This window comes from Bos taurus, chromosome 21 (assembly GCF_002263795.3).
Source record: "Bos taurus isolate L1 Dominette 01449 registration number 42190680 breed Hereford chromosome 21, ARS-UCD2.0, whole genome shotgun sequence".
NCBI classification, from domain to species: Eukaryota; Metazoa; Chordata; class Mammalia; order Artiodactyla; family Bovidae; genus Bos; species Bos taurus.
Window position 1 is genome coordinate 69130895 of NC_037348.1, and position 135918 is coordinate 69266812.

A 135918-nucleotide genomic window follows, 5' to 3' on the forward strand; every position below is an offset into this window, starting at 1 on the left:
TTGCGATCGGGCACGGCTGGGCAAGCTCCCATCCTGTTCTTTGAAGGGTGTATGAAGAACCAAATGTGAAAAATGTCCCATTACATCATAATTTGGTTTCTGGAATCTTCTTTCCTGGTTTGTGCTTAATCGAAGGTCCTTCAGGGAGGGGTGAGCTGAGTCCAGGAAAGGAGGGGGCTTCTTGGAGGGCTGGATGGGGGGCTCCATCCTCCCTGCATGTGGAGCAGTGTTGGGGCTCCCCCGAAGGGTCTCAGCAATGTGGCAAGGCAGCCCAGCACCTCCGGAACCCAGCACATGTGGGTCCCGGGTTCTGGTGGGAGCCCTGGGTGGTCCAGTCCTGGGTAGCACCCATGTCTCAACCAGATCACAGGCTGCAAAGTGAGACAGGCTGTCCAGGCCTGTGCAGGCATGGTCCTTCCCCTGCCCCGAGCCCCACCCCCTGCCCCGAGCCCGCCCTCTGCAGCTCCCGACTGGGGCCCCACCCACCCATAGGGCACCCAGAGGCCCACAGCTGCAGGGCACCCAGACCATCAGGCCTCCTCCTGGAGGCAGGGGCTTCCTCCCCAGGTACGCCACAGTAAGTCAGAAAACTGGGACCTTGTGAGCTGCCCTGAGGTTATAGATCCCCCTTCAAGGGACCCCAGCGAGCCTGTTGACACACACCCCACTCCACCGCTGCCACCCCAGGGAATTCTGCAGCCCCACCTGCCTCCCCACCCAAGACAGCACTTCAGGGGGCTCCGGGCTCCTCTCCAGGTGTCCCTCTCTTGACGACACTTTCCTCTCGGGTTCCAGAATCCTCTCTCCGCACCATGCTGGCCGACCTGTAGGAGCACTTGCCCTTGGGAGTCCCCACCCTGCCACACCTTTATAGACTGCCCCTCGACTATGTCTCCTGCAGTGTACTTAATCTGAATGCAAACCTCTTTCCTCTGGGACCCTGAGAGATCTAAGGTCTCTGGGGATTTTGAGGAAGGTCCAATATCAGAAACAGATTAATGCAAATCCCGTAAGATTAGATTACAGGACAAAAAGCATATAATTCTCTCAGGTTATGCAGAGAGAGCACTGACTTAACACCTATTTATGACATTTAAGATTTAAATAAAGATTTAATACTTAGTTGTGACTTTTTCAAAAATCTCTCAGCAAATTAGGAATAAAGCCAAAGGAAATACTCCTGACTTGATAAATTCACTGAAAGCCCACCACAAAGGTATATTTAGGTAAACAGAGTGGTGGCTTAGCAAGAGGGAGGTTGATCAGGCAAAGCACAGAGCATGTTTCACGGTCTATTCTGAGGGTGGGGACAGACAAAAGATAAAGAGAGAAACTTTAAATTCACTGTGGACGGTGACTGCAGCCATGAAATTAAAAGACTCTTGCTCCTTGGAAGAAAAACTACAACAAACCTAGATAGCATATTAAAAAATAGAGACATTATTTTGTCAACAAAGGTCCATATAGCCAAAGCTACGGTTTTTCCAGAAGTCAGGCATGGATGCGAAAGCTGGAACATAAAGCAGGCAAGAACTGATGCTTTCAAATTGTGGTGTCAGAGAAAACTCTTGAGACTTCCTTGGACTGCAAGGAGATCAAACCAATTCTAAAGGAAATCAAGCCAGAATTGAAAGGACTGATGCTGAAGCTGAAGTTCCAATACTCTGGTCACCTGATGTGAAGAACTGACCCCTTGGAAAAGACCCTGACGCTGGGAGAGATGGAAGGCAGGAGGAGAAGGGGACGACAGAGGATGAGACGGTTGGATGGCATCACCGACTCGATGGACATGAGTTGAGCAAGCTCCGGGAGTTGGTGATGGCAGGGAGGCCTGGCGTGCTGCAGTCCGTGGGGTCACAAAAGGGTTGGACACGACTGCGCGACTGAACGACAACAAAAACTAAGACAAAGTGAAGACAGGACCGCGCCTGAGCACGGCTGTTTCCACAGGGTTCAGTCCTGAAGCCACTCTCCGCGCGCCGGCGTGTGATGAGGCGCTGAGTGTCCGCGCGCCGGCGTGTGATGAGGCGGTGAGTCTCCGTGTGCCGGTATGTGATGAGGCGGTGAGTCCCTGTGTGCTGGCGTGTGAGGTGGAAGTTAGTCTCCGTGTGCTGGCGTGTGATGAGGCAGTGAGTCTCCGTGTGCTGGAGTGTGATGAGGCGGTGAGTCTCCGTGTGTGCTGGAGTGAGTCTCCGTGTGCTGGAGTGTGATGAGGAGGTGAGTCCCCGTGTGCTGGCGTGTGAGATGGAAGTGAGTCTCCGTGTGCTGGAGTGTGATGAGGCGGTGAGTCTCCGTGTGCTGGCGTGTGAGGTGGAAGTGAGTCTCCGTGTGCTGGAGTGTGAGGTGGAAGTGAGTCTCTGTGTGCTGGCGTGTGATGAGGAGGTGAGTCTCTGTGTGCTGGAGTGTGATGAGGCGGTGAGTCTCCGTGTGTGCTGGAGTGAGTCTTCGTGTGCTGGAGTATGATGAGGAGGTGAGTCTCCGTGTGCTGGAGTCTGATGAGGAAGTGAGTCTCCGTGTGCTGGAGTGTGATGAGGAGGTGAGTCTCCGTGTGTGCTGGAGTGAGTCTCCGTGTGCTGGAGTGTGATGAGGAGGTGAGTCTCCGTGTGCTGGAGTGTGATGAGGAGGTGAGTCTCCATGTGCTGGAGTGTGATGAGGAAGTGAGTCTCCGTGTGCTGGAGTGTGATGAGGAGGTGAGTCTCCGTGTGTGCTGGAGTGAGTCTCCGTGTGCTGGAGTGTGATGAGGAGGTGAGTCTCCGTGTGCTGGAGTGTGATGAGGAGGTGAGTCTCCATGTGCTGGAGTGTGATGAGGAAGTGAGTCTCCGTGTGCTGGAGTGTGATGAGGAGGTGAGTCTCCGTGTGTGCTGGAGTGAGTCTCCGTGTGCTGGCGTGTGATGAGGAGGTGAGTCTCCGTGTGCTGGCGTGTGATGAGGAGGTGAGTCTCCGTGTGCTGGAGTCTGATGAGGAGGTGAGTCTCCGTGTGCTGGAGTCTGATGAGGAAGTGAGTCTCCGTGTGCTGGAGTGTGATGAGGAGGTGAGTCTCCGTGTGTGCTGGAGTGAGTCTCCGTGTGCTGGAGTGTGATGAGGAGGTGAGTCTCCGTGTGCTGGAGTGTGATGAGGAGGTGAGTCCCCGTGTGCTGGAGTCTGATGAGGAAGTGAGTCTCCGTGTGCTGGAGTGTGATAAGGACATGAGTGGGAGGTGGGTGGGGGCCAGCGTCCACTGCTGGGTGGGGATTTTCAGATGAGCAGGAAGAGGAGTTCAGAACAACCGTGTGTTGATGGATCTGAGGTGGAGACACCAGCAGGAGCAGGAACTTGAGTGTAGTCATCAGAGATGCAGGTGGGCATGTGTGGACACATGCACATATGTGTGCGTGTACACCGGTTAGCACACACGTGTTTTCCCTGCTGTGTCAGCCGAGAGGGCTGAGAAGCAGCAACATCCCAGCAGCAAGCAGCCCCTCACCAGGGCCCAGATCTCAGTTTCTAACAGGATTCTCCAGCAGGAGGAACCAGGGCTCCCTAGAGAAATGGCTGATTCTAGGGCTGGGGCAAAGAACATCCCAGAGAACCTGCAGCTCCGTGTCATGCCAGGAAAGTGTCAGCAAGCTCCAAGCATGTCCCAGACACAAGAGACAGCCAAAGGGCTCCCAGCGACCAAGACTGGAACAATTTGAGCAATAGAATAAATAGTGCAGGGTTCTGATCCGAAGCATAAAATAAACACCCAAAGTACACAGCCATATGAACCCATGATCAAATAAACAACAGAAGACAAGATACAGATCGCCCTGTGCAAGCAAGCGGCCTTCCCGGGACAGAAATTGCGTCTCCCCCACATCCTCTGCGTGCTTCCTGTTGCCTCCTAGGCCTTCCCCGAGTTCCAAAGGCTAAATTTAATCAGAGACGTGAGAACATACAAAAAGAAAGGAAAACAAACAAGACAAAATAATAGTAATAGTTTAGTCGCTAAAGAAAGTCTAGGGCCTTTGGTTCTTCAAGGACGATGCATGACTGCCTTAGCCGTGTCTTTTGAGCTGTTTGGCAGACGCTGAAACCCCCACCAGGTGGGAGCAGTTAACTGCATGCCGCCCACAAGCACATGGACCTCAGGCCGGTGGGAACCAGAAGGACCAGCTGACCGGAGATGTAAGGCTCAGCCAACATCCCAGTCACAAGGCCAAGTGCCAGCTGTGTACAGCTGGGTGAGAGAGACGAGTATCTCCTCCCTCTTTTCCCCAGGTGATCTCCGAGCAAAGCTGGGAAAGGGGTCGCTGGTTCACTGGGCCGTGAGTCCACCTTCTCACCGGGTCAGCCGGCTTCCCCAGCACGGCTGTCTTTCCTCTTCCCCAGTTTGGAATTTGAGAGACAAGAATCCCTTGTCTCTCAGTTTGGAATTCTTGAGTGACAAGCAGCTGAACCTGAGCTGGGTCACACCTGCAGAAGAATTCCACATGGTTTATGTAGAAGCTCAAGGAGGCAGAAGGCGACCCCCCAGCCCTCGGGTGGCTGCAGTGTGGCCTCCTTCCAGAGGACAGTGTGCAAAGTGGGGAGAGAGGCACTCAACCAAGGAGACCTCTGAGAAGCACACCTCAGCCTGATAATCGGGACCAATGTCCCAGGTCACACGTCACAGTGACACTGAGTCCCCATGAAGAGAAGTGGTGGAAATGGCTCATTCCCTCTGTACGCTTCCTCCCCAAGCCAGTGACCACAGGGTAACCATGAGGAAGACATCAGACTAACCCCACTTGAGGGCCATTCTACAAAATACCTGCCAAGTCTTCCTCAAGGGCGTCCGGGTCAGGGCAAGTGTGAGAACGGTCTCCCCACAGAGTGGCCAGGGCAGTGTGGGGTCCGCATGGACGGCAGAGTGCTCTGCCGTATAAACCTCGGAAGCCTGAACAAAGCAGAGACTTCAGTTACCAGTGAGGTATCGATACTGGTTCCCTGGTCATGACAAACGTCTCTTTAAGGTGCGATGTTAACGTTAGGGGAACATTCGGCACAGGGTAGACAGGAATTCTGTGCTGTTTCTGCACCTTTTCTGTAACTCTTAAAACTATTCTAAAATAAACAGGCCATTTTTTTTTAATTGCATTTACTACGGCATCATTGAGACCCATCGCCTACAAGATCCGGAACAAGAAAGGAGTGGGGAGCCAGCCCCCTCCCTCCTGTTCCCCACCCCCAGCTCCAACCAGGGCCCACCCACCCCAGCTCAGCTCATGAGAAGTTGCAGAGCTTGAAGTCCACCGAGGGGCTTTCCGGCCAGGCTCCCAGGCCAAGACCAAGGCCAGAGGCTGCAGCGGGCAGGACGAGGCAGCCAGGAGCCCAGCCCTACTAGTGAGCCACTAGCAAGAGTCGGACACGACTGAAGTGACTTAGCAGCAGCAGCAGTACCGGGGCTTTCAGCCTACGCTCACAGGGAGCTGCGCGGGGCATCGCTTCATACGTATACCTGGTTTTAGAGTCAGGGTTCATCCTGGCCTCGTGACGGGAGCTGGGCAACCTTGCTTGTGCTTCTTTCATCTTTCTCTTTTCTGAGACAATTTATCCAGAAAAGGAATCAACCGATCCTGTAAAGTTTGGTTGAGTCCCCTGTAGAGCCGGCTGGGCCTGGGTAGGTCTTGGGCGGGCTGGCAGTCTGCCCGCCATTTCCGCTTCCTTGGCGCTGATTTGTGCTCGAGCTCCCTCTTTCCTCTCGGGCCGGTCTTAGTCCTTCACGTGTCTCACGTATGCCCGCTCCCCCCCAGGTCTTCAGATTCATCGTCTGCAATGGCGGCGCTGCGCACAGGCCTCCTCTAATCTGGAGCCTATTGTGTTTCATCAGCTTCTCTCTAAGGACCGCGCAGCTGGATCCTGCGGATCTTGGCACGTGCTGTGAACACCATTTACTCCTAAGAGCGTCTGATTTCCTCTCCACCCGGCAGTCCCGAAGCGGCCAGAAGTGCGGTCGCGTGGGGAACTTGAGAAGTGCCGACTCACCTGCCCTCCGTTCCCCCATTTTACAGATGGAGAAACTGAGGCACGGAGCCTCCCCACGACTTGCAGAGGTCCTGCAGGGCAGTTGACCAACCCCTGGGGTGTGGGGGGCGGGGTGAGCCTTCTCCTCCGCCCCTTTGGGGAAGCCTGCGGGGTCCCTTCCCAGCACACGATTTGTAAATGTGTAAAATAAAAGGCTTCGTGCCGCAGAGCAAACCACTTACACTGAAATGCAGCTGCCGAAACAGCAGCAGGTGTAGCTGCTTATGCAGTGACGGATGAGGCTTCTCGCTGGTGTATTAATGGAGACCCAAAGACGGGTCTCATGACCACCAGTATTGAAACCCCAACCAGTGCTTCTGAGACCCTGGACCCCAGGTGGGGAGGGGGCTCTTCCTGCCGGCACAGGTGAGAGCACTCAGCTTCGGCAAGGGAGGGGCTTCCCAGGTGGCGCTGCTGGGGAAGAACCCGCCTGCCCGCGTGGGAGACGTGAGAGACCCAGATGTGATCCCTGGGTCGGGAAGATCCCCGGAGAAGAAAATGGCAACCCACTCCAGTGTTCTTGCCTGGAGAATCCCGCGGACAGAGGAGCCTGGAGGGCTAAAGCCCATGGGGCCGCAAAGAGTCAGACATGGCTGAGCGACTGAGCACACACTGCGAAAATAAAAGGTGGCACGTTTCCCATCCAAGTTCACGGACGCCCTGAATTCCATCCTCGACGCGGCCCAGCTCAGCAAGTCGGTAACAGTTTGCACCTGAGGGCTGAGACCAGCCGGCTCCTCTTCCTCCAGCCCGAAGTGTTCTCAGACGATGGTCATCTGAGCCCGGGGCGGGGTCCCTCCTTCCCGGGGCCTTGAGGGGTGGGGGGGGACACCGTCCCTGATTCCTTTCCGTCCCCACTGACCGCTCCCTGCAAACAGGTTTCCCGGGGCAGGGGCGGGGGGTGGGGGGCGAGTCATGGAGCAAGCTTCCTTCCGTTTTGTGGCTGAGTTCGCTGTCCTCCCCTCACGCGCGCTCCTGGGTCCACAGCGCTTTCCTTCTGCAGACTCGGCTCCACTCCACGCGTCATAGTTGCTGTCAGGACGCCGGATATCAACCTGACTTGTGCTCTTTGGTTAGAAGCCTTCTTCTCTTTGGGGGAAACTGCTAGAATTTTCTTTTTGTCTCCAATATTTGGAAACAGAAACATGCCTGGACTCCCTTACCTCCCCCATCAGCATCTGAGTCCTTGAATCCTTCCAGCTCAGATCCCGAAAACGTCTCCTGTGTTTTCAGATGCTCCCCACCCCACCTGGACTCCTGGGTCCTGGGGCCGGCATCTCCCCTCTGCCCTCCGTGTGTATTTCCCGATCTTGGCTCCCCACAGTTTCTGCCTCTCTGATGCTTTCCCAGCCCTGCAACCTGCCCGTGGGCTCGGCCGCATCCATCCTGCTCTCTGTCCTCTCTGTGGTCTGATTCATGTTGACAGTCATAGCCGTCACACCTAACATCTCCACTCCGGTCTTTCTCTCATGATTTTGTGCTCGCTTCTTATTGACACTCTCCTCCTAACCCCACTACTGCTGCTGCTGCTGCTAAGTCGCTTCAGTCGTGTCCGACTCTGTGCGACCCCATAGACGGCAGCCCACCAGGCTCCCCCGTCCCTGGGATTCTCCAGGCAAGAACACTGGAGTGGGTTGCCATTTCCTTCTCCAATGCATGAAAGTGAAAAGTGAAAGTGAAGTCGCTCAGTCGTGTCCGACTCTTAGTGACCCCGTGGACTGCAGCCCACCAGGCTCCTCCGTCCATGGGATTTTCCAGGCAAGAGTACTGGAGTGGGGTGCCGTTGCCTTCTCCGCCTAACCCCACTAGATCCAGTTTAATCTTAGGCACATTTCACACTCTTGGCCCACCTGTTGCACCATAGTGCCTGGCTCCGGGGGCATTGTGGGAAGCTGGCACCGCTTCCTGAAGTCGTGTCCTGGCTCCGTAGGGCTGCCCCCGCTGCTCGCCGGCCCCAGAGCCCAGGGAGGGCGGTGACGCGCCCACCTGCAATGTTGTGACTTCTGATAATCAGAGAAACACATACACGTTCAGGCTTTGTCCCATTTCTGGCGCAGAGCTTCCAAAACCCTCCACGTTTCCTAAGAGACTGATCAAGTCTGTCGTCTGAATGAGTTGACTTCGGAAGCGTGGTGTCAGGAGAACCAACCATGTGATAACAGCTCCCCGCCCCCGCAGCCTGGCCACGTGTGCCCTTGAAGGGCATGCCCGCAAAGGCCTTGCTCCCACTGCCCGCTGCCCCCACCCCCATGGAGCTGACCTCTTTCTCAGGGGCTTCCCTGGGGTCTTGCTTGGTGTTTACTTTCCCCTACGTCCATCCTTCCTGCTTTCTGTGGTTTCCTGGAGTTGACGGAGGAGGAGCCCGCCTAAACCATGAATCCAGACAGGATGGGGAAGACAGGCTCTGGGGGTACCTGCATGGTCAAGGCTGTGGCCCCTCTTGTGCCGTCTGAAGCTTCGCCAGCTAACGATGTCTGTGCCTCTGCACAGCAGGCCCCTGCAGCTAGTTCCAGGCACTTGCCCAGACAGGACCACAAGGGTGAAGTGCCCCCATCCTGCAGCAGGGCCTGGGCATAGATAAGGGGGCCTCCTGAGGGGGCCTGATGCACCAGGAGCGTGGCTGACACCACCCCCTCCCAACACACACACATGCACACACACGTTAACTTCACGCCCTCCTCCCACGCCTGCTGTGGGGCATTTTCCACAACCGGATTAACTGGGAGATGGGAAGGGAATCCAGGGCAGGGCCCTCAATAAACAAATCAGAGCCCAGAGCTTAGCAGGTGCCATTCTCCTTCTCACTGTGACTGCAGTCCTGAGCTGCAATCCTGCTGCGGGTGTACGCAATCAGGGTCTCCAGCGACAGGTGGAAACCCCCCTCCTGTCCCCCCTTCCTCCCCGAGGACCAGGCACCTCCAAGGCCAGCGCCGCTGCAACTGGGGGGCTGGGCTGGGCAGAGAGCAGCCCCGGGTGTGGGAGGACTGGGCTGGCAGAACCGGGGATGGCACCTGGCCAGGGAGGGGAGAAGGAGCCCAGGACCCCCCCCACCAGGACTCCCCTCCAGGACAGAAGAGCATGGCTGCACACCCCATAGGCCCCGGCCCAGTGCCCGAGTGTCGTGGGCTGAACCATGTCCCCCAGCTTCATCAGTGGAGTTCCAGCCCCCATGAGACTATTTGGAGATGGAGCTGTGAAGTCGGGAGGGCAGCCCCGACTCGGCAGGGCTGGTGTCCTTACAAGAAGAGGAACAGACACCAAGCTCAAGGTCCCTCCCCTGTGTGCACACTGAGAAGACGCGGGCCTGTCCCCCGAGGGGAGAGGTCTTCCTAGAGAAAAGCAGCTGGGATTTAAGCCACGCAGTTGTGGGATCTTGGCCGCAACATCCCTGAGGCCACTGCAGCCCCCAGGGCGGCTCCACACTTTGCCCCCAGACCGAACTCCTCTCCTAAGTCAGCCCGCCCTCGCCTGCCCTGAGGCCCCTGCAGCCCCAGCTGGGTCCTGGCAGGGCTGACTCTGGCTGACTCAGAGGACGTGCCGCCCCACCCCAGGAACGCAGCCTCCCGCCCCCTCCCACCCCCTCTACAGGGCAGAGGACGCCCGTGGTACAATAGGCCTTCTGTCCCTCGGCCAGGTGACCCCAGGCTGACATGGGAGCTGGAGGGAGGGCAGCCTCGGTCGGGCAGGCGGGGCAGGGGGTGCAGGGCGGGTCCCTCCTGCTGCAGGGCCCAGGCCGCAAGGTCCAGGAGACATGGATAACGTGGACACGCCTCCCTGAGCTGCAAACATGGCTTCTCCAATCACTGTTCACCCACAGTCACGCGACGCCAGAAGGAGGCACAGGGGACTCTGGGGGTGGAAACTCGCCTTGATCTGGGTGAGGGTTATACAGGGCCGTGTATTTGTCAAAAGTCATCAAACTGCACAATTGGGTCAACACATTTTACTGTATGTAAAGCATACTTCAGAAGCACAGAATCAAAAAAGAGTTGTTTAAAAAACCAGAAAATACAGGCGACCAGAAGACAGTGAATGTCTGTGCCTTGTGGAGGTAGTGAATGTCTGAGCCCATGGCTGGGAGAGCAGGCACACTGGCCTAGCCAGACTCCTCTCTCCAGCGGGGACGTGTACATGACGACCTCAGACCACACACGGGCCTTGAAGCCTGCAAACTTCTATCAAGAGTAAAGCCTGAGTGTGTTTCTACTATGTCTGCCACCATTTTTTTTTTAACAACTACACACTTCATACTGTGCATAAACCAAAATCTTTTTCAACAAGTTACTTACCGTTCTGGGGCTTTTCTTTCAACACTCTCAGTTGTTGCTGTTCAGTATCTCAGTCCTGTCCAACTCTTTGCAATTCCCTGGACTGTAGCACACCAGGCTTCCCTTCCTTCACCATCTCCCAGAGCTTACTCAAACTCATGTCCACTGAGTCAGCGATGCCATCCAACCGTCTCATCCTCTGTTACCTCTTTTCCTCCTGCCTTCAATCTTTCCCAGCATCAGGGTCTTTTCCAATGAGTTGGCTCTTCACATCAGGTTGCCAAAGAATTGGAGCTTCAGCTTTAGCATCAGTCCTTCCAATGAATATTCAGGACTGATTTCCTTTAGGATTGACTGGTTTGATCTCCTTGCAGTCCAAGGGACTCTAAAGCGTCTTCTCAAGCACCACAGTTCAAAAGCATCCATTCTTCGGTGTTCAGCCTTCTTTATGGCCCAACTCTCACATCCATACATGACCACTGGGAAAACCACAGCTTTGACTAGACGGACTTTTGTCGGCAAAGTGATCTCTCTGCTTTTCAATACACTGTCTGGGTTTGTCATAACATTTCTTTCAAGGAGCAAGTGTCTTTTAATTTCATGGCTGTAGTCATGGTCCACAGTGATACTGGAGCCCAAGAAAATAAAATCTGCCGCTGCTCCACTCTTTCCCTTCTATTTGCCATGAAGTGATGGGGTCAGATGCCATTTAATTTTTTCAATGTTGAGGTTCAAGTCAGCTTTTTCATTCTCCTCTTTCACCTTCACCAAGAGGCTCTTTAGGTCCTCTTCACTTTCTGCCATAAGGGTGGTGCCATCTGCATATCTGAGGTTATTGATATTTCTCCCAGCAATCTTGATACCATCTTGTGCTTCATCCAGCCTGGCATTTCTCATGATGTACTCTGCATAGAAGTTAAATAAGCAGGGTGACAATATACAGCCTTGACATACTCCTTTCCCAATTTTGAACCAGTCAGTTGTCCCATGTAAACTTTTAACTGATGCTTCTTGACCTCCATGTAAGTGTCTCAGGACATAGGTGAGGTGGTCTGGTATTCCTATCTCTTGAAGAATTTTCTACAACTTGTTGTGATCCACACAGTCAAAGGCTTTAGTGTAGTCAATGAAGCAGAAGTAAATGTTTTTCTAGTAACTCCATTGTTTTCTCCATGATCCAATGAATGTTGGCAACTTGATCCCTGGTTCCCCTGACTTTTCTAAATCCAGCTTATACACCTGGAAGTTCTAAGTTCACATACTGCTGAAGCCTGGCTTGAAGGATTTTGAGCATAACCCTCCTAGCGTGTGAGATGGGTGCAACTGTGCGGTAGTTTGAGCATTTTCTGGCATTGCCATTCTTTGGATTTGGAATGAAAACTAACCTTTTGCAGTCCTGTGGCCACTGTTGAGTTTTCCAAATTTGCTGGCATATTGAATGCAGCACTTTAATAGTCTTTTAGGATTTTCAAATCCTATTAGGATCCTAAAATCCTAAATCCTAAAATCTTTTAGGATTTGAAATAGCTCAGCTGCAATTCCATCACCTGCACCAGCTTTATTTGTAGTGATGCTTGCTAAGGCCCACTTGACTTCACACTCCAGAATGTCTGGCTGTGGGTGAGTGATCACACCATTGTGATTACCTGGGTCACTAAGACCGTTTTTGTATAGTCCTTCTGTGTATTTTTGCCACCTCTCCTTACTCTCTTCTGCCTCTATTGGGTCCTTACATAGTCTGTTCTTTATTGTGTCCATCTTTGCATGAAATATTCCCTTGGTATCTCTAATTTTCTTGAAGAGATCTCTGGTCTTTCCCATCCTGTTGTTTTCCTCTGCTTCTTTACAGTGTTCATTTAAGAAGACTTTCTTATCTCTCTTTGCTATTCTCTGGAACTCTGCATTCAGTTGGCTTTATCTTTCCCTTTTTCCCTCGCCTTTTCTTCTTTTCTCAGCTATTTGTAAGGCCTCCTCAGACACCACTTTGCCTTCTTGCATTTCTTTTTCTTTGGGGTGGTTTTGGTCACAACCTTCAGTGTTATGAACCTCCATCCATAGTTCTTCAGGCACTTCAACTACCAAATCTAATCCCTTGGGTCTGTTTGTCACTTCTACTGTTTCCTGGTGGCTCAGATGGTAAAGCATCTGCCTGCAATGCAGGAGACCTGAGTTCGATCCCTGGGTTGGGAAGATCCCCTGGAGAAGGAAATGGCAACCCACTCCAGTATTCTGGCCTGGAGAATTCCATGGACAGAGGAGCCTGGTGAGCTACAGACCATGGGGTCACAACGAGTCAGACACAAGTGAGCAGCTAACACACACACACTTTCCCATTCGCATGTTGGGCCTCTTTCAACCTGGGGGGCGCTCATCTTCCAGGGTCATCTTCTTGCTTTTCGTACTATTCATGGGGTCCTCAGCTAAAAGTACTGGAGGGGTTTGCGATCAGTCTTGCAGAAGACAGCATTCTGTCAGAAGTCTTCACTCGGTCCCATCCGTCTCGGGTGGCCCTGCATGGACCACATGGTTCATGGCTCATGTTACGCAACCCCTTTGCCAGGACAAGGCTGTGACCCGTGAAAGGGAGCATTCTAAGTAGTACTGCCATAAACACCAGGGCAGCTTGATCTCTGAGCACATTCTAAACTCCTGCCTTGAGATATAGTCCCAGGATTGGGATTGCTAGGGCAAAGTCACTCTCATTTTAAAACTTTCTTGCGCTTGTTCAAAGACCAGCTGGAAAGCAGAGATTTTGACAGGTTTTGCTTTGTTTTTTTTTTGTCTAATCTCTCATTTTATCTTTACAACCCAAAGGAGACCGAGCCTAGAGGCAGCATCAGGAACATCATCCCACTTTGGATTTGAAGCTAAATGATCAGCTGCAGACCAGAAAGCAAATAACAAAAAGTAAAGATAATTACTGGATGTCTGCTTCTGAGGGGGAAAGGGTGGGTCCCATGCAGAAGGCCATCAGTCCTGAAGCCAGCCGCTGAGAGAGGCACACTCGTTACAGAAATCCTACAGCAGAGCCAGGGAGCTGTGGGCGCCCTTAGGACTAAATGGGCTGCAATTCTGAAGACAGGAGAATGGTCCATGTGGGCAGATAGTTCACAACCGTCTCGCTCCCGGGGGACACCTGTCAGTCTGGGCGCCCAGCCAAGGCCTGGGTTTGCCCCAGCAGCTGAGGAGAAGAGGAATCAGCCACACTCTGCACAGTCGGGGAGCATAAGGGCCAAACGAGAGACTTCAGGGGCCTCAAACCCATCACCGGCCTCCCACCAGCCCCATTCCAAAGCATTTGCAGAATCGAGTCGCTGTATTTGGGAGGAGGCTGACCTGCAAGCTCTCAGAAGAATCTCTGAAGAGGCCAGTCCCCACCCAGGGAGGCCCCTTCTGCCCCAGGTCACGGCCACTCCAGCCGCAGGATCCGCCTTCCTCCAGCCCTATAACTGCCGGACGGTTTGCTCCCAGGCGGCTCTGATCGGACCAACTCTCACACAGGTAACAGCTGCAACTTCTGGACACAGAGACAACTGTCCAGCAGCACCAGAGAGCAGCCAGAACCAGGCGGATGCCGTAGGGGACCGACCCGGGGGAGAGGGAACAGCTGGGGGTCCGGGTTCAGAGGGCAGCCCCATCTGGGCCCAGCAAGGTGGCTGGAGCCACGCTGCACATGGGGGCTTACTGCCGGGAAGAACCAGAGGACAGAGTGCCCACAGCAGCTAGAAAGTGAGGACACGTCCCAGAAAAGAGAGGGAGCCACAGACAGGGAGCCCGGGCCACTCCCTAATAAACTTGTCTCAAGCCTCTGGCTGGTCTGTGAGCTGAGCTGACCCGCTCCAAGGAGCTCAGCGACAGGACAGAGCTTCCCACCAACCCCCACAGAGGAGGCAGTGGGCCGTCTGAGTGCTCAACCCCAGGAGAAAACAAACCAAAAGTTAATAATCTTAAAGAGAACACAACAGCATCCAGAGTCCCTGCAATGCATCATTCACACCCTTCGCGGTGGGGAGGGGACATAAAACCAATACATGCACAAAGCACCAAAGTGCCTCTGAGACTCCAGAAGAAACACTGATGGAAGCCGGATGACAAAGGAATATATCACTAAGGTACTGAAAACCAAGAAAATAGCCAATCTAAAATCCCGTACCCTGGGACTTCCCTGGCAGTCACCAGGTTGAGCCTCCATGCTGCCAATGCAGGGGGCATGGGTTCAATTGATCCCTGGTCGGGGAACTAAGATCCCACATGCCTCCCAGCCACAAAATAAATAAAATAAAATTATGTATCCTTCAAAAACATCCTTCCGAGATGAAGATGAAATCAGGACTTCGGAGAAACACAGACTAAAACAATCCATCTTTGTCAGATCTGCACTGAAATGAATATTAAAGGAAATTTATTTAGGCAGAAGGAAAATGATCTCAGATGCCAACACAAAAATGCAGAAAGAATGATACCAAAAAGGATGACATGTGCAGGCAGATTGAAATGAATATGGACTGCAAAACAACACTCATTTACAGAGTTTAAAAATAAAGTCAAGGACTTCCCTGGTGGTCCAGTGGTTAAGACTCCATGCTTCCACTACAGGGGGTGTGGGTCTGATCCCTGGTCAGGGAACTAGATCACATGTGCTGCACAGCATGGCCAGAAAAATAAGATAAAAATATAAATAAAGCTATATGCATAATGACCATACCTATAAAGGTGGGGGATATTTGCAGCAAATCGCCAAAGACTTATGTCCAGAATATATAAATATATAAAGAACGTCTACAAATCAACAAGCGCAGAATAGACGACTCCATAGAAAAATGAGCAAAAAGACGAGAAGAGACACTTCGCAGAAGAGAACAGGCAAGAGATCAGTAAACACATCAGAAGTGACCCAATCGCATGAATCATCATGGAAATGCAATTTAAAATCACAGTGGAACATCCCAATCCCAAGGAACGGTCAACATGATAAAGATGAAAACGTCCAGTTATGAGCAAGGATGTATAGTAAGGGGCTTCCCATGCGGCTCAGTGGTAGACAATCTGCCTGCCAAGGCAGGAAGAGATGCGAGAGGTGCAGGTTTGATCCCTGGATCGGTGAGGTCCCCTGCAGGAGGGAATGGCAGCCCACGCCAGTATTCTTGCCTGGAGAATTCCATGGACAGAGGAGCCCAACAGGTTACAGTCCACGGGGTCTCGAAAGAGTCAGACACGACCGAGCACCTGTGCAGACTCTGTGCAGTAAGCGGCTCCGTCACCGGCGGGGTAAAAGCTGGGGCGGGGCGTGGGGGTGGGGGTGCCCTTAGGGAACGAGCACCTGCACAGAGCACGGCTGAGCTTTACCCGACAGAAGGGTGCGGCCAGAAACCACGCACTGGACTGTGGAGAGCAGGCAGCATCTGAGGCAAAAGCTGGAGCCCCGGGAGTGCCGAGCAGCAGGAAAACGGTGGGGGCGGGTGGTCAAGCCGGGGCGAATGACTGTCACACACCTGGTGCTGGGTCCAGCGCAGTGTAAACAACCCAAGCCAGTTACGCCTGTTTCCCGAGCGGGGCGCTGACGGGAGGAGTGCGCGGGCGCCGCGAGCGGGACTGGGATGGTCCCCTGCTGTGCATGCGGTTATGGGGTGAGTCCGGGGTGTATGGAAAGTCGCGGAGCTCCGCTGACCTCGGGGCACTTTTCTGTGCGTGCATCAGGCATCACCGAGAGCGCAGGGAAAGGGGTGGGCGCCTGGGGGCGCCTCCCATTGTGTTCCCAGGGGCTCCGTACGCCTGAATCGCTGTCAGTCACGCGGGTACATGAACACAGGGAGGCCCCTTCAGGTCTTTTTGCCCGTTTTCCTGTGGAGTCGTCTACCCTTCTCTTGTTGACGTGCAGACATTCTTGATTTCTTTAAATATTCTGGACGTAAGTCTTCTGTGGTTTGCTGCACACACATTGCAAATACCCCCTACCTTTATTGTTACCATGGAGCTTAAGTGATCTCTTTAAATAATGACCCCCCCCCCCATTTAAAAAATGACATGGAAAACGCAGCGCTTCTAGGAACTGAAAGGTTGTTGTTGAATCACGCGAATACACCGGGATTCTTGGCCCCCGGAGGAGAAGAATTCAATCCGGGGCCAGAGACGAGGCTTGATCGCTCAGAGCTTTTGTGTAGTAAAGTTTTATTAAAGTATAAAGGAGATAGAGAAAGCTTCTGACATAGGCATCAGAAGGGGGCAGAAAGAGTACCCGCTTGCTAGTGTTAACAATGAGGTTATATACTCTCTAGTGAATCCAAAGAATGTCTGGAGGTTGTAAAGACCTCATCAGACCTACTCCCATAATTTACATTTTAAGATAACACTGTCCTCAGGCAGGATACATACTTGTAAAGACCAGGTCTACTTCCATAATTAACATTTTAAAATAACAGAAGGTTGAATCCAAAGACTGTCCTTAGGCAGGATACATTATTGGTATATAATCCTAAGGAATGTGGAGAAAGAAAAAAAGTTTGTCCTTTCTTCCTCCTTGAGAATTCCAGACCCCTCTCTCCTTGGGGACCCCTAGACTTCCTATCAACCTGCCTAGGAAATGACTCATTCCCCCCTTTTCTTTTAGGAGAAGTATGTTGCCTAGGGAAAAGGGGCGTCGTTTTTGTTCCATAACTGCTTCCGAGCTGACAAGGGGCGTTGTCCCTAAATTGGTGAGGCAACATATTCTCCTAATCCTCATATTGAGGATATCTGATCCAGGGGCCCCAAATAGTAGCTGGAGGAAGCTACAGCAGTAGCAGGAGTTTGAGCAACCATTTGTAACTTAAAAGCTTTCATGCGGCTAGAAACAAATCCAGTTATACAATTACAGATGTAGGGAGCAAACAGTAAAAACAAAACATTTAGAATCAAAATTAAAAGTCACATTATGTCCATAGTTAAAGTGCAAAGTGTTGCACCAGTCCATTTTAGGGTTGGTAGATGTCATCAGATGAAGAAGAGGCATCGCATGTGATTGTTGTCGAAGGTATTCACAGACTTGGAGAAAGTCTTTTCCTTGAAGTGGGGATGTCCACCACAGGAAGCCTTCCACTGATGAAGAGGGGAATGCTCTGCAGACCCAGCAGTTAGACTGATTGTGGAATGCAGCATAGGAGTGAGCCCAGGACAGGAAGACATTGCCTTGAGGATCCAACGGCAGACTCAGGATTTTTGGAGTCAGAAGTAGACTCACATAGATTATCAGGCCCATCCGCTGCCCTTTGTTTAACTCTAGAGCTCGGGTCAGGGCCACAAGCTCCGCTAACTGAGCACTGGTTCCCTGGGGGAGAGATTTTGCTTTCAAAACCTGTTCAGCAGTCACCACGGCGTAACCTGCTTTACGCTTTCCATCCCGAACAAAAGAACTGCCATCTGTAAATATTTCCATGTCAGGATTGTCTAATGGGATATCCTTTAGATCCTCCCGAGCTGCATAGTTTAAAGTTAGGAATTGAGAACAATCGTGATCAGGTGTTTCATTTTCCTTCTCAGGAAGGAAAGTGGCAGGATTTAAATTTCCACAAACTTTAAGCTTAGTTACTGGTCCTTCTAACAATGACTGATACTTAAGAAGCCTACTGTCTGTCATCCAAATATTAACCTTAGAATTTAATATTCCACTCACATCATGAGAAGTCAGTACAGTAAGGTTTCGTCCATTAATTATTTTTAAAGCTTCAGGTGCTAATAAAGCCACTGCCCCAATTACTCTTAGGCAGTGGGGCCACCCACAGGAAACTACATCTAATTTTCTGCTTAGATAAGCAATAGGTTGCTGGTGAGGCCCTCGGGGTTGTGTCAAAACTCCCAATGCCACACCTTTTCTTTCAGTGACAAACAAATTAAATTCTGACCCTGTGGGCAAGCTCAGAGCTGGAGCTTGCAGTCTGAAGAACCTTAAAAGCCTTTTGAGTTTCTGGAGACCAAACCAGTTTGTTGGTTTGGGCCTGCTGAGTTTCAGCTATAAGTTTATATAAAGGCCGGGCAAGTTCTCCGTAACCCGGAATCCAAATGCGACAGTAACCTGTGATTCCCAAAAATCTTCTCAATTGTCTTAAAGTCATAGGTAGGGGGTGATTTAGTATAGGTTTAATTTTCTCAGGGCCTATGGCCCTAGTCCCTTCTGATATGATTAGGCCCAGATATCTAACCGATTGTTGACAAAGCTGAGCCTTTTCTCTTGATGCCTTGTAACCACAGCCTGCCAGAAAGTTTAAGAAATCTTCTGAGGCTCGCGAACAAGCTTCCTCTGTCTCAGCATGGAGCAAAATATCATCTACATATTGTAACACCACTGCTTCAGAGCTATTAAAGTTTTGTAAATCCCGTGACAAACTTTGTCCAAATAAGTGAGGACTGTCACGAAATCCCTGGGGCAAAACTGTCCAGGTTAACTGAGAAGCTGGCTGCGTAGGGTCTTCAAAGGCAAATAGGAATTGACTTTCTTCCGCCAAAGGCACTGAATAGAAGGCATTCTTTAAATCAATTACTGAGAAATATTTGTCCCGTTCAGGAATTTCAGACAATAGAGTATAAGGATTAGGCACCACGGGGTGTAAAGGAACTACAGCCTCATTTATTATTCGTAAATCTTGAACTAGTCTCCATTTACCATTCGATTTCTTTATACCCAAAATAGGAGTGTTGCAAGGACTGTTACAGGGAATTAATAGTCCCTGCTCCTTTAAATTTTCGATGATGGGTTTTAACCCTTCTTTAACTTCAGGTTTCAGTGGATACTGCTTCTTATGTGGAAATACGTGTGGGTCTTTGAGCTTAACAACTACAGGAATAGCATTTTGTGTTCGACCCACAGATTTTTCATCAGCCCATACTCTAGGATTTACATTTTGTTTAACTAAAGGGAGAGAAAGGGAGGGCTCCATATTTATGAAAACAGAGGCATGGACCTTGCTCAGTATATCCCTTCCCAAAAGGGGTGAAGGAGATTCTGGCACAATCAGAAACTCGTGTGAAAACAGCACAGAATCCCAGTTGCAAGATAAAGAATAACTGAAATAATATCTTTTGGCTCATCCAGACAGTCCCATTACGGAAGCGGATCGGGAAGAAAGTGGGCCAGGGGCTTCAGTAAGCACAGAATAAGTTGCCCCAGTATCTAAAAGGAAATCGACGGATTGGCCCCCCACAATTATTAATACCCGGGGTTCCTCAGGTGTAATTAGGACGGGAGCTTGTGTGGGGACCCCCGGGCACCTTCAGTCCTGATTGTCTTGAGAGTCCGACCCCGGAGACCTACGCCTCTGGGGACAGTCTCTCTTCCAGTGTGGTCCTTTGCAGACTGGACATGGAGCCGGGGGCGGCTTAGATGCCTGAGGGCAATCACGCTTGAGGTGCCCCTCCTTTCCACAGTAGTAGCAAGCCCATCCCTTTTCACCTGGGCCCCTCAGGCTGTTTAAGAACGTTTTTCATAGCCATGGCGAAGGCTTCCGCCTTTTCTTTATCTTTTTTTGCCTTTCTTTCTTTTCCTCATATTCCCTACCATAAGAGACTGTCTGAGCCAGTTGTAACAGAGTATCTAAAGACTGATTTGGTCCATACGCCTGTTTTAATAGCTTACGGCGGATATCTGGAGCCGACTGAGAAATCTATCCTTTAAGATCACTTTTCCCTCTTCACTTTCAGGATCAATCTCAGTGAATCTGTGAAGGCCTTCTCTCAGTCTATCTAGGAATTTACCAGGAGCTTCCTTCTCCTCCTGTTCTATGTCTGCCAATTTGCCATAGTTTAAAGGCTTGGAACGCGCCCGCCTAAGTCCCTCAAGAATACATCTAACAAAACGACTCTGATCCCATCTTCCTTTAACTGTGTTGTAGTCCCAGTCTGGTTCTGTAGTTGGGACCGCCTGATTCCCAGTGGGGAGGGCCGCTATCTCGTTCTCCCTCTTCCCTACTGATTCGTTACCAGGCCACTCATCTCCATAAGCAACCGCTTTTCCCAAAACTCGAGTCTTTGACTCAGGAGTCAGCGTTTGTCCCAAGATATACATCACATCCTTCCAAGTGAGGTCATAAAGCAGAGTAACACCTTTAAAAGCTCTGATATATTTTTCTGGGTCCTCTAAATAGTCTCCCAGATCCTCCTTGATTCTTTGTATTTCTTGATAAGAAAAAGGCTTATTAACTCTCACAGACTGATTATTTCTCCCGGTGGGTGTTTTCATAAAGAGGCAACAGCTTGTGTGGCTGTTCCTCAGTCTCTCTGGCTGCTCTGCGCATATGATCCCAGGGATAGGTTGGAGAAACCTGTTTCTCCTCTTCTCTTTGTCTCCTGTCCTCCATCTCATCGCTTACTTCGATGGTCTGAGTTTCTACTGAAACCAGAGTAGTCTGAGGTCGTACTGAGACAGGAGTTGTTTGGACCTCCATGTGGGCAGTTTGAATCTCAGTTTGGATTTCCAGTTATGGGGGCAAAGTAAGAGGACAGGAGGGAGCTGAAGGTTTCACGCCCAAATCTATACCCTTAGGACATAAGTCTGGCATATTTCGCAGAGAGAAAAAGGGCAACACATATGCTACTTCTACCCATTTCCCTTGTTCCTTACAGAACCGGTCTAATTGCAGAACAGTATTATACTTAAGAGACCCTCCAACTGGCCACCGTTCGCCGTCCTCCAATGGATACCGTGGCCATGCAGTATCACATAGGAAGACCAGGTGTGTCTTCTTTAAGCCCTGGGGATCAAATCTATCCCAGTTTTCAGGATACAGTTCAAAGGAGTGAGGCTGGAATTGTTAGCTCCCATTTGTAAGAGAGAAAAAAAGCGACCAGCGCCATTTTTTCTACCGGAGGCGTCCCTCCCTGCTCTAGATGGGGGTGTAGACAGACGTTACACCAAAAGCTTTTCCTTCCTGGTCGGACTTAGTCTGTCCCTTACCGACGCAGGCACCGTACTCGTCCCTCCCGGTTCTACCACCGAGATGGGGTAGGGATGTACCAGGGGTAGACTTGATAGCATCCCTACTTGACGTCCAGCTCTTCACCCTTAACCTTGCTTGCCTCTGATGTCACCCGGGGTGAATCAGAGTAACCTCCCGGAATGCCTCCCAAGCTAAGACCATTGTGGGAAACATTTATCACCTGAGTGCCTGTGCACGACCCTGAGTATTTCCTGAGTACAATAAGACCAACACAAACATAAAACTGAGATGTTCTTTCCAAGCATGACCACACCAGTATAACAGCCTCTTCTGATCCACTAAGAGCCGGCGTTACCAAAGAAAAAAAAAAAAACCCATCGCAGTCCCAATCTGAGTAACCTTTAACCTCAGAGATGTTCTGGGAGCTAGAGCTCCATCTAGCTTACGAACTTTCGATTCCTAGCGAGGCTAGACACTTTCTTGACTACCAATTCAAGTTTGGGACCTAAGCCACAGTACACAGTAACAGTATAGATCACAAGTCCCTTGAAAGTCTATGATCCGATAGATTAGGTTAGTACTTCTAATTTCCAAGGAGTTATGAAATGGTCAAAGAGACCGAAAAGTTTGACCGAGAAAGGAGAGTTCGGTCCACACGCTTTGCCCATTTCTGGTCGGTTCCCGAAGGAGACACTGGGTGCCTCTTGGCATTGGCAGGTCGGTATAACGCCCCGACAGGTTTCTGCCATGAGCCGTATGAGATCACCGTGGAACCACAGAGCAGGGCTCCTTACTTGTTTCACGCAGGGCATGCCATTCATTCACACAAGCACACCATAGAGTTACTAAAGCACAGCAGAAAATGTGTTCACTAAGAGAACAAAGAACTAAAGCTCCAAGCATCCTTACCTTGTCCTGAAGACTCCCGGACGAGCCCCCAAGATGAAAGGTTGTTGTTGAATCACGCGAATACACCGGGATTCTTGGCCCCCGGAGGAGAAGAATTCAATCCGGGGCCAGAGACGAGGCTTGATCGCTCAGAGCTTTTGTGTAGTAAAGTTTTATTAAAGTATAAAGGAGATAGAGAAAGCTTCTGACATAGGCATCAGAAGGGGGCAGAAAGAGTACCCGCTTGCTAGTGTTAACAATGAGGTTATATACTCTCTAGTGAATCCAAAGAATGTCTGGAGGTTGTAAAGACCTCATCAGACCTACTCCCGTAATTTACATTTTAAGATAACACTGTCCTCAGGCAAGATACATCCTTGTAAAGACCAGGTCTACTTCCATAATTAACATTTTAAAGTAACAGAAGGTTGAATCCAAAGACTGTCCTTAGGCAGGATACATTATTGGTATATAATCCTAAGGAATGTGGAGAAAGAAAAAAGTTTGTCCTTTCTTCCTCCTTGAGAATTCCAGACCCCTCTCTCTTTGGGGACCCCTAGACTCCCTATCAACCTGCCTAGGAAATGACTCTCTCAGAACCAGTCTCTTTTGTTAAAATATTTATCTGAAAGTCAGCAAGTCCTTCCACTTAAATCCAAATGAAGTTCAGCATTCTATTTTAGAGCGCTAAAGCTTTAGCCCAAGCTGGTTTTCAGTTATCTCCAACCTTCCGCTGGACAAATTTGTGAAGCAAGGTGTCTGGGATAGGACTGAGCAATGGAATGATGGCTACCTCTAACTGACACGGTTTCGAGGGACTTTCACAAACTTTCTTTTCTGTGGTTTTTGCATTAGTTTATATTTTAATAACAAGCATTTTTCAAAATGATGGATTTGTGCTTTTGTGCTCCTGGTCTGAAGTCCCCAGCTGAGTCACCCTGAGGAAGTTTCTTATTCTCCCTGAGCCTTGGTATTTACAACTTTAAAATGTAGATCATGATATTACCACATTCATAGATTTGTTTAAGGATTTCATTAGATCATTTTTCAAAGTGCCCATAAAGGAGGAGGGCTTCCCCGGTGACTCAGTGGTAAAGAATCTACATGCCAGTGCAGGACCTGAGTTCCACCCCTGGGTCAAGAAGATTCCCCGGAGAAGGAAATGGCAACCTACTCCAGTACTCTTGCCTGGGAAATCCCACAGACAGGGCAGCCTGGCAGGCTACAGTCCACCGGGTCGCAAAGAGTCAGACTGGACTGAGTGTAACAATTTTCAGAGAGGAGAGGCCTGTCCTGCACAGAAGCTGTAGCTCTTGGCTGCCCGGCATGAACAGGTCATAAAGTAACAAAAAGACTGAGCCCCTCCCAAAAGGAGATTATAATCCAGTAGCAAGAGGTGAGGGCAAACACCCAAGCCCAGCCCAATAAACACCTGCTACCTGGGCTGGCCAGCAGTATGAAGGGCAGAGAAAGCAGCGCCAGGAAGGAATGGGGCGGCGGGGTCGGTGCGGGGCGCAGCACGGGCCTCCTGGAGCACGGAGCACTCAGTGCAGGAAGTCAGGAATTCCTGGACCCAAATTCTCCCGGCCTGAGAGAGAGGTAGGGGGATCAGGCCCACTGGAGGGCCCATCCGAGGAAGTCACCGACACCCCCAGAGACTCCCGTGTGGAAATGGGTGCCCTGGACCCGTGCTCTGGCGCATGGATGGCATAATGCGAGACCCGAGCTTACCTCAGAGCTGCCGACAGAGACGCTGTTGGGAGGAGGCACCGAGGTGCAGCCAAGGGGCGGCAGGACTGATGGCTGACGGCTTCTGTGCAGAGGGAAGCGTTCGTCCCCTCAAGGAGCTTTGCCCCAACTCTCAGGGGCAGGAGGAGTCGCCCTCCCACCAGGAACGCTGATGCATCTGTCATCCTGCCTCATCTCACCAGGTCAAAGAGCTCCTCAGGCTGGAACTGCTAGATCACACACAGACCACCCGGTTAAGTCTGAATTTCAGATAGGCAACAAATAAGTATCAGTATAAGTATATCCCACGCAGTATTGGGGACATACTTATATCAGACATTGCATGTTTACATCAAATATTCATGTATGCGCATAAACATTGCATATGTACTTACAGTAAAGTATTCCTTGTTTATCTGAAATTCAAATTGAACTGAGCCTGTGTTTCCCTTTACTTCAGCTGGCAACCCTACCCGAGAGTGATGCTATGCCTCTGTTCACCTGGTATAACCAATATTAACCTCATGCCCAGCACATGGCGAGCTTTCAGTAAATGTCAAGCAGGTGGATGGATGGTAGATCCACAAGTAGATGATGAATGGATAGGTGGATGAATGGATGGATTGACAGACAGGTGATGGATGGGTGGATGAATAGGTGGGGGGATGGGTGGGCAGAAGGAAAGATGAATGGATAGATACATGCATGGGTGATGAATGGACGGATAGATGATGATATACGCATGGATACATGGATGGATACATGGATGGGTGTTGGATTCTATAAAGGGTTTAACACCAATCAGACTTAAGCACCTCATGACAGAGCCAGAGAGCAAAGGACATGTCTGCTGATGGGACAGCTCTAATGCACCTCCCTGTCTCTGAGACCTCCTAGTCAGATTCTGTATGTATACATGGGAAGCCTCTGTCATGTCCCAGAACCCTGGTGTGCCAGGGCACAGACTGGATGTTCCTGACAAGGGGAGGGGCAACAGGACTTGCCAGCAGGCTTCACAGCCCTGCTGGGGTCCCTGACTTCCCAGCCTCGACCATCACACAAGGTGACCTCTCAACTCCCAAGACCACCGAGCTGCTCCCAGACTGCCGACCACCCTCATGGCCAAGCCCAAGCCCGCCAGTGTCACCCAGCAGCCCTTCTGAGGCCTCCTCCGTCCTGGTGTCCAGAGGGATACACCTCTCCCACCCAGGGCTCAGGAACCAGGGGCACGGCACCTTCCCAGAGAGACCCACCTCCACCTGTCAGGAGGGGCCCCGTGGCAGGCGCACCTTGCCAGCTAGCTCTGCCTCCCCTCCTTTGCAGAGTGGGCCCTGCTGAACCCGGGCCTCGAAGAAAAGGTCTCCCATTTGCAGCACCCCATCTCCCACCCTCTTGGTGACTCAACACAGACTGCCAAGGGCGGGTGTGGGACCCAGGCTGTCCAGAGAGTCCAACCCCAGGATTCTTCCTCTGAGGAATCCAGGCAAGGAGCTGCTGGGGTGGAGCTGAGCCTGGGGATGGAGAGGCCCTCCTGACCCCGCTCCCCCCCACCATGACTCCCGTCCATCAATTCCCATCAATTCCACCTTCTCTCTTCCACCAGGTTGGGGTTCTGACCCAGGCACCCAAAAGGCTCTTGACTATTTCTGCATCCCTGGACAAGAACCACACATGGTCCCTGGGGCCTTTGGGTCCCTGGGTCCCTCAGCTGCCTTAAGGGCCCAGAGCGCCATTTCTGCCTTCTAGCGGCTTTCCCAAGTCAGGCGCAGCAAGGATCACCCTGACCGTCCTCTGCCTGGCCAGTCCCCCAAAGCCCAGAGAGGTGAGTGTATTCAGGAAGGGGCCCTACCTGTGCTTGCTCTAGGAGGTGCATGGCCCAGGGTGGGGTGAAACTCAGCCCCTAGTTGCCGGCACCATCGGACAGAGGGGTCACCGCTGCACCTGTGCCTCATTCCCACGCCTTAGAACCCACTAGCCCAGCCCAGCTCCCACTTTTGCAGCTGGGAGAGACCTGCAGAGAGACGGGGGATCTGGGAGCCCCTTCCCCTCCGGTGCCTCAGTTGCCCACCCTGCCCCACACATAACATGACAAAGGAAATTTGCCATAATTCCAGAAGGGTGGGAAAGCAGTGCAGCCTAATGGAGGGGGACAGGGGGGGCGGTGGGAAGCCATAAAGGGTGTCCCCTCCACCCCCGACCCGGGCCCAGGGAAGGGGCTGATGCAGAAGCCAGAGGAGGGCTTCAGGGTCTCCCCACTCTTAGGTTGATGGTCTCAGGGATGAGCTGCATGGGAGGTTGGGGGCTGCTCAAAGGCTCTGAGCGGAGGTTTCCCAGCCTGGGGACAGAAGCCATCGGTCACGGCTGGGGGCGGGGCATGCCTGTGCTGGGCTGGACTCAGGAGAGCACTGAAGGCTCTGGGGTCCCTGGACCGAGCTGAGGGTGTCCCTGAAAAGTCCCTGGGCTGGAGCCCCTGGTGTGGCCTGGGTTTGCTGGCTGAGTATCAGATGCCCCTCCGTGCTGGCTTGTGGGGCCCCTCGGGGGAGCTAAGGAAGAGCGGCGTTGGAAAGAACCCGCAGCGTCCCAGGGCCAGGCAGGGAAGAAGGGACCGAAGCCCTTCCGCCTTCTCTCCCCGAGGAGACAGATGGCGGTGGGAGTGGCCTCCCCCGTTTTCCGGAGCATGACTCAGACGCAGCTGCCTCCTCAGCCCCACACAACGGCCTGCCCTCCCTCCCCCTCCCCCAGCAGGGGACCAGGGACCCCCAGCTCCACCTGGGGCACGCAGGGCAGAGGAGCTGGGAAACTCCCACCAAGACCCCCACCCCAGGCCTGGGCAGAGGGAGAGGGAGGCTGCCTGTCCCCAGTCTGCACTGACCCTGCGGAGCCCTCTCCCGCCCCCTGTTGGTACCACCTCCCCAAGCCCAGGTGGTAGGGAGACCGGCTTGTTCTGGGCCCCCCAGGGGTCCGCAGTGGGGGAGGGGTGGGGTGGAGGTGGGGCAGCGAAGAGACGGGACCTGGAGCCGGGCTAAGCGCGGTTCTCCCGGGGCGGGGCTGAGGGGAGGGCGGGGCTGAGGGGAAAGGGGCGGGGCTGAGACGAGAAGGGGCGGGGATTCGGGGTGGGCGGGGCTGCGGGACCCCCCCGGGGAGGAGGACGAGAGGTGTCCAGAGGCAGCAGGTGTGATGGGCAGGGGTCCATGAAGAACCGCGCTGTAGCCCCCGTGGAAAGCGGACAGGCCCCCCTCCTCCCAGGAGAATGTGGGCCAGAGGCGCTCAGGTCACCCAGGGATTCCCCGGCGGACACTGAGTTCAGGATAGTGTCCTGCCGCCCACCACGCCCTGCCCCTGGAAGCCTCCAAGGGCACCCCTGGGGGGAGCCTGGAACCTCTGGACCACCGCTAGGAGCCCTGCCAGCCCACCCCTCCTCCCCCGCCTGGCCTGGACGCGGGCGCACACATGTACACACGCACGCACACACGCATGCTCACCCTGAAAACAGAATTCTGTAGTTGGAAGGCCTCTTTCTGGAGCTCCACCCTCACCCCACCCCTCCAGTCCTAGCTGCCAGTGGGCCATGAGGAGGGCAGCTCGCCCTGCCCAGAGCAGCAGACCTGGCCCCAGAGGGGACCACGCGGTTCCCTCCACTGAATGTCCCCGCTTGTCCCCCATCTGCGCTTGTGCCCAGGACCCAGGCCCGTCCAGCCAGGTAAGGCCTCCTCTGGGAGGGCTCGGCACCTGACCTGAGGGTCACCTCCCAACCAGGAACACCAACGCTCACGTGTCCTCCTGGGTCCCTGGGCCTTCCTGCACCCCAAGGGCCCCCAAGAGCTGCGCCAGAGGCCTGCCTCTGCCCACTGGGTATCTCCAGTGCGGTCCTGCAGTCCCTCCCAGGCCTCCCTGACTGGGCTGCTTCTGGCTCCAGCCTCAACGTCTACATCTGTAGGTTGAGGACAACCAGACCTCACCCCTAGGTCCCAACCCAGCCTCTGGGAGGAAGTGGGTGGGGTGAGAATGTGAAGGGGTGCAGGGGAGGGGAGAGGGGTGCACAGAGGGGCATGGTCCTCCCCAGGGTGGGAGATGCCCAACCCAAGGTAGAGCTGGTGCTGGCAGGAGGACCCTGGCTATGGGCTCCAAGTCCGGCCATGGCACCTGCTCTCCATGGCCGTGAACGCACCCTTAGCATCAAGGACCCCATCAGTCAACAGGTGACAGCTGCCAGCGGAGCCACACGAAGGTGAAGGAGGTGAGCCTCCGCAGGCGCCTGTGTCCAGCGCTCAGGGCCCTGCCAGCCAGGGCTGGCCTCCTGGTCTTCTCTGCCCACTTGGATGCCTGCTTCACTTTCTGGGGCCCTGGGCGCTGGCCCACATCCCTCAGTGAGGTGAACCACGAAGCCAGGCTACACTGAGCCATCCAGAAACAGCCAGAGAGGCACGGAGCTCTTGGGGTCCCAGGCCTGGTGTGTCATCCAGAGACAGCCAGAGAGACACGGAGCTCTTGGGGTCCCAGGCCTGGTGTGTCTCTGTCACTCTGATGGGTTTAAGCCCAGGACCCGTGGAAGAGCTAGCCACCCCAAGGGGCCTTTCTCTAGGCAGTCGGGCTGAACGGGGCCTGAGGCCCCAAAGGAAGGCAGCACTGTGATCAAAACAGGTTCTCGAGCGTCCCCAGCCTTTGTAAATTGCCAGCTGTTCCCACAGGCCAAGCTGACTTCATCACCAGCGAATGCCAGGGGGCCTGGCCGCCTTCGCTGCTGGACACTTCAGTTTGCCCCCCTCACCTCATCCCAGTCTTCCCAACACCAGGCGGTGCGCCTTCTCCCCCTGTAGAGTAAAAGCTGACCTCCCAACACTCTCCCACATGTGCACGCCTGTCTAACCCCCACCAGATCCCCCATTACAGCCTCGCCTGGCCCTGCCCCACTGGGATCTTTCATGCCAGAAGTCAGGGTCCCCCACCCCGTCCCTGCTCAAACCTTGAGAAATGGAATATTTCCTGCCATATCTGTAAACAGAGGGTGACACAGTCCCTGGGGTCTGCAGCCCCCCACTGTGAGCTCACGCGCTCTGGGGAAACTCCGAAAAAGAAAACCCAGGAACCTGGCCCGAGACCGCTGCTGTGCTGATCAAAGGAATGGTTGCAGTGAGCCCAGACTCTTGCATGTTCCCATACACAGTAAAGCGCTAAATTCTTTAACTTGGATTATACGGGTTTCTTTAATTAACAATCATCTTTTGACATTCAGACTATCTACCCTCTGTTGCAAAACTTCTAGGTAACCTGGCTCCTCCCCTCATCCCCTCAGAGCAGTTCACTCAGGGTCACTTGAGATGCTGCCTCTCAGGCTTGAAGTCCTAAAGATTCCCACCAAATAAGACATAACTCTCGACTCTCAGGCTGTGAATAATCTTCCAGTCAACAGCCCCTTCGAATCCTTCCTGCTCCCACGTCTTCTTACCCTGCACGATCTCCGCCCTGACTCTGATCTCCACCAGCCAGCCTGGGCGGTGGTGTGAAACGAGATCTTAAGTACCTGCCCAGGAATTGAACCTGGGAATCCTGGGTGAACACCAGGAATCGCAGCCATCAGACCAGCAAAGGCTAGAGGCTAGAAGCTATTTTTCCCTGGATCTTTGTTCCCAGTTAAAAAAAAAAAACAAAAAACCAATGCATTTATCACAGAGGCAGAAACTGTAAACGCAGGCACAAAGTTTATTAGTAGAGACAAAGCCCAACAATACGTGGAAGAGCACACCGAGGAAACTGTGGAGATGAGCTGGCAGCAAGGCAGAGGCGCGCACCCGGACAGAAGGGTGTGAGCGCCCCGCCGTGAGGGGTGCGCCGCACAGAGGCTGTTAGGCCATTTATTTAGGTCAGTTCTTCTGGGTCTTTGCTTACCCTGAGCAAACTCTCTGATTTCTTTTTCCATACCTGACCTACCCTGGGACCCTCCCTGGGTAGGACCCTCACCTCAACCAAGATGGATCTCGAAGTCTCGAAATGAAGGTTTCTGGGAAGAGCAAAACTCATTATGACCTGGCGTTATTCCTTGACTTTTGACCCACAAGGAAACTTTCTGCACGTGTGTGGTGTTTCCCTTGCCCCAAAAAGGGGGGAGCGGAGATCCCGTAATTCTTTACTCAAACAGGGTCTTGCCCTTCTTTGTCCCTGACCTGACTGGTCCCTTGACTCTTGCTGTGACTATTACCTCAGGGTGTTTACAAGAGACAAAGAATGCCTGCTGACCCAGTTTCTATTGTGACTTCTGTTTTGGAGGCCAATCCAGAGGTTGATTGTAAATTCCTCAACTGGAGCCCACCCATTTCTGGTCTCAGGAAATGCTTGCAGCTGTAAGTATCCAGCCTGAAGCGCACTTCTTTGTGCCCATGAAATGCAAACAGGAGCCAGCAGTAAACGTCTAGTCTGGAGCCCATCTACCCGTGCCTCAGGGCTCCCTCTTGCCCGCCTGGCCTGTCTGGAGGAACTGTCCCTGCCCCAGTGAAGCTGCCTGGCACCGCCTCCCCTGGACTTGAGCCAGGGTGCCCCCTCACACTTCATGACACTGACAGAGGCACAGATGGGAAGGGGACCGCTCAGAGGACCCCCCCCCCACCACAGTGGGAATGTCACTGCTTTCCCCCTCAACGGGGGCGGGGGGCCCAGCTCTGAGCAGCCAAGGCCAGGCAGCTTATCAGCAGCAGAAACCAGATCTGGGCCTGGGCCGTCTGGCTACACGGCTCCTGGACTGGATTGCTGGACACCACACCCACCGTCTGCAGCGGTGTGCCTGGCTTCCAGCAGGCCGGCACAGGCCCAGAGCGCTGGAATTCTGCCCATGGGCAGCACACCCTGGCTGCACAGGGCCCAGCCCGCAGGCCCTGCAGGCCCCCAGCCCACACCAAGCCTGCCCATCCGCCACTCCCCTCCCCTTCAGCTGCTCTTCCAGATGACGCGGGCCTGAGTCAGCGGCTGCAGGAGGACATGGCCACTTCTCTGCCAACACGAGGTGGGGGGGTGAGTGGGGGGAACCAGAAAGGCCCAGGCTCTGTTAGCTGGGGTAAGCAGGGACCCTGGCCAGGGGCTGCCCATTCCCAGAGCCCTGTGTCCGTCTTCTGGGGAAAGCTTACACATACACACACACACACACACACACACACACACACACACCCCACCCTGGGGCGAGCTGCAGCCGGAGGGACCACAGCCCAGCCGTGGAGGAGGAACCAGAGGCAGTGAGGCGGGGTCTTTCTGGGCTCCCCACCCACATGCCAGCCAATCCACACCCAGCTACCTGCCCATCACCCAGCGCCTCATGCCGGGCCCAGGAGCAAATGAGCAAACAGAGCTGTGCCTTGCAGGTGCCAGCCTGGGGAGGGGGGCATGGGTGGTGGGGACCCACAGACGGGAAGAAATAGCACGGGGGTCAGAGCTCCCCAGATGCTGAAGAAGGGAGGGGGGCGTCTTGCTGCTGCCCTCCCCCTATACAGCCTGGTGAATCTGGTCTTAAGTAATGCGTTCAGGGTTCAGTAAATAAATTGATACAATTTAAAATGTGAAAAGTTAAAAAAAGAACATCCCTTGATAGCCATCAAGGGAAAGCGTGGCGCTGTGGCTGTCCCTTGCCTCTGCAGTGCCAGATGTGGTTCTGGCTGCCTCCCCTGGTGTGGCCTGGAGAGGGTTGGGGTAAGACTCGGGGCAGGATGAGAGTGCCGGGCTTAGGGCATGGCTTAGCACCCAGCACCCTGCGCACCGTGAGGTCCCGCCCCCACCCCCCACCCCCCACGGATCCTCCCAGCCCAGGGCGCTCAACCAGCAATTGGCTGTCCCTGAGCGCTGCGAGCCGCGGTGCTCGGTCCGGCGCCGCTCGTCAAGTTACAGCTTGATTTCTAGTTACCTTTCTAGTTACCTTGGCCAAAGTACCCAAGCATGCCATGTCCGAGGGCACTAAGGCTGTCACAGAGTATACCAGCTCCAGGTAAATATAATATGCCTAGCCGCTGTTAACGGAGAAGGCAATGGCACCCCACTCCAGTACTCTTGCCTGGAAAACCCATGGAGGGAGGGCCTGGTGGGCTGTAGTCCATGGGGTCGCTAAGAGTCAGATGCGACTGAGCGACTTCACTTTCACTTGGCCAAAGTATGGCCAAGGTAATCAGGACCTGATGGACGAAAGGAAATGGTGTGCCACCCAGGCAGCCACAGAGAGGAGGGCTGGGTGCAGAGCTAAGGGAGATGGAGGGCGCGCAGGCACAGAGAGCCTGGCAGGTTCGGAGCTGCACACGCAGTGGGAGCCCCAGAGGCAGAGCACGCAGGATTGGGGGTGGGGAGGCAGCTGGAGCTCACTCCTACCTCCCACCCCCACATCCTGGACACTCGGGGGCTGCTGGCACCCTGAGCCGCAGCCACTCCCCGACTGGAGCTCACAGTCCAGCCAGGGAGCCCGACGGCTGCCCCACAGGACGGGGCACGGAGGGCTGAGGTCCATGGTTCCTGGGAGAGGGGAGCACAGTGATCCTTCCAGGGTGGGGAGGACTGGAGTCGGAGAATCCCTGCAGAGGGGTCCTGGCGGGGGAGTTCTCTGGGAGGTGGGGGAGGGCAGTGCGCAGGAGTGGGAAAGACAGTGGAGTCTTAGACCAGGCACTGAGCAGGCAGGAGAGGTGGGTGCAGAGGATCATACTTGGGTTTGGGGTTATTTCTAACCCTTAAACCTCCCCACTGTTCTGGAGGGAAAAAAGGAGAGTTCTGCTGGGGTCAGGAAGAGGCTGAGCAAGGGGTGGGCCAGAAGGGGCGGAGACCCCCAAGGGGGTGGGCAAGGAGGGGCAGGGGCAGAGATGTGTCCCGGGGCCTTCGGGGAGCAGAGCACCTCTGGGTGGCGGAGGGGCCACAGGAGCCCCTTCCTCCGCCCACTTACCCCCATCCCCTGCATGAAATCTATAAACTCTTCCTGCACGGGAAAGCTCAGATGCCAGCGGATTCTTCTCCACAGAGGAGAGGCTCAGAGCCTAATTCAAGGATGGCTGGGAGCCAAATGGAACCAGCTATTCTGGGCCGAGCAGGGGGCTGTGGCGGGGCGGGGCCTGGGGTCTGGAGGCGCGAGGGGTGGCTGCAGCGAGGCAGGCCAGCCGGGATCAGAGACCCGTGAGGCCCCGGCTTGGCCCTGAATCTCTGAAAAAGACAGCCCAGTGGCTAAAGCAGCAGCAAGGATTGCGGGTCTGGTCTGTCATGTTAGCCACTCAGTCGTGCCTGACTCTTTGCAACCCCGTGGACTGCATGCAGCCCACCAGGCTCCTCTGTCCATGGGATTTTCCAGGCAAGAATATTGGAGTGGGTTGCCATTTCCTTCTCGTCTGTAGAGTCACCACAAACACTGAACTATGGAGAACTGAGCCATCGCCCTGGGGGAGCCCAGAGTCAGGGTCCTCAGACCACGGCTGAAATAACAGCCAATCAATACATGACCTTGTTCTGTTTTCCTTACTGTTCAAAGACACTGCATTTGGTACATATTGTATTACTGGTTCAGGAGCCCTGAACCCAAGGCAGCTGCCCTGAAACTCACATGTACAGGAAACTCCTCAAACACACATGTTTTCTCTGTGAAACACACCCAGCCTTCCTGCACTTAGGGACACTGGACACATTTAGGGCTGGGCCAGGGCCACGTGAAACAGGACTGTCTCCCCCAAAAGCACAAAAATGTGGAAGACTGAGTGCTAAACTGGCCGTGTTTGCAGCGTGAGATTGAACAAAAAAGCCCAGAGTGGCTCCTTCTGACCTCAGCTGGGGACTCAGAAATTCTGCTGGTCTATGCATATCAGCAAATGATTGCGAGACAAGTACTGATTTTAGGGTTACAAATAGATTTTAGCGAGTAGGGAAGTTCCCAAATGCAGATCAGCAAATGATGAAAATCTCCTGAGTGTGTGAGTGACCCTCAGAGGAAGAGGCTAGATGTCACTGACCTACCAGAGCCTCTGACTGACAACCCAGCCCACCGTCCCACCAGGGTCCCCCCTCCCCTCCCCAGATCAGGGATGGGCCCTGGTCCATCCTCCTGCATGAGAGGATGTCCACTTCCTGCCCTGAAAGGGTGTTGAGGTTACAGCAGCTGGAGCTGCCGGGCTACAGAGGAAAGGGGCTGAGGCAGAGGAGCGGATCCAGGGCAGAGCCCGCTGCCCCACCAGAGCTGACCTTTCTGGAGATGAGCAGAGTGGTCAGGCCCCGATCAGCAGGACCAGAGGCAGAGCAGCTGCCCGGGGTGCCACGGCCACTCTGCAGCGGGGCTGGGTCCCACCGTTCTTGCTCACCAGGAAGACCTAGTCCTGGATGGATGAGTGGGTGGGTGAGTGGACAGATGGATGGATGGAAGGATGGATAAGTGGATGGGCGTAATGACTGGATGACTTGGTGGCCGATCCGCAGATTCCCAGCCAATGCCAGGCTTCCCTCTTCAGCCTCTGAGAGGGAGGTTCAGGACTCTGCCTGCTCCCCGCCCCCGGGTGGGTAAGAGTTGGGGATCTGGGGCGCAGGACACACCCCTGCTCAGCACTGGTCTCACAGCTGGGTCACCCTCCCCAGCCCAGCCTGAAGGCTGGAAGGTCACTCCCCACCGTCTTCCCCTGCCCTCCTCCGTCCTCTGGATCCACAAACACACCCACTGACCACAACCGGCTATAGCCAGGCGCCAGGCTGGGAGACCCATGAGTCAGTGACTAGTGCCAACCCCCCCGCACTCCCCCGGGAGGGGCCAACTGCTGGATCCCAGGGAGCATGGAGAGGCCTGAAACCCAGCCCAGGGGAGCTAGGAAAGCTTCAGGAGGTCGAGGAGAGGCCCAGGGCGCCGGGCGGGGGTGCCAGCCAGCCTTCCAGGCAGCAGCACGTCTGCAGAGCTAGGATTTGCGCATTCCAAGAATGGCTGTCCCAGCACGGGCGGCCGCCACACACACAGGTCACTGGCTTTACGGTGTCCAGGAGCCAGTGCACCCTCCTTGGTGGCTCACCTGGCACGCCCGGCACTCATTCCACACTGGCCTGTTGCCAGAAGCTGCTCCCACACCAGGGCGGAGCCGAGGAGACTCCGGGGGCTGAGGCCGCTGGACCGGCAGGGGCTGCATCCGCCAGTCTCAGCCCCGCCCCCGCAGGGGCGCGCTGGGCACCAAGGGGTGTGTGCTTGGCCCCAGGGAGAAGACGGAGCAAGGCTGTGAAGCCACCTGGACCCCTATCTGAAGGATCTGCTCCCAGCTGCCCACCCGCTGTGAGCCCTCAGCCCCCAGCCCCACTCCCCCAGGGTCCAAAGGCCGCGGTCTCGGGGGAGATTTGATAAGCCCAAGCCTTCAGTGCAGATGTTTCACCCACTGCGCTCATCTCACCAGTAAGTAACCTTTAGGCCAAACCGTCCATCTCTTTAACAGATGGGGAACTACAGCTCAGCAGTTCAGGTAAGGCCCTGCCAGTGCAGGACCCTGCGGGCAGGGTGGTGTCTCCCCCACCAGGCCTGGGGCTGAAGGCACCCCTGCCCTTCCCCCAAGGGCTGGCCTCCTGCTGTGCCATGCGGGCCTCCCCCCCACACCCTAGTCTGTAGGAGTGATGAGGCAGGACAGAAAGAGGGGGAGGCACTCAGGCCTGCTGCCTGCAGCCAGCAGCGTCCAGGCCCAGAGACCACTCAGACCGCATCTCTGCTGGGGACCAGGGACCAGGTCCTGGGCTGGCCCCCCCTGATGGGGGCGCTCTGGAATCCAGAAGACCAAGCTACCATAAGGGGACCCCAGGCGTCAGTTCGCGGGGTCAACTGGCCCGAGGGGGCTCCCACGCGGGGTTCAGCGAGCACGGCCCGGGAGGCTGGTCAACCTGCCGCCAGGCTTTGACAGGAAGCCTCAGTGGGTAAGCCGGTTACCTGGCGCGCTGCCAGGGGGCCCTGCAGGAGGTTTGTGGGAGGGGGCGGAGCAGCGGAGCCCAGGGAGGGTGGCGGGCAGAGAGGGCTGAGGCTGGGGGTCCACTTTCAGAGCTTTCCCGGGACCCCCACTCCCCGCTCCGTGTGTCCCACCCCCCAGAGCCACCCCCGCCGGGCAGGAGAGAAACTGGGAGGGCCGGGAACAGATCGAGCCCTGGCGTAGGTGGCGCGGGTATTTACGGGCTTGGGGAGAGTCCCTGGGCGCCCCGCCCGGGGGGCAGCGGTGTGCGGGGGCTCGGGCAGCGGTGTGCGGGGCCTCTCTAGGAGCCCCCCAGTAGACTCCGCCCCGGGCCCGCGCCCGCTCCCCACGTGGCCACCAGCGGGCGGGGCTGGGCGGCGCCTCCTCTTCCTCCCGCGCGCCCCTCTGAGCCTGAGCCCCAGCCCGAACCCGAGCCGTGCGGAGCCGCAAGGTGGGCCGGCAGCCCGCGGCCCCCTCATCCGACCCCGACCGAACGCTGGCCCCATCCCCGCCCTCGGCCGCCGTCCCTGTCCGGTAAGTCCGCGCCCTCTGGGCCGGCCGGGAGCCGCGGGGAAACTGAGTCGGGGCCGTGGGGCGCTTGCGGCTCGGGAGCGGAGTTGGGGTAGCGGCGTGTGCAGCCCGGGGGACGGCCCGCAGCCCCGCGGCGCAGGGCAGCTGGGTCCCAGCTCCCGGGCGGGGATCCCGCGGCGCCCCGGCCCCGTCGGCTCGCGCCCCGCCCCAGACTGCCGGCCCCGGCGCGGAGACGCCGCCCGAGCGCGCGCTGCCCGCGAGTGGTGGGCCGAGGGCCGGCCGGGCCGCCGCCCTATCCAGTGCCGGCAGGTTTCCCCCGCCTTGCGGCCGCCACATCCTGACCATGAATCAGCCACAGTTGGGAAAATAAACTTCATTTTCGCGACCGCCGCCCCGGTGACACAGGGCACGCGGTGGCCTGCAGCCCCGGCTGAGCTGCTGGGTCTGTAGGTGCCGGGGAGCAGTGGGCGCAGGGGCCTGGGCACCCCTCAGGCAGGCCTTGGGGGATTGAGCCCCCGGCCCTGCCCTCCGTCCTCCGGAATAGGGCTGGCAGTCTGGCCCCTACTCCTCCAGACCCACCCTGGGACCCCGTTCCTGGGGAAGAACCTGGGGAGTGACCACAACCTCAGGAGGGAATCTGTACCGCCCCCCACCCCCAGCTTGCCCGCCTGACCCCTGAGGCCCCAGGCTGCCCCTCCCCAGCCAGACACACCAGGAGTCAGAGGCCCTGTGATGGCCAAGCCCTTGCCCCAGCCAGGAATCAGGAACAAGGCCAGAGGTCGGGCACACCCATGCAGGATCAGGGGTTGGGAAGTCCCCTCCCCACCAGCCCTTCCCCCTTCTTCCTCTGGCAATGGGAACCGCCAGGACTCTGGCCTTCTCGGGCCTCAGTTTCCCTATCTTCACCCACAGAGTGGGGACAGTGGCTCAGGCCTGGACCTCCTATGTCGCCCAGCAGTGGAGGAGTTGGGGACCCGGAGCAAAGCCCTAAACTCCCTGGCATGGCTGCCCAGGGCAGGGGAGGGGGCAGGGGGGTGGCGTGTATGCTGCGGCCCTCCTGCAGCTGCTGCCAGGGCCTTGGGTCCCAGTCTGGAGTCTGAGACCTCACACCGTTCCCACCCACCCCTGTCCAGCCCAGCACCAACTTTCTGCTCAAAGCCCAGTTGGTACCGTCAGCCCCTCTCAACCACTGCCTAGGTCCACCCTCCCAGGAGCTGCCAGTGCCCAGCTTGGAGCTGACAGGTTATCAGGGCAGGTGTGGGTGGAGGGGGCGCTGGCGTGAACCCTGGTGACTGGTGAGGCTGCCCTCCCGTGACCCACGCAGGTGGCCATTTCCCCGAAGGCTCTGCTCCTTCGTGACAGAGAGTTAACCACCAGGTGAGGCCTCCACTGCGTGGAGGTGCTGACGGGCTGTCGGAGCTAATTGCACACGCCTCCCCCTTAAACCGGGCCCGGGAAGCTGTGCCCTGAATAGACTCCGTTTGCCTTTCGTCAAAGTGCAGTTGTCTCCCTGGTTGGAAAAGTGAGCTGGTTCGTGAAGGTGGCGGGAGGGAGGGATGGATCCTGGGCGGTGAGAGGGGCATGGCCCTGCGTGCAGGCATGACTAGCTGGCCTGGCCTGGACCCAGGCAGCAGTGTGCCCAGAGGTGGGCTCGAGCCCCTGGCTTGTGAGGGCGGCCAGAGGGGGATCCCAGAGGTGAAGTCCCCGCCACAGCCCGAGGGTCTGTGGGCCGAATGAATGGAGGAAAGGAATCGGTGAACTGGCCTGAACGTCCCCACCTGCTCTCTGACTATCACGCCCCCCGGGTGAGGGTTGCTTGTGTTTCACAGAAGAGGAGACCAAGACGGGGTGGTTGGTTGACAGGATCAGTGCCCGCCGTCCTGGAAAGAGGTGCCAATGAAGCCCCTACTGTGTGCACCAGCCTCTACAGGGGCTGGAGCGCGGTGTTCACCATGCTGGGCATGGGGAAACTACTGTCCCGAGGGGGAGAGAAGTGGGCAGCCCGGGGATCCAGAACCCGGAGGCCGGGCTGTCCCCCTGCCCCTCGTCACCCCCGCAGTCCCCACAGGAACAGCAGGCATGTGGGTACAGCCGCCTCAGGGTCCCGCCAGCGACGCTCTGGGAGCTGGGGGAGCTTCGTCCTGGCCGAGCAGCGCCCCCTGCCCCTGGGCCTGCAGTGGGGGGCAGGTGCTGGCCCACCCTCGGGGTACCGCCCTGTGTGACTCCAGAGCACAGCAGCCCTTGCAGACTGATGGCAGCGCTGGACGCCAGGAGCCACATATTCTTCGAAGCAGCGGACCCTCCTAGGAGTGGGAGAGGGGGCAGACATGGGTGAAGGGCCCCCCTGAGCTGTCTGAGGACCGAGGGGCCAAGGGCGAGGGCGAGGCCACTTTCCTGCAGCCCCCGTCCCCCCACCCCTCCCTCACCCCGACTCTTTCCAGCTGCAGCTCCTGAGGGCCCCGCTCAGGCATCCCCCTGCTCATGGGCTAGTCCTGAACCCTCCAGCCCCCGACTTGGCGAGCTGAGTCCCCATCAGAGCACCCTGGGGCCTGATAGGGAAGGAGGCTGGACTAGGGGACCACCTGTTCCCACGAGGCTGTGCCTGGACCCCAACAGGGAAGGCAGACCCTCGGGAGAGGCTGTGCGGCCTGCACTGCTGGGAGGCCCGCTCGACTGGGGCCATCGAGCGGCGCCCTCCTTAGATGGGAAGCCAGCCTGAAAACATGCTTAGGGAGGTGTGGGAGAGCGTGTTTTGCACCCCTTCTGCAGATGGTGCCACTGAGACCTAGCATCAAAGGTGAGCGCTGTGCGCTGTGGGTCGGGAAGGCGGAGAGGGCCGTTTCGCTCTGGCCGCATGAACAGCCCTGGGTGGTGCTTTCCCAGGCTCCTCGGAGTCCGCACTGGGCTGCTGTGGGCAGAGGCCCAGCCTCTCGCCCCGCAAGCAGTGGTGCCCCCCCCCCCACACCCACGTACACACGCTCTCCCAGCAGACCCCGCTGCGGGGCAGGCACTGCTCTGTCCCTCAGCTTGGCCTTGATCCTTGCCCATGCTGGTGGATCCGGGCGTGGATACCAGCGTGGGCCCTGCCCAGCTGGGTGAGGGGGCCTCAGTCTCCCCGTCTGGCCTGGTGCCGGGTCCTCTGGGACCCTGGGACGCAGCCTCAGTGTGGAGCCTGCCTCCCTTCACCCATGCACCTGGACCAGCGTCCCCGTTTCTGCTCACGCACAGCTCTGCAGGGCCGCCCGCGCAGCAGCCAGGAAGCAGACATCTGCTCTTTCCCAGGCCCCCGGAGCAGGGGGTGTGGGGGGCGCTGGCCATCCCCCTCTCCCGCCTGGCTCTGCCGCCCCACATGCACGAGTGTGAATGGCCTGAGAACACCAGCCCGGGGTGCCCAGATCAGCTGCTGCCCACTTTGGGGACACCCATGCCCACCACCCCGCCCCTGTGCTTCCGGGCTGTTCCCTGGGGGCAGGATCAGGCTGTCCAGATGGAGGCACGGCCAGGACCTGGGCGGTCACCTCTGAGAGGAGCGGGGGAGCTGGCCAGGTGGGCCCGGCCCTCTGCAGGCGGCAGTGACTCAGCCAACCCAGGTCCCTGGACAGCATCCTGGCCATTTTACAGATGCGAAAACCAAGTCCAGGGTGGGCCTGGCCCTTGGTGCCTGGCAAGGAACAGCATGCAGCATCTTGTGCCCAACACTGAGGATCCTGCTCGCCCGGTCCAGTCGGGCTGCTGGCACCGGCCACGTGGGTCGGGAGGCCCAGGAGTGCTGAGTGGGGCCCTGGAAGGCGGTGACCCTCCCGCTCAGCGTCACCCAGTGAGCCAGCCGAGGAGGTGGCAGTGGGCAGGGGCCCGCCCTTTCTGGCAGTGGCGGGCCTGCTTTGCAGCTGGCATCCACGGATCTGTTGGCAGATTAGGGGGTGGGGTGGCATCAACCTGCTTATCCCTGGGTGAAGATAGGAGTCAGGGCCCAGGGGTCCTGAGGTCCGTGCCCAAGGGACATGGCTGGTCCGCAGCAGAGCCTGGTCTCAGCTGGAACCTGAGCTGTCCCCTGCCCCCAGGCCCTGGCCACAGCCCCTGGTGGTGCCAGGCTCTGGAGGCTGGGCCCTCCCCCTCCCCACTCTGCAGCTTTGTTCTCCCTCCTCTGGGCAGGCAGCCTGGACCGGGGACACAGGACAGGCGGGGCTGCGGCTGGGGGGACCCTGGGGCAGGCAGTGGGTGGCCTTCATGTCTAACCCCAAGACCCCCAGACAGGCACAGGGTGGTCAGTGACTGAAGCTGGCCTGACCCCCTCCTTTACCCAACTCCGCGGATCCTCCCTGAGCGGCCTTCCCTGCAGGGTGCAGGGGCCAGGGGAGGGACCTACACTTCCTGCCCTGAGCTGTGTCTGCTCTTCGGGGAGAGAACCCGGGCAGAGGGGACGCTGGCAGTGAGCCCCGGGTCTGCGTGCGGCCCAGCAGAGCCTGCAGGTGGACGCTGTGGCCAGACACCTTGCCCCTTGGGGCGCCCCCAAGTTCCTCACCCTCTAACCGCAGGCCTGCACACGTCACTTCCCTCAAGCGCCACCGCTGACTCTGCGATAGAGGGTGGCGGTGGTGACCACTGTCCCCGTCGGCCCCCGAGCCGCTCCCCATCTTTCCAGCCTCAGGCCCCCGGAAGCTTGACCAGAACCCGAGACTGGCAGAGGTGGCCAGGCCTCTGGGCACTCCCTGTTAGCCCGGCTTGTTGTGCACCTGGAGTGCTGAGCCCAGAGAAGGGGTGACAGCGGAAGGCAAGGACGGACGCGGCCCCCGTGAGCCCGCAGGGCAGGTGGAAGCGAAAGCTGGGCTTCCTGGTGTCAGGTGCCTCCACCCTTCCTGTTCTCTCCCTGCACCCAAACCCGAGCTGGCTCATCCTGGGGGAGGGGGACTCCCAGAGCCCCTCAAGCCCGTTCCCAAAACCCAGCACCCGCAGTGCCTAGCTCGGGGTGGACCCTCCTCCCAGTGCGCCTAGTGCAGGGGCGGCACCACCCACCGCCCGCAGTGGCAAGTGTCTCCTGTCGAGTCAGTCCCCTACGAGGGGCGCCCTGTGGGGCCCCCACCAACTCCTGCTCCTAACGAGGACGGTGGGGTCCAGAGAGGTCTGTCTGTCACCCCAACCTGACCCAGGTCCTGGGGCACCAGGGACCGAGCCCCGGCCTGGCTCCCCCGACTGCTGGTGCAGCCCGCCCGGGCCCCGATCCTTCTCTGCTCACAGCGCAGGAGAGCCGGCTCCTGGCTCTGGTGACCGAGCTGGGGACAGAGCCGCTCGGAGCCCAGGTCTCCCTGTGAGATGCCGCCGGTCGCCTTCTGCCACTGTGCTTGCGGACTCCCTTCCTCACTGTGAGACGACCATACGCCCCCTGGATGCGGCCTCTCTTAGCATCTGGCGTGTGTCCTGTGTGACACACGCCATTTCACGTGGTTGGAATCCCACAGTGCAACCAGCCGCCTGGTGGTCGTCTCTGTTTCGTAGTTCGGCCCTGCCCTGGACGTCTTGGTGCCCACCCGCCTCCCCAGTCCCTCTCTCCTGCTGCTGGGTGCCACGGTGGCCAGCCAGCCTCCTCACACAGTGAGGCTCAGGAGGCAGAGGCCTCGCACTCCATCCTGGAGACGTAGGTGGCAGTGGGCAGGAGGGCTGTGTGGACAGGAGATGGGCCAGGGAACCGTGGGACCCTACATGCCTGAGGCCCTGGGGGATTTGCCCAAGCACGGGTGGACGGTGGGCGGACACTCAGTCTCCTCCCTGAGGCCCCCTGTCTGCAGGACTCCCTACCTGGGACAAGCCCAAAGCAGGTGACCCACACAGGTCAGTCGAGATCCCCAGAGGGCTCGGGGCCTGGCGAAGATGACACAGAGAAGCAGAGATTCTGGAAAGGAGGGAGACAGGAAGTCACGGCAGGGCAGCCTCAGCTCCCCCTCCCACCGGGCAGGGCCTGGGCTGCCCCTGAGCTCCAGGGAGCTGCCAGGAATGTAATCCAAGAGTTGCCAGGCAGTGGAAAAATTTTGGTTTTGTAGGAGCTAAAAATATTGTGTGGCAGCCCCTGCCTCCCAGTTCCGGAACCCCGCTCCTGCGGGTTTACCGCCCACCCCCGGGAGACGAGCTCACTCTGTGCGCCCCGCCCCCAGCCTTGCTGGCTCTGGGCACAGAAGCACCCCAGCTCAGTGCTGATGCCAGCAGGGCTGCCCCAAGCTGTCTCCCCGGCTGCTAGCAACCGTTGCCCGTCACAGGTGCCTTCCTTAGCCCTAGTCCCTGCCCCAGCCCCAGCCCCCTCACCCTGCACCCCTCACCAACAGGGACTGCGGAACAGAGAACCCCACCCACTTCCACAAGGTGAGAGGCTCAGTCCCATGGCTGGGCTGCCCACCCACCAGGCTGCCCAAAGCCCAGTGGGCCCTGGACCCCTCCAGGGCCTCCCAGCCGCAGCTCAGTGCGTGTCCAGGACACAGCCCAATGTGTGCCCGGCTCAGCTTCTCCATCAGCAGGGGCTGGTCTCTGGGGTCTGGGAGGCCAACTTTGACCCTGCCCTCTGCTACACACACACACACACACACACACACACACACACACAGAGTTTGATTATTGTAGGCAGAGGTAATGGCTTCCTGTTGGTCAGCACCACTGCCCAGGTATGAGGGCACCCAGGTGGAGGGGCCAGCATCACCATGCCAGGCTGGCCATGTGCAGGAGAGCCAGATGGGTGTCTGAGGAGGTGGCACCTGTGTGGGCTGGGTGATGCCAGTGAGCAGGACAGCCAGATCAGTGAGTGGACCCTGGGAAAGCTCAGAGGGAGACCCTATCTTCCAGAGCCCCAGTCGGATGGGGAAGGCATGACCCCTTCCCAGAGGACACCCCACGTTAACGCAAGAAGAAAGATGAACGCTAAGAATCTGTGGGCAACGTCCCACTAATGTCAGAGCTTCGGGGGCTTTCCCTACAAACGGCCCTTCCCTTTGTCCGCTGTAGATTCGGTGGGGGGTGGGGTGGGCTGCTTGGAGGACAGAAGAGGTGCTGAAGAACCTGACCTTTCAGATGCCCAAGGCACAGGGTCTGGCCTGAGCCTCTTGAACTTGGACCCTGGGAGCTCCAGACTTTTTCAGCCTGCGGTGCTGATTCCAAATTCTGCGCAGGGCCTGCCCTTGGTGGGCTGGCCACGGCCCTCGCCTGAGGGAGCCCTGAACGCCGGGAACACATTCCTGAGCTCGGGGCCCCGCCCGGAACAGAGCTGCGCCCCCGCCCGCTCTGGGCCTCGGCTCCGCCCAGAGCACAGCCGAGGCCCCGCCCCTCGGAGCCCTGGTCTTTGCGCCCGGCCTGGCTGCAGGGTGGGCGCTCAGCCGGTGGACAGGGCAGGCCGAGGCTGAGCACGGCCAGGGCTGAGAGCCGGGCACCCACGGACTGGATGACCACAGCCGTGAGAGCCCGCCAGGCCCAAGTTTCAGTATGAAAACCCGCTGCAGCCCGCCTTCCGGCTCGCTGCCTCCCACGCAGGGTCCCTGCGTTGTCCCCAGGGGCCGTCGCCCACAGCCTGTGCTCCTGAGAGCCGTAAACGTTGGTTCCCTCGAGTCCCTCCAGTGTTCTCTGCAGAGATGCTCAGTCACCACCCAGAAGGGAAGAGGCAAAGCTGTTTATTCGGAATTGCAGCAGCCAGGGAATCACCGCCGTGTGGTTACTGTATACATAGAACGCTACCTACACACCCTTGACTATGTAACACGTATTACTATGTTAAACTATTTTCTGTGTACAGGAAGCTGCTTTACAGGACGGGGCTTCCCGGGTCCTGATGGGGGCAGCAGGGCTGGGAGAGCTGGACGGCTGAGGGAGATGAGGGCCCCCACGCGGTGGCTGGGCGATGTCCTGTCCTGTCCAACTTTCTCTGCTTTGTCCTCACTGGGAAGCGAGGACAAAGCCCAGGAAGCTGTGGGTTACTGATGAAGCCTGTGCCGTCGGGGGATGTCCCAGGGCCGTCGCAGGGCTTCCGGGGCTGTCGCTAGAGATAGGGGTCTGATGTCCTGCAGGTCTGGCCCACAGGGAGCGGGCCGCGTCCTGGGCCGCTTCCTGTGGGGGTGCTGGGTGTTCTGGTCTGGTGGCTGCAGCTGTGGGTCAGGGCTCTGTATGTGGTCTGCTGAGGTCCATTTACGTACTCACTCTTTATCCTGAAAAGTGGTGGGAATGTTTCTAGGAGGATGTCCTTGGCCTCGGGCCTGACCAGGTGGACCCTGGATGAGGCTGGCAACCTGGTAGGCATCAGAGGGAGAAAACTCACCCACCTCAGCCTCTGGGTCCCTAGCTGAGCTCACGCTCCCAGCTGGATGCCCCGTGCTCACTGGGCCGTGTGGGACGCGGCCAGTGGAGCCCTTTGCATCCTCTGACTGGCTCAGTGCCTGTGTGTGGAGGGGGTTGCGGACAGCCAGGGCAGCTCGGCTGCAGGACACAGGGCCTAGGGTCAGGCGGATGGTGGGCAGACCGGGCTGGTCACCAGCGGTGCTTCCCCTCCCCTCAGACCCAGGGGCTCCCCTATGGGGTTCTTTCGGGGCACTGAACCGGTGGCCCTGGGAATTAGGGGTGTGTGGGGAAACCTGGGCGGCACCGGAGGGGCAGCTCTGGTGGCCGGGTGGCCTCTGGGAGCTTGTTTCTCCACGTCAGGGGACTCCTGGGGCTCTTGGCTGGAGACACACTTGGACGCCAGAGTGCTGGCCTGGGAGAGTTCTGCTGTGTCCGCCCAGCCTGTGCCAGGCAGCCGGGGCCTCGGGCCAGGGGAGGCGGGGGCAGGAAGGGAGGGTCAGCTCTGGGTGCTCCTTAAGCAGCGGCACCCACGGCCGGTGGCAGTGTGTGCGGAGATCTGTCTGTCCGCTGGGCTCTTCACGGTGCTGGTGGGAGTGCCCCTCCCCCACACCACGAGGCTGCCCCAGAGGGGCAGCTGGGCGCATCGAGGGGCAACTGGGCGAGTCGGTGGGCAGCAGTGATGAGAAGCCAGGGGAGTGCGGGGGGCGGCCCCAGGCAGGGCCCAGCCTGGGTGGGCAGAGGCAGCCGGAAGGTCCTGCGTGTCTGGGTGAGTGCCTGGGGGCCTGGAGGGTGGGTTAAACCTTGCAGCCGTGGGGCGGGCCAGGTCCAGCACAGGGCCGGGGCCGCAGGGGCCCCTGGGGGAGGGCTGAAGGACACCCCGCATGCCCCCACCCCCACCCCCCCAGCTGCTGCAGCAGCCTGACCTGAGGCTTGGCCAGGGTCTGCTGAGAGGGCTGGAGCTGGGAGCACAGTGGTCAATGTCCCCCGCACCCCCGCCGCCCCAGCCAGTCTGCCTCCTGGGAGGACCCAGGGGTCCTGCAGGGCAGGGGGAAGGATAAGGGATGGGGGTCCCCCTGCAGACAGAGGAGGGGCTGCTCAACTGCCAGGAGGCCCCCAGGGGTAGGGGGAGGCTCTGGAAACTCAGGTGTTGCCAAAATCTTGACTCCCTGTCCACCAATGCCAAACAGAAGAAATGCAGAAACAGAGTTTGGTGGAGAGAAAGGGGCAGGCTCACTATTTGCCAGGCAAGAGGGAAACACTAGGCCAGTGCCTCAGAAGCGCTGCCCCTCTCTCGGGACGGGGGAGGCTTCATGACCTCGTAAAGGCCTTGCCTTTTTTTTTCTTTTCCTTTTCCTTTTCCTTTTCTTTTGCAAAGTTTCAAAATGGTCACAGCTGACATCAGGCAACTCAGCTGACATCACCAAGTCTGGTGTCCCTGAAGTTATCAACTCCTGATCGTCTTTTTGAAATGTAGAATGCTACACGTGTGGGGCTTCCCTGGTGGCTCAGTGATAAAGAATCCACCTGCCAAGGCAGGAGACCAGGGTTCAGTCCCTGGGTTGGGAATATCCCTTGGAGAAAAAAATGGCAACCTACTCTAGTATCCTTGCCTGGAGAATTCCATGGACAGAGGAGCATGGCGGGCTACAGTCCATGGGATCGCAAAGAGTCAGACACGCCGGAGCGACTAAAGCAACAGCAGCAAGTGAGGGTGGGGAGGATAAGGCCCGACACAGAGTACAGTTCGCCTGAAGTCAGAGAGTGATTAGCTCTGCTGAGGACAGGTCTACCTACGGGTGTTTGTTAGTGGCAACAGTTAAAGAATAACTAAGATTTTTAAACTCTTTTCGGCCTGTTTACGCTTTTTCCCCAGCCTGTTCACTGATTTCTTATTCTCCTTGTCTATCAGGAAAGTCTTATTTCTATCTAAGAAAAGCCTCACGTCTATTTTGCTGCTGCAGATTCCCCACTGCTAGCTCATCCCTCCGTATCAATGGAGGAAGGGAAACAGGCATCGTTCCCGTCGAACTGAGGGCAAAGCTTCAGTTCTGCTCCCGTTTGACAAACATCAGCTGCCTGGCCCAGCGGCCGGGCCGTCTCCTAATTCACAGGGGAGGACACCCAAGACCCTCACCCAGGGTGGGAGGGGCCTCCAGGAGTGACCAGCAAGTGCTGGGGACCCCGGGCCCTGCCGGGCAGCCGCACCTGGGCCCTTAGCCCCTTCAGCCTGTCTCCCGCATGACCCCAGCTGGCCTCCGGGGTCTCCCCCGTAACTGGCCAGAGCCAGCAGCCTTTAGGGTGATGCCACAGTGGGTGCCAGCCTCTCAAGGGCCCCAGGCCACCTTCTGGGGGCCAGCCTCGCTCTACCATTTCCATCTCTGGGACTCTGGGCACGTGCGTGACCCTACTTCCCTGGATGCCGCTTCCAGTTCCCTCCTGTGAAGTGGGGGGTGTACCGTGCCCCCCTCCGGGTGGTGGGAGGTCAGAAGTCACAGTGGGCAGTGCCAGCCTGAGGCCCCCCGGATGAGGTGCGGTGGTGTCGCCGTGCCCTGCCCCTCGGGCCTCCAGCCCAGGAGCTCCACGCTGCCCCGCTCACACGCTAAATACAAGACCATACATGGTCACAGAAGAGCCTGGGCTACCTCTGACCCTCTGGGCCAGTCCCAGGGCTCGGGTGGGGGCCCACATCACAGCCCTGGGCCCCAGGAGAGGGGCTCAACCAGTCATAGTGATGACAGAGACTCCCCGCCTGTCCCACTCTTCTGTTCTGAGAAGGGAATGTTTGGGAATGTCCTGACCTGGGCCACCCCCCACCCTCTGGGGGATGTTCTCTGGGCCGCGATCAGACTTCCTGTAGCTGAATCCAGGTCAGTGTCCGAGAGCCCCGGGCCTGGGGGACGCTGGTTCCTGCCCCCTGCACGCTGACTGACAAAGTGAGGCCCGCAGAAGCTGGGGCCTGGCAAGGCTGCTCCCCAAAGGTCCCTGGTTGCGCCTGGAATCGAGTGGGCCTTGCACATGACCCTGGAGCCAGCCACATTCCTGGTGCCGTGGGCAGTCTGGAAATGCCCCGGGTGTGGAATTGTCCCCGCCCACCCTATTATCCCCATCTGAGCCTGTCCACTGGGCAGGGGAGCACCCTGGGGCCCAGGTGAAGGAGCCCCAGAGACACCATTTCTGCTGCCTGAGCACCACGAGGTCAGTGGCCTTCCTGCCAGTGAGGCCTCCTGGGGTCTTGGTGCCTACCGTGAGGGCAGGGGTGTGGCCTCCTTGGTTGCTATGACGACCGAGACGGGATGGGTGTAAGAGGTGCTTGGCACAGGGGACGCCTGTGGGGAGGAGGCCTGGCGGGATGAGGGATCGCCAGCACGGCGGGTCCCCAGGGCGTCAGCAGGCGAGTCCTCGGTCGGCAGGTGGAGACACCGGGCAGGGGACACTGCCTGCCCCCGCCTCGCTGGGCCGCGGATGCCCTGTAGGCCCCGGGCTCACAGCCGTCTCCTCCCGCCCGCAGTTGAGCAAGATGTCGGTGAAGGAGGGCGCGCAGCGCAAGTGGGCGGCGCTGAAGGAGAAGCTGGGGCCGCAGGACTCGGACCCCACGGAGGCCAACCTGGAGAGCGCCGAGCCCGAGCTCTGCATCCGGCTGCTGCAGGTGCCCTCCGTGGTCAACTACTCGGGGCTGCGCAAGCGGCTGGAGGGCAGCGACGGTGGCTGGATGGTGCAGTTCCTGGAGCAGAGTGGCCTGGATCTGCTGCTGGAGGCCCTGGCGCGCCTGTCGGGCCGCGGCGTCGCTCGTATCGCCGACGCCCTGCTGCAGCTCACGTGCGTCAGCTGCGTGCGCGCCGTCATGAACTCCCAGGAGGGCATCCAGTACATTCTCAGCAACCAGGCCTACGTGCGCCAGCTCTCCCTGGGTGAGGCCCGCGCGCGCGTGCGCGTGCAGGGTGGGCCTGGCCAGGGGCAGGGGGTAGGGCTTCCTGGAGGAGGGGCCAGTTTCCCCGCCCGCCCACTCTGAAGCCGGGACACTGCAACGTGATCCTTTGCCCGCTCCGCTCTGTGACTTCCCCTGCGTTTCCGCCTGGTGCTAGTCCAGGCTTTGCCGCAGCCTGAGGTTTCTCTGGCCTTGAGGGCCCCGTCCACACCGTGGCAATCGGAGTCACCTGGATCAGAAACACATGTCCATCTGAGGGGGCCCCCCTCCACTCTGCCTGGTTCCAAGCTCCTCGGCCTCAGCCGGGGCTCAGCTCCTCAGGTCTGGTCCCCCGCTGGCATCATTCTCCACCCCCACCCCCACCTCTGCACTGGCCTCCTGGGGGCGCCTCCTCCCCCACTCAGGCTGCGGTGCCCACGTCAGTCCTGCTCACTCTCTGAGCTCAGGCTCACTGTCAACCTCTTTTAGGGAGTCTCCCCAGGCTGTGGCCAGACTTAGTCCCCAACCTGGGGGAGACCCCAGGTGGCCTTTGGTGGTCAGTGGTCACTGCATGCTCCGCCCGCAAGACTGTGCTGCCCCCACTGATGCATGGGGCTCCAGGGCAGGCAGGGCGCATGTGGGCGAGTGAACCAGAGAACACCCGGCCCAGGCCCGGCCGTTGGCGTCTGCAGAGTCCTTTGTGCCTTAGTCTCAGCAGGGTCAGCCAGGAGACACCCCCAGAGCTTCCCCAGCTCCAGGAATGTGGTGGGAGGCAGGGGCGCCCGGGGACAAGGAGGCTTCGTGGGCTGTCGGTCATAAACACGGTTGCTCTAAGTTTGGAGAAAACATGGGCTCAGTGCTGCGAGGGGTACCGGTGTGGGCCTTGGGCCAAGAGCCCCCAGTTTAGACCTGAGGGCCGTCGGGATTAGAACCCCAGTGACTGGGGTTGCACCTGCCTCCACACCCCTTCCGGGGGCCCTGGGGGCAGCCAGCATGTCCAGAGACCAGTGCCTGATGTGGGCAGTGGGCCCTGGTCTCTGCCAGCCCAGCAGGTTGGCAGCTGTAGGGTGGGAGCCTGGGCCGGGAAGCGGGTGCAGGCAGGGGGAGGGCAGGACCAGGAGGAGGGGGCCCCAAGCCCCTCTGAGAGGCCCCTTCCCCCGGCAGCTCTGGACACGTCCAACATGATGGTCAAGAAGCAGGTGTTTGAGCTGCTGGCCGCCCTGTGCATCTACTCGCCAGAGGGCCATGCGCTGACCCTGGACGCCCTGGACCATTACAAGGTGAGCCACGTGTGGCGGGGGCTGGGCCAGAGCCCGGGGGCACGCTGACCCCTGCCTGCCCCCGCTACCCTGCAGACAGTGTGCGGCCAGCAGTACCGCTTCAGCGTCATCATGAGTGAGCTCTCAGACAGCGACAACGTGCCCTACGTGGCCACCCTGCTCAGCGTGGTCAACGCCATCATCCTCGGCCCCGAGGACGTCCGCGCCCGCGCCCAGCTGCGCAGCGAGTTCATCGGTAACCTTGACCTCCGCGCCAGGCCCTGGCTACCCGGCCTGTGCTGCCCGCTTCTGGGGCGATGCCCCTCGCCCCTCTCCAGGGCCCCGGGGCAGGCTCTGCTTGGGCCTGGGAAGCCTCCTGCCCTCCTGCACCCTTCAGAGGACACAGGGCCTCAGGACCTCTGGATGGTAGTGCTGGAGGGATCCCGGTGCAAGGCTGCCGCGTGGAGGGAGGCGGGCACGCTGGCTGACATCCAGGCCTGGCCCTGCTGCTGTGGCGTGCCTGTTCCCCGGGCACCATGCGTGTCCAGTGTGGTCTTCCCAGAGCCCCGTGCCTCCAGCAACCCGGGGAGCGGGCTCCCCTCCTGATCCACAAGCTGGCACTGTGGGTGGTGGGGCTGAGCCCAGGGAAAGGGTCGAGGGGAAAGTGTTCCACGTGCCCGTGATCCGCTTGTCCCTTCCCAGGGCTGCAGCTGCTGGACGTCCTGACGCGGCTGCGGTGAGTCCCCACGCACCTCCCCCCGGCTCCCAGTTAACACCTCCAGGTGGGCGGGGAGGGGGGCTTCCCGGAGTAGCCCCGACAGGCCCACCCATCCTGGGGCCAGGCCCAGGGAGGACCCAGCCTGCCATCCCTAACTGCACAGGCCATTCTGCGGAATTTCCCCCAGCGGCCAGCAGCTGCCCCAGAACCAGGGTCCCCGGGTTTAATACAGGATGCCCGGTTAAACTGGAGTGTAGCCAGACTGTCAGTGTGTGTCCCAGATGTCGCGTGGGACACTCTCTGTTTATCAGTCAACCTTTAAAGAAGCCCGTGAGGCTAAGAACCCTATCCTGGTCCTAACCAGGACCGCACTCCTCCCAGGGGAGAGGGCGCGGGGCCACCCCGTGAGGAGGCTCCCAGCTGACGTGACTGGTGCTGAATTGGCCTTAGTGGAGAGAGGCCTGCTGGATGTGAGGACCGGTCAGGGCTGGCTTCGGTGGGCACAGCACCCCAGCTCAGGCCAGCGCCTTGGTGCTCCCCTGCCCTCCGCCCCACGCCCCATGCAGCGTGGCTGTGCCGTCTCTACATGCAGGTGTGAGAACTCACGCTTCCTGTCCCAAGGGGCGTGGAGCTGACCGGAGAAGCCCACCCGACAGACCACAGCGTCCCCCGCCCCTGCTGTGGGAACCACAGGCCCTGCTCAGGGTGGTCTGCATGTCTGTCCAGGGAGGGGCAGCTGGCGTGGGGGGGCAGCCAGCTGAACTCTGGCCCCCGCCCTCCCCCACCCCTACCCCAGAGACCTGGAGGATGGGGACCTGCTGATCCAGCTCGAGGCCTTCAGGGAGGCCAGGGCCGAGGACGAGGAGGAGCTGCTGCGGGCCTTCGGCGGCATCGACATCAACAGCCACCAGGAGGTCTTCTCCGCACTCTTCCACAAGGTGCACGCGGCGGGCAGCGCCTCCCAGGACTCGGGGGTCGGGGGGGCCAGGGCTCCGAGGAGCCGCATGTCCTGCCCCGCTCACACCCCACCCTGCTGGGCCTCAGGCAGCTCCAGAGCCACACCCCGAGCCAACCCGGGTAGGGGACTGGAGAGGCGGAGCCTGGGGCGGGGACCCAGCAGGACAGGGTGGCTGCGTGGTCCTGGGCCTAGCAGCCCGGCCGCTGTGGGGTGGTCCGAGGGGACGCTGGGACGAGTGAGAGGCTGAGACGGAGCTGAGCTCCAGTCCAGCCCAGGCCCCGTCTTCCTTGAACCCGGCAGCTCTCAGCCAGGGGCCGGGGTCTGCAGAGGCCGTCCAAAAACAGCTGGAGACATTGGGCTGTCACCCTGGGCAGGGGCGCTTCCAGTGGGCGGGGACCAGGGAACCGCTAACACCCCACACGCTGTCCCCCGGCCCTGGTGTCACCAGCGCGCCCATCGGGGAGCCCTAACTCAGGCTCGTTACCGGGGCTCCCCTTGTAGCTCAGTAGGTAAAGACTCCACCTGCAATGCAGAAGACTTGGGTTCAATTCCTGGGTGAGGAAGATACCCTGGAGAAGGGCATGGCAACCCGCTCCAGTATTCTTGCCTGGGAAATGCCCGTGGACGGAGGAGCCTGGCAGGGCCTACAGTCCATGGGGTTGCAGGGTTGGGCACGACCGAGCGACTCCACCACCACCACCTGGGGCGCAGGGACCCTGGCGGGGAGGCCTGCGGGTGAGGCCCACCGACCCGCACTCCTTGCCCACCCCCAGGTGAGCTGCTCCCCCGCGTCTGCCCACCTGCTGTCTGTGCTGCAGGGCCTCCTGCACCTGGAGCCCAGCCTGCGCTCCAGCCAGCTGCTCTGGGAGGCCCTGGAGAGCCTGGTGAACCGGGCGGTGCTCCTGGCCACGGACGGTGAGCCGGCGGGGCTGGGGGAGGAGCACCGAGCCCGCAGCCCCAGCCTGCGTCCCCCTCCCCGAGCCCAGCCTGGTGGGCAGACAGGGCTCTCGGCCTGCGGGTGGAGGAGGCCATACTTGGCCCCTGACCGCATCCTAAGCCCGGATGTCCCCACCCCAGGCCAGGAGTGCACCCTGGAGGAGATGGTTGAACGCCTCCTGTCCATCAAGGGCCGGCCCCACCCCCGCTCCCTGGACAAGGCCCACAAGAGCACCCAGGCCGACTTTGGCCAAAGCCAAAGGGGCAGCTCCCCGCAAAACTCTGGCACCCCGACGGCAGACCTGGGGGGCCAGCAGCCAGCGGCGGCCCTCGGCAGCCCTCCCGTCGCCAGCGTCCAGGGCGAGCGTGGGCCGGCACCGCAGCCAACAGCCCCGGAGCCGCTGGAGCGCCCCCCGCCCCCACCGGCGCCCCCGCTCCCTGGCCCCACAACCGCGCCCCGGCCGCCGCCCCCTCCCCCACCTCCCCCTCCCCCGCCGCCGCCCCCGCCCCCGCCCCTGCCGGGTATGAGGGCTGCATTCCCCTCGCCCCCGCCGCCCCCGCCACCCCCACTGCCTAACTCTGTTAGAACCATACCGCCCCCACCGCCCCTCCCGGGCCTGGGGGGCCCGCCCCCACCTCCCCCACCTCCCCTCCCGGGCCTGGGGGGCCCGCCCCCGCCGCCACCCCTGCCCGGGGTCTCTGGGCCCCCTACCGCGGGCAGCGTGGAGGAGATCATCGTGGCCCAGGTGGACGGCGGCCTGGGCTCGGCCTGGGTACCCCGCCACCGGCGCGTGAACCCTCCCACCCTGCGCATGAAGAAGCTGAACTGGCAGAAGTTGCCATCCAGTGTGGCCCGCGGTGAGGCCCGGCCCCCACGGCTTTCCTCCTGGAGCAGGGGGCGGGGACAGGTCAGGGGTCGCCCCTCAGGCCCCTGTGCTCCCACACGCCCCCTGGAGGGTGGCAGGTCTCTGCTGCTGGGGCCCTGCACTGCGTGGGCCCAGGGGCTGGGCGTGCTGATGCGAGAGAAGGTCAAAGCCATGGGTGGCTAGAGGCCAGGTCACCGGCCAGCCTGGACACGGGGCCCTGGGCACCCGCACGCACGCACACGACATGGCATCAGCTGGAGGGCTTCTTTGGGCATTTATCAAGTGCCTGCTGTATGCTTGCCCTGGGCCGGGCCCTAGGCAGGGCACTCCTGCCAGCCCTCTAGGCCTGCACCAGCTGCCTCTGGACTTGGGGGTCAGGTGTGAGCCTGATTGGAGCCCCCTCACCCACAGAGGGCAGCTCCATGTGGGCAACGTTGAGCAGCCCCGACACCGAGGTGGTGGAGCCCGACTTCTCCAGCATCGAGCGGCTCTTCTCCTTTCCCACGGCCAAACCCAAGGAGCAGGCCGTGGCCCCGGCCAGGAAGGAGCCCAAGGAGGTAGGGATGGGGCCCGGGCTCAGACAGGGCTCCGTGGCCGCCCTCCAGGTACTGACGGGCTGGGGCTGTTTTACAGATCACTTTTCTGGACTCCAAGAAGAGCCTGAACCTCAACATCTTCCTGAAGCAGTTTAAATGGTGAGCATCCAGGATCTCGATGCCTGGATAAGAAGCCCAGCCTCTGCCTTGGCCCATCTTGGGCTCAGCAGTGCCCTCTGCAGGCCGCCCTGGGAAGTGCACACCCCATCCCTGGGACTGCAGTCAGTCAGATAATAGCAGCAAAAGATTTCTGCTGGGGGCCCTGAAGACCATCAGTCCAGCCTCCCTAGGGAATATGAGACCCAAAGAGTGGCAGGGATCCTCTAAAGCCACAGACGGATGGTGGCAGCGGCAGGCCAAGGACCTGGCCCTGCCTCCCTGCCCTGAGTGCTTCCTAGCGGCAGGTGCCCTGCCCGGGAGCTCACTGGGTACCGCTGAGCCTTTACCCTGTGTCCTGAGCAGCCCCCTGGAAGGAGGCAGGGGGCGCTCGGGCAGCTGGGGAGTGCGTCATTCAGCCGTGACCTGGGCAGGTGGCCTGCCTTCTCTGTGCCCTGAGACTCCCTAGGTGGAGGGAGAAAGCCTGCTGTGACCGGCGTGGGGCTGTGGGCCCAGGGCCATCCCAGGCAGGCAGGGTCCCAGGAGGCTGAGGACCATGGCTCGTGCCGTCCTCGGCCACCCCCACCCTCTTGCCCCTCCAGCTCCAACGAGGAGGTCACCGCCATGATCCGGGCTGGGGACAGCACCAAGTTTGACGTGGAGGTCCTCAAGCAGCTCCTCAAGCTTCTTCCGGAGAAGCACGAGGTGAGTAAGCGGGGCGACAGGTGAGCCCGGGCCCCTCCATGCAGAGCTGCTCCTGTGAGCGGGCTGCAGCGAGCACACGTGGGTGCCTCCCGCAGATCGAGAACCTGCGCTCCTTCACGGAGGATCAGGCCAGGCTCGCCAGCGCCGACCAGTTCTACCTCCTCCTGCTGAACATCCCCTGGTCAGCTGGTAGCCCCCGGGATGGGCAGGGGTCGAGGGCGGCAGCTGGGCCTGGGCCCGGAGCAGACGGCAGGGCTGTGCAGACCCCTCCCTGGGGTTCCATGAAGGGTGGGGGCCGACATCTCTGATGCAGCCCCCAGCCTCGGGGCCCTCTAAGGGGCCCTGTGGGGTCCAGCCCTTCCTCCAGGCCAGGGACGTCGTGGGGGTGGGTGGTGGGCAGAGCTCCGTGGCCTCCTGCAGGCCGGCCCAGGCCCTCCTGTGTGATCCCTCTGCTCTAGGAGGGGACTGTCCCACAGAGGGCGACTGCCCTTGTCCTCGGCACCTGGGGGCTTGTCCAAAGTGCTCTTGCTGAGCCCTCCCGGTCCTGCCAGATCCCATCTGGGGCCTGGCCCGGGAATGTGCATGTTAAACCAGGCCAGGCCATGAGACCCCCGGCAGCTCCGAGCTGAGAGGACCCTGCGGGTCCCAGGCAGGTGGATGGGGGCCACTGGAGCCTGAACTCCTGCTCTGCCGCCCCAGCTACCAGCTTCGGATCGAGTGCATGCTGCTGTGTGAGGGCACGGCCGTCGTGCTGGACATGGTGCGGCCTAAGGCCCAGCTGCTGCTCGCCGCCTGTGAGAGTGAGTGCAGATGCGGGGCTGGGCGGGCTGGCCCTGGACAGCGCCTGTGGGTGCTGAGTTTCCCCTCCCCACAGACCACCGCCCGGTACTGAGGGCCATGCCATGCATGCACAGTCACGTGTGCACACGCCATGTGGGCACGCACACACACACCCATACACGTGCCCACACACATGTTCCCACACATATATATGTGCACGTACGCACACGTGCATGTGCTCAGAAACACCCACACGCGCTCACATATGTGCACATGCACACGCTCTTGCACACATGCAGACACGTGCATGCACACTCACAGGTGCACACATGCACACATACATGCAGACATGTGTATACATGTGCCATCACACACAGGTGCCCACATGCATGTACACGTGTGCATACACTCTCACGCGTGCACGTGCTCTTGGACACATGCAGACATCTGTGCGTGCACATGCTCTTGGTACACATGTGCACACTCGCACGCATGCACACATGCATGCACACACATACATGCAGGTATGTACATGCATGTGCTCTCACACATCCACAGGTGCACACATGCATGCACATGCTTTCACACACATGCACACACATATCACTTTCCCTGAGCGAGGAGCCGGGGAGTCACCACAGCCACGTGGCAGGGACATGGACGGGATGGACCGCTGAGGCATAACCCGGTTCTGCTGGGCCTGCATTCAGGGATGATGTCCCTGTCACCTCGACCACAGAGCCGAGAGCCAAGGTGGCCGCAGGTTCCAGAAGGTCCCCTCAGCGTCCTCACCCACAGAACGGGCACTGGGGTTCAGGGAGCACTGCTGGCGGCACGCCCCAAGCTTCCTGGGGTCAGGGCTCCACTGCCCTGCCCCTCCCTCACGCCCCATGCCCCTGTCCCACCCTGGGCGGAGCCTGGGGGCCAGGCCAAGGGGAGGCATGAAGGGACCTTGCCCCGCAGGCCTGCTCACCAGTCACCGGCTGCCCGTCTTCTGCCAGCTGATCCTGAAAATCGGGAACTTCCTCAACTACGTGAGTGGACGGCACCCAGCCCACCCCTGCTCCCAGACCCCCGACCCCCACCCCTCCACCAGCCCAAGGGACTCCCTCCCTGCCCTCCCCTCACAGGGCAGCCACACTGGGGATGCTGATGGCTTCAAGATAAGCACGCTGCTGAAGCTCACGGAGACCAAGTCCCAGCAGAGCCGGGTCACACTGCTGCACCACGTGCTGGAGGTACCAGTGGCGGGGGCGGGGTGCCTCCTGAGTGCAGCACACAGGTCCAGAGGCCCCGGGGGCCCCACCCAGCCCCCCAGGTCTCCCCTTTGCAGCACTGTCCCGCCCTGCAGCCCGCACCCACTCTGACCAGCCCCCGTCCCGCCCCAACCCTGGGACAGCAAAACCGTGAGAATTGCAGTCAGGCCCAAGGGAAGCCCTGGAGGCTCAAGGTGCCAGGGGTTTCCCCGAGGGACGTGGACCAGAGCTGCCGAGGGTGGGGCCTGCATGGCGGCCTTGGGTGTGTCGCCTCAGTGGGCCTCACTGGACACGTCGTGCTGCAGGAAGTGGAGGAGAGCCACCCCGACCTCCTGCAGCTACCCCAGGACCTGGAGCTGCCCGCCCGAGCTGCAGGGTAGGTGCCTCCCCTCCCCTGCCCACTCCCTGGCCGGTGCAGCTGGGCTCAACTGGGCTGCTCCCGTGCTGGGGCCCCACCCTGGGCCCCAGATCTGCTGCCTGACAGTCTCCCCTTTGGCACAGGGCCTTGTGTCCACTGTGGCCTGTCCCTGCACAGCCTAGAGGGACCGGGAGTGACCCAGCCACGGTCACACCAGGGGCTGGTCCGGCACGGCCCCCTCACGAGGCTGACTTTCATGACATGTCCATGCTGCCCCCACTGTACAGTCAGGGGAGCTGAGGCCCCAGGAAGTAGGATCAGGTCTGTGGGATCACATAGCCCAGGGGCGGCTCTGAGGGCAGGGTCCACACTCAGCACTGGCTGGCCCGGCTCCATGCCACCATGGAAGGTTCTCCGGTCCTGGGGAGGCTGAGCCTTGCAGAGAGTCAGGCAAGGAGGGCAGGCTGAGCCGTCGGGGTCACTGTCCTGACACCGCCAGCCCAGCACCTTCTCAGGTGGGCGTTTGACCCCACACTGCTCAGCCCACCCTAGAGCTCTGACATGCCTCTGGCAGCCAGTGTGCTGTCGGGGGCCACTGTCCCTGAGGGTGTGCTGTTCGGGGGCCCCGCTGTCCTAGCAAGGCTGGACAGCAGCTTTTGACTGGCGCCTTCAGGATCAACCTGGATGCCATCCACTCGGAGTCCAGCACTAACCTGAAGAAGCTCCTGGAGATGGAGCGGAAAGTGTCCTCCTCCGTCCCGGAGGTGCAGGAGCAGTACTCGCACCGCCTCCAGGCAAGTGCTCCAGCCTTTCCAGGGCTGGAGTGTCTGCCGGGCCTGGGGTCTACCGTAAAGTGGGAGCGCGAGCAGGGCGGGTGAGCCTGGGGAGGAGAGAGCTAGAGCGAGGGCCCCTGCAGGAGAACAGCCCCTGCTCCTGGCCCCCAGGCGGTTTCCGCAGCTGAGGGGTCTCGCCTGACGTTGGGCTGAAGGGCTCAGCCCCCTGGCCCTCAGAGCCCTGGCGACCGCTGCCTGCAGAGCCTAAGCTAGTGGCCGTCCTGCTGTGGCCGCACCTAGCGCTCCAGAGGCTCCAGAGCAGGCATCTCCTGTGACAGTGGGTGGGACCCTGGCCCCGCCCTAGCCCCGCCCCGGCCAGGCCCCGCCCCCGGCCCACCCCTGACCCTTCGCAGGCCCTGACCCCTCCCACCGCAGGCCCCTGCCCCTCCCACCACAGCCCCGGCCCCGCCCCCTTGCCCCCCAGGCCGTGACCCCCCCCTCCCCACGTCTCCCCTCTACACAGGCCAGCATCACAGACTCGCAGGCTCTGGAGGAGGTGTTCCAGGCCATCGAGCAGAAGCAGCTGGAGCTGGCTAGTTACCTGTGTGAGGACACCCAGCAGCTATCCCTGGAGGACACGCTCAGCACCATGAAGACCTTCCGGGATCTCTTCCTCCGTGCCCTGAAGGTGGGTGGGAGGATGTGTGGTGGGCTTGCAGTCCCCGCTGTCCCCGAGCAGGGCAGGTGGAATGGGGTGCCGGAGGCCTGGGGTCACGGGCTGCGTCCGTCCCGCAGGAGAACAAGGATCGGAAGGAGCAGGCAGCCAAGGCTGAGAGGAGGAAGCAGCAGCTGGCAGAGGAGGAGGCCCGCAGGCCGCGGGGCGAGGGTGGCAAGGCCGGTGAGCTGGGCAGCGGGCGGCTGGGGACCACCCAGTCTGGGCTGTGGCCTTTCCTCCCTCCTCGAGAGTTGAGGGGCTCTGGGGACGCTGGGCAGTGTCCCTGATGGTCTCTGGGCTCCTCAGCCAGGAGGGGAGGCGGGAAGCAAGAAGAGGTGTGTGTCATCGACGCCCTGCTGGCTGACATCAGGAAGGGCTTCCAGCTGCGTAAGACGGCCCGCGGCCGAGGGGACGCAGAGGCGGCCAGCAGGGCAGCCGCCACCGACCCCCCGAGGAACAAGGCACCTGGTGAGACCCTCCACCCCCTCTCTCACCCTTCCCTTCCCACCATCCCTGCAGCCTAGTGCCTCCCTTCCTCCAGGAAGCCCTCCTTGCAGCCTAGTGCCTCCCTTCCTCCAGGAAGCCCTCCTTGATTGCACAGGAGAGCCTGCCCCTCTTCCCTGTTGCCCTGAGATAAGGGACACCTCAGTCCCATGATCCTTGCACACATCTCTGCTGCAGCAGAGGGTTCCCTGGTTGCTGTGACAGCCATTCATCCGGCCCCCAGGCAGGCAGGAGAGCTGGGCCAATGAGCTCGTTGACATATGCCCTGGGGCTCAGAGGAGCTCTGAGGTGGCTGGGGGAGGCGGGACGAGGCCTTGGGGTGGGACCCTCCACTCCTGGGCAGGTTGCCTTGGGGGTTCAGGGGGAAGGGGTGACATATGTGATCGCCATGGGCCCAGTGTGCCTTGATCCCCCACGCTGGGTACAGACTGTGGAATCCAGGGCTCAGGCCTGCCCCGTGGGAACCCACTCAACCACCAGGGAAGGCTTCCCAGGGAGGGGGCTTCACAGGACAGGCAGTATTGACTTGGGACATCCTGAGCAGGGCCCTGGGGGTTGGGTTCACTCAGGGGGTGGGGCCTGTGCCCTCCACTGACCAGTAGTTCATCCACAGCCGCCACCAGGGACCCCGTGGGAGGTGCCAGCCCCCCCACCTCTGAGCCTGGTCTGGATGCTGCAGCCGCCAGGGAGCCCCAGGGCTGGGACCTCGCGGATGCCGTTCCCACCAGCCGCCAGCCCACTGGAGACTCATCAGAGACGGGTGGCCCTGGGGCCCTGGAGAGGCGTTCTTCCTGGTACACAGATGCCAGCGATTTCCTGCCCACGGAGGACCCCCAGGGCCCCCAACCCCCTGCAGGGGCTTGGCCAGTGGTACTGGGAGACGCTCAAGCCCTGAAGCCCCTCGACTTCAGTGACCAGCCCCCCAAAGCCATGGATCTGAGCCCAGACGCTGAGGAGCCCCCGGCCACACTGGGTGCCCGCCAGGCTGAGGCCAGCAGTGCAGATGAGGGCCTGGAGGACGCAGCTGCCCACTGCCACCGCGCCGGCCTCCCCGCTGCAGGCCCTGATGAGGATGGGGACGGGGAGCTCACAGCCCCAGACTCTGCGCTGGACACCTCCCTGGACAGGTCCTTCTCCGAGGATGCCGTGACTGACTCGTCGGGGTCCAGCACCCTCCCCAGGGCTCAGGGCCGGACGTCAAAGGGCACAGGCAAACGGAGGAAGAAGCGCTCCTCCAGGAACCAGGAAGGTAACTCAGGTCCTGTCCCTCCCCACCCTGCGGAGCAGGGATGCCGGGCGGGCGAGTCAACGGGGCTGTGTCCCTCCCCACCCTTCGGAGCAGGGGGGCTGGGGGCATCGACACATGGTCCGAGCTCATCCATCCCACGCCGGGGCCTGGACCTCCCCTGAGGCCAGCCGCTGCCCCCGAGAGTGGGCGATTCCCCGCCCCTCCGGACCTGCCGCAGAGGAGACAGCAGTGTCTCTGCACTGGGAGGGCCCCGCCCGGCGGCTGCGCCCCTAACCCACACTATCTCTGCCTGGTGATGCCAGCCCCAGCCGGGCACGGCGGGGGGCCTGGGGCGCGGCTGCACTTCGACTCGGCATCCATGTGGCCCCAGCCCCGACTCTTAAGTCCAGGGTCGCTCGTGAGGGACGAGCTGTTGAACGTGTCTCTTTTATTTGGAAGCAGAGGTTGCCCCCGACCCTGACGATAATAAAACAAAAAGGCTCTGTGTGATCCAGTGAGGTAGGTACCCGCCTGGCGCTCAGCACTAACTGGCGGCAGGGCCAGGCCTGCGCCAGCTCTCCTCAACACTAATCACTTCCCCCAGCCCTCCCCGGGACCCTCCTGGCATCCGGCTTCCCCTCCTGCCCTCTCAGAGCCTTGCTTAGCTGCCTTTTCGTCTCTTCCTGGGGCAGATGGGGCCTCCGCTGCCTGCAGACGGGTGAACGGGGCTCCAGGGCCCTGAGGGTGGGAGCGAGGCCCTCCTGCCTGAGCGGCTGGCTCACTCCCGCCCCCAGGGCCTCCCCTTTCTCCGGGTCTCTCCTCAGGGCACCCTCCTCTGGCCCTGGTGCAAGCCACACGCATCCCCAGGGAGCCAGAGAGGGATAGGCAGGCTGCCCGCCCCTGCAGAGGTGCTCAGGTCTCTTTTCTAGGGGGGAGGAGACCTAGGGACGGGTCTGTAGGTGACTCCCTGGTGATGGGCTCCGGGCCTCCCAGGACCCCTGAAAGTGGGCGGGCCAGTTGGGGTCTTTGACAAGGCTCACAGGTGTGACCAGAGCAACAGGCCTGGGTCCTCGCCGAACACCGGCCTGGGCTGTGGACCATGATCGGATGTGGGGACTGGGAGCCCTGCTGGGTCCGGAGCTGCATGAGGGCAGCCCTGGTTCTCCACGCACCTCCTGCCCGCTGGACTTGAGGCGAGGTCCAGCAGGTGCTGGAGGCTGGGGCAGGGGTGTGGTCCGGGGCAGCTCTGGCCGCCAGGCACAGCCTTTCCCTCTGCTCCAGGGGTCGCCCCTGGGGGGTTGCCAGCTGGGCTCTCTGCTCTGACACACCTGCCTTCACTTTACAGGAGCCCTGCACAGCCCTTGGGGCCAGGATCTGGCCTTGCAGCCCCAGCTGCTGGCCCTGGGTGTGGGGGACCTTGGGGGGTGCCTCTGTGGGTTTGGGGACCGCAGCCACATGTGACCGCTGTCTGGTGAAGATCACTGAGCCTAGTGTGGGGTCTGAGCTCCCTCGAGCTCCCCCCGCCAGCCCCTCGTCCCCGGGTTAGGAGGGAGGGAGGGCCGCTCCTCTTTGTCTCCCTGCTTTTTGTTTGGAAAAAAACTTCAAGTTGAAGGAAATTTTGTAAGGAGGTCCCAGTGAACACCATCTACTCTTCACCTTGAAATTTCAAAAACATGCAAAATATAGGAAAACCACTAACATCTGCTTCCTTCTCCACCCACACCCCCTCCCCACGCACTTCACAGACCAGTTTGAGTCGTCAGGACACGCCACCCCTGGGCTCGTCCCTGGTCCCCAGGTCAGGGCCGTTCCCCACCACATACCTGGATGGCGAGCCAGCCTCCCCTGCAACCTCAGGGCGGCCCCGCGTCTCCGTCTGCCCGTTGTGGCCGTTGCTTTGCTTTTCTGGACCGAGGTCCTACTGGGACCGCACACCCAGTCACCCCCGTCTTGTGTCACGCTGAAGACACAAGTCACTTTGGGGGCATCCTGTTCTTCCCCCGCCGGGTCCAGATTGCGTTGGGGGCAGGACCCACACCCAGTGACAGAAGTCCTCCCCAGAGCACCGCAGGAGAGGCTCACGGGCCCGTCTGCCCCGTGCTCAGCGGCACGGACACCAGTTGAGAGGTCAGCTGGCGGTTTCGGTGGACCCTCTGCTGCCCGAGTGTGGCTTTCACTCTGGGATGAGTGAGCAGCCAGTGGGCGAGGCCAGGGGTGGCTCTCAGTCTGCACTTTGGTTTCTGTCCTGTCCTTCCTCCCACGAGCTTCCCTGCTGCCCTCGCCCTGGTGGGCAGTGTCGGGGGCGGGTGGTCTGTGCCCACGGTGCAGTGCTCCCATGCCCACGGGATGAGTGGCCTTAGGCCGCCTCCTCGGGTCCTTTCTTAAGGACAGCCGCACCCCCTCCATCTGCCCACCCCCGCCGGCTGGGCCCTGCCTGCCGGCTCCTCATGGGGCAGGGCCCCAGCGGGAGTGACCGACCATCTGCTTCTGCCCCGGTTGTTCTCGTCTGTCTCTTCTGAGCACTGATGCCCACCCCCCACGAGCTGCCTGGGTCCGTGGGGGCCAGGAGAGCAGGGCCTTTGGGGGAAACAGCCAGGCAAGGGTCCCTGGACTCGAGAGCGTGGAGGGCGCTGGGTGCACACAGGAGCAGGAATTGGGGGCCGGGGGTGCTGGTGCCCTGAGGATGGAGCAGAAAGAGTGCAGGAGGCCCCCACTGAGGGGCTGGTGGGGAAGTGGCCGAGTGAGCCCCAGGGAGAGCCGGCGATAGTGAGCCGGAGAGTGTGGCCGGGGTGGGACTCGGAAACAGGACACCACGGAGACCACGCCCGTCCGTCCGTCTCAGGCGAGAAGCATGCCTGGCGACCCCGGGCCCGATGGGTGGACGGGAGCCAGCCTGCTGGGGGTCAGCTGGCACCTGCCACCTGAGGGCGCCTCGCTGCTCCAGAGAAAGGGCCTCTGGGGTGGGCACCGTGCCGCGGCCCCCAGCCAGGCCGCTCTGACCACGTTCTCTCCTCTCCCCACAGGCCTCAGGCCCAGGTCCAGAGCCAAGTGAGGAGCCACGGCAGGGCTGCCGGGCGAGCTGCTGGGCGGGGCCCCGGGCCAGGCTGGGCCAGCCCCCGGGAAGCCCAGAGTCCGTGCCTTACCTGGCCTCACCGCGGCCTCTCGGAGCCTCGGGCTGTTGAGGCCAGGACCCCCTGGCGCCCCCCTGGCCTGCCTGCACGCTCCTGCCCTCGTGGTCTGCTTTCTAAATGCCGCAGCCTAGCCCTGACCCACACCGCATGCACCACGGCCCCCACCCGGCCACCTGGAGGGGGCGGGTCCAGTGGCTGCGTCCGGGGCGCCCTGAGCTTGTGACCTGGCTCCCAGATTCCCCTGGGGACAGGCCCTCACAGACCTCCCCACCGAAGCGGCGGAGCCAGGGAGGACCGGAGCCCCCGCTCCACAGCTCTGCCCCCAACTCACTCAGTTGGGCTGAAGCAGTCATTTTTAACTGAAATGGGATGATTTGTGGGTTTCTACTGTTTTGTGTGGCCGAGCTGGGGACAAGTAGGTGGGTGAGGGGACCCAGGGCCTTCGGGTAGAGGCAGGCTGTCTGGCCGTGCACAGGAGAGCCAAGGCCCCTCTACTCAGAAGAGGGAAACCCCCATGGAGTTGGCACCCCCGCCATACACCTCCAGCCCTGAGGTGGGGAGGGGGCTGCCCTTGGGGTCCCTTCATCAACAAGACACCCGGCCTACACCTGCTGCCCCTTCCTCCAGGCCCCACTGGGCTGAGGGGAGGCCAGGATCCAGGCCGAGGGGCCAGAGGGGCTGCCATCTCCTCACTGACCCTGTGGGCCCCTTGCACTGCCCCCACCCTGTGTGTGTGTGCTACCAAGACTGGAGAAACTTTGGGCAATAAAGAACAAGGCTAGCCCAGCAGGGACTATGATGTGTTTACAACTCATGGGTGAATGTGGTGTGACCACAATGGCTGTGATGATGTGGGTGGATGGACAGATGATGGACAGATGGGTGGATGGATGGACAGATGGATGGATGATGGATGGGTGGATGGATGACGGACAGATGGGTGGGTGGATGGATGATGGACAGATGGGTGGGTGGATGAATGGATGTGTGGACAGGTGGGTAGAGGAAGGGAGGAATAGACAGGTGGATGGATGGGTGGGGGGCTGCATTGGCAGGAAGGTGGATGGAGGGATGGAGGGGCCTCGCTGCCCCCACAGAGCACCTGGGAGAGCGGCAGGGCGAACGGCAAGCAGACGCCAGCGCCGTGGTGAGACGAGCATAGCCCCATGGGGCCGTAACTTACACGCGTAAACGTTGCCTGTTGTAAGTGTGTGTAATGCAGCTGCCTTTCCAGCAGATTCACAAGGCTGTGCAGTCGTCACGGTGTACTTTTGGAACACTTCCGTCCTCCCCCTGAAGCTCCTGCGTTCCCCCTTCCCACGGCCCCGGCAGCCGCTGCACTGCCTTCTGTTGCTATGGGTTGACCTTCCATGGACATTTCACTTGAGCGGAATCGGACAGCACGTGGCCTCCTGTGACGGGCTCACCTCCCCTGGCGTGACTTGGAGACAGCTGTGCTGTGTGCGCTGTGGAGTGTGTCAGGACGCCATTCCTTCGTGTGGCTGAGTGGCGTTCTGGTGGATGGACACACCACATTCTGTCCGTCCATTCTCCTGTCCGTGGACACTCGGGCAGTCTCCGTGCAAGGCTCTGTGAGCCATGCCGCTGTGAAAGTCTGTGTTCTGCATGTCCATCTTCATTGCTCAGGGACAGATTCCTAGGACAAGAATGGCTGCGTCACATGCCAAGTTTTATATTCAACTTCCTAAGAACCCGCCAAACTCTGTTCCAAAGCGTCTGCACCGGCGCTCATTCCCGCCCTGTCTCAGGTTCAGAGGCGTGTGTCCTGGGGCGTCGTGTGCGCTGTGCAGTGAGGTCACAGGGAGCCCTGTGCTGCCCCGGCTTTGGGGACAGGCCTGCCGCCTACAGGGCTTCTGCTGGGGAGCGTTCTAATTCGGGCTGGGCCGTGTGACTGGCCGGGCCCCAGCTGCCCGCCTGGACAGGGCTGTTTATAGAAAAGCCCAACTTCCCCCACCCGCAGGCATGCTGGCTATTTATAGACCAGGGCCTGGGGGAGAGGGTGCCTCAGCCAGCACCTGGCTCTGGAGCCTGTCTGAACCCCCATGGCACTCCCCTGGTCCCCCCAGGCCTCCATCTCACACCTGCTGGCCTGGAGCCCCGGGGTCTCCCCAGGGCAGGGCTCGGGGTGGCAGCCCCCGCACGGGTCCTTCAGCACCAGTGACGGACGGGGAAGCACCCCACTGCCTCCCCGCTAAAGGTGACGTCAGCGAAGCCCTCTCCAGGCTCCCGGTGGGCATCCTGAGACAAAGAGGAGACCCCCACCCCTCCTGCCCCGCCCACCCTCGGTCCCGCCCACCACAGTCCCGCCCCTCAGCAGGGACACAGCCCACCTCCCATTCCCGCATTCCCGAAACCCTGCGCCCCCTGCCGTGCCTCCGGTAGGACCCCGCGGCTCACCCACCTTCAGCCTCTGCAGCCTTGCACGCAGCCCGCCTGCAGCTATTCCAGAGGATTCCCAGAGCGGGTGGCCCGGGGGTGGGGGGACAGGAGCATTGCCCATCCTGTCACCGTCACCGAGGGAGGCCTGGCACCCGACCTGTAACCCGTGGTGTCCCCGTGTGAGAGAAGAGGGAGTCGGACACAGGGGCCAAGCGACCTGCCCAGGGTCGGAGCCTGGCTCTGCCCAGGAGCCCAGGGGATGAGGCTGGGGGGCGTGGGGAGGAGGGAGGGGGAGGATGGGGCGCTGGCGCAGCCCCTCTCCCCCCGGCTTGAATCCCTAATCCCCACGAGGGTGTGAAAAGAGCAGGCAGAGTGTCTGGTCTCCCCCTGCCTCGGGCCTGGGAGCCCAGGGAGCTCGGTGGCTCTCTGAGCCCTGGGCAGAGGCCAGGGGGCAGACTCCAGACTCCTCCGTACCAAGAATGCCCCAGGAAAGGAACTAGAGGTACTAACTCCCAGCCCTGGGGCAGGGGCCGCATAGACCACCCCTACCCCCTGGGGCCTACCCTGGCGTTTCTATGACTTGTAGGGCCAGTCATGTCCAAGCCCGAGTCCACCTAGGGTGTGCTGGGCTACAGTGCACTCAGCCCGAACACGGGAGCCCAGCAGACCACGTGCACCGTCTCTGGGCGCCCAGTCTCTGCACAGGAGGAGCAGGAAGGAAGTTTCGGAGTGGGGTCTCCAAGAGACCCACTGTGGCCAGTGAGCACTGTGGCCACCCTCTCCTGTGTCGGCCAGGTGACCTGAGAACACCGTCGCTACTCCCTGGACCCGCAGCCTGAGAACCGAGGGCAGCTGGAGGGCAGCCTCACTCCTGGATGGATGGAGCCCGCCTGCTGATGCCGGGGTGCCCTGTGACAGCAAGGGGAGGGGGGGGGGTCCCTGCCCGAGCGGGTGGATGAGGGGACGGGCTGTCCTCTCTGTGGCCACCAGAGGGCGCCCACGCCAGGCCGAGGTCCCGAGTTCACCGCGGGGCAGGTGAGTGCCCAGAGCGCCCCGCGTGGAAAGCAGAGACGCAGCTCCCTTTGGGCAAATTGCACGCCCGCCCTGGAGTGGATCTGGACCCCCAAATGTGGCTTCGCCGGGTCCAGGCCCCGCCACGGGGAGGACGAGCGCGATCGCCCCCAGGAGCATGCCCGGGTCGCTCCAGCCTGGCAGCGCGGGAGGGACCCCGGAGCGCGCCTCTGGCCCGCGAGCCTCAGCCCCACCGGGCCCGGGTGGCGGCGGGGGCGGTACCAGCGGCCCCGAGGTCCAGGCGGCGCGTCACGGCGCCCGAGAGCCCGCCCCGGCCCCGCCCCCCGCCCCGGGCCGGCTCCTTTTAATGGCGCGGCGCGCGGGTGCGGCGGGCTCTCGCGCGGCCCAGCGCAGAGGACGAACCGAGCCAGCATGTCCGGGACCCGAGCCTCTAACGATCGGCCCCCCAGCGCGGGCGGCGTCAAGCGGGGGCGGCTACAGCACGAGGCGGCGACCACCGGCTCCCGGGTGACCGTGGTGCTGGGCGCGCAGTGGGGGGACGAGGGCAAAGGCAAGGTGGTGGACCTGCTGGCCACGGACGCCGACGTCGTCAGCCGCTGCCAGGTGCGGGCCGGGCGCCGGGCCCCTCCCCCACCCCGGTCCAGACGGACCCTGCCCTCCCTGCCCTCCCGCCCTCCCCAACACGCCCCTTGGACGCCTTCCCTCCGGGGACACCCTCCCCAGCCGCCACCCCCACCCACTCGGGGCAGACCGTCTTCCCTCCCCCACGGTCTCCCCCAGGGACCCCGCCTTCCCCGCCGGCCCCACCCCCAGGCCCGTGGGCCAGGGGCCGAGCTATAAATACAAGTCGCTGAGTTGGGGACACTCGATCCTCAGGGGGTTGGGTGTACCATGGGTGTGACACTGGGGCGGGCACTGTGGGGGGCGAGGCGGGGACCCCAGATCCCCAGTGGCTTGGAGGCCACCCAGACTCCACACTTCCTCCTTCTGTCTAGGGCTGGGACAGGGCTGGCTGACCACAAGAGGTCAGTGTGCGGGAGGAGGCTGCCGGCTGGAGCCCAGAGTGGGAGCGGGCATGGCCTCTCGGAGCCGTGGAGGGTCAGCCAAGTGGGGGCAGAGACCCAGGCAGGACTGCAGGCCAGGGCCCGAAGAAGGAGAGGGAGGAGCCTGGGTCTTCTGGCCAGGGTGACCCCGAGGCTGGGGGTGCCACCCAGGATGCCAGACACAAGCTCTGTCCCCCAAGGGCCCCTGCCCGCTGCGGGCTGCTCTCTGCACCCCGTCTGTTGTCTCCTGCCCCCCTCGGGGCCGTGCCGCGCTCGGGGTGCAAGGGGATGGCCTGGAGGGGTACACTGCTCCTGAGGCTCACAGCCCCATGCGGGGAGGCTGCCAGAAGTGAGGAAGGGACACCCCCTGGGCACCTCACACCTGAGCTCCTGCCAGGAGGGGCCCAGGACTCAGCGCCACCGTGGGGTGGGGGGCAGCATGCCCACTGGGGCAGACGCTTCTCGCAGGCCGACTGTGGCCTCCTGGAAGGCGCCTCCTGGAGAAGCGGGAGCCTCCCACCGTCTCAGCCCCTCAGCCGCAGCGAGCAAGTCCACACCCCTTCCCCGGCCCCTGGGGTGCAGCCTTCTGCTGCATGTCCCCTCGGGGGGCCCGCCTGCTCCAGCTGTGATGCCCAGGGCCCTCTGTGTGACCTGCCCGCTCTGGGCAGCCTCACCCACCCTCCTCGAAGTGACCTCGGGGCTTGGTAGGTGTCCGTGAGGGCCCTCGCCTCGGAACCGCTGGGCTCCCCGCTGTTGACGCGGTTCTGGAGGAAGGCCCTCCCTGCTCTGCCACCTGGGTTGGCAGGCCGAGCCCTGCCCTCTCCTGTTGCTTGTGAGAGCCGTGGGCGGGACCAAGCAAGGGCAGAGCCGCCTGGAGCCCCCCGCCCAAGCGGGAGCCCACACGGCACCCTCTCCCTGACCCAGCTTCTCCCTGAGATCCAGTCTCCCCCTGCAGGCCTCCAGCTGTCCTGGGAGCCCACCGTGATTTCTCACCTCCAGCCTCCGAACAAGCTGGTGAGGCAGGGAAACGGGACCAGAGCCATTGAGCCGTTAGAATAAGACGCACATATGGGTCCTCCCGCGTGCCACACCCGCCTGGCACCAGCGCTGGGCTCCGGTTGGCACAGGGAGAGTCCAGCCCCCACCCTGGGAGGACTGCTTTTGCCTGGAGCCCAGAGTTGTGGCCTTCACACAGCACTTGGCCCCAGAACTGGGTCGATCTCGGAGCTATGGGCCAGGGCAGCGGGCAGCGGGCAGCTGGCCACAGAGTCACGGGTGGGGGGCAGGGTGGGCTGGGGCCCCAGCCCTGCCTGGGTGGCTGTCTAGAAGGGCTGAAGCCAGGCAGCCCGTGACCAGAAGGGTCGCCTGGCCTGTCACCTGGGCCTGGGGTCATCCCGAGCGGCAGCCGCGACCCCCGTGGCCGCCCGGGGACCCTACTTTGGTCCTGCCGCTGCACCGGCTTCCGCCACCTCCTCCCGGCGCCCGCAGGCCCGTCTTCCGTCTGGGCTTCGGTCCACCTGGGAAGCCCTTCAGCGGCCTGGCTCAGGGGAACTCATTTTCCACCTGCCCAGAGGCGCCCCCAGTGGCCACCCTCGGTGCTCCCCATCTCGGGGGTTTGGGGCCCGCGGTCAGCATGCACCGCAAGACCCCCAAGACCTTCCTTAGGGTCCAGAGACCTGGGCCTTAGCCCCCTGCTGTTCTGTTTGCCTCCGTCTCCCCGTGTGGATGGGGCCCGACCCTCCCCCGGCGTCGGGAGGCCCCCTGCAGCCTGGGCGCAGGTCCGGAGGCTGCTCCGGGCCCCCATGGCTCAAGGGCTCCCTTCTCCCCTCACTCTCCACCCAACGCCCCCTCCCTCTTCCTGGCCCAGGTCCCGCAGCAGCCGCACGACAGCGACCCCGAGCCGCCTCCGGCTCCCTCCGCCCTTTGCAGGCCGCGCACTCCGCCCACTCCCTGGGAGACCCCGCCCCTGCGCCGGGCTTTCTCTTGAGGTGCCCGCGGGCATCCTTCCTGCTGTTTGACTTGCCCCACCTCCTAACCCGTCCAGATGGGAACCGGAGAGCCCACGCGCCTGGCCTGCCTGTCAGGGCCCCGGTCACGCCTCCTCCCACGCCGCGTCCTGTCCCCAGGACACGGTGCCAGCCCTCCCTCCGTTTCCAGAGTTGCCTTCAGCAGGCTTTGGGCCCCACGACGGCCCCGAGGCCTCAGGGCGACCCGGGCAGGATTTATATACAATTTCCCCCTCCAAGGGCAGTGAGGCGGCTCGGTGCAGGAGTCCAGCGCGGGATGCCCCTGTGGGCGCCATCAGCTCCCGGGAGCTGTGACCAAGGGCACAGTGGTCTCACTCCTGCGGGGTGAGGGGCCGTGTCCTGTGTCTTGTCGGTGCTCTGGGATCTCTCTCCCAGGGAGGGAGGCCGGGAATGCCCGCCCCCCCTCCCCGAACCCCAGGCTGGTCCAGGGGCCTCCCGGGTCGGGGGCTCTGGGGGAGACGCCAGGTAGTGCCTCCACGTGTGCAGCCTCTGATGACACCTGTCCTCCTCCAGGGGGAGCCTCTCCAGGGGGAGAGCCTCCGCAGGGTCACCTGGGCAGTCGTGGCCCTGAGCAGGGGAGACCTGTGCACCCACCTGGGGCTCCTGCCCTCCCCTCTCCCTCACTCCGATGCCTCACTCGCAGAGCAGTTCTGTTTGGGGTGAATGGACGGATGGGTGAACCGATGGTAGAGTCCCTGAGAGCAGACACCCAAAAAGAGGCGCGCGAGGACTGCCTGGGCTCGCGACCTCCACGCTTTCACCCAGACCACGGTGGGGGTGGGGGCCAGTTCACAAGGCTCTCCACCCGGAGGGCAGACCCCTGGCTGGGCGGGATTCTGAAAAAACCCGCTTCTCTGTGGCCGCCCAGAGGCTCCGCCTCCGCCCGCGGCCACGCCCAGAGGCTCCGCCCGCGGCCACGCCCAGGGCCGCGAGCAGAGTCACAGCCTCGGAGGCCTGCCGCCCACACCCACCCTCTGTGCCTTGTTCGTCCACTCTGCGGGGGCCCCAGAGAGGGTGGGCTGGAGGACACCTGCAGAGACAGGAAGCGTCGGGGCTGGTCAGATCTCGGAGCGGGCCGGCCTTGGTCCTGTTGCTGTGTCCTTGAGCGAGAAAGCTCCACTTGCGGCACCTGGTGGGGGCATCCACTGGGGACTTTGAGTGGCCGGCCAGGCCGTGGGGGCGGTGTCAGCGTCCCTGGGGACTCTGAGCTGGCTGTTCCTGCCCTGAGGCTCCATCACGGAGGGGAGGACCTGGAGGGAGGCAGAGGCCCCCCCAGGCATGAGAGAGGGGTGAGGCCGGCTCCCGGTCACTACGGATGGGAGCCTCCAGAGCCTGTCCACCTGGGGGGACAGGGAGACAGTGCAGCCCGGGGGCGAAGGCCCTGAGGGGGCCGCCAGGCTGGGCCTGGGACTCTGAACCAGTTGTCCCTTTAGGTGGCTTTTCCCAGCCATGCCCCCAGCTCTCCCGGCCTGTGGACGACAGACGGGTGGTATATCCCTGCCCCGACCTCACCCACGCCCTGGGAGAGGGCAGACGGGGGTCTCTGGGACGTCGCCTGGACCTCTGCAGAGCTGCCAGGAAGGGCGCCCTCAGGTCAGCCGGCCCCGAGCTCAGTGTCCAGGGCTGGCTTACACTCCGGGAGTGGACCGTGGCCTGGTGCCTGGGCCCTGTAGCCAGTGGGGGTCATTTGCCGCCCAGGGACCCACGGCGGTCTGCGCCTGTTCCTAGGCACTGGTGTTTACCCCAAACGAAGGTGGAGTGTGCTCGGCCCAGCTGACGCTGGCACTGGGCACTTGAGAACCAGGGAGAGGGCAGAGTGTCTAGGCCCCCGCCATGGCAGGCAGGACACAGCTGGGGGCGGGCCTGGCTCACAGGGAGAGTGTCTGCAGGGAGGCCGTTGGCCCGCCACCCAGTCTCGCTGCAAACTCCTTTCCTGGGATCTCGGGTCCCCCCACCCTCCGCCAGGTTGCCCCACCTACGTGGCAAAGGTTACCAGGGGCATGAACTACACAGAGAACCTCGTGTGCAGGGAGGCGCTGCACGTGTCCCAAGGTGAGGGCAGAGTAAGGATGGGGCCTCTGGGGGTCACTGGCCCCAGGACACACACCAGGACCCCAGTGACCCCAGGGGTCAGTTAGAGGCAAACCTGCCCCAGCCCCCCAATCCCAGGGTCATTCCAGACAGGCCTCTGCACATCCACATGACACATGGAACCCTTGGTGTCTGCAGGGCCATCGGGGGCGGCTGGGACGGAGGCTGGGAAAGGGGCGTTGAGGGGCGGTCGGGCTCCGGCTGCTCTCCTTAAATTGCCTGAGTGTGAAGTGAGGGAGGTCCAGGAGAAAGTGCCCCGGCCTGGGTCCCCCCCACCCCCGCCTGGGCCCTTTCCGTAGGGGAGACGGAAGGTGTGTGAACCTCCCCAGCCCTGCTGCAAGGAGCAGGTGCCCCTGGGGGAGGACACGGCCCTCGTTTGGCCAGCCCTGGCCAGGCAGGGAGCGACCACGCGCACGTGTGGGGCTTGTCTCTCTGCTGGGCCCTGAGGGGCGCAGGTGCTGGAACCCTCACAGCCAGTGGCCATCGCCTCCTCTGCCAGCCAGGAGGACAGCGGGGTGTGGGGGGCAGGGGCCCAGCCGTGGAGGGGCCCCAGGGATATGTGAGTGCCTTGCAGGAGGTGAGCTGGTGGGGCTCCGAGGCCTCGGGCAGCAGCCAGGACGTGTCTCCTCCCCGGCCCCTGCTCACTGGCTCCGGGGCCCCGCGTTGGGGCCCGCACTGGCCTCTAGAGCCCAGACCTGAGACTGGAGTCTTGCTTCCCTCCTACGTGGGGCCTCCTCCTGGCTACCCCCACACCCCAGTCGGCCTCAGGATGGTTTTTCCCGCTTTATTCCTAGGTGGGAGGCGCAGGCCCAAGGGAAGGCCTGCTGTTGCACGCCGGCTCCTGGTCCCGGAAAGGCTGTGCTGCCTGCCCGCCCTCTGCCCCCTCGGAGCTCAGGCTGTGTGGCAGCGGGGCCTGAATCCATGCTCCCTGCATCATCTCTGCATCAGAGGAGGAACCCCAGAGGGAGTTGTGGGCGGGCAGGCAGGGCTCTGAGCCTATGGAGGCTTCAGGGGCTTCACTGAGCTGGCCTTCCCGGACCGTCAGCCCAAGAGGGTCCTGGGTGTGGGGGCCGGCCTGTCTCTTGGACCCAGTGCCCCAGCCAGGCCCTGGCACCCCAGACATGCATCAGAGCCAGCCACTGGACCAGGCTCCCCACGCCCAAGCAGAGATGGCGTCTCACACTCCTGCCACCCGGGCAGCGCAGAGGGGGCTCCTGAGCGCCTGCGTTTAGAGCTGCCCGAGTGAGCCAGGCGCCAGGCAGTCTTCCCCGGGTGGATGCCGATCAGGTTTCTGTCCCCAGGGAGGCAACAATGCTGGCCACACCGTGGTGGTGGATGGCAAGGAGTACGACTTCCACCTGCTGCCCAGTGGCATCATCAACCCCAAGGCCGTGTCCTTCATCGGTGAGTGCCCACCTGCCCGCCCCCCTGCACCGCAGCCCGGGAACCCATGGATTTGAGTGGAAGAGGCCTGGAGGTCATCGAGCCTGGGGGTCCATACACAGGCTGGACGCAGCAGGGCGCAGGGCTGGGCCCGGAAGGTCAAGGTTCCAGCCCCACCGAGACCCCTTGCAGAGGCCTCTGATCTGGGGACCCCGCCTCGGGGCCCCACTCGGAGCCCAGGACCCCCTCCTCCCCACTCCTGGGATGGAGGGACGGATGGAGGGTGCAGGAGGCTCCCCGAGCGCTCAGACTCCCTGGGTGTGTGTGTGTGTGCAAGCCTATAGGCGTGTGTGTGAGTGAGTGAGGGTGTGGGTGTGCATGCGTGTGTATGGCAAGTGTGGGTGTCACGTGTGTGAGTCTGTGTACATGTGTGCGTGCCTGTGAGTGTGTGTGCGTGTGATGCCCATGGGTGAGTGTGCAAACGTTGTGGGTCTGGCTCCCTGTGGGTCTGTGTGGGGCTCTCCATGGGCAGCTGTCCCCCGCCCTCCTCTAGCCCCTGGGCAGCCCCCTCCCCCACCCCTTCCCATCGCCCTCTCCTGCCCACCCCTCCAGGACACTCTCCGGGAGCTTCAGGGACTTTTCCTTCTGGCTTTTTCCACCGCTGAGCAGGGCCACACATGTGATTCACTGCCCGGCCCCCCCCCCGCCCCAGGAAGCAGGGCTGGCACAGCGAGTGTGTGCCCGCTGGTGGCACGGGTCCAGCCCTGGGTGTGAGCCCAGGGACGCTATGGCAGCAGTGGATCTGGGGGGTGGTGGGCAGTCAGGCTGAGCAGGAAAGGGCGTGGCCCATGGGCTTCTCCATGGGTGTGGACTGGGCCCAGTGGAGGCTGAGGACCCCAGCTCACCAGGGACCCCGCGCCCAGGGGCCAAGTCTCTGCCCCAGGAGGCTGCTGGGCACCACTGGGTGGGAACCGGCCAAGGAAGCACCGCTCGCTGCGGGGAGGGGAGAGGAGTCTGCCCGGTGTCCCGGGAGCCGGGGGTGGATGGGGGCCAGCGGCCCCCAGGAGCATGGGCAGGGGCCAGCCCGGCCAGACACTGATGGGAGCCCTTCAGCAAGGGCGGGACGTGCCAGCGCTCACGCGGCCCCCCTGCCAGGCCCCGCCCCGTGGCCATCGCGAGGCTCCTGGCATTTAGATGACCTTTCGAGCTTGGTGTGGCTTGCCGCCTCTGAGCCACTCCCGTCTGGACCTGTGTCCTGTCTCCCTCCCCCAATCCCGGCCCCCCGGGGGACGCACCACCCAGGAAGGCCACGGGGGCCCCAACCAGCAGGCTTTGGTTTCAGAGGAAGGGGCAGCCTTGGCTTCAGCCTGGGCCCCCAGTGAGCTCGTGGCCGTGGTGAGCCCCCTCCTTGGCTGGGCTTGGTGCCTGCCCTCTGCAGACCCCCCTTCACTTTTACGGGGATGGGGAGGCCTGGATCCCGAGACCAAACAGCTGGAGGCTGTGTTTCTCCCCACCTCCTGCTTTCCCGTTTCTGTGTAAATCAAGCACGACAGCTCTGTTGAGGTATAACTTAGGCACCATGAAATGCGCCCCGGGAGGGTAGGATGGTGCATCCGTCCCAGCTCAGACACTTTCTCCCTCCTGAACACCTCCCCCAGCAGCCCTCATCTGCTGTCTCTGTAAATGAAGGCTTTTGTTTGGACCATTTTTTATTGTAATAGAGTACACATAATATAAACTTTCCATCTTTCATAATACAGAATTTATTTTATGTAAATTCATGTATTTTCTTCTAAATTTTATGCCCTACTTCCTTTCTGGGTATTCAGATTCCCTCTATTTGATGAAAGAGTGGCCGCACAGTTTTTTTGTAAATGCCCTTTTGTGGCAAAACAGTTGGCAACCCCAGATCTGTGCACTGATTTTTTTTGAAATGTGGAATCTTCTTAGAAGCCTGGGCAGCTCAGTTGCCTGACAGCCAAGTCTCAGGAGGGGACAGGCAGGTCTGAGTTGACCAGATGTGAGCTGACCACATCTGAGCTGACCCCGACCCACCACACAGCTGACAGCGAGCTATGTGACAATCGGGGAACGTTGGCCCAGCATGCAATTTAACCACTCATTTCTTCCGAACTGCATCTTGGGAATTTAGCATCTTAATGAGAATTATTAAGCTCCTTCTCATGGCAAAAAAAAAAAAAGTTTCCATCTTAACCACTTTTAACCGTCCAGTTCAGTAGCGTCAAGTACATTAGTATTGTCATGCAGCATCAGCATGTCCATCTGCAGAGCCCTGTCCCCCCTGAGCTCTCCATCCCCTTTCCCTCCCCTCGCCCCCGGCCCCCAGCACCCTGCCCTCTGTCCCTGCGAGTCTGACTCCTCCAGGGACCTCGTACAAGGGGGGACTTCATACAAGGGGGTCATACAGAGAGTGGCCTTTAGTGTCTGACTTACTTCACTTTATTTATTTATTATTTATTTCACAGGGGGCTTCTCTGGTGGCTCAGATGGTAAAGCATCTGCCCTGCCATGCAGGAGACCCAGGTTCCGTCCCTGGGTGGGGAAGATCCCCTGGAGAAAGGAATAGTTACCCACTCCGGTATTCTTGCCTGGAGAATTCCATAGACAGAGGAGCCCGGCTGGCTACCATCCACAGGGTCACAAAGAGTCAGACACGGCTGAGCGACGAGGACTTCCACAGTTACTTCACTTTATGTAGTGTGCTACATCCATCCGTGTGGCAGCCTGTGGCAGCACACTCTTCCTTTTCACGGCTGTATAATAATCCCGTTGTGTGGCTGTACCACATTTTCTTTATGCATCATTGATGTCCACTAACGGACAGCTGGGCTGTTTCCCCATCTTAGCCATCATGAACGAGGCAGCTGTCAGTGCAAGGGCGTGAGTTTCATGGCGTTTTAAGTGTGGAGTCCCTCTGTCTGTGACCCAATCCAATCTCGTGTCCATGTGTCTCAGGCAATGGAGTGGTCGTCCACTTGCCGGGCTTGTTTGAAGAGGCAGAGAAGAACGAGAAGAAAGGTAGGTCATGTCCCCGCGGAGCCGCGCCGCCTGGGGGCCGTGCATGCTCCCGCGGCCGAGTTGGCGGTGCTCCCCGTGTGGTTTCTGCCGACGGCAGTGGCAGGCGGGCGGGTGGTGCGGCTTCCACACTGGGCCCCGGCCCGGGCCTGCTGGCCCTGCTCACACCGGAAGCCTGAGCGCAGGCAGTCAGTCCAGGGGCCCAGCCTTTGGCTTCAGGCCACAGCCTCCCTGTCGCAGGCGAGCTTTCATGACACTGGGCACCGGTGACGCCAGGAGCTGCAGACGCGGGCTCTCCAGGACAGAGCCCTGAGGCTGGGCTACGACCCTGATGTCCCGAGACTGGGGACGGTTGGGCCGACATCCCTGCAGGGAAGGGTGTGGTCCCTGGGGGCTGCTCAGGGGCAGGAGGCGGGCAGGCACTGACCAAGGCCGCTGGCCAGGCGTGCGGGCAGGTGGGCCCCCGGTGGTTGTCTAGAAGCAGGTGGGTGACACTGCAGCCCTGAGGTGCCCTGGACGGAGCAGAGCCTCCGCCTTGGGCCCAGGCTCAGCGCAGGCGCGAAAGGAGCCAGCAGGCCCTGGCCCCGGGATGTGGGCTCTGGGAGGCGCCGGTACGGAGCCCGTGAGGAGACACAGCCGCCCGTGGGGACACGGGTGGATGTCTCCAGGTCCCCGGGGGAGGGCCCGTCACCAACCGCATGCCGTGTCTGCAGGCCTGAAGGACTGGGAGAAGAGGCTCGTCATCTCTGACCGGGCCCACCTTGGTGAGTCCCGGGGCCTCCCTGCCCGCCTGTGAACAAGTGACCCCGGGCTCCCCAGGCCTTCTCCAAGGCCGTGCTGGGTCAGGATGACTGCCAGCACAGGCAGATGGGGAAGCTGAGGCCTGGGGGAGGGGCCTGTGGTGTCCCCAGAGGCCCCGTAACCCTCTGTCTCTCTCCCGTGATGCTCCCGCCTGCCCGGCCGGCAGTGTTTGACTTTCACCAGGCGGTGGACGGGCTCCAGGAGGTGCAGCGGCAGGCCCAGGAGGGCAAGAAGTGAGTGGCGTCTGCGCTCCCCCCCGCCCCAAGTCCGCGGCCGCAGAGCTGGGGGCGTGTTGGGTGCAGGGGTGCGTGCGTCCACCGGGAGCCCTGAGGACAGCGTCCGTCAGTTCACCCCACGCCTCCCCAACCCTGAAGCTCAGGCGAGCCACCTCTCCCAGGGCCATGCGGTCCTCCCCAGGGCAACCCCCAGGAGCGCCCGTGCCGTCCATCACCTGCTGCGCCCCCCGCCCCTGCTGGAATCCCAGGCCAGCCTTGACCGAAGCTCCAGCGGGCGCCAAAGCCTGCCTAGCTGCCTCGATGGCCAGTCACTGGTTCTCCAGAGAGGTTCACTGCAGTGGGCCAGGGACAGTGTCAAAGCCGGGATGGGAGCGAAGCAGGCCAGAATCCTGCCTCTCACACACGTGTGCACACACGCACAACCAGTGCATGCACGTGCATAGATTACACACACACGGCCATGTACACTCGTACAGAGGGACACACGCACATACATGACGTGCATAGATTATACACACACGGCCGTGTACACTCGTACAGAGGGACACATGCACACACATGATGTGCATAGATTACACACACGGCCGTGTACACTCGTACAGAGGGACACACACGCACACACATGTAGGCACAGCACACGCTCACACGCAAGTACACACATGCTCACATCGGAACACACACGCACACACATGCACACATACGCTCACACGCAGTGCACACATGCTCACATCGGAACATGCACGCACACACATGCACACACACGCTCATGCACAAGTGCACACACAGGGCTTGGCCACACACAGGTGGCAATGCTGAGCATCCACGCTCGCTGACCTGGGCTGGGCTGTGGTCGGCAGTGGGTACAGGGTGGCACTGACAGGTTCCAGCTCTGAGGAGATGGCAGGTGCCCAGAGCACCAGCCTCGGTGCTGGGCAGAAGGCAGCCGGGCCAGGGAGGGCACCGCCAGGCACTGGGCCTCGGGGGCCACGGCAGGGCCAGGGCCGGGACTTGGACCCACGCGCCGCCCCTGTAGCTCCCAGTCCTGGAGCGTGCTGTCCAGAGGCATCCAGGGGTTCCCACGGCAGCCCGGCCCTTGGGGCTGCAGCTCGGAAGGGCCCTCGGGCGTCGCCCGGCTCGACCTTGGTTTAGGGGAGTGGAGCTGAGAGCTGGCTGGGGGCCCCGGTTTCCAGGCTCCCCCCCAGTTCCAGCAGGCCTGCCTGGGCCCCCCAAGCTCACGGCCCTCGGCCTGTCTTACAGCATCGGCACGACCCGGAAGGGGATCGGGCCGGCCTACTCGTCCAAGGCCGCCCGCACCGGCCTCCGCATCTGCGACCTCCTGTCTGACTTCGACGAGTTCTCCTCCCGGTACCTGACCCGTCCCCGGCCCTGGGCTGGGGGACGCCGGGCCAGGGAGGCGGGCGCGGGGCTCTGGGCAGACGGGGTGGCAGTCACTGTTGCTTCCGCAGATTCAAGAACCTGGCACGCCAGCACCAGTCCATGTTCCCCAGTTTGGAAGTGGACGTTGAAGGTCAACTCAAAAGGCTCAAGGTAGAGCTGAGCACCCCGGCATCGGGCAGGCCCAGCCCCACTGAGGGTCCCTCCACAGCTGTGCACGCTGCCGCGGCACGCCTATAACGGGGCCTTGTTTCCCGGTGGCTGGGCTCGGGGACCACAGGCCTCCTGTGGGGGACCCCGGTTGGCGGTCTTCTCAGGAGGCCAGGGGCTCACCCGCTGGCCTGGCCCCTTGAGTCCTCTCTGAGGAAACGACCCTGGACATGCCGGGGGCCATAGGCAGACCCTGTCGGTCTGGGGCAGGAGGCAAAGGCATCCCAGCTCACTGCTATAGGGACGGAGCGGGTGGGATGGACATGCTGGGGGACAGAGGCCAGCCCCATCCATCGCGGGCAGGAGCTTGAGGTGTCCCAGCTCAGAGCTAGAGGGACGGAGCAGGCGGGAGACAGGAGGATGTCCACATGGAGCCCTTCTGGAAATCTCCAGGGCCCAGCTCCTCCAGCCTCGTCTGGGGCTCTAGATGTAGACAGGGATGGACCCACAGGGATGCGTGCAGACCAAGGGCCTCGCTGGGCAGGAATTTGCTGGAAGCCAGAGGCTGTGAGGAGGAGGCCAGAGCCGGGTGGACCCCCTTCTTGCATCCTGGCCCCTTCTTCCAGGGCTTCGCCGAGCGGATCCGCCCCATGGTCCGAGATGGCGTTTATTTCATGTATGAGGCGCTCCATGGCCCCCCTAAGAAGATCCTCGTGGAGGGTGCCAACGCAGCCCTCCTTGACATTGACTTCGGTACGTCCCAGCCAGAGCCCCATGGGCCCTGCCTGTTTTGTCTGCCGAGGAGACAGCTGTGGTGGGTTCGCCTTCCGTACCAGGCTGCCCTCTGTGCCCGGGAGACAGTGCTACTGCCCTCTTCCTGCAACCTCAGCCAGGAGGGGGGAAGGGAGGCTAGGCTGGGGATGAGGGACGGGGATGGGGATGAGGGGTGAGGGACGGGGATGAGGGAGAGACTGGCTGGGCCCAGGAGCCCTGACTGTCCCACCTGGGCCTCTATCCCCGCAGTCCCCGCTGTTCCCACTGTCGCAGGCCCAGGGACACACCAGCCCCGAGGCCACCTGAACTGTCCAAACCCGAGGGGCCCTCCCCCTCCCCACCCCCACCAGCTCATACACACCCTGTGTTGGCCACGCCCCATGGGTGGTCCCTGGGGCCACTGGGGCGACCCCTCGCCAGGGCTCCTGTGGGGTGGCAGCCCAGCTGGTTCTGTCTCGCAGGGACCTACCCCTTCGTGACGTCCTCCAACTGCACGGTGGGCGGCGTGTGCACCGGCCTGGGCATCCCGCCCCAGAACATAGGCGAGGTCTACGGTGTGGTCAAGGCCTACACCACACGCGTGGGCATCGGCGCCTTCCCCACCGAGCAGATCAACGTGAGTCCCCATCCCCGGGGGACCACGGGCGCCTGGTGGAGGGACCAGGGAGGCCGCAGAGAAGATGCTGAGGCTGCAGCTCCAGCCGCCCCCCAACTGCCGTGTGGCTGTCCCGCAGATCCCCCAGCTCAGGAAGGACGCTGAGAGCCTTCTCTCTGGCCCCGCCTGGGTGCCCAGGCTGCCTTCCTCCTGGGGCTGAGCGAGCCTGGGTTTGGTCTCAGCTGGATAAGAGCAGGGTGGAGCAGCGCCCACCAGACTCCCCAGCAAACTGCCCTCCAGCCTCTTGGGTGTCTCTGGAAGCTCAGGACGGCCCCCGCCTTCCTCTCCCTGGCCTTGTGCCCACAAGGCTGGAGGGACACGAGGCTCCTGTCCTGAGCAGGCAAGCGAGGGCCAGAGCAGGAAGGGGATGTGCTGGGCAGGGTTATGAACCCCGGAGAAAGAAGCACAAAATAAGCACACAGCCTGCTCGAGGGCAGCTTCGGGGTCTGCAGATCCACTCTCACCTGCCCAGGAGGCCAGGGCAGGCCTGGTCACGAGGCTCAGCTGGGGCAGGCGTGCCCAGGGCCTGGGGCAGCGAGCGGGCGTGAGGAGGGGTGGTCGTCAGGGGGCCTCAGGAGGGTGGGGCGGGCGTGAGGAGGGGTGGTCGTCAGGGGGCCGCAGGAGGGCGGGGTGGGCAGCTGGCTCAGGCTCCATCCCCACAGCCCCCGGGCCCTCCCTGTCGCCCCACAGGAGATCGGGGACCTGCTGCAGAGCCGCGGCCACGAGTGGGGCGTGACCACGGGCAGGAAGCGGCGCTGCGGCTGGCTGGATCTGATGATCCTGAGATATGCCCACATGGTCAACGGATTCACCGCGTGGGTAGTGCTGAGGCGCCCTCCGCCCCCCGGGGCGCCCATCCCCCGGAGGCCCAGACCAACTCCCCAGACGCCACAGGAGCAGGGCAGCCGGGCCTCAGGGCTCAGGGCCACAGTCCTCCCCACACAGGGTGACCTCGCCCCGGGGAAACCCTTCCACACAGCGAGGCCACCGGGGGGTGATGGGGAGGGCCGTCCAGGGTGCCTTGGGGCTGGCCCTGCCTCGGCTCTTGAGCGTAGACAGGGAAGGAGGCATCGAGAGGCCAGAGGGTGGCCCGCCCTCGGAAGCAGTGCAGAGGTTCTCCTGGAGCCGGGGAGCAAGCCCAGAGCAGAGGGCCTGCACTCATCCAGACCCCTGTTCTGCTGGGCCGTGGGGACGGGGCAGTGCTGGGCTCCCGGCCTAACCGTCGGGGCTCTGCCATCCTCTGTCCTAGTCCTGCAAACAGAGGAGCGAGGGGTGGGGCTGGGCGGGAGCAGCGACGGCGGCTGACCGCCCTCGGCTTCTCCCCGTGCTCTGGACAGGCTGGCCTTGACGAAACTGGACATCCTGGACGCCCTGGACGAGATCAAGGTCGGCGTGGCGTACAAGCTTGGCGGGAAGCGGATCCCCTACTTCCCAGGTGCGGGCGCCACCGCCCCTCTGCCCTTGGCCGCTGGTCTCGGGCGGAAGGGACGATGTGTGTGCGTCGGGCACGCAGGGCAGCCCGTGTCGGAGGCTCTTCCCACTTCTGTCCGTGGCAGATTCTCACCCCGAGCGGAGGCCTGTGCGTCCCCACTCTGGGGAGAGCTCAGAGGGACTCAGGGGCCAGCCTGAACCCAAGACCCTGGGGAACCCCCAGGGTCAAGGGACTCACCTGAAATAGCAGACACGGGCTGTGGACGCTCAAAACTTGGGACAAATAGGATGATGATGTTGACCTAAGAAAACACGTTTTTGGTTAGATTTTTTAAGGTCTCCCTGAAGTTTCTGTGACCTAGCAAGTGTCCCTTCTAAAAAGCGTAAAGGCAGTGATGTTTTCCTGTGTGCCTGGCCTGGGGTCACGGATGACCCCACCCGCACCGGCGGCCGTGGGCGAGCTGCCCCCGTAGCCCCCCAGCATGTGTGTGCAGACTCTCGGCTGTGGGAGCCCTACGCGTTCTCTTGGCCAGTGTCCCCCAGACCAACTGACTCTGAACTCCAAGAGGACACAGCAGGGCAGCGCTGGGACTCAGGGCATGTACTTGCGGTGGACAGCTCCTTCCAGCAATTTCTGACCACAGGGGTGGTTGGCGTCTGCTGTGAGGCCAGAAGTCCAGACCCAGTGGGATCCTTGCCCTGAGGAGGGGAACATAGATCCTTCAGGAACCCTAACACTGCAGGACCTCAAATCCCCTTAGAAGCGGGGGCCTCAGAATTCCTTAGCTGAGGTGTCCCCTGGAATCCGTGTCCAGGGTGGTGTGTCCCTTGGGCTGGAAGGGGAGCAGGAAGCATCCCAGAACCAGCCGCCAGCCCTGAGAAAACCAGGCAGGGCTGCTTGCCTTCTCTGCCCCCGAACGCTGGGGCAAGCAGACCCTGGGCTGGGGGTCCCAGGCCCGTGGCCGTGTGGACATCGGCGGCACGCAGCTCACCCAGCCCATATCCGCAGCCAACCAGGAGATCCTGCAGAAGGTGGAGGTGGAATACGAGACGCTGCCAGGGTGGAAGGCGGACACCACGGGCGCCCGGAAGTGGGAGGACCTCCCCCCGCAGGCCCAGAGCTACATCCGGTTCGTGGAGAACCACGTCGGCGTGGCAGGTGGGTGCCCTGTGTCCAGCCACCCCCTCCGCCGGCCTCGCCCTAGGCTGAGCCTCCCCTTCCCCTTTCAGTGAAATGGGTTGGTGTCGGCAAGTCCAGAGATTCGATGATCCAGCTGTTTTAGACAAAGCCGGAGCTGACCGCAGCGGCGTGGCCCGCGTCGTGTCCTTTCCTCGGCCGGCAGAACCAACGCCATGAACAAAGAGATTTGAAAGCTATTTTCTGTACTTTTGTGTTTTTCTTTAAGCCTTCAGCCCAACCCTCTGATTTCTACAACTTGAAACATCTGAAGGCCAGTGTCATGTACGTTTTTAAAAATCCTGCTATTTCACATGAGCTCAAACCAGAGCCCTTTTCTGGCTCATGAACTGTCGCATGGCTGCCTGTGCAGCTGGAGCCGCTGAGCAATAAACAAATCCCGCAGCCGCTGAGCAGCAGTAAGCCGTGCAGGTCTTTTTCTGACTTCGTCACCATTGCTTCGACTTTTAGCTGCTGAAAGGCCCCACTCGGCAGCATTAGCGGCTGGGGTGACTCACGTTTTCACTGTCAGGAAGCCAAGCTGTTTGTTTGCTCAGACAACAGAATGGGAGCAGCCCAGGGAAGGAGGACCATGGGCGTGAAGCACGTTTTCCAAAATGGAACGTCTCCCCACAGACTCGCTCTAGACCCCAGAGCCCTTCCCCACACGGCAGCCCCTGCCTTTCAGTGGGACAGCCTCTGCCCCGCCCTGTGTCCCCTGGGCAAAGAAGACGCTTCTCAGCTGGCAGAACCTGCAGAGACCCTACTGAGGTCCGTGCTCAACTGGAAGCCGTACTTGGCTCATTCAACGCTTCAGAGTTTGTGGTCAGTTTAGAAAAATAATTGGCCTTTTGGTATCATTTCAGAGAGAGAAGGGTTTGTACACATGGAGAGACTAGGAGTCTGCCAGGCTTAAATCCTCACTTTCTAGAGCCGAGGGTGCCATCTGGTGCCATCTGGGTTCACTGACACTGGGCAGGTGCCAACCCGGCTTGCTTCCCGCGGACCCCGCCAGCCCCAGGAAGTTCTGCAGGGCCCAGTGTCACCGGCTTGCACCCTGGAGCCCCAGACTCTTGTGACAGCATATTAGGTGAACAGGCCACATATTGGGAGTATGGCTTCACACATGCTAGTGAGCTTTTCCACGTGGCCAAGAATGGCCTTCGGTGATTTGAAAGAATGCAGGAGCACATGTGTGGACCAGCTTCCTCGGGCAGCAGGGCTAGAAGTGAGAAACACCAGAAGAAACTGACCTTGGCGTTTCCCGAGAATTGTTTCCCTTCACGACAGAGCAAGGGTGGGGAAGGAGAGAGCCCCGCGGCAGGGTGAGCTCTTAGGGAAGGAGGAGGTGGACCCCAGCTCTCCTCCCTGCCCCCAGGGACTGTGTTTCTCGTGACCAGATGACCGTCTCATCCCATCCTGCTACAACAGAGGGGTGCATGCTCTGGGCAATCAACCAGAGTGGGCATTTTTCAGAAGAAAGAGAAATCACTTTGTTCTGTGTAAAAAGCTGCACTCCCGGCTCAGCAAGCTCCGCCTGCAACTTAGATTAGAAAGCTGCCGCTAAATCCTTCACTCCAGTACAAGTTGTTTTTCCCTTCCAGCTCTGGGTCACATCCTGCGGAGGCAGCCGCAGGCGGTATGTCTGAGTATCTGCAGAAGTTTTACAGAAAAGACACCAAACTCGAGGGGTGCCATTCTCGGCTGCACCGGCATCCTTGCCCTTGTGTGGCCCACAGATAGGAGGGTGGGGGCTGAGGTTAGCCGCCTTCTCTCAGTATCAGGTGCTGTGAGGGTCTGAGCAATTATAACCTGGTGCCCTCTCTCCTTGGCACCAACAGCAGACCCCCAGGGAAGAGGAGCTTACACTGGTCTCAATTGAATGTGTGGGGAAAAGATAAGTAAGTGATTCAAGGATGTTGCTCGATAAATTGTGTTTTTCAAGCCATTTTGCTCAGAAGGTTAATGTTCATTACCCTACCACTGAGCCATTCCACTCCTAGGCACTGACCCATGAATGTCCAGAAGAAGCCTTGGAAGAGAATGTTCAGAGCAGCTGCCTTCATCAGCGCGAACCCCGGCACAGCCCATGTGCCCGTCCACAGGGCAACAAAAACTGTGGTCCACCTGCACACGGGCACACTCAGCAACAGGAGGAGGAGACCACGGAGGGGTGCGGGACCCTGGATGGTCTCGGAACCAGCCAGCTGAGGGGGAAAGCCAGACACAAAGGGCTGTGCGCAGAGCGAGCCTGCCCTGCAGGGAGGGATGCAGAGCGACGATCACTTCTGCCGGAGGCGGGGAAGGGCGACAGGTCACCATGGCAACGGGTGGGACTGGACACACTGACCATCCATGCATTCCAGTGGACGTAAGGACACACAGCGGCACTATACGTAAACTGTTTCCCAATCTAACAGTCACTCAAAGTAGTACAACCATGCTGTGCAACTGAGATGATTAGCACTCAAAACTGTAGGACCCTGGGGGAACTGTGATTAAACATTTTAGCGAAAACACTTCCAGCCGGCCCTGCCCCTCTGCATTTGTCGGAAGGGGAACTTTGCTGCACTTCTGGGAAAACACAAAGCATGTTCCTTCCTCATCTGATGTGTATTCAATTCCAGACCGTCCAACTTTCTAAGATCAAACTATGCCATTCCACAGATGCTTTGCATGAGTTTAGTTCCCGGCCAGCCAGTTTTCCTGGGGTGTCCCCCCACCCTGGGCAAGGTAGGTCTCCTTACTCTACTTCCACAGCCCCTTGTACTTCCCCTTTGGTAACATTTGTCCCACCAGAGGGCAGGGACCCAGTTGGCTCTGCCCAACACCACCCCGAGGGCCTAACACAGAGGGTGGGACCGGTCATGGGCTAGACTGTGTCCCCCTGGAATTCACATGTGGACACCTCAACTCCTAGCACCTCAGACTGTGACTGTGACTGTATTTGGAGGCAAGGACTTAAAAAGAATTAACAATCATGTGATTGCTGTTCTTATTCACTCTAAGTTGTGTCTGACTCTTTGCAACCCCATGGACTTCAGCACACCAGGCTTCCCTGTCCTTCACCATCTCCTGGGGTTTGAGCAAACTCATGTCCATTGAGTCAGTGATGCCATCCAACCATCTCATCCTCTGCCACCCCCTTCTCCTCCTCTCAATCTTCCCAGCATCAGGGTCTTTTTCAATGAGTCGGCTCTTCGCATCAGGTGGCCAAAGTATTGGAGCTTCAGCATCAGTCCTTCCAATGAATATTCAGGGTTGATTTCCTTTAGGACTGACTGATTTGATGGCCAAGGGACTCTCAAGAGTCTTCTCCAGCATCACAGTTCAAAAGCATCAGTTCTTTATTTATGGTCCAAATCTTGCATCCATACATGACTACTGGAAAAACCATAGCTTTGACTAGACAGACCTTTGTTGGCAAAGTAATGTCTTTGCTTTTTAAGATGCTGTCTAGGTTGGTCATAACTTTTCTTCCAAGGAGAAAGCATCTTTTATTTCATGGCTGCAGTCACCGTCCACTGTGATTTTGGAGCCCAAGTAAATAAAATCTGCTACTGTTTCCATTTTTTCCCATCTGTTTGCCATGAAGTGATGGAACCAGATGCCATGATCTTAGTTTTTTGAATGTTGAGTGTTAAGCCTTTTTCAGTCTCTTCTTTAGCCTTCATCAAGAGGCTCTTTAGTTCCCCTTCAATCTCTGCCATAAGGGTGGTATCATCTGCATATCTGAGGTTGTTGATATTTCTCCTGGCAATCTTAATTCCAGTTTGTGCTTCATCCAGCCCAGCGTTTCTCATGATGTACTCTACTAAAGAGCCTCTTGATGACAGTGAAACAGGAGAGTGAAAAAATTGGCTTAAAACTCAACATTCAGAAAACTAAGATCATGGCATCTGGTCCCATTACTTCATGGAAAATAGATGGGGAGTGGAAACAGTGACAGACTTTATTTTGGGGGGCTCCAAAATCACTGCAGATGGTGACTGCACCCATGAAATTAAAAGGTGCTTGCTCCTTGGAAGAAAAGTTATGACCAAGCTAGACAGCATCTTAAAAAGCAAACACATTACTTTGCCAACACAGGTCCATCTTGTCAAAGCTATGGTTTTTCCAGTGGTCAAGTATAAATGTGAGAGTTGGACCATAAAGAAAGCTGAGCGCAGAAGAATTGATGCTTTTGAACTGTGGTGTTGGAGAAGACTCTTGAGAGTCCCTTGGACTTCAAGGAGATCCAACCAGTCCATCCTAAAGGAGATCAGTCCTGAATATTCATTGGAAAGATTGGTGCTGAAGCTGAAACTACAATACTCTGGCCACCTGATGCGAAGAACTGACTCATTTGAAAAGACTCTGATCCTGGGAAAGATTGACGAAAGAGAAGGGGACAACAGAGGATGAGATGGTTGGATGGCATCACCGACTCAATGGACAGGAGTTTGAGGAAACTCCGGGAGTTGGTGATGGACAGGGAGGCCTGGCGTGCTGCAGTCCATGGGGTCACAAAGAGTTGGACACGACTGAACGACTGAACTGAACTGAACTGAACTGAACTCTACATATAAGTTAAATAAGCAGGGTGACAATATACAGCCTTGACGTACTCCTTTTCCTATTTGGAAGCAGTCTGTTGTTCCATTTCCAGTTCTAACTGTTGCTTCTTGACCTGCATACAGGTTTCTCAGGAGGTAAGATGGTCTGGTATTCCCATCTCTTGAAGAATTTTCCAGTTTGTTGTGCTCCACAGAGTCAAAGGCTTTAGTGTAGTCAATGAAGCAGAAGTAGATTTTTTCTGGAATTCTCTTGCTTTTCTTATGATCCAACATATATCAAGATATAGTCGACACAGAACAAGTGATTGGCACATATAATGCACACCTTAATTATACACTGTTGACCTACAACAATAAAAGAGACCAGCAAAATGGGTTTATTCAGAAACAGCCAAGAGTTGCAATTTGGAACATGCAATCTATGGCAAACCACAGGCAAGTCTGGAGAACAAAGAAGAGGCAATTCTTTAATAGAGGAGAAGGGAGAATTAGGAAGGGCCCGTCTAAGCAGAGTCCATTGGTGGAAACAGAGAATTTGGCATGTAAGCGGTCTTTCACCGGCTGGCTTGTTGCCAGGAGTGGAGATATCCTTCCTTTCTCCTCCTATTAGTAAAGTAACGCAAGGTACACTCTTCCTTGCAGGAAGATGCCAGAGATATGGGTTTAATTCCCGGGTCGGGAAGATCCCCTGGAGGAGGGCATGGCAACCCGCTCCAGTATTCTTGCCTGGAGAATCCCATGGACAGAGGAGCCTGGTGGGCTACAGTCCATAGGTTGCAGAGTCTGAAGCGACTGAGCACACGGCACACACACAGGGTGTGCTTGCTCCCTCTTCTGGCCTCCTGGCTCCAATTTATTTTTTTAAATTTTTGACCATGCCGCCTGTGGGATCCTAGTTCCCTGACCCAACCCTCAACCTCGACAGTGAAAGTGCAGAGTCCTGACCCCTGGACCGCCGGGGATTTTCTCTGACTCCATTGTATTTTATTTAAATGTCGATTTGTCTGTCTGGCTGTGCTGGGCCTCAGCTGCAGCACACGAGGTCTTAGTTGCAGCATGCTTGAACTCTTGGTTGCATGTGGGATCTAGTTCTCCAACCAGGGTTCAAACCCAGGCCCCCTACATTGAGAGCCTGGAATCCTAACCACTGGACCACTAGGCAAGTCCCTCTGACTCTTTTTTAAATGAGGTTTCTGTTTCTTAATTTTTATAACATTGAGGTGTACAATGTCATGATTTCATACACATACATATTGCAAACTATGATAAGGAGATAATACATCCTTCACCTCATATAATTGCCATTTTGCTGTTTTTGTTACTGTGAGTACATTTAGGATCTACTTTTAGCAACTTTCAAGTACATAATACTTGTCAACTAGAGTCACCGTGCTGTACATTATTAGAACCCTGGAACTTCATCTTATAACTGGAAGTCTGTACCCTCAGACCATCAGCTCCCCATTTCCCCCAATGCCAGCGCCCAGCAACCACCATTCTACTCTGCTTCTATGATGATTTTGAATTCCACATGTAAGTGCAATTATACAGTACTTACTATATTTGTCTTTCTCTAACTTAATTAGCAAAATGTCCTCCAGGTTCATTCATGCTGTTCCAGTTGGCAGGGTGGCCTTTTTTATGGCTGAATAATATTTCATTATATGTAATTCCAAATAGCACTCATTTCTTCATTCATTCACCCACACTTGGGACTAACACTTCGGTTGTCTCCATGTCCTGCAAACATGCTGTGGTGAGCATGGGGCACAGCCCCTCAGGACACTGGTTTCAGTCCTTTGTATACATCAAAGTGGTATTGCTGGATCACAGGGCAGTCCTATTTTCAACTTTTTGAGAAACCAGGATGTAATTAAGTTTTCAAGAGGTCTTATGGCTTCGCCTTAATCCAGTCTGACTGATATCCTTGCAAGAGAAGGCGATGAGGAAGACGCCTCAGAAGTCAGCTCTGCCTGCCTCGATCTGGGACTTTCAACTCCCAGAACTAAAGAGAAGAAATGTGTATTGTCTAAGCCCCTAGTCTGAGAGCTTTGTTACTAGCACCTCTAGAAAAGGAATCCAACATCGACCAGGCCCTCCACAAATATTTCTTAAAATTAAGTTGAAATAGAAGAGCTATTAAGATTCTCTTTTAATCACAATGTTTTGCACCTATTGAATATTTACTGTGACTGAAAAGAGTCTAAGGCAGTTTCAAATCTGAACCCAAAGAAATTTTTTTTAATTCCCAAGATCTGTAAGATTAAAAACAATATTCCTGGGAATTTCGTCCATTTCTAGGATAAAACCAATCAAGCGTCTCTTCAGTCACAGTTACTGCAGATGGCTAACAGGAATAGTGCCACACGACAGGGGAAACGTTGTCAAAGCCCCCTCCGGACCTGGTCTTCCAGACCCACCGGGCCAGGCGGGAAGGGGCACCTGGACCAGAGGCTGGCCCCGCCCATATTCCTTCCAGGCGGGGTCAGTGTCCAGGTCTGTGAGGGGCGTGTCCTGTAAGACTGAGGCCCTCGGCTTTGTCACCAGAAATCCAGGCTACAGAGGGACATGCTGGATGGCCCCTGGGCCAGCAGGCAGGACGAGGGTCAGGCAGGCAGGCAGCCGGCAGAGGCCTGGGTGGGACGGAGCCTCACTGTCCGGTCAGAGCCCAACATGACCTCAGCCCTGCTCCAAATGACGTAGCAGGGCCCAGAACGGCCCAGTGTAAGGCACTCCCCACTTGTGAAGGCGAGACGTTCCTCCTAATTAAGAAATAAAGAAAAGTTTGCACATGGAATTCTGCTCCACACTGCGCGGCAGCCTGGACGGGAGCGGGCACCGGGGGAGAGCGGACACACGTGTACGTATGGCTGAGTCCCTCTGCTGCTGCTGCTGCTGAGTCGCGTCAGTCGTGTCCGACTCTGTGCGACCCCATACTCGGCAGCCCCCCAGGCTCCCCCGTCCCTGGATTCTCCAGGCAAGAGCCCCTTTGCTAGTCACCTGAAACCGCCGCAGCACTGTTCATCAGCCATACCCCAGTACAAAATGTTTCTGGAGTTAAAGAAATACCAAAAAAGTGAATCCTCAGACCACTGGTGATTTAAAGGAAGAAATAAATGAGTGTCCAGAGTTATACCTATGGCTGATTCATGTTGATGTTTGACAGAAAACAACAAAATTCTGTAAAGCAATTATCCTTCAGTTAAAAAAATAGAAAAGAGTTGTTTGGGGACCAAAAAGACAGCCAAAACACTCGCCTTTCTCGCGCCGCCTCATACGAGTCTCGCCCCCTCAGACGAGTCCCGCCCCCATGTCGCCTCTGGCCTATCACGGGCCGCGTGTCTCACGAGTCCCGCCCCCACGTAGTCCCCAGCCTATCCCGCGGCGCTTTCGCACCACACCGCCTTCCTATTTCCCTGCCCGTGGCGCGCCCGCTCTGACCCTTGACCTCTCTCCGGACTTTCCCGCGCCTCTGAGTCCCGCCTCCCAGAGCAAGAGCCCCGCCCCCGCCCTCGCCCTGGGCCTATCCCGCGTCGCGCCGCGTACTAGTCCCGCCCCCGCTCCGCGCCGGGTTGGCGCGCGGCTGTGACGTCACGGGCAAGAGAGGCGCGGCGGCCGAGCTGAGCCGCTTCGGGCCGCGGCCATGCCCAAGCGGGGCTACCCCTTCGCGGATGCGGCCCCGCTGCAGCTCAAAGTGCGTGTCGGCCAGAGAGAGCTGAGTCGCGGCGTGTGCGCCGAGCGCCTCACACGAGAGATTTTCGGTGAGTGCGGCTAAGCGGGGCTGGTCGGGGGGTCCCCACCGGCCGCACCCCCTGGAGCCGGGGCCCGTGTTCCGCGCCGCCTGACCGGGCTTAGGAGCCGCGAGAAGGACGGCGTGAATGCTCCCGCGTCCACGACCTGCCCCTTCCGCACCTCCCGAAACGGACGGCTTCTGCGTGGGGCTGAGTCGGGGCTCCGTCCTGCGGGAATACTGGACTCACCGGAGCCCGCTCTGATCTGACCAGCCCAGCGATACGCCTCCGGGTCCCGCCTCCCGGGACTCGTCCCGGTGGGAAAGCCGGCAGAGGCACCCCTTCAAACCCGAGAGGCCCTCCTTGTCAGGCGGTGCCGCTGCTGAGGGGGCCAGTCGAAGGAGGACTCTCCAGAGGGGCAGGCACGGGTCACCGAAGGACCACCTGCAGACTGTCAGGTCTCCTGGAGGAACAGAGTCAAAGCCAGATCCTGCGGGGTTAGACAGGCAGAGAGGGAAAAGAAGGAAATTCCTGGCAGAGGGAACAGCCTGTGCAAAAAACGGGGAGCAGAAGTGTGCTGTCCGGCTCAGCGCGGCTGGACTGTCCAGTTGGAGAAATGTGAGGGCCCTGGCCTACGCCTTCTCCTCTGACTCCCTCATGCACATTTGTGAGTGCATGGATAACACTGATCATCACTCTGGAGAGATGAGCAGGTGATGTAAATGAGTGAAGCCTAGGGTACTTGGGCCAAACTGCGGTTGTTACTCTCTGAGGACATTCCAGAAATGAAAACACTGCAAACAGAAGAAAGGCGGTCCCTGGTGGCTCAGACAGTAAAGAATCCTCCTGCAATGAGGGAGACCTGGGTTTGATCCCTGGATTGGGAAGATCCCCAGGAGGGAGGGTATGGGAACCCACTCCAGTATTCTTGCCTGGAGAATCCCATGGACAGAGGAGCCTGGTGGGCTACAGTCCATGGGGTCGCAAAGAGTCAGACACGACTGAGTGACTAACAAACACACACAAGTCAGTCTAGCTCTCGACCACGATGTCCTGTAGCATTTGCAGAGCTTGTCCCATGCAGGGCCCATCAGGGAGGGAGTGCCAGGCTCCCTGGACATTCTCTGAGAAGGGCAGGACATCGTGAGGCCGGTGTGCACTCATGTGTAATGATTTCCAAGTGTTTAACTCTGGCCTCTTTATGTTGAACTGGCCACAGGCCCTTGAAGACAAGTGTTAGTCTTGCCACATGACCTGCCCCCCGCCCCAGTCCCATCCTGTTATGAATGGGGAGACTAGAGGAGGAGGAGCTGGGTGTGGCAGGCTGTCTTCACTGCAGTTGAGTTATCAGCTGTGTGTTTCTGTCGATATCACCCAGCGCCAGCAGCTTCTAAGGTCTCCACCCTGGCTCTGTTGAGACAGGGCAGACAACCACAGAGCATTGCTGGGCTGGCACCTAGCATTTGACCTTCCGAAAGTTGCTGCTCAGGGGTGGGAAGCTGTCCGGGTCCCACAGAGGTCTGGAAACTTCTGGGGTACCTTGTCAGGAGCCAGCTATGGCTGTGCCTTTTGTCAGCAGCTCTGCAGCAGCCGAAAGGCTGCAGGCCTGGGCTTGCAGGCTCAGCTCTGAGTCTCTTGCTGTGCTTTAGTTGGCGATCCACAGTGCAGAAGGAAATGGAGAAGGAAATGGCAACCCACTCCAGTATTCTTGCCTGGAGAATCCCAGGGATGGAGGAGCCTGATGGGCTGCTGTCTGTGGGGTCGCACAGAGTCAGACACAACTGAAGCGACTTAGCAGCAGAAGCACAGAGCTTCCTCTGTCAGAGGAGGCCTACTTGTGGGTTCTGGGGAGGAGGTGAGGCCACACGTGAAAAATGAGCAGAGTGATGGGACAGGGAGCCCAGGTGGGGCTGCAGGGTGCAGAACCGGGCTGGAGGAGGTGCCCGCTGAGCCCGGGCAGGAGGGCAGCCTCGCCAGGGGCAGCTTGGTCCCGGGTGGCTGGAAGACTGCTCAGCAGAGGGCTCAGCACAAACGGCTCCGGAGACAGGCGGCCCCGCAGGGGCTTCCACACCACAGGGGTGTAAGCGGGCGATGCTTGTCCTCCCCAGAGAAGACCATGCAGCTTCTCTTCCGTGGGGCCCAGGCCTGCATGGACCCTGCATGGGAGGAAGGCTGCGCCATCGTCCACACGCCAGAGTCCCCGAGGCCCGGCCCCACAGAAGCCCCTCGGGCCGCGCGAGGGCAGATGCTGATCGGGCCCGACGGCCGCCTGACCCGGAGTCAAGCGCAGGCCTCCGAGGCTGGTGAGTAAGGCCGCCGGCAGGTGCTTCCCAGGTCTCTGCTGCAGACAGGATGCGGGGGAGCGGGGCCAGAGTCTGACGCCGCAAGAAGGCTCCCACTGCAGGAGGCTGTCCCCGCTCTGATGTGTGGGAGCTGTGAACTGCTCTAACTGTTCCATCAGAAAGGAGAGACGCGCCTCCGGGTGGCCCTCGTGGGTGTCCTGCCTGCTTCCCACCCGTAGCTCTCACCCGCAGCCCTCTGCGGTGTGCTGTAGCCTCAGGCTGTCACGCGCGTCACAGCTAAAACTCCCACCCCGGGGGCCCAGGAACCCCCGTGTTAAGCCAGGACACGGGGACCACACTTTGAGACCCAGCTGTGAGACACACCAGGGGTTGAAGGCCTGGCGAGTCGTGCTGCAGGTGGTCAGGGGAAGAGCTAGCCCGGGCTCCCGACCTCTGGGTGGTGACAGTTCCAGGTGGGCCTCAGCTGGCCGGGAGCCCTGGTGAACGGGTCCAAACGCAGTGCTTCCGCACAGATTGACTGGCGGTGGGTCAGGCGCTGGAGGAGCGCGGCCCGCTGTCCTCCGGGGGGCGAGGGGCGGCCCCCGCGCCAGGGCTCCCGGTCACCATTGGACTGACCCGTGATTCTTCCGCACAGACCCGGCTGGGGTGGCGTCGAGAGCCTGCTCGTCGTGCGTGCGCGCCGTGGACGGGAAGGCGGCGTGCGGCCAGTGCGAGCGGGCCCTGTGTGCGCGCTGCGTGCGCACCTGCTGCAGCTGCGGAGCCGTGGCCTGCGCCCTGTGCGCCCTTGTGGAGTGAGTGCGGGCCCTGGGGCGGGGCCTCCCCCTCGTGGAGTGAGTGCGGGCCCTGGGGCGGGGCCTCCCCCTCGTGGAGTGAGTGCGGGCCCTGGGGCGGGCCTCCCGCTCGTGGAGTGAGTGCGGGCCCTGGGGCGGGGCCTCCCCCTCGTGGAGTGAGTGCGGGCCCTGGGGCCGGGCGTCCCCCTGGCGGAGTGAGTGCGGGCCCTCCTCGTCCTGCCGCCCGTTCCCCAAACACCCGCAGAGCCCACTGCTCACCTGCCTGGTCTCGTGGCCATGATGGGCCGGGCACCCAGCCCTGTGTGATGAACACGTGACTTGCTCCAGGTCCCCCCGGAGGCCGGGCTCTGGCCTCCGAGCTGCACCGTGGCCCGGCCACGGGCGTCCTGCCTGCACCTGGTGGGCCCCCTCGGCCCCCAGCTCTGGCGGGACTGTGGGCGGGGCTGCTGCTGAGAGCCGGGCCTGGGCTCCTGAGTGCTGACTCTGTGGCGCCCGCCTGGGGCAGCTGCTGCCTCCTGGCCCGTCAGCTCCTTCCCCAGGGCGGTCTCCTGCCCTTGGCTGCGTTGCCTCTTCCCTGCCCGGCTGGAGCCCTCGGGGGTCAGTCAGTCCTGCCACACAGCTGGGGGCTGCCCGGGGCGGCAGGCCAGCTTGAGGCCTGAGCTGCGCTCTGGCTGGCAGGGCCGCTCCAGTGAATGCCCCAGACATTCACCATCACCCCCCGCAGGTGGACTTCCACTGAGGCCTGGTGTCTGGGGGCTGAGGGGGTCTCCTTGGGGCGCCCCTTGTCAGCAGGCTCCGCACTCTGGCCTCACCCTGGGCCCCCGAGCCGCCTCCCTCGAGAGTGTCCATCTCCGAGGGCCTGGCTGTGGGGACTCGGCCACCTGGGTGCAGGACCCCCTCGTGACTGCCTCTGTCTGGGCTGGGCGGGTACGCAGCTCACGGGGACTCACAGCCCCTCTCCCCGCCTGTCTCTCAGCTACGGGGGCGACCTTCACGAGAAAGTGCTGTGCTCCAGCTGTGCCGCGTTCGAGGCCTGAGCCCGCGAGTCGACCACCGCCCCGCCTCCACCGCCCCGCCACGGTGACTGAGGAACTGAGGGAGGGTGCCTTTTCTCTTTTGTATTTTGTGCTCCTGACGACTGAAGACAATAAATCCTCTATATTTGGACGAGAGGGCTCACTTGGCAGCGCTCCTGGGGCCTGTGACCTGCCGGCTCCACGAGGCAGCACCTTAAGCCCTCTGGGGCGGGGAGTGGGGCGCCAGCAGCTGGAGGGTCAGTGACAGCAATCTGTAGGGTGCTGGACGGTTTCCTCCCATGGGCAGAGCTTGGGACCCCGGAGCAGGGAGACAGAGGGCTGCAAGGAGGCCTTAGGTCTAAGAAAGGGGGTCACAAGTGAGTCCCGGGTCTTCTGAGCTGCGAACACTCAGAGGCTGCCTGGCTCAGCCCTGGGAGTGCAGCTCAAGCCCCTAGTCAGCGGTCGGCCGTCCTCGGGGATCACCTCCAGCCCCGCGTCCACCTGCAGACCGTGACCCTGGCGAGCACGGGAAGAGAGGCTCATCGTTGCTCATCACTGGGGACACAGGTCGCTGTCAGGAGGAGCGGCCTTGCCCCCGTCAGGGCGCCCGCGGGGACATGCAGCCCCGGGAGCCCGTGTGCGGCTGTGGACAGCAGGCAGGGCAGCATCGGGGCAGCGCCGCAGTGACCCGGCGCGCCCACCTCTGGCAAACACCCTGCAGGAAAGCGAGCCTGTGCGCCTGTGCTCACAGCAATGCCGTTCACAAGAGGCCAGAGAGCCGTGTCCATCTGGGGGACAAGCTAAGCCAACGCGGCCCATCCCTACAGTGGAATCGGGCCTGGCCTTGAAGGAAGGAAACCCTGACAGACTGCAGGACAGACGGACCCAGAGGATGTCGTGCTGAGGGAAGTAGGCCAGCTGCAACAGGGCGGGCAGCGGAGGGGTGGGGCCAGGGGCGGGGCAGAGGTGGGCCGTGCGTGGAAGGAGAACAGGTTCAGTCTGTGAAGGTGAAGGTTTCTGGAGGTGGTGGTGCGACCACGTGGATGCACTGAATGCCACCGGACTGGCCGAAGCGGTAAACTTGACGTGTTTTACCAATTGAGGGTATTTAAAATGTTAAAAAGACAGTTGTTGAAAGCAAAAGTAATGTGTGTTGGGGATTTTGAACGTGATGGGAACAAGCTGTGAGCGTAGCACGGAGCCGGGACGTGGAGGTGTGTGATCGGAGGAATGTGTGCATTGCCGGGTCTCAGAGGCAGGCTGGTGAGTCAGTTACAGACAGGTCCGAGCGCAGCCAGGCCACAGCTACGTCCTCCCTGCAGAGAGCACTTGTTCTGAATTCCTCATGGGATCCCGCGTCCTGGAACTGAAAAGTAACAGCAGCGGGAAAGCTGATGAAATAGGAATAAGCCATAAAAGAAAATGGGGTGTTAAAGAACAGTCATTAATCCACAGTGAGGCAGAGAAAGGAAAGACGGCATAAAGAAGCAGCGAGGCGTGCAGGAGAGCAGCACAGGGTGTTCAGGCTCAGCCACGACTAGACCTGCTGCTGGAGGTGGGCCAGGCACCCCCGAGGGATGAAGACCCTCAGACAGCCCAGACAACAGCGAGAGCAGACAGCCCCCTCATTGACAAGAAGTCCTGTTCAAGTATAGAGAGGCAAACTCAGAGTGAAAGGGTGGGCTGAGTGTCTGTTGAATGATGAGCCATCTTTGAGCAGACATTCCTGGGCTGGCATCTACTTCGGGGAAGGCCCTGACCCTATGCCACCCCAACACCCCAGCCTGGCCGGCCCCTCGCTGGGAGCTGGCCTGACCCGTGGGCACTCCAGATGCTAAAGGCCTTCTGTTCCCGTCTCCCTGTCCCTCGGGGGGCCAGCCTAGTGAAGGACAGGGTGGGACGTGGGCGGGCATTACAGCCTCCCTTGCAGGCCAGGCTGTCCCGCTGGGCCTCACTGCCCCGGGGCCATGATTCACCAGGCCACCCTGCCAGGGAGGTGCCTCCACAGCCCCGCCTCCAGGAAGGTCTGGATGTTCTGGGGTCTTCGCCCCTGGCTCATCCCCTCTTGGCCCAACCCTCCCGGATGGGACAGAGATTAAGGTCACGCTTGTGTCCGTGCCCGTGACCTTGAAGCCTGTCCCAGGCCAAGGAATGTCCCTGGGGCCATCACCCCATCTCCCAAGGGGGTCCTGTGGGAAGGAACGGCTCAAGCCCCTCTCTCTGGCCAGCTGCCCCCACCACGCCCCAGCTTCAGCTTCAAAGGCACCCCCCGGGTTTCCACACAACATAGGCCACGTTGGGCTATCATTTGCTTGAAGTCTGGGGATCATCGGGTACTGCTCCCTTTTTTATGGTGTTAAAATGCACACCTCCCCAAGACCCTGCTTTCCCCTCTCTGGGGCACATACATATTTGCAGGAGTGGGACTGCCGCGTCCCGTGGTGGTTCCAGCTCTGTTCTGAGGAGCCTCGTACTGTGTTCCACGGGCTGTGCCACGGTGCGTTCCACCAGCGCACAGGCTTCCAGTCTGAGGCATGTTTGTTTCTGAACTCGGTCCAGAGCATGCTTAGCAGGTAACATTCGGCGTAGTTTGGTTTCCAAGAGAGTTGCTGCATACTAGAGAGAGCCCAGAGTCCGTCAGAACGGGCCCAAGGGACCACCCAGAGAACTGGGTGGCTCCAGAGGCACCCCCAGGCCTGGACTGACCTCCAGCACCCCACACTGCTCAGGCACCCCGTCCAGCACAAGCGGGCAGCCGCCCCACTCCAAGGAATGCCTTGTCAGGGCCACCTGCCCCGGAGCCTGGAGAAGAGATGGCTCCTGCCCTGTCCCCCCGCGCAGGCGCCAGGCCCTGTGACTGTCCAGCCCCCACCTTCAGGGCAGAGCACTGGAGGGGAGAGCGAGGCCCCATCTCTCCCTGCTTGTGCCCCGGTGCTGCGCGGCAACTTCTCTCTGCACCCAGCAGGTGGCGCCCGAGGCTCGTCTTAGACACCCTGGCCCCCCCCGCCCAGCTGTCCCAGGCTCGCTGTGTGACCCCAGGCAGGCTGCCCTCTGGTCCTCTCAGGTCCCAGGGCCTGGTGGTGGCTGGACTGTCTGTCCTAGCCAGCAGTGGACCCTGCAGGGTCCCGGTCCGTCCTGGTGGTCAGGCCTGCTGCATGGACGGTGCTGCTGGGCAGACACCTGTGCAGCCTGGATGGCCTGCTTGAGGTGTGGGGCTGGGGTGAAGCCATGGGCACAGGGGCAGCCAAGGCATTTCCTCCGAGTCCCTGGCAAATCCTGCCAGAGGCAGGTGAGGGACACCTTCCCTCTCAGGTCGTCCCCGGGCCTCCAGGCAGGCCACCTTGGGCGCGGGAAGGCCAAGTGCGCCCTGCCAGGGGGTTAGCCACATGCTCTTCCATCCGCCACCCAGCAAAACGAGCCACAGAGTCGAAAAGCAATTTTTATTGAAGAATTTGGAGGGAAAGTCTCATAATAGTAAAAATACTAAAGTTGAGTATAAAAAAACGCCTTGGTGCAGCGCAGCGTCTGGCCAGGAGGCGCACAGGGCGCAGCAACGGCCCCTGCAGAGGGCGCCGGGCAGGGCCGGGGCAACAGCGGGAGTGAAGCTTCTAGAAGGACAAGTGCTACCGGGGGGAGCCATCGGAGAGACGGTCCCAGTGGGAAAGGGGTGCAGGGAGGGCTTTCTCCTGAGATCAGAAACCCCAGTACGCACAGACAGCGATAGGTGGCACCCGGCCCCTCTATCTTGCCAGAGCCCCAGCCCGGCCTGATCGTGGGGGCCACCCTCCTGCAGCCTCCGCTCAGCCCCTCCCCAAGCAAGAGGGGGCTGGGCCAGCACCCCACAGCCAGACGGCTTCCAGGGCTGCGGGGTTGGGGGAAACAGGGACAGCCAGGGACAGCTGACCGGACGGATGGATGGAGGGGCCACGGGCAGGGCCCATGGGGACCCGCGTGCACGCGGCTGCAGAAGTCCTCGTTTTCCTACAGGAATCTAATCATTCCAAAGGCCGAGGCAGCGTCTGGAGAACTGGATGAATAAATTAAGAGAAACCGCAGGACGTCTTCCTCCCGAGCGGGCCGGCCAGGGGCACTCTGCCCCCAGTGCGGGCGGCCCTGCCCACGGCATGGGGTGCCTCCCCATCCGTGTTGGAGGATGGCGTGGTTCCACTCAAACGCATCCAGAAATAAAAAACATTAAATACAGATCCTCCGTGCGAGGCTTCCTCCCAGTCCTCGGAAGCGTCGTCCAGAGCACGTGGCTGCCCGTGGCGGTGTACTGAGCTCGGCCCAGCGGGCCCCTCAGGCCGTGCCGCTGGCCGAGTAGGAGAACTGGGGGAAGTGGGGCCTCCGTTCGCTGTCCACCCCCTCCATGCTGTCGTCTGTGGACAGGAGGGGCAGCTCAGCTCCGGGGCACCGGGGAAACCCAGGCAGGCCCCGAGGGCTCACCCCCAAGACTCCACAACAAGCCTCAGTGACCCCCGCCCCCACGATCCCGGGACCAGGGGACTGCGGCCCTGGTGCCCACCCTGCAGAGGGAAAGTGAAAAGTTAAATCGTTCAGTCGTGTCTGACTTAGCGACCCGATGGACTGCAGCCTACCAGGCTCCTCTGTCCATGGGATTTTCCAGGCAAGAGTACTGGAGTGGGGTGCCACCGCCTTCTCCCCTAACAGGAGAGGGGGCCACCCAGTAAAATGCTGAACAGAATTCTATTGTCTCAAGAGGAGGGGTCGGTGGGAAGGGCACCCTCACCTTGGTCAGGTGGCGTAATGGTGATCATCTGGGCCGTGAACTCCTCATCAAAATACCTGGTGTCCGTCTCAGATGTGACCTGAGGCTTGAAGGGCGGGCTGAGCTGCAGGAGGTAGGGGTGGGTTACAGCCTTGCTCCGTGCTCCCTGGCACACCTGGACCCAGACACAGCTCCCCACCCAGGAGACAAGCCTGTGGCCAGGCCTTCCCCTGCCTGGGTACCCTGGGGGACCTCGCCCTTCAGGGACCCACCTGCAGGGCTGCCCACCTCACTCTCGGCCCTGGGCATCAGTGGCCAGGCAGCGTCAGGCTGCAGAGGACCCACCATGACAGAGGATTCGAGGGCAACTTTAAAGGGCCAGGCTCATGGGAGGAAGCAAAGACCCCCGTGTGCTCCACCCTGGACTGGGGTCAGGACTGCCTGGGAACTAGCAGCAACTAGCAGGCTGGGTCTTGCTTGGGTCAGGGTTGGCACCAGAGCCCTCAGAAGGCAGGGCCAGGAGGCAAGCAGGCCCTGGGGCAGGATGCTGGCTGGAGAGGGGCAGAGTCAGGGAGCCCAGTCTCGGGGACAGAGGTCCAGCTGGCTGTGTGCAGCCTGCAAAGAAGGGGTGTGCTGGCAACAGGGTGGAAGCAGGCTTGAGGAGAGACAGCTAGCAAGCCTAGGGACCAGCTCCCTGGGTCTGTGAGCCACGTTGCCAGCACGGGCCAGGGCCTGGAGCTCGTGGGTCCCACAGAGGGCAAAAAGCAGAGAACCACGTGTGCAGGAAGCATGCTGCCTCAACCCTCGAAAGCCTCCTCATGTGTGTGGGGGTGTGAGATGTGAGTCAGGTGTGAGCAGGTGCAGGTGAGCGGGTGTGCTGGCTGGGGCACGGCCCCACGCACCTTCTTCTCGTACACGTCCTGCCACACGATGCTGGCGAAGAATCGGTGCTGCATGATCTCCTTGGCGTCCTCAGAGCCCCCACCAAGCCTGGGGGGGAACGGTAGCCACGGTGACCGGTCATGCCTGGCGGGCCGGGGCCCGGGCTCAGGCTGAGGCCGGCCGCCAGGCAGCAAAGAACAAGAGCAGCCCCTTCCGCGGCAAAGCCCCACAGGTGCGGGCACCAGGTGGGCAGAACCGTGAGCCGGGCAGGCTCTTCCTGGCCGGGTATGAGGGGCCGCCCTGCCTGGGCCAGCCCAGGCCAAGTACATCACACACAGCCACCAGCAAAGCCTGCTGAGCAGTGCCTGGGGGTGTCGGGGGACAGGCAGCTGGAGGGCGGCTCGGGGCAGGGCTCACCGCTGCTTGGGGTCCTTCTTGAGTAGCCCAGAGAGCAGGGACTTGGCCTCCGGGCTGAGTGTGCGGGGGAAGCGGATCTCCTCCATGAGAATGAGCTCAAAGAGCTTCTCGTGGTCCTGGTTGTAGAAGGGCAGGCGGCCGCACATCATCTCGTACATGACCACACCCAGCCCCCACCAGTCCACTGCCCGGCCGTAGTCGTTGTCCTCCAGCACCTGGGGGTGCAGGGCACGGGCTCAGAGAGCACAGGGGACATGAGGACCTGGGGGGGGGGGGAGGCGGTGCGCACCTCGGGAGCCAGGTATTCGGGGGTCCCGCAGAAAGTCTTCATGGTGGCGCCATCCTTGATGCCCTCCTTGCACAGTCCGAAGTCGGTGATCTTGATGTGCCCGTCCTTGTCCAGCATGAGGTTCTCCAGCTGCAGGAGTTGGCCTCCAGCTCAGCCCGCCTCCCAGCCACCTGGCGCCCGGCGCCCCAGGCCCGCCTCCCCTCCCCCCTCCCCTCCTCCCTCGCGCGTCCCCAGCCCTGCCCTGACTCCCCTCCGGGCTCCCGCCCCGCCCCGCTTCTCCTCCTCAAGTCCCGGCCCCACCCCCGCTCGCCTCCCCCCACCCCAGCCCCGCCCCCAGCTTCTTTCCCGGCCCCGCCCACCTTGAGGTCCCTGTACACCACGTTCTTCTCCGAGTGCAGGTAATCCAGGGCCGACACGATCTCGGCGCCGTAGAAGCGGGCCCGGTCCTCGGGAAACACCCGCTCCCGGGACAGGTGGAAGAAAAGCTGCGGGAGGAGAAGCCTGAGCTGGGCCAGCCACCCGGGCCAGGGCCGCGGGGCAGAGACCCTAACCCGGCGCGGAGTGGGGAGGGTGGCCCCCCGAACACCCGGGTCTCAGAGAGGGCCGCTCTGGGGTAGGGCCCTACCTCGCCCCCGTTAGCGTACTCCATGACGAAGCACAGGCGGTCGTGTGTCTGGAAGGAGTACTTCAGGGCCTGCGAGGGAAGCAGAGCTGGAACCTGGCCCTGGGCTGGGCAGGGGTCTGCCCTGTGGAGTGGGGGACCCCCGCTGTCCCAAAGGCCACGCCCGAGGACCAGCAGCTGCAGGTCCAGTGACCACGTGGAGACGTGATCACTGCTCTCACGCTTCAAGCCACAGGCAGCCTCACTTCAAAAGAAAGGCTTCTGATGGGATGTCCCGCTGGCTCCCGAAGATACAGACAAGAGACCCTCCCCCACGCCCTGCTCCATCCCCCATCCCCAGGGAGAGCCAGAGGGAGGCAAGCATCCTCAGGGAGAGCAAGTCTGGATCTCTGCAGGACTTGAGGTGGCCGGTACCCAGTGGAGGGCGTGACAAAGCCTGGCCTTCTCCTCACAATCCTCTGGCCAGACAAAGGGGAAGGCGCAAAATGAAGCGGAAGAGGCAAAGCCACGCTCATGCTAAGTCTGGGCGGACAAACACAGTGTCTGCTCTTAACGCCTCACGCTTCTCATGAGAATCTTAGGGACAAAAGCACCAGAAGCCTGACTGCTCCTCGGCTCTCTCCCAGCGTTAGACCAGGCGTCCCCTGGAGAGTAGACACCATGCTGAGCACAGTGGTCCTGGGGACAAGACTCCGGAGGCTGGCCTGGTCGCCTGACTGCTGACCTTCTGGAGCGTGGCCAGCCAGGCCTGGCGGCTAAATCCAGCCAACGCCTTGCTGCTCCCGAGGGCTCAGAGGGCTCAGGGCTCAGGGGTTTTCCATACATCCCTCCTGGGCCGAGTTCCCCCAGGACAGGGAGTGCCGTGAGCCTCCCAGGGGAAGCAGAGGGGTGGGCGTGGGGAGTGCAGCCTCCCGGGGTCTCAGCAGGACAGAGGGAGGCCGGGAGCCCCTGCTCACTCTGTGTACCCCCACGCCCCGCACCTGGCACCACCGTCCGCCCCTCCTGCAAGCCCGCCCACCATCGGCCAAGCTCTGAGCCTGCCGGGTTGGCAGGGAGGACAGGCTGGGGTCCCGGCGCTGTACATCCACGCCTCCACCCCAGGGGCATGGGGGGCACTCACCGTCAGGAACGGGTGCCGGGAGTTCTGGAGAACGCGGTTCTCTGTGAGCGTGTGGGCCACCTCGTCCTGGAAGACAGGCCCTGCTGAGCCGCCTGCCTGGCCCCACCCGGCCCCCCGCCCCCAGCCCCAGCCCCAGCCCCTACCTTGGCCACGATGACCTCCTTCTTTAGGATCTTCATGGCGTAGTAGCGGCCTGTGGCCTTCTCCTTCACCAGGATCACCTTCCCGAAGGTGCCTTTGCCCAGCAGCTTCAGGTACTCAAACTCATTCATGGTCTGAGGGCAGCATGCAGGCGCCAGGATCAGGGGGCAGCACGGTGACTGCTGGCAGCCCAACAGCGGAGGGGGGCTGGGGTCTCTGCGGGCAGCCTCGGGGCCAAGCACAGTGAGGCCAGGGCAGCAGGCAGGAGAGATGGTCCTTGCGGGTCCAGGGCTCAAGGGAGATTGCAGGGCTGTGTGCCCTGACTGGGAACGCTGGGGTTTGGGGGACGAGATAACAGTACCCAGGCCTTCCTGCACCCAGCGTTTCTCCCCTGCTTCCATGCAGGGGCTGGGAGGTGGGATGTGGGGGGGCCGTGACTGCAGGGTCCCGGGCAGGGCTGGGACTTACCACGCGGTGCTTGGGCTTGGCCAGCGACACCTCCATCTCCTCGGCCCCCGAGTTCTCGCCGGGTGAGCCCGACCGGAAGTCCATCGTCTCCTCCTCCTGCCTCTTGAGCCCGTCGGCCACCGTCTGGATGGCGGTGGTCCACTCCTCCCTGCAGGACGCTCAGGTGAGACCCGCGGCTCTGCCCAGGGCCCAGGACCTCCCCGGCCGCGGCGCCTGCGCTCCCTACCGCTCCTCGGGCGTCTCCACGTGGAACGTGCGCTCGATGACCGTGGTCCACTGCAGGCAGCGGATGATGAAGGTGTTGGGCCGCGGCCGCTCCGTCTTCATCAGCTGGCATTCTAGGGGCAGGCAGCACCTTCTGCACAGCGTCCCAGCCCACCCACCGCAGGCCAGACCTCTCCAAGCCTCAGTCTCCCGCCCTGTAAAAGGGGGCCAGAGTGCCCCTTCCAGCTGGGACCCTGCTGAGAGCTAGGCAGTGCCCCTGAGGGGGTGTCTGCGACTGGGCGAATCCATCTCCATGGTCTATTCTTTGGTCTCTGAGATCTCCAGCTGCCCAGGACACGGTCCTCAACCAGTAGGAGGGTGGGGGGTCTGGGGGGCCTGAGGAGGGGCTGGCGGGGAGGAGGCCTCTGGGAGAGCAGCTCCCTAGCTTCCCGAGCAGGAATGTCCCACCCCCCAGCCACACGAGGACCAGCGGGCTCCCTGTCTCAGCGCAGGGCCAGACCTGGGACGGAGGCTGATAATGACTCACCCTCTGGAGAGGCCGCCTGTCCGCTCCAGAGGCCACCTGGGCTGACCCTCCCCACACTGCTGCCCGTGACCCCGGGTGCACGCAGGAGCAGAGACAGGCTGGCAGACCTGGGAACGCACGCACGTCTGGAGCATGCATGCCCCAAACATGCACACCTGCAGCAAAGGAGCTGTGGGTGTGTCGGGGCCTGGAGCAGGGCTGGGTTCCAGCTCGGCCTGTGTGAGGCAGGAGGGGCCTGGGGCCAGCGCAGGGGCCTCCGACATTCCAGCATCTAGGCCCTGGCAACCGCGAGGGGCCCCGCCAGGCTCAGCCGAGCGCAAAACAAGGAACGGTCTGCCAGGCTAGGGACCAGGGCAGGGGGCTCCCGGGCGGGGTTGGGGGGCGCGGTGCTGGAGGCCCGCGTCTACCCGGGGCAGGGGAGGGAAGAAAATCTGTGTGGCAGCCTTCTGGGTCTGCACACCCCTCCTCCAACTCACTCCGCCCATCGAGACCACCAGGAGTCCCCAGGACCCAGGCAGTCAACCCCCATCCAGGGCCTGACTTCTTGCCCCCACCCCGGGAATCCCTCCCCAGTGAACAGCCCCTGCTCCAGAGGCCCCTGCGGAGCCGCCGGCCCCCCTCTCGGCTCTGCTCCGGAGCTCCTGCTCCTGCACGCCTGTGGCCTGCCTCAAGCCCCACCTCACCTGCTGCCGGAGGCCCCCTGGGTGGTGCCCGCCTCCCGTGTATCCCGACGGCCCCCACACTCCCGTGCTGGGTTTGGGCAACACTCCTGAGGGACGTCCTCCCCCACGAGGTGGCAGCTGCCCAGCTGAGCATCCTTCCCAGGCCCAAAGCCCCCATCCTGGCCCAGGGGGGACCCGTGGGGAGCCCAGACATGCGGCCACGGGGCTGCCGGGAGGGGGATCTGCCTCCGTGGCCCGCCCGCCTCTGTTCTACCTGCTGCTTTGCTGACACCTGAGGAGCCTGGGAGGAGGGCTCAGGGCTCACGGGAGCCAGGCCCTGGTAAAGCACCCCAGGGGGCCCCCAGCCAGGGCCCCGTCAGGGCCAGGTCCTCTGCTCCCCACGTTGGAAGCCCTGGGGTAGGGTGTGCCGGCTGGGCCTCCTCGCAGCACGGACAGCCAGGGAGCAGGCAAGCCCCACCCGGGATCTGCAGGCACAGAGGCTGGGGGATGGGCCGTGTGCTACCCCGCCGACCCTGCACCACAACCCCGATTCGATGCAGGGTTGGGGAGCTGGCAGGCCCCGGGCTCCCAGGGCTCGCGGCAGGGAGGGTGGGGGGCTTACGAGGAGCCGGGGTGGGACTGGGCCTGTGTTCTGTGACCCAGCAGCAGGTGGGCGGGCCCCGGGGCCTGCCAGTCAACAAGCCATCACTCACCCACCCCCAGGCCCACGTCCTGGGCCAGCCCTGGGCACGGCACCCGGGCTGGAGGCCCTGCCAGGCTGCCCGTCCTCACGCCTGGGTCCCCCCCCGCCTCGGGTAGAGTCGCACCTGCCGTCCCCCTACAGGTGCATGAGGCCATGGCAGCACTTGCTTTAGAAAAAACGCGCCCATCCGTTGAGCCTCCTGAGACACCCCGGGCTGCACTGCGGCACCCACCCAGCCTGCACCCTGCCGAGGTGGGCACACGCGCCCCCACAGGGCCGGGGCCTCTGAGAACCTGTGCTGGGAAGACAGAGGTCCCCAAAGCCGGGCGCTCCGGCCTGCCTCGGGCCCAGGCCTTGGGGAGAAGCCCTGGGGGCCCGTCAGCGCCTCCGGGGGGAGCACTCCACCCCCAATAGCCCTGGGCCTCGGCTCAGAGACCCGCGCAGCCAAAACCAGCGACTAACAGTCCCCGAGGGCTGCCGGCCCGACGCAGAGGCCGGGGGGCCCACGAGGGACTGCAGATGTGCAGGGACCCCCGCCCCTGGCTGCCACGCACTTACGGGCCACGGAGAAGTTGTTGAGGGGCGACTCACGCTGCTCCAGGTCCTGCGGCCGCTCCTTGTAGCCAATGAACGTGCCATCGTTCTTCAGGAGGAAGTAACGCGGCCGCCACGTCTTGATGTACTCACCTGCGGACGCGGCGGGCGTGAGGCTGGGCCGCTGCGCCGCGCACCGGGCCCACACACCCTCATCCCCAGGTCGAGGGTCAGGCCAGGCCAGGCACGGACCCCGATCCCAGGGTGGAGGGCAGGCGGGCGTGAGGCTGGGCCGCTGGGCGGCGCGCCGGGCCCACACACCCTCATCCCCAGGTCGAGGGACAGGCCAGGCCAGGCGCAGACCCCGATTCCCCTGGGGTGGAGGCCGGGCGGGCAGGCGGGGCTTGCTGTGGGTTAGCACCCACCTCTGATGGACAGCCCACCCCAGCCTGTGTTGGAAAGGGGGTCAGGTGGGCGCCTGGACCTGATGGAGGTTGGCCCAGTCCTAAGGGCCCTCCAGGAACCTGGCGTCCAGCGCCGAGCAGCCAGCACCACACTCGAGAGTGAGACGCCCGGGCTCGCCTGGCAGACGCGAGCCCACCCTCAGCAGGTCCCCAGGGTGGGCACTCGGAGCAGAAGCCCCTGCCCACACGATGACCCTCCTGCCGTCCAGGGGAGCCCAGCACGCTATTGTGAAGCCAGGCCTGGAAGGCCCTGCGTCCCACCCATAGGTCACCCAGGTCCCCGGGAAAGTTTCCCCCCAAGTTCTGCAGCATCAGCCGTACACGCGCCAGAGACCAGAGCAGATGTCCTCCGTGACGTCCCAGCGACTGCCATTTTTCATACTGACACCCAGGAAAAACGTTTCATTTCCATTTTGCCGAGCAAGGAGTTTGAACGACAGAAGAAAACTTACTAATTAGACACCCGCTTCCGCAGAGGGCCACCGGGCAGTGGAGGGGAGGGGGCCAGGCTTTCCTGGACACGGCCACCTGCAGGCCAAGCGGGGACCAGACCCCCTCCCCTCGCCCGCTCCTCCGCCCCAGCCCACTCCCATCCAGGGCCTCTGGGGGATGCGAGGGGCGTCCAGGAACTCCCTGCTATCCGCCAGGGATCGCAGGCAGGGGTCTCCACCAGGCCCAGACACTACTGACCCACCCGGGAGGGCCCAGGAGGCAGCCAGTGACCTGCCCCCACTCCGGCAGCATTTAGCAGGGTCCCCACCCAGTCCTGAGACCCAAACCCCAGGGGAGGTGGCCAGCACGGTGCTTCCTGTCCCAGGACTGGGGGCCCCTCGCCAGCCTGTACCAGCGCTGGGGGAGGAGGGCGGGGGTGGGGGGCAGAGCTGGCTGGGGGCCGCCCGCCCGGCACTCACCCCACCCACCCGCCCGCCCGCCACTCGCCCCACCCGCCTGCGCGCCAGTCTGGAGCTGTCGGCCCCTGATGGAGAGCCTCCCGTCCCGCCAGCTGCCGCTCCCCGGGACGCTAAGTGCGCTGGGAGAGCGATGCACGCCGCATCCAAGCAGCCCCCAGATCCATCTTCATTCACCAAATGCTGCCGCCCCCACAGCGCCCAGCGTGGGCCCCCAGCGCCGTGCCCCACGCGGGCCGCCAGCAATACCCCCCCATGCCCCAGCCCAGGCCTCAGACCCCACCCACTCTCCCCCAACGAGCCCACTGCCAGAGCCACGCGGGGTCTGGGACCCGACCCGGGCAGGTGGGGGTGGCAGGGAGCACGGGCCGAAAGAAGCCGAGGGGCAGGCACTCAATATGGACAGACCCGTGAGGAGGGGTCCCGGGCCGGCCGCAGGCCTGCTGGGCTCCCCGCCAGCCCGCACCCAGGGCACTAAAGGGGGGCCAGGCAGCCCACAGTGGACACGACGGCCGGAGGAGGTGGCCTCTTGCCGCACCCGCCTCAGGCCCCCGGCAGCCGGCACACAGACCCCCGGAGGAGGAGCAGGAATCCTGCTGCAGTGGGGGGACGGCAGGAGGAGGCCAGGGCTGAGGCTCGGAGACACACAGACCCCGTTCTTCAGTCTCTGGGACACTCCCGCCTGCAGACGTCCAGCCAGGCGGTCACTCGGGGGCCGCCAGCTGCGACCTGGGCTGTGGCCTGCATGTGAATGAGCTTGGCACAGGCAGGGCGTGGGGAGGGCCGCCGGCCCAGGGCCTGGCCACACCATGCTGTCCACCTGGCCGTAACATTGGGGGCCGACGACGGGGGAACGGCAGGACAGACACCCCCAGCCCGTGCTGGGGACAGACAGGGAAGCCCAAGGCGGGGACCCCTCCTCTCCTGCCCCCCAGGTTCCCCTCAGCATCCCCAAGTATGGTCTGCCAGCAGGGCCCTCCCACCGCGCCAGCTCATCCCCAGGAAGCGGCTACAGGACTCCCAGGGAAGGGTCGGCGGGGGGTTCCTCTCCAGCATCTCTGGCCTCCCACAGCCGGGCCGGGGACCAGCTAGGAGACAGGACGAACGCAGGCTGACGGCCAGCCCCCACATCCCCCAGCACGTCTCCCAGTGTGAGTCCCAGCACGGGTCCCAGCGCATCGTGGGTCAGGGCACCCGGGCAGGAGACCCAGAGGCCGAGACCCGAGCTGTGGGCCCCGGGAAGCAGCACGCAGGCTCCCAGAACCCGGGCCTGCCACGGGCACACCCTCCCCCGCCGGGGGTCTGGCCCCTCCGAGCTCCACCCCGAGCCCCCTGCACGGGCCCCTGAGCCGGTCCAGAGTCCCCAGCTCTCGGGGAAACTGCTGGATGAACGTACTGCCACGGCAGTGGTGGGTGGCAGGCAGCGGCTGGCAGGGGGCCAGGCAGCACTACGCTGCTTCTCCAGAGCAGAGCAAGCCCCAGCAGGCCCAGGGAGCGGGCGCCAGCTGACGGCGCTTCCTGTGCGGCGCCCCCACCCCACAGCCATCGGCCACTGACAGCCACCGCGCGCCCCAGCCAGCCAGGCCCACAGCCGGCCATGTCCCCACGTCCGCAGGCCCCATCCCACCAGCAGGACACCCAGCCACGGACGGTCAGCACACGCTGAGAGCCGGTGCCAGGGAGGGGGCACAGCCCACCCCAGCGGAGCCCGGGTCTGCGCGCAAACCACACCGCCGGCTCCTTGCTCCTGGGGACGCAGCATTCACAAGGTCCTCCTGGGGGCACAACGGGCAGTTCGGAGGAGCGGAGAGGATGGGCGTCCAGTCCTGGCCCAGCGGAGGTGATGGGGGGGAGGGGTGCGCCCCCACACGGGCCCTGAGCCGTCCCCGGCGGCCCGCAGGCACAGAAGGGGGAGCGTCATGACTAGCCGCTCCCTGGGGAATCCGAGGCCCGAGGCAGGGGCTCTCGAGGTCCCAGAGAGGCGGCTGGGGGCCAGAGTCAAGGTCCTGCTGCCAGGCCGGGCCCGCTTCTGGACAGACTGGGAAGCCGTGCGGTCTCTGGTTCTGACATCGAGTGGGCAGGGCCCAAGGCGCACAGACTGCAGAGGAATGCAGGGAGGCAGGGTGGCAGACAGGGGTGCAGTCGGGGGGCATGCTGGGCCCCCCCTACCGAGGCAGAGCAGAAGGCCCCGGGGGCTGCCCTCCCGCTTCCCGCTGCCCCAGGGCAGCACCGGGCCTCCAGGCCTCTTGCCACCCACGAGCCACCACTGCCCTGCCTGCACGCCCACCCAGCCTGGACGTCCACCGGCCTGGCCACCCTCTCTGAAAACCCCGCCTCCGCCTTGGGCACCAGACATCACCCACTGTACCGGCTAGAGAAAACAGCCGCCCTGACCCCGGCCTGCGCGCATCCGGCCGGCACTGGGCCCCAGGGAACCCCCTCCCCGCGCCCTCGCCTCGGAGCTGCCCCCCTGGCTCTGTCCCGACCCCGGCCTGCACGCATCCGGCTGGCACTGGGCCCCAGGGAGCCCCCCCACCCCGCCCTCACCTTGGAGCTGCCCCCCTGGCTCCATCCCGGGGCCTCTGCCTGGGACATGGGGCCTCCTGCCCAACCCACGGCCCCGCCTCTCATCTCCCTGTCCTCCAGTGGCTGGATGACCCTCACCCACATCACCGCTCACTCAGAAACCTCGCCCGCCAAACGGCCGCAGCCCCATTGCCCAGGGGCCACCATGGACCCGAAGAGTTCTCCCTACGGTCACCCGCCAGGCCTCATCCGCCGCCCTGGGCCTGCGTGGGCGCCCAGCCTCGCTGCTGCAGGGGCGTCTGGGGGCCTGCGCTTTCGGGATGGGAGGTGGAGGGGCAGCCCACAGGCCTCTCAGTCCACAGCTTCCTCCCTCAGCTGCTGGCCTCTGGGTCACAGGCCCTGGCCCTCGGGCAGGGCTGCCCAAAGTCACGTGCATGCACGTGCTGGGTTTCCGCAACGTTCCCCCAGGGACATACCTCTCACCCCGCGCCAAGAGCCCAGGATGGACCCAACCAAACCCAGGAAGGCGCCAGGCTCCACGGGGCAGGGCAGAGGAGATGCGCACGGGGAGGCGAGTGAGCAGATGGGCGGCGCCGGCTCCCGGGGGGCAGCGGGGCCTGTCCTGTGCCCACAGCCCCCACCCGCCGGCCCAGATGCTCAGAGCGGGCATCTAAGTGAGGCTGGCCTCCCCACGGCCAAGAGGCTCTGAGCACCGACGTCCCCCCAGGAGAGAACACCACCCGCAGAGCAGAGGAGTCAGCGACCTCGGGGCTGTTGGGCCCCCACCACCCAGCTGCCCGCCGCCGACTGCTCCCCAGTGTGGAGCCCGTCGCAGCGGCCCCTCTCCCGCGGGCCCCCCTGTGACCGGCCGGCGCCTGGCCCTGCCTCCTCACACTCCCAGCCACACCCACCCTGGCCCTGTCCCCTCCAAGCTCCTCAGAGCCCCCCACTCAGGTTCGCCACGCACCCTGCACCCCAGCCTGGGGCAGAGCAGCACATCCTTGCGGCCAGAGGGCTCCTCTGAGGTCACCCCGGTGTGGGGCCCCTGACCCTGTGGATCCCGCTGAGGCCTCGGCGCAGGCAGGCCCAGCCAGGCCCAGAGGGCAAAGCCCAGGGTTCAGGGGGATCGGTCCTGGGCGCACACCCAGTGCCCCCAGCCCCCAGCCCCAGGGTTGGCAGGAGCAACGGCACATGTAACCAGCCCCCCATCGATTCCAACATTCCTGAGACAAGAGTCTTATTTCTGACGGTTAGGGAGCCACGTGACACAGGCGAGAAAGCAGGGAGGGTGTGCTGCGTGGGGCACACGCGGGCCCGAGTCGGGGCCCTCTCCCAAGCGGCCACAGGGGGCCAGGTCTGGGCCAGGGACCCCCCGGGGGGCGCACGGGCAGACACCAAGGGCACCCACCCCGTGGGAGCAGTCACGCGAGGCCCCCGGGGCAGCTGCGGGCCACGAGCCTGGCCGGGGGGGGACGCCCACACCCCCACCACACTTCTAGGAACTGGCCTGACGCGACCCAGCCCAGGCTGCCCCCGAGGACCGCGCCGGGCGGGACGCGCTCCCCGACCCTGTAGGGGCGCTCGCTGTGCTCCCAGGGGCCAGGGCCCTCCCCGCCTGCCAGCGTGGGGCCAGGAAGCAGACAGGGGCGGCGTCTGAGTCTGGGGACCGGGGGCGGGGGCGGGGATGACCCCTCACCCCCAGCGCAAGGACGCCGCCGGAGCTTCCTCTTTTGTTGTTTGTTTTGAAGGGAAAATTCAGCCTGCTCACAAAACAGGAAGCTCGGCCCCACACCGGCCTGCGGGCCTCAGCCTCAGCCACACGCCACGGCCCCAGGTCGCCACCGCCCGCAGGCTGGAGGCGCCCCTCCAGGCACGGCCCGCCCCCACGCGCCGGCCCCCACCCTTGGGGTTGGCTGTCGCTCAGAGCGGCCCAAGGGGACCGCCAGGACCAAAGCCACGGCCCCCGAGACCTGACGCGGAGGGAAGCTGGGCACGCCTTGCCGGGCCGGACACCGGAGCCCGGGACCCAGCTCAGCTGGCTTTCCGGGCCGGGGCACACAGCACAGGGAGCGGCCCCCGCCCCGGGGGTCCCACGAGCCCCGTGTTCTGGCCAGCAGAACCTCGGCCTCCTCGAGAGGAGCAGGGCTTCACCCCCACGGCCCCGCCCTGTGAGAAGCTCAGGCCTGCGGTGGGGGGGAGGCTGTCAGCGCGCGGGACCACCATCCCCCGGGCCTAGAGCCAGCAGAGGGGGTAGGTGAAGCCCAGGGCGGCGGCCAGAAGCAGGAACCGGCCAGGACTGAGGTGGGGGCGGGGGAGGCGCCAGCACGGCCCAGAAGCCCACTCCCCACCAGGAGGGCTGGGAGCAGCTCAGTGAGCTGGCAAGAGCCCGGACCAGGGAAAGGTCCGGGCCAGCCACCGGCTAGGGTCGGGATAGAGGCAGGCCTGAGGCGCCCCCAGGACCAGACCCTGCCCCCCGCCCCGAGCCCGATGAACGCAGGGCCCCGCCAGGCGGGCCTCACTGGGGGAGTGGGGGCCAGACCCAGGAAGGCTCCTGGGCAGGGAACCCCGTGCCCCTAGGCCGGCTCTCCGCCCGCCTCTCAGCCCCGCGGCATGGGGGCTCCTGCTGGACTGCAGGCCAAGTCCAGACAGCCCTGCCTCCTGGAGGAGGGCTGGTTTTTCGAACTGTCCACCTTCAGAAATCAGACAGCACACATCCAAGACAAGACCTCTTGAAGCTGCCTTTGTGAGCCGCACTGAGCCCGCCGTCCCCAGCACCTGCGGTGGAGCTGAGGGGCGACTGCCCGCCCCTCCGGGTGTCCACCCACGGCTGGGGTGTCTGCCCGCCACTCGCGGCATCCTGCTTTACTCAGGGAGGCCGCCCGCTTCTGGGACATCCACATCCACTTGTACTCGGGACGTGCAGCTGTCTCGCAGGAGCTCTGCCCCCGGTCCCTGCAGCCCCACTTGGTCCAACCCTCGTCCTTCCAAGCCTCTAGCAGCTTGTCCCCGGCTGCTCCCGGGACGCCTGGGGACGCGGAGGCCCGGAGGCCGTGCCTGGGTGCCGTGGGGCGGTGACGGATGCTGGCCGCCAGGCGGGCTCTCCTCTGCCCGCTCGGCTGCTCTGGGCCAGAGCACGCGTGTCAGTGATGCAGCCCCTGAAGGGCGGGGGAAGGAGCCGGGCCCGGAGGTCTGTCCTACACAGATCCTGGGTGCCGCCCTTCAGCTCTCAGGCCGGGCCCGGGGGTCTGTCCTACACAGATCCTGGGTGCCGCCCTTCAGCTCTCAGGCCCACACCTGCTCGGCTCCTGAAGTGTCTTTGCCCTTTGCCCACCGGCCCACAGCAGCCCCCTGACCTCCATAACAAGAGGCACCGTGGGGGCACTTGGGGGTCCGTGAGGAGCTGGAGGAGAGTCAGAGCCCCCCCCACTCAGAATCAGACCCCTGGCGGTGGGGGTGGGGAGGGGAAGGTGGAGCCCCCTGCCCACTCCCGGCCCGGGTCCCCACTCCACCCAGAGCCACCCCACGGGGGGCCTTGGCGTCCTCCTCCGGCCGGTCCTGAGAGGTGGGGGCAGGGCAGGTGGGGAGCACACAGGAGCAGCTCACACCGCCCCCTCCCGCCCACTCCAAGGGGCTGGACGCGTACAGCCACCGGACCCCCAGGACGTGACCCCCAGGACGGAAACACAAGTTCCCCCTGCAGCCCAAGAAACGGCACGCCACAGCCCTCCAGCCCCGAATCAGGGTCACCCTGAATCCCCCGACCCTGGCTGTGATCTCTGCCCCTTTTACCCTTTCACCCCAAAGCGCAGCACACAGAAAGAGCCCACACTTGAAGGGAGAACAAATTTGTGGAAGACGCACGGATGTAGCGAACAAGACGGTAGTGACACCGGGTCCCCCAGGGGCACGGGGGGGGCCGTGGGCGTGGACCCGGGGCGCCCCCTGGGCAAGGCACGGCCCCTCCTGGGCCACACTGCACACAGCCCGGTGAGCACGTGAGCCAGAGGCAGGGCGGACGCAGGACCTCTGTCCGGCCTGAGGCTGGCTGCACTCTGCCCAGGTGCTGGGGGCCCACCCCTCCAGGCCCGCCCTCCACTGCGCCAACCGTTCAGACGGGCACACAAAGGCCTGAGGACGCAACACGCTTGCCCATGGAGACGGACACAGCGACGGGGCGCTGCCTGGACGCCCCCTGCCCCTCCAGAAGGCACACACCCTGAGTGGCCCTCTAAGACGCACCCAGGCATCAGAGGGGCGCTTCTACCCGAACTGGGCTGGCCAGTGGACACCCCAGGAGCTGGGCCAGGGGCCCCGGCAGCCCTGAAACCCTGGGCATCTCCCAGGTCAGTCCCTGGTCAGTCAGTCGACGAACGCTTGCCAAGGATCAGAGGCCCTGGACCCCAGGGTGTGTCTGTGCTTCCACCAGGTGCAGAGAAGACGACAGGGACCCGGGCTCAGGCCTGACCCCGAGGAGGGCGACGAGGTGAGGAGACAGGGCGGGACCTGGCGGGGGTGGGGGGGTGGGGACCAGGAAAGGGTCAACGCTGGGGGAGGGGACCCAGAAGGCTGGCCGCAGCAGGAAGCCCTGGGGGGGCCGGCCACGGACCACAGGCCCCTGCAGCAGCCCCACCTCCGTCCAGAGGCCGAGCACTGTGCCCCCGACCGCTGCCGGAGTGAGCTCTGAGAGCTCACGCTGACCGCATCCGTGACTCCTGATTCGCCCAGGGTCTCATCTCCGTCTCTCCTGTGCTTCCCAACCTGCTCCGCAGGGCAGCTCCTGTGCATCCCGCAACACGCACTTCCACTGCAGCTCCCCGGCTGCCCGCCTGTGCCTGAGGTCCCCCTCCCAGTGGCCTGTGGGATCCTGAGTTGGAGAGGGGACATGGTCCCCGGAGGGCATGCGTGAGGAGTGGGGGCTAGTGGCTAGCTAGTGTAGGGCGGCCAGAGCTCTGGGAGGGAGCTGGTCTCCAGGAAGGGGAAGTTGGGGGAGCAGGTGGTGACTAACCAGCCCCCGGCCTGCAGCAGGAGAGCACGCCCTGCCTGAATGCCTCGGACACCTCGACCTCCGGCCTGTCCTGCTCCCGGGGCCTGTCCAGCCTCTACGGGACAGGAGGCAGCAGGGCCACAAGGCAAGGGGCCCGGGCCCAAGCTTCCATCCCACCGGCTCCCTGAGAGCCCCTCCCTAGGCACATGGGCGAGCAAGAGGCAGGCTGGGCACGGGCCAGGGCCTGGCAGCACCAGCGTGAGCCTGCCGCACGCCGGGCCCCGGGCAGTGCAGAGCCCCCTCCTGCCCACAGCCCAGCTGAGACTGGCCCCGGGCCAGGCCTACCAGCCCTGCCCTGCCCTCAGGAGCCCTCGGGCAGTGCCCTGGGCCGCCAGCGTGCCAGGCCTTGGACGGGCCCCAGTCCTCGCTGCCTTCCAGGAAAACGGGTAGTTCTCCCCGCCCACAGCCTCGGCCAGGCGGCAGCTCCACGGGCTGCATGCTGGCCTGGGGTGCACGTTCCCACCCAGGAGACCCTGCGGGGCCTGTGTCCCCCAGGCCGCAGGGACGTCAGGCCCCGGACGCACCGCTGGGCTGCTCCCAGAGTCCAGGGAGGCCCTGCTGGTCCAGCAGCCACAGCCCACCCCCAGCCCCTGAGGAGCCATGGGCCCAACTCGGGGCCCTCACGGGCCGGCCCGCGGGCACTGACCTCGCTTGTGCAGCCAGCCCTCCTTCACGATGGCCACGTCGTTCATGCTGCTGTGGCTCCCGCGGGCCAACACGGCCCAGACCTCACTCTCGTGCCTCTCAGAGGGGTCCGCCCCACGCCCAGCGGGCCGCCGACAGCCTCTGGAAGAAGCAAAGGGAAGCGTGAGGCTGTGCTGGGCCTGGGGAACACTCCTCAGAGCCTCAGGGGAGCCCAAGAGGCCCTTGGTGCCTGGGGCCTTGGGCCAGGCACGCCTTCCCACATGACCTGTCCCCCTTAGCCTTCAGAGCTGCCGCCGCCCCCCACACGGCCTTCCCACCCTGGCTCCAGATCCCAAGTCACTCACATGGCTCCCGGGGCCAGGCCTGCCCTCCCCCCAGGCTGTAAGCCCCCCTGCCACCACCCCTCCCTGACCCTGAAGCCCTCAGAGCTCACTGTCCCCCTCTCTGACCATTCCCATCTCCCCTGACCTTTGTACAAATGACCCCTGTCCCCAAAAGGCTCCCCATGGTATACCCCAGCCTCCCTAACCTGCCAACCCAGCAGAGGCCCTCTCTTCCAGGCAGTCCCCCTGACTGCTTCGGCCCACACCTCCTGGCCTCCCCAGTCCCCTGGCGAGGGCACCCAGGTCGCCCTGTCCATGGTGCTCCTGCCCCAAGGCGGGCGTTCCCGAGAAGGACCCAGGCCTCCTCCTCTCCGTCCCAGTGTGGGTTAGAGGAATTCCAGCGTGGAGAAGGCAGGGCCAGTGCAGGCGGCTGCTGCAGACAAGCCGGAGCCCTCCAGGGTGACATGAAACCCCTCACACACCCACCCCAGAGAAACCCCAGGCCCCTCCTAAACCTCAGCCCCCGCCGGCCTGAATCCAGTTCATTCATTCGGCCAACATGGACCAGGCATCTCTGGTTTTGCCAGGCTCAGCACTGGGCACTGGGGACAAAGAGAGGTTCAGACGAGTCCTGTCTGTGAGAAGCACCCAGTCCAGGGTGGTTATAGACCCATAATTACAGCATTCAGGAGGCAACAAATCAGGAATGGGGGGACTGTACAAACACAGAGGCCCGGCACCCGCCCTTCGGAGGCCCACCAGCAGCCTCCTCGTGAGCAGACACTTTGGCCATTGATCCTGTGTGGCCCACCCCTCTGCTCCCCTGTTGGACGAACTCCTAGGCACCCCTCAAAACCCAGCGCCCACATCACTGGTTCTGAGCATCCTGGGAAACAGCATCCTCCCCACAAGCAGTCCTCTCCCCTTCTAGTCGGGCACCCAGGAGGGTAGGCCTGGAAAGACCTCTCTGGGCCCTCAAGCTGGGCAGACACCCCTAAGTATCTCCAACATGGGATATACGTACATATACACTCGTCCTATACACACTTCCTATATGCATCTCCCACAGCCCACCTTACTGGGCTCCTGGAGAAAGCCGCTGTGCACTGTCCACCTTGGGCTAAACCTAGAAGGGTAGGAGGACCCACTCTCTGGTTTGCGTCTGATATAAAGGAAGCCGCTCTTTGACCCCCCTCAGCAGGCCCACGGGCAGGCGTGGCAAGTGAGACTGGAGAAGGGACCACCAGGGCCGGACTCAGCCAGCCTGGCGCGCACAGGGGGCTCTAGTGGCACGCGAGTGGGCGTGGCCTGGAGGCAGAGGGCTGGACTCAAAGACCTGTGCACAGGGGGGGCCCCCACCCCCACGGGCCGAGCGGGTCTGCTGCTGACAGGGCCAAACAGCTGTCGAGAGCCCCGCGTGTAAAAATATATCTGCACACACACACAGGACGGCGTGCCTGTCCACAGAAAGGTGCACGCGGAGCCGGAGCCTGGGCTGCCTCCCACAGGGCGGGCGGCTCGAGGGGACCTCTGCTTCCCCGGCTTCGGTCCTGCAAGCGCCTTCACCACGAAGGTGAAGTACTGCTATGGCTGTTCAAGTCACGACCTTCCAAAAATAATACTCTCTGCTCCGAAAGGCCCCTCCCTTGGCCTCCAAAACACCCGCTTATGAACTAGACGTTCAGCTGCGGGGCAGGGAACAAGCCCCACCAGTGCACCCCACTCTTCACGTGAGCCAGAGGCCCGGGGCACCTAGGAGTGGCCTGAGCAAGGTGGCAGGGGGCCAGGCGTGAACGTCGGGGGCTTCTCTGGCCACAGAACACAAGCCCACAACCCCAGCTCTGTCCACCCCAATCCCACCCACCAAGTTCACCAGCTGCCCCGGGACCCCCCTGGCCTGTGGCAGGAGCCCCAGCCTCTGGGATGGGTGGGCAGCACTCGCGAACCCACCCAGCTCCGGAACCGTCTCAGGGCCCAGGAAGGCTGTAGTCCTTTGTGGGAGGGCCTGGGCACCCAGCCACCACGGACAACTTTTTGTCCATGGGAAAATGAAGTCCTTTCCAAGGGCCCACCCACAAACTTGAACGAGAGCCGGGTCAAGTCTTTTCCCCGGGCCCCCGAGCACCCAGTGTGCGCCGGGATCCCGCTGGCCGGAGCCCGGGGAGCCCCCTGCCGCCACGGACCCCCGGCCCCGGCCCCCGGCGCGGGCCGCACCCCTCCGCCCCGGCCCGGGCCTCGCCCGCCGGGGCCGCTTCCCCAAGGTCATGCGGGAGGCCGGGGCCGGAGGCCCGCCGCCCGCTCGGCCCGCGCCCTCCCCGCCCAGGCCGCGCTCGGCCACTTCCTGCTCCCGCGCCTCCATTCTGGCCGCGCGCGGCCCGCGCCCCGGCCCGGCGGCCGCGAACAAAGCGGCCCGGCCGCGGGGAGGAAATCCGGGCCCCGGCGGCGGGCGGCGGGCGGGCGGGGACTCACCGGGCGCCGCGTCCGGCGAGAGCGCGGGCCTAGCCGGGCCGCGGCCTCCGGCGCCCGCTGCTCCGCATCCCCGCGGGCCGGCCGGCCGGGGCCGGGCTGGAGGCCGCGGCGGGCGCTGCTCGGGCGGGCCTCGCGCGCCGCCGGGCCCGGAGCTCGTGCGCGGCCGCCGGCTCGCTCCTCGGGATGCGCTGGCTGCGCGGCTGCGCTGGGCCGGCCGCCCGCCCGCCGCGCTCGGCCCCGCCGGCCCGCCCTCTCCCCGCCCCGCGCCCGCCCCGCCCGGCCGCCCGCCCACATCCGCCTCCGCCGCCCGGGGCGCCCCCTCCGCGGGGAGCGGGAGCGCGCGGCGAGAGGCCCTGGGGCCGGGCCGGCCGCCGGCGGAGCCCGGCCGCTCCCGCCCCTCCCCGGGGCCTGTCTCCGGGCCGCGGCCTCCCTGGCCTCGGTTTCCCCGTCTTGTCCGGCCAGCCCGCACTTCTCGGACCAGTCCGGCCCCGACCCTGTTAACAGGGCCTGCGTGGGCTGAGCCGCCTGCTTCTGACTCCCTCCGGCGGGAGCAGGGCTGGAGTGTGGGTTAGTCTGACTTTTAGAATATGCCCCAAGCTGGGGAGCTGTTGACTCCAGGGGCCACGGTGGGCCTAACAGACCCAGTCCAAGGCCCTTTGCCTAGCGCAGGCCCCTTGCCGGTGGGGTGCCGTGCAGGAGGCTGGCTGGAAGGTGGGCAGTCATCTGTCCGTAGGCTGAGGGCTTGCTTGGGTCTGGCCCTGGGCCGGGCCCTCATTCCTGGTGGGGGTCTTCCAGAAGCTCCCCTCCCCAGAAGGAACACACACACATCTGGCAACTACAAAAGCAAACAGGGACCTCACGTGGGGACCAAGTCCCAGAGGAGGGGCGCCATTCAGCACGCCTGGCCTGGAGGGAGCCCAGACCCCCAGAGGGGGTGCGGGAGGACAGGCTCCAGGAAAGGGCCGTGACAGCTGGAGGCAGCCCGGGGTCCTCCCTGATGTCCCCGGGGGTCCCGGGCACTCATAGGGCGCCAGGGGCCAGCGAAGGGGCCAGCATGGCGCTGCAGACAAGCCCCCACCCGACCCCTCCCTGGGCCCGCTGAGCACAACCTTTTCCAACAGCTGCCCCTCCCCCCACCCTCCAGGCCTCCAAGTTGACGGCAATCCCTTCGCGAAGGGAAGACTTGGGCTACCTTCCTGGCGTTGGTGTGTATTTGGGGGAGGAGGACATTTTTGTTCTTCCTCCAGAGTCAGAGTTTTAGCCTGGTTGGGAGGGGTGGGGTATAGACACTTCATTTGGGTCAGAGGTAGAAGCAGCTGAGCACCCAGGGCAGCGTCCGCAGCTGTCCCTTCCTCTTGGGTCTGAAAGAGAAGGACCAGGGACACTTGCTCCTTCGGGAGAGGACGCAAACCTCTGAGCCTCTGCCCTCGACACCCCCACCCTTCCACCCCAGCGAGCTGCCCCAGCGCTGAATGTCCACCCCCAGGCCCCTGTCTGCAGGGGCCAGCGGGGAGGCCTGACCGGTCTGGGCTGCTGGGGCGCCTGACAAGCACTCACCCCCCCAAACCCTCCCCTTGGGCCCTCTCTGGGACCATCCCCCCCACCCCCACCCGCCATTCTCCCAGGAGGGCTTTCCTCTGCACCCGCCCCCCCATCCTGGGCTGGCAATGCCAAGGAGAAGGCAGGGAAGCCCTGGTGGCCTCGAGGCGGGCACTGGGGGCCCGGGAGGGCGCCCTCTCCTGGGTCCTCTGGTGACTCGCAGCCGCCCTCACCATCAGAAGACAGACAGTGTCTTGGCCAGGAGTGTCTCTGTGGTGGTCAAGCCTCCTCGGCCTGGCCTGTGTCCACGCGGTGAGCCCCACAGCCATGCCCTGCAGCATAGCTGGGAGCCGGCCCTACGGCTGGAGCCTCTGCGGGCAGGCCCAGCGCCCTCCTCTGGCCTCCGGAGGGTAAGCAGAGCCCCTCTCCTCTAGAACACCTCCTGCCCACCGCCCCCCAAGCGAATGTTGCTGCCCTGGCTGAGGCTGGGGCCGCTCAGGAGCCCCCGAGGCAGATGTTGGCCACAAAAACTGCTGCACCGGCCTCCGGGGAGGGTGGCCACCTGCCCCTCCTAGAGCTCAGGGTCCTGATGCCCTGTCACCTCTGCAGCTGCCGGCCCTCGGGCAGGACTCGGGGGCCCGAGGCCTGAGCTGCCTGGTTTCCGCAGCAGCTGCAGGGCGGGGCCTCAAGGCAGCTCCCGGGCCAGATGGCCGCCTGGCTGGCCGTGTCCAGCGACGTTCGGCCCCCACCGTTGCGACAGCCTCCTGCCATCCCTGTGCCTCAGGCCTCGCCAGCCACAGCGGGGATACACAGGCTGGGCCTGCTGGCTGCCGGTGCCCTCTCAGGTGGCCTGGTGTGGCCCCTCCCGGGCCCGAAGGAGGATGTGACTCCAGGAAGACTGGAGACCTTCGGACCAGGAAAACGCAGGGGCCTCTCCCCCTGTCCCCTCCCCTGAGTGATGTCCCTCCTCCCTTAGCCACTCCTACCCAGCACACCCCCAGCCTCTCGCTGGCCGCATCGCCTGCTGCTACGTGGACCCCCTCCGTGCCCTACGACCTCCGTCTGGGCCCCAAGGAGCCCTTTGTCCCACCAGCCAGGCAGGGCAGGCCAGGACACTCTGCCCACCCCAGGGCCTTCTCCCTCGGCCTGGCTGGGGAGCTGTGTGCCTGGGCTGGGCAGGTGGGCACGTCAGAGCACTCAGGATCAGGATGGGGCACCTGTGGGCATTGGACAGACACCTCCACCCTGCTTTCACTCAAGAGACACGACTACACCCCCTGCCTTGTGCCAGGCCAAGTCTCAGCAGCAAGGATCCGGTGGAGAGCGCGGGGTGGCAGGGTCACGTGACACGGGAGCTCCTTGGAGAAGGCGAAGGCCCCAAGAGGAGATCGTGGGACTGGGGACACCTGAGTGGGAGTGATCAAGAAGGCCCACTCCCAGGGGGTGCTGCTGGAGCAGAGACAGGACTGGGGAGGAGCCAGGAAGGGCTCTTGGGGAGACTTGTGTGGAACCTGAGGACTCACGAAAGGCCCCAGGGTCTTGCCGTGTGCTGGGCCCTCCAGTTAATCTCCCCCGTTTGCAGATGAGAATATTAAGGTCTGGAGAGGTTAAGGGTCATGCCCAAGGTTGGAAGGGGGTAGAGGCAGGGCTCTGAGCAAGACTCCGAGAGGCAGTCCCCTCTGGGTTCACTCTGACCTGACTTGAAATCAGCTGCCCAAGCTGGGGTGGGGGCGGGGCGTGGAAGTGAAGGAAGGGGCTGACCTCCTCAGGAAGGGGTCCCCAGAGTGCCTGGGCCTTGGGAGCCAGGGCAGTCTTGCTGGCTCTGAGCACAGTGCAAGTCCAGGGTACCAAGCCAGAGACCGCTGAATTTAGGAAATAAAAATGCAAGCTGCCTGGTGAAATCTGAATTTCAGATAAACAAGTAATAGATTTTAGTATAAGAATGTGTCTTTCCTTCCCTCGGACTTTAAGTCCTAACTGTGGTGGGCCCCAGGGCCTCTGGTCACTCTTCAGGCCCCCAGCCCACCAGAGTTTAAATAGGACCCCTGGAGCCCCACCCCTACCCTCATCTCACAGCCAGGAACCCCCCCGCCCAGGGGTCCTGGCCTCCCAAGAGCGTGGCTGGGGGGCTCCCCACCGCGTCTTGCTGCCTCTTTGCCCTTGTGTACCTGGCTGGCGGGGGTCCTGCCTTTGTAATCCAGCACCCCCGACACCACCCCTGCTTCTAGTCAAGGCCTCCTTTCTACTGCGCTGAACCCCACCCCTGCCCACCCTCTATCTCCCGGGGTTCTGGGCTGTGCAGGTGAGAATGCAGGAGACGCTGCCGGACTTGGATCCTGGTTCAACAACTGACTGCCTGCTGTGTGGCCCTGGCGCCTTCGGAACCAAAACCAGTGTGATAATCCGAGTGCCTCACTAAACCAACAGGGCTGCTGGGATAGCTGAGCAGCGGTCCACAGCGCCTCCATCCTGCTCTGTAAAGGCAGCTGGGAAAAGACTGCCAGCCAACAGTCACCCCCGCCCCGGGGGTCCCAGTCTCTCCAAGCTCATTGCTGTTTTTCTCAGGCTCCTTCCTTAACCCAGGACCTAGGTGTCCCTCACACCTTCACGTGGCCTTGCGCCTGAAAGGCCAGCTCAACCCCTTCAAGGCGTCGCCTCTCCCTGAGCACTCCCCGCTCCCCCCTCCCAGCCCCCGGCCGGGCTCTGGGCTTTGGGTGCAGTTCCCTCTCTCTCCATCACCGCGATAGTCCCCTCACCCCATCATGCCTTCTGGGACCGGCACGGTCCCCAAGGCTCAGAGCTCCGTGCACCTGGCTCCCATCAGAGGCTGCGCTGGGTCTGCTGAGAGGATGAGAGTGCCCAGTTTTGGAATACCAAGGCTGAGAACCCGCCCAAGCGTCTGGAAAAGGGGCCCAGCTAAATTAAATTCAATACGAGGCTTTCAACGAAAGGGGGTGTCATCTTCTGAATATATACGACTCCCCCCGCCCCCTCCTCCATCCCAGGGCGGGCACCCCCCGAGGTGGCGGCGCGTCCCGGCTGCGCCTTCGGGAGACTGGCGCTGGCGCCGGCTGGAAGAGGAGCTGGTCCTCGGAAGGGGTCTCTTAACAGACGGGCGCAGTTGGGACCCCATGGGGGGGACCCCGAGGATGAAGCGGCAAGTATCGCGAGAGAGCCCCCTCCCCCGCCGCGTCCCGCGTCCCCTCCCACCCCAGCGCCCCAGATGGCGGCGCGCGGGGCCCGGCCGGGCGGGGCGGACAGGGAAGGGGCGGCGTGGGTGACCTCAGCGGTTCCGCCGCTCCGGGAAGTCGCCTCGGCCCGCCCCCTCCAGCCCCCGCCCCGAGTTTCGCTCTCTCCGGGGCGGGGCAAGCGGCGAGTGCTGCCGGGCCAGCCAAGTTGGAGCGCGCCCCGCCCGGCGCCCTCCCCGTCCCCGCGCCCTCCCCGCCGGGGCGCGCTGCCCGCAGCTCCGCACGCGCCGGGGCGGCACCGGGGAGGGCGCGCGGCGCGGGAAGCGGCCGGAGAGGAGCTCGGGGTGACGGAGGTGAGCGCGGGGGGCGGGCGCCGGGCATTGCCCGCCCCGCCTGCCGGCCCGCTCCCCGCGGTCGCGCTGCCTTAAATGGGGCCCCGCGGCGGCGGCGGCGGCAGCATCTGGCGGGCCGAGCGGCAGCTGGAGGCGGCGCGGAGGCGCGGACCAGGGGCGGCGGCGGCGGCGCGGCGACTCGGGCGTCGGGGGACGCGGCCGGCGGCCGCCCCAGAGTGAAGTTCAGGGGCGCCCGCGCGGGGAGGGGCGCCCCGGGCGGAGACGCGCGCAGGTTCGCGCGGCTCCGGCCCCCTCCGCTGGCGCCCCGGGACCCGCCCCCGCGGCGGAGCAGCTCCTGTTTACTTTCGATCGAGTTTTTCCTGCTCGGGGCAGGTGCCCAGGGCTGCTCCGGGCGGGCAGTCGCGCGCGGCGCCCCGCGCCCCTCTCCCCGCGCTGCCCGCACTCGGGAAGGGCTGGTCGGGCGCCTGGGGGGCGAGTGGCGGCCGCGGCGTCTCCAGGCGCGCTCACGGGCGTCCCGTTTGTGCCCAGGTGATGACCGCGGCGGCATGGAGTTCCCGGAGCACGGCGGGCGGCTGCTGGGCCGCCTGAGGCAGCAGCGCGAGCTGGGCTTCCTGTGCGACTGCACCGTGCTCGTGGGCGACGCGCGCTTCCCGGCCCACCGCGCTGTGCTGGCCGCGTGCAGCGTCTACTTCCATCTCTTCTACAGGGACCAGCCCTCGGGCAGCCGCGACACGGTGCGGCTCAACGGCGACATCGTTACGGCTCCTGCCTTCGGCCGTCTGCTGGACTTCATGTATGAGGGCCGCTTGGACCTGCGCAGCCTGCCGGTCGAGGACGTCCTGGCCGCCGCCAGCTACCTGCACATGTACGACATCGTCAAGGTCTGCAAGAACAGGCTCCGCGAGAAGGAGCGCGCGCTGCCCCCGGAGACGCCCGCCCCTGGGGCAGAGCCACCGGTTCGGCCTCCGGGCCCTCTGTCTGCCTGGGCCCCCGCGCCCTGTCCAGCCTCTCTGAAGGCCAGGCTCCCTCCCGCTGGGCCAAAGGCCACCCGCCCTCCGCCCGCACCGGGACCTCTCCCCTGGCAGACGCCTGGAGAATCAGACGGGGCCCTGGACCTGTCGCTGAAGCCCGGCCCGAGGCGGCCGCCCGTCCGCCCACCCTGCGCCCTTCAGACCGCCCCCTGCCGCCAGAAGCAGCCTGGGGCCCAGCCGGTGGTGAAGGAGGAGCCAGACTCCGAGTCCGAGCGGGAGGACGGCAGCAGCAGCCCTCGGAGCGCCCACAGCCCCTTGCGGCCCCCCGGTGTTACCGCGGCGGAGCCCCTGGTCGGGGGCTTGGGGCCGCTGCCGGTCCGCGGGGTGGGCAGCGGGGCGCCGGGGCCCGAGGCGGAGCGGGGGGAGCTGGAGGCCGCGTTGCGGCCGAGCGGGCGCCTCTGCCTCTGCCCGCTGTGCGGCAAGCTGTTCCCCGGCGCCCACGTGCTGCAGCCGCACCTCAGCGCCCACTTCCGCGAGCGGGACGGCGGCCGCGCGCGGCTCTCACCCGACGGGGCGGCACCCACGTGCCCACTCTGCAGGAAGACCTTCTCTTGCACGTACACGCTGAAGAGGCACGAGCGCACGCACTCGGGCGAGAAGCCCTACACGTGTGTGCAGTGCGGCAAGAGCTTCCAGTATTCGCACAACCTGAGCCGCCACGCCGTGGTGCACACACGCGAGAAGCCGCACGCTTGCCGCTGGTGCGAGCGCCGCTTCACGCAGTCGGGGGACCTCTACCGCCACGTCCGCAAGTTCCACTGTGGCCTGGTCAAGTCCCTGCTGGTGTGAGGGCCGGCGGAGGGGCCAACGGAGGGGTCGAGGGAGCGTGAGGGCCGCCGGAGGGGCCGAGGGGGTGTGAGGGCCGCGGAGGGGCCGAGGGACATGACGCCCGGAGCTCAGCAGGAGAAGCCCCCAGGGCTGGGCCGGCCCAGCAGAAGGAACCCTGCTGCCCTGGGAAAATGGCCCCAGACTTGGACAGCCCTCCTCCAGACTTGGCCCTCCGTGCCAGCTCTCTTTTGTCCCTGGACCGGCCCTGACCAGACACTGAACTCCGTCCAGTCTGTGAGCTCCTCTCTCCAGCCTGTCCCAAGGAGTGTCCGAAGGGTCTGAAGGGCCCAAAGGGCCCAGCCTCCCCAGTGAGAGGAGGCCAGCTGACCCTCCTCCCAGGCTTTCCTGACCACCCCACGGGCAGGCTCGGGGGCACCCTGTGAGCCTGGCACTGCGCTTGGTGAAGGATGCCCACTCACAGATGCTGTCAGTGTGAGTCCCAACGGGAGCTCGGACGGAACAGACCACTCCTGACGGGTGGCAGTGGGAACCCCTGCGGGGCGCCCCTGGGCACAGTGAGCGCCAGCAGGGCCCTCAGGGCACAGCTGGTGTCCCAGGGGTGCGGCCCCAGCAGGAACCCGGATGGCAGCAGCAGAACCAGCTGGGGGCAGAGGGCTGCAGAGTTGGGGGCGCTGGGGAGGGAGGCAGGTCCTCCGGAGCTCTGGTCCTGCCCACACCGCAACGCAGGGCGGAGAGTGGGGTTTGGAAACATTTCTCTAGATACAGGAGCTTCTGGAGGTTGCCAGATGTTGGTGTGTGGTTGCTGGGCCGTGCCACTCCCCTGCCTGAGCACAGGGACCAGTGTGCCTCCTGGCCTCCCCAGGGGGGTGCTGAGGGGGGCTGGGAATGCAGCCCCCGCCTGGAGTATTCCTGGTCAGTGGTAGGCCTGACCCTGAAAGTCATCTCTCCACCTGATGGTGGTCTCCCTGGAGCTACTGGCCATTGCCAGAGTGCTGTAGGGGGACCAAAGGCTGCAGTTTGGATCAGAGCCAGGTGGGCAGAGTTTTCTTTCCCTACGGGGAGGGGGGGGGTCTGGGTGAAAGCAGGCATTGCTTGGGGCAGGGTGGGGGGAAGGCATGTGGCCTCCAGGCAGCGGCCACAGGACCCCACACACCGCTTGCAGAGGCTGATGCTCCTAAAACACAGAAGGCTGCTGATTTTGTGCTTGGTGGAGGCACTCCGCCTCGTCTGCCTGCTCCCTGGGCAGGTCTCGCTGCTGGGTCCCAGTGGGTGGGCAGAGGTGGGGCCGCCCCAGGTTCTGGGGGTCTTGAAGGCGGCAGAGCCGCCCAAACTCCTAGTTTCCCCAGAGCGTGGGCTCTTTCTGCTGTGACCGGAAGTGGTGCTGAGGTCCGAGTTCAAGTTTTAAATTATTGCTCGGCTCCTGACAACACTTGATGTCGTATTTATTCGTTTGCCTGATCTGGAGTGAGAAGACTGTTGGCTTTTGCAGCAGGTGGGCAGGCGGGGGCCATCCCCCAGCAGGCCCTCAGCCCTCCTGGTGTGTGGGCAAGCTGGCCTGTGGACCAGAGAGAGAACCGGGGGAAGGGGACCCTGCTTCTGAGTGTCCTGGCTCCCGGCCCTGCACCTCTCGAAGGGCTGGTGGGACCGCACGCATGGGTAATGTGCTCCATGATCGGATTTCCATGTGTGAGTGTGTGTGTGTGAGTGTGTGTGCGGTGTGAGACAGAGAGTCTGCCTGTGTGGGCATCTGTGTCCAGCAAAGGCGGGGCCCGAGCCGGACCAGCATCCGAGCCCCCGCCCCAGCGGGCAGTGGGGAGATGAAGCCTCAGCCTTGGTTTTCCCCACGGGGTTTCCACTGGGGAAGAAATTTATTTTCCTGGGGCAGGAAGCCAGCCTGTCCTGAGTTATCAACACTGGATTCATTGTCTTCTGCAAACAGTTACTGTGAAGTTGATGTACAGAGAAGTGGTCAGTTTTATGTTTAACAACTGACACAGTTCAGATAAAATATATATATATATATATACATACACACACACACATGTATTTAAGACACTAACCGTGTGGGATTGTGTCACGGAGGCGTGTGTAGAGAGACCTTACTGGGGGTGCCTGCTGTGTGGGGCCCTCCTAGATGGCCCAGCCTCCCGCCCCTTGGGCGCCGCTGCCCCTGGGTGGGGGGGGGTCCTCCGTGTGCCCAGAGGACAGTCGTTGGCGCTCAGCGGGAGGACTTCTGGCATGTGCCCGCCTGCTGTGACAGTCTCCTCCCCGTGCACGTCGTCGTCTCAGTGGTAATAAAGCCCACCCCAGGTGGAGATGGCCGTGGTTGTTCCTGGGGACACCAGTGCGAGTGGGAGTCGGAAGTGCCGCTGGTCTTCAGGAGGACCCAGGTGTGCAGTGGGCACTCTGGGAGCCCTGTCCTGGGTGCCACCTGCCATGTCTCCTGGGCGCAGGGGGCTGCAGCATGCTGTGTACCGGTGATGGACCCTCTTTCCCCAGATTGTGACCTCGCCCCCACCCCGAATCCTGGGGAGCAGGCTGCAGGCTGGGACCTGGTGAGGCGGCTGGTGGCCTCACCTGGTGCGGGCTGCCTCCTGAGGCCCTCAGCCCTCTGGGTCTGGGTCTCGGCCCCTGCTCCAGAGGCGGTCCCCATCTGCCCCCCCTCACCCTGTGCCTCTCCCCTCCCTCCACACCCTGTTTGTACACCCCTGCCTCCCGCTGGGCGGGACCTACCCTCACGAGGCGAGCAAGGCTGGGCGGGGGTCTCGCGCCCGCCACCCCCACCTCCACCCTGTGGCACCCAGCTTGATCTCGGGACGGCTGAGTGGGACCGGGTCGGGCGAGTCAGGCTGGACAGGCTTGACCGCTGGGGTTTCTAGGACCCCTGAGCCAGCTCCAGCTGATGGCAGGGCTGATGGGCAGTCTGCATGGGCATTCCAGCCCCCTCCCCACACAGGGGCCTGAAACTGGCTTCCCTGAGCCCCATCGCCGGGCCTGGGGCACACAGCCTGATGTGTGTCCCTGGCCGTAACACCCAGCAGGAAGAGCTGAGACGGACCCTGGAGGGGGTGGGTCTGGGGGCCTCGCTTGCTGAGAGGACCCCAGAGGCTGGCCGGGTGAACTGGTGCCGGGAGGACTGGGTCCTGGGCCTTCGAGGCCTTCCCAGCCCGGACCCTGAGTGCACGCGTCCTTGCTTCTGGGAGGTGGCACCTGCACCTCCCCTGCCCAGCCCAGCCTGCTTCTCAAGGAGCCTTCCTCCTGGACTGGAGCCACTGTCCTGCAGGGAGGCCCTGCCCTGTTCCCAGCTGGGCCCGTGACTCAGCCCAGGCCTTCTCAGAACCCAGAGGAGGCTGTTGCTGTGCCAACCCGGGCAGGGCAAGAGGGCAGTCAGAAGGTACCTGGAGGGGGATGCTGACCAGGATGGGCTTCCGGGACCCCTCCTGCCAGCCCGGCTCTGCCCAGCTGAGCTCACACTCTGCCCCCGTGCCCATCATTGAAGCTGCTACCCCCATGCCTGGGGGGAGCATCTAGCCTAAAGCACATGAAGGGAGGGGCCTGGCTGGCCTGCAGTCGCAGAGCCAGTGGGTGGCAAACCCAGGCGCTCCTACAAACCTCAGCTGATGCTGCCCTGCTGGTGCTGGGCGCTGCCCCTCCCCCTTGGCGCAGTGGCACTAGAGGCAGTGTCAAGGACAGGACTCTGGGCCAAGAGACGTCCGCACGACCACCAGCGGGGCGGGCACTCAGGACCCTCCAGGAGCGCATGGCACAGGTGCCCCAGGCCGCAGGCCGCCCTGCAGAGGTGGCAGTGTGAGGGACCATGTGTGAGTGGGTGCAGATGTGTGGTGCCCAGGGTGCCCCAGGGAAGCTGCCAGCTTTGAGGCAGGGAGCGCCCAGGACAGGTCCAGCCAGCCTCGGGTCCCCCTCCCCAGCTTCCTCTGCCCCCCGCCCCGGGCTCAGCTATCTCCCTGCCCCAGGCCTCGCCGCTCCCAGCACTCGTTCCCGCTGGTGAGTGAGGTCCACCTTCAGATCCTCAGGACAGATGCACAGGCTTCTGGCCCACCGGCTCCATCCCAGCCTGGGTGGGTGGGCTGTCCAGCCTCTGCCAGGTCCCCTGGCCCGACACTGCTCACGCTTTTCCACAGCCCCGAGCCCGCCCGGCCACCGTCACTGGCATCGTCACAGTGCCTCCCCTCCATGCCCCCTGCTCCGCATCCAAGGTCACCTCCACCCACCCTTAAGGCAGGGCCCCACAGGACCCCCCATCGAGCCCAGTTTCCAAGCTGAGGGCCTGGTGCTGAGCAGCCACAAGCCGAGGAGGGGCGGAGACGGTGCAGCCCCCCAGCGGCATGGCTGTCTGTGCCCCTCCTGTGCTGCCCCCGGCCCGTCGCCTCCCCCCACCTGCTCAGAAGAACAGATGTCTGCGCCCTCCCCACCTGGCCCGGCCACCTGGCCTCCCAGCACCTGCCCCCAGGTCCCGTCCTCTCCTGCCTCCGAACCCTCGCGGGGGAACAGGCACCGTGGCAGACAGCTGCTGAGGGGAGCCTGGGCACGGCCAGCGGGCATGCCAGCGGCACTGCAGCTGACGATGCCAACAGGGAGGAAGGCGCAGGGCTTGGCCCCGGGGCTCCCCAGAGCAGGGGAGCGCGTCCCCAGGGTGCTGGCCGTGGCGGGGGGTGTGGGGCCTGCCGGCACTTGGAGGAGCGTCACTTTCGGGTCCCAGGCCTCCTGGGCCACCATGCCCCCGGCCTGCCTCCTCCCTCCTGCAGCCGCCCCTACCCAGCCCTGGGGGGCTGTGGAGGGTGGGAGGTGGTGGGCAAACCCCAGCAACCGCAGAGGAGTCCAGGGATGGCTGATTGGAGGGCCAGGACCCGGCGGGGACAGTTCAGAGAGGAAACCCACTGCTCTGACTCGATGTCCAGGCTGCCCGGCCCCAGCTCCAGCTGGGCCAGCAGGTAGCCCCGTAGAGAAGTCTGGCTCTGGGGCAACCAGAGCCCGCCTCCCTGAGCTGGGATTCAAATGGGTTCATTTTCACCAGTTGGGACAGAAATCTGTGTGCAGAGAAAGCCCATTTCCTTGCCTTCTTCAGCAGACAGGTGGGGCCTCAAAAACTAGGTTCTGGAGCCAATTCCAGTGTGAGCGCGTGTGCCCATGCGCATGCATGCATGAACGTGCGTTGTGCGGGTGTGCGTGTGTGTGCACGTGTGTGCACCTGTTTATACGTGTGTGCACGTGTGTGTGCACGTGTGTGTGCGTGCGTGTGTGTCTTGGGGGGAAGGTGTTCCCACCCCTCCAACAAGCAGTGCTCCAGTACCAGCTGGGTGGTACAACTCAATCCCATTCTGACACTGTCTACCCAGACAAAGCTCAGACCCACATTTAAGGGCTCAGTCCCACAAGACAGTCCTGCCCCCAATTCTGATGCTAGTCCCAAGCCCGGGTTGTCCCCTGTACCGCTAACACTTGGGTTATGGAGCAGAGGCTCCCCTGACCCCAGGAAAACAGTTTATTACATCCTTGGCTTATAAAGAAAAAGGATATAATTCAGGATCAGCCAGAGGGTTCCTGGGGCGAGCTGTAGGAGCAGGTATGAGCTTCCAAGCCCCCTCTGGTTGAACCACTCGCCCTGAACCTCCATGGGCTGACCAGCCGGGACGCCCCGAACCCCGTCCTGTGGGGGCTTCCTGGAGGCTTTGTGCCTGGGTGCATTGATTAGGTCACTGACCGTGGGTGATCAAGTCCGTCGCTGGCTCCCCGCCCCCGAGAGGTCAGGGGGCGGGGCTGTCACGCCTGGTGGTCCTCCCGGCAGCTGTCCCCACCCTCAGGGGCCTCCAGTCACCTCCTTCACAGGAAACAGGTGACAACTTGATGGGTTTCTTCACGCAGGAAACGCTGAGGGTTTCGGGGGCTCTGTGCCAGAGACAGGAACGAAGACCAAGTATGTATGTGTGTTTTTTTGGTTGTGCCTGCCATGTGGCTTGTGAGATCTCAGTTCCCTGACCAGGGACTGAACTCGGGCTCCGGGCAGTGAGACCGCAGTCCTAGCCCCTGGCCTGCCTGGGATTCCCTGTATTTCTCACTGTGAATCGTGAACCGCAGCCTGGCGTCTGTCTCTACTGGTACTGCTGGTTGGCTGGCACTGCCCTCACACAGCACCGCGGGGGCCTGGACCACGGGCATCGCCGCTCACCCCTGGAGCCTGGGACCCCGGATCCAGGAGCACAGGCCCGGCTCCCCGTGAGGCCTGTCTCCGTGGGGTGCAGATGCCGTGTCCTCACGTGGGAGCCCCTCTGTGCCTGTCTCTGTCCTCACCTCCTCTTAGAGGGTCTCCAGTCAGACTGGACGAGGGCCCACCCTGGGACCCCAGTTCACGCTCATCACCTCTTCAGAGACGCCGTCTCCAGAAGCAGTGACGCTTGAGCTCTGGGGTCAGGGTGTGCACGATCTGAATTTGGGGGCACAGTCCAGCCCATACCTTTGGTGTTTCAGAGGGGCATGCAGGCTGGCGGACCCTGGCCTAGGAGCGGGGAGGCTCAGACCCCAGCCTGGCCCTGTCTGGATCCAGACGAGCCACCGCAGTCTTCTTGGAGGTGAAGTTTGTTGGTGTTTCCGTTTTGCCCTTCAGCCCACAGGCCGCGGGCTGCAAGGCACTCAGAGCCACAGCTCTGGGCACGCTGCCCTCCCCAGGAGCCCACAGGCCAAACCCTGTTCTGCCCACACCCTCCCCAGGGGCCACAGCCCTTAAACTCCCCCGCCCGAGGTGCCCGCACGGGTTCCATTTCCTCGCAGGGGGCGCAGACGGACCTTTTCTCCTATCAGCCCCCACCAGCCGGCCGGGAATGGAGGCACCTGTCTCCCCATCACTCCTCATAAGACCCCAGCCCGCTCGGGGCGCAGGCGTCCAGGTAAAGCCCCTCCCTTCCTCACGCCTCTGGGCTCTCGGCCCACCTCCCCCCTCCATCTCCCCCTCCAGGTGCCAAGGCCCCGAAGACTCAACCTTGTGCAGGAAATGCAGCCAGCACCCCGCCCTGGGCTCCCAGGCCTCTTCCCTGCCCCCTCAGCCCCACCCCCACCTCCATCACCACCAGTAAGGGCATCTGCTCCCGGACTCCTTCCCTCACCCCTGGCCTGATCCGGCTGCAGTAATAATTCAGCCTTGCAGGTATGAACCCACCAAACGTGTCACCTCCTCACCACGCCTCCCCCTGCCTCCCTCTCTGTTCACTGCCCCTGCCCAGGCCTTGAGCCACTGGCCCTCTTTTTTGATCAAAGCCCAGGGTAAAACTGGAACCTGGGCAGCTGTAAGTGTTCTCTTCACTGTGGAGTCCTTCAAAAAGGCAGGGCTGATGGCTCCAGGACTCGTGAGCATCTACCTGACCGCCTCCCGTTTCATAACAGAGATGCCAGCGAGCCTCACGGTCTGCAGCACTGGGGCAGCATGGCTACACTGCCCCTCAGTTCAGTCGCTCAGTCGTGTCCGGCTCTGCGACCATGGACTGCAGCACGCCAGGCCTCCCTGTCCATCACCAACGCCTGGAGCTCACTCAAACTCATGTCCATTGAGTCGGTGATGCCATCCAACCATCTCATCCTCTGTGGTCCCCTTCTCCTCCTGCCTTCAATCTTTCCCGGCATCAGGGTCTTTACCAATGACTCAGTTCTTCACATCAGGTGGCCAAAGTATTAGAGTTTCAGCTTCAGCATTGGTCCTTCCGATGAATATTCAGGACTGATTTCCTTTAGAATTGATTGGTTGGATCTCCTTGCAGTCCAAGGGACTCTCAAGAGTCTTCTCCAACACTGCAGCTCAAAAGCAGCAATTCTTCGGCACTCAGCTTTCTTTGTAGCCCAACTCTCACATCCATACATGACTACTGGAAAAACCACAGTTTGGACTAGACAGATCTTTGTTGGCAAAGTGATGTGTCTACTTCTTAATATGCCGTCCCCTACCCCCATGGAAAGCAGTGAGAAATTCTGGGCCAAAAAAAAAAAAAAAAAGGTGTGTTTAGAGTAACAGTCGGAAGGCACCGGAGAGCGAGTGAAGCAGAGCCTGGGCAGGAGCCTAGCTTTGAACAACAAACACTGCAACCAGCCGGACGTGTGTGTTTGTGGCTGCAGGGACACCAGATACGTCCCAAGGGAAGACACACACATAAATGGCTGAGAAGCTCGTGCAAGAGCGTGAAACTCACAAAACCACAGTGAGCCGTCACCACACCCCGTCCTGAAAGTCGGTGACCGACACCACCGAGTGTGGGTGGAGACGTGGAGCAACCAGAGCACCCCCACACTGCACGGAAGACGGACTGAGCTTCTTACTAAGGTCAACATGTGCCCACCATTGGAGGAAGCGATGCCGCTCCAGAGCGTGGCCCAGGAGAGCTGACGCACGAGTGTACAAAGGGGCCTGACTCAGATGTTCACACTGGGGCTTCCCTGGCAGGCCAGGGGATGGGACTCGGCACTTCCACTGCAGAGCGCGTGGCTTCAATCCCTAGTTCGGCAACCTAGAGTCCACATCCCTCGAGGCGCAGCCAAAGTATTAAAAATTTTAAAAGCCTTAAAAAAATGTTCACAGTGGCTTTCCCATATTACGTGGAAACTAGATATGGCCTGAACGTCCGTGAATGTGACCGCTGCACACTCACACCACACGGTGAAACAGACCCAAAGGGAACCGGCGAGCAAGGCGCGCCGTGGGTGGACGTCAGCGTTCCCAGGGGAGGAGGCGGATGGGGTGCGCGATGCCTGCCAGGAGCTCCAGGGCAGGCAGAGCTGTCCGGGGGAAGCCGCAGGAGGGCAGCTGGGCAGAGGAGGGCAGGCCAGGCAGGACACCGGGCACGTGCGGTGACAGGCATTTCCAGCTTCATGTGGGGGTGTGCCATGCAGGTGCAGCCATTTGTCAAGATTTACAATTTTTTGTGTGTGTCTTTCCGCGCACGTGCTGTTAAGACTGCAAGACAGTTGTGGGAAAACAAGGGCAGTTGGGGGTCTGGACACGAAGAGAACGGTGGAAGGACGGGTCGCTGAGACCCATGATGGGGCAGGGAGTTCACTGCACCGCTGTATCTGAGACTTCATGAAACAGATGTTTAGGGGGGAAAAAAAGAAAAAACGCAGTACACAGGTACATTCTGCATCAGCCTGGCGAAGCTGACAGCCTGGCTGGACCCAGGCGTTCTAGGAGTCTGCCCTACAGATAAGTGCACACGAGTGCCAGGTGACTGACGTGCGAGTCTTCCTCAGAACCTCGTTCGTGCAGCAAGCTGCTGTAAAAGGCTTCGATGTCCAGGGGCAGGGACTGGGTTAGTGACACCACGGCCCGCACAGTGGACAGAATACGTCACAGCTGCGGAGTGGAGGCACCCCGTGTGGGTCAGGGTGATCTCCGCACCGAGAGGTGAACCTAGGAAGTGCGGAGAGGCGCTGGGCCACCCTCTCTGCGTAACTACAGGGCACCTTCTGTGCACGGGGGCATCGCCGGGGCGTGTATAAAATCTCTGGAAGGATACTCAAATAGCTAACTTGGGAGTTTGGATCACTCACGTGGCTGAAAGTTGGTGTCTGGTGTGGGAAGTCAGGGGGTCCTCCCAGGGGGCCCTAGTGGTCAAGAGCCCGCCTGCCAATGCAAGAGACGTGAGAGATATGGGTTCCATCCCTGGGTCAGGAAGATCCCCTGGGGAAGAAAACAGCAACCCACTCCAGTATTCTTGCATGGAGAATCCCATGGACAGAGGAGCCTGGTGGGCTACAGTCCACCGGGTAGAAAGAGTTAGACACGACTGAAGTGATTTTGCACATGTGGGAAGTGGAGGACCTTTTTAAATTTTTAATCACCTTACCAATCATTTGTTCCCAGATCAAACATTAATTAAAACGTAAACTTCTTTATCCCACACCTCCTTCCACTTTTCATGACTGGTTAGTTCTGTGTACCTTCTATTTCCTTTTCCCCCGAACTACTGT

General features: G+C 62.0%; 6 protein-coding genes and 1 long non-coding RNA gene across 20 annotated transcripts; 5 read left to right on the forward strand and 2 right to left on the reverse strand.

Moving 5' to 3' along the window:
• Positions 1–35601: 35601 nt before the first annotated feature.
• INF2 (inverted formin 2) lies at positions 35602–64113 on the forward strand. 7 transcript variants are annotated; one of them, XM_059879392.1, is made up of 23 exons: positions 45101–45310; positions 48053–48452; positions 49613–49728; positions 49804–49963; positions 50410–50443; positions 51222–51363; positions 52157–52298; positions 52461–53177; positions 53597–53742; positions 53819–53880; positions 54480–54582; positions 54678–54763; positions 55282–55382; positions 56326–56396; positions 56493–56600; positions 56924–56994; positions 57650–57770; positions 58273–58437; positions 58545–58647; positions 58771–58932; positions 59582–60226; positions 60659–60715; positions 63220–64113. In XM_059879392.1, exons 1-22 carry the CDS (start codon positions 45224–45226, stop codon positions 60712–60714), a joined length of 3798 nt encoding a protein of 1265 aa, XP_059735375.1. In that variant the 5' UTR covers positions 45101–45223; the 3' UTR covers position 60715; positions 63220–64113. The 7 variants fall into 7 exon arrangements, with proteins under 7 accessions (XP_059735374.1, XP_059735373.1, XP_059735375.1 ...); XM_059879393.1 differs by having other exon boundaries at positions 59582–60217; positions 60659–64113; XM_024982197.2 differs by lacking the exon at positions 60659–60715 and having other exon boundaries at positions 59582–60217.
• On the reverse strand, positions 63680–65814 carry LOC104975460 (uncharacterized). The gene is made up of 2 exons (XR_814326.2): positions 65750–65814; positions 63680–64984 (listed from the first exon to the last, which is right to left on the reverse strand). It is a non-coding gene; the product is annotated as an uncharacterized lncRNA (long non-coding RNA).
• A 1290-nt stretch (positions 65815–67104) lies between these two features.
• Positions 67105–86525, forward strand: ADSS1 (adenylosuccinate synthase 1). 6 transcript variants are annotated; one of them, XM_059879198.1, is made up of 13 exons: positions 67105–67362; positions 73222–73324; positions 76280–76342; positions 77008–77103; positions 77307–77373; positions 78634–78741; positions 78843–78924; positions 79548–79674; positions 80157–80311; positions 81041–81169; positions 81688–81785; positions 82791–82940; positions 84962–86525. In XM_059879198.1, exons 1-13 carry the CDS (start codon positions 67171–67173, stop codon positions 84966–84968), a joined length of 1377 nt encoding a protein of 458 aa, XP_059735181.1. In that variant the 5' UTR covers positions 67105–67170; the 3' UTR covers positions 84969–86525. The 6 variants fall into 6 exon arrangements, with proteins under 6 accessions (XP_059735181.1, XP_059735180.1, XP_059735178.1 ...); XM_059879197.1 differs by having other exon boundaries at positions 81041–81165; XM_059879195.1 differs by lacking the exon at positions 84962–86525 and adding an exon at positions 83012–83377.
• Positions 86526–91139: 4614 nt separating this feature from the next.
• On the forward strand, positions 91140–95511 carry SIVA1 (SIVA1 apoptosis inducing factor). Its single transcript, NM_001193178.1, is given in 4 exon segments — positions 91140–91275; positions 93354–93548; positions 94183–94339; positions 95316–95511. Coding segments are annotated over 4 exon segments (531 nt in total). The 5' UTR covers positions 91140–91157; the 3' UTR covers positions 95377–95511.
• A 3270-nt stretch (positions 95512–98781) lies between these two features.
• On the reverse strand, positions 98782–119260 carry AKT1 (AKT serine/threonine kinase 1). 2 transcript variants are annotated; one of them, XM_024981592.2, is made up of 14 exons: positions 119053–119260; positions 116262–116401; positions 106698–106826; positions 104250–104361; positions 104024–104171; positions 103558–103689; positions 103415–103480; positions 102298–102366; positions 102032–102157; positions 101673–101801; positions 101384–101598; positions 100987–101074; positions 100106–100208; positions 98782–99734 (listed from the first exon to the last, which is right to left on the reverse strand). In XM_024981592.2, exons 2-14 carry the CDS (start codon positions 116305–116307, stop codon positions 99655–99657), a joined length of 1443 nt encoding a protein of 480 aa, XP_024837360.1. In that variant the 5' UTR covers positions 116308–116401; positions 119053–119260; the 3' UTR covers positions 98782–99654.
• A 4724-nt stretch (positions 119261–123984) lies between these two features.
• ZBTB42 (zinc finger and BTB domain containing 42) lies at positions 123985–127381 on the forward strand. Of its 2 annotated transcripts, none has more exons than XM_024982203.2 (2): positions 123985–124132; positions 124661–127381. In XM_024982203.2, exon 2 carries the CDS (start codon positions 124678–124680, stop codon positions 125950–125952), a length of 1275 nt encoding a protein of 424 aa, XP_024837971.1. In that variant the 5' UTR covers positions 123985–124132; positions 124661–124677; the 3' UTR covers positions 125953–127381. The 2 variants fall into 2 exon arrangements, with proteins under 2 accessions (XP_024837971.1, XP_024837972.1); XM_024982204.2 differs by having other exon boundaries at positions 124839–127381.
• A 975-nt stretch (positions 127382–128356) lies between these two features.
• Positions 128357–134659, forward strand: LOC112443180 (collagen alpha-1(I) chain). Its single transcript, XM_059879395.1, has 2 exons — positions 128357–133111; positions 133348–134659. The coding sequence occupies exon 1, from the start codon at positions 129992–129994 to the stop codon at positions 131330–131332; it is 1341 nt and encodes a 446-aa protein (XP_059735378.1). The 5' UTR covers positions 128357–129991; the 3' UTR covers positions 131333–133111; positions 133348–134659.
• Positions 134660–135918: the final 1259 nt, after the last annotated feature.

Coding starts and splice junctions, on each gene's coding strand:
- INF2 (XM_059879389.1), top strand. CDS start 45,224: ATGAGAAGCCAGGGGAGTGCGGGGGGCGGCCCCAGGCAGGGCCCAGCC. Junction 49,964..50,409: donor GCTGCGCAGCGAGTTCATCG/GTAACCTTGACC, acceptor GTCCCTTCCCAG/GGCTGCAGCTGCTGGACGTC. Junction 58,933..59,581: donor CCCGAGGAACAAGGCACCTG/GTGAGACCCTCC, acceptor GTTCATCCACAG/CCGCCACCAGGGACCCCGTG.
- ADSS1 (XM_059879195.1), top strand. CDS start 67,171: ATGTCCGGGACCCGAGCCTCTAACGATCGGCCCCCCAGCGCGGGCGGC. Junction 73,325..76,279: donor CAAGGCCGTGTCCTTCATCG/GTGAGTGCCCAC, acceptor CATGTGTCTCAG/GCAATGGAGTGGTCGTCCAC. Junction 76,343..77,007: donor AGAGAAGAACGAGAAGAAAG/GTAGGTCATGTC, acceptor GGATGTCTCCAG/GTCCCCGGGGGAGGGCCCGT.
- AKT1 (XM_024981592.2), bottom strand. CDS start 116,307: ATGAACGACGTGGCCATCGTGAAGGAGGGCTGGCTGCACAAGCGAG. Junction 106,827..116,261: donor GGGCTGGCTGCACAAGCGAG/GTCAGTGCCCGC, acceptor CCGCGTCCGCAG/GTGAGTACATCAAGACGTGG. Junction 99,735..100,105: donor CATTACGCCACCTGACCAAG/GTGAGGGTGCCC, acceptor TCCTGTCCACAG/ACGACAGCATGGAGGGGGTG.
- ZBTB42 (XM_024982203.2), top strand. CDS start 124,678: ATGGAGTTCCCGGAGCACGGCGGGCGGCTGCTGGGCCGCCTGAGGCAG.
- LOC112443180 (XM_059879395.1), top strand. CDS start 129,992: ATGCACAGGCTTCTGGCCCACCGGCTCCATCCCAGCCTGGGTGGGTGG.